Source organism: Armigeres subalbatus, chromosome 2 (genome assembly GCF_024139115.2).
Source record: "Armigeres subalbatus isolate Guangzhou_Male chromosome 2, GZ_Asu_2, whole genome shotgun sequence".
NCBI classification, from domain to species: domain Eukaryota; kingdom Metazoa; phylum Arthropoda; class Insecta; order Diptera; family Culicidae; genus Armigeres; species Armigeres subalbatus.
Genome location: NC_085140.1, coordinates 186,185,734 through 186,329,912, shown reverse-complemented (window position 1 = coordinate 186,329,912; position 144,179 = coordinate 186,185,734). Strand labels below are relative to the sequence as shown.

The window sequence follows — 144,179 nt, the reverse complement described above, 5'->3', positions numbered from 1 at the left end:
TGAGCCCAGCTGGCGGGCTGAGCCCGGAGCACTGAGCCCAGCCTGACAGCTCAGAGGCTGGGCTACCAGCCCCCACTGTTCCTGTTCCCAGGCGGAGCCCCCACCAGCCCCTGAGCGGAGCCCCACCACCCCTGTTCCAGCGGGCTGTTCAGCTGAGCACCCCAGGCTCCAGCCACCCTGTTCCCCAGCTCCACCTGAGCCGGGCTGACCAGCCCCACCTCCACCTGTTCCCACCCCTGGCAGGCGTCTGCACCCCTGGGACTGTTCAGGCCCACCAGCCCAGCCCCAGTTCCAGCTGGAGCCAGGCACCAGGCCGGGTTCCCAGCTGTTCCAGCACTGAGCTCCCAGCTCCAGGCTGTTCCCAGGCTGAGCAGGCTGAGCAGGCTGAGACCTGTTTCCAGGCTGAGGCGGGCTGAGGCTGAGCCCAGGCTGTTCCCACTGAGCAGGCTGAGCCCACCCAGCTCCCAGCTCCCAGCCCCTGTTCCTGAGCCTGGTCTCAGCCCCCAGCCTCAGCTCCCACCAGGCTGAGCCCCAGGCTGAGCGGGCGCGGGCAGCCACTCCCAGCCTCACTCAGCTCAGCCCAGCCTCAGCCTGAGCTGAGCCTCACCTGAGCCCAGGCCTCCCCAGGCGGGCACTGAGCCTCACCTGCTGAGGCTCAGGCTGTTCCCCACTCCACCCAGGCTGTTCCCATCCCAGGCTGACCCACTGGCAGGCCAGCCTGGGCACCAGGGTTCACCCCACTGTTCCAGCCCCAGGCTGACAGCTGTTCCTGAGTTCTGGTTCCAGCCCCAGGCACTGTTCCCACCCCTGTCTGTTCAGACCAGCTGCACCTGTTCCTGGGCGGGGCCAGCCCTGTTCCTGGGGCACTGCACCCCACCCCACCCTGTTCCTTACCCCACACCTGTTCAGCTGTTCTCCCACCTGTCTGCTTCCTGCTTAACTGTTCCCAGCTGCTGTTCACTGTTAGCTTAGCTGTTCCTCAGCAGCTCCTGTTCTGTCTCCTGTTCCAGCTTTAAACTCCACAGCTTAACAGCTGCTTTCAGCTCACCCAGCTGTTAGCTTAGCTCAGCAGGCTTTAGCTTTAGCTTAGCTTTAGCTTAGCTTTAGCTTAGCTTTAGCTTAGCTTTAGCTTAGCTTTAGCTTAGCTTTAGCTTAGCTTTAGCTTAGCTTTAGCTTAGCTTTAGCTCAGCTTTAGCTTACGTCGAGATCTGGTATTATCTAAAAAAATTAACTTTTTGGGACTCAAATTTTTTTGGAACTTTGACCCCCGTAACGCTGGGTAGACACCTTTGCGTGGTATGTTACGATGTAAGATCTACCACGGTCACATTGTCAGCTACAGGCAAATCCTGACCCAACGAATACCTTCCCCAATATCCAACTCCGTGGTACTTATGAGGGTGTCGCTGAGTCAGGGGCCTCTCGTTAAGTAAGTACTACACCAACACTTCCTTCCTCTCCCAAGTTACGGTGAAGATGGTCGTGGCCAGGAGTAGTAATCCTCATGCTTTTGTGATGTTTATTCTAGAATTGACATAAAATAATCGATTTCGAATTTCGAAAGTAAATTATTTCCAATTTTTTTTCGTGACGACACCAGATCTCGACGTTTCAAGGATTTCTAAGATATTTTGCTAGAAAAAAATTATTTCGATTCCTGTACCCCCTTGAGAAATTTTCGTGTTTCAAACACTTAACGAAGTCTGATTGAGCTGAAATTTTGCATAGGGACTTTTACGAGGAGATGAAACTTTTGAGCACTACCCGTTTTTGAAATTCGAAAAGTCGTTTTTCAATGGCCACCCTAATGTTTATCCATATTAAATACGTAAAAAAGAAGCAAAATGCTCGGTCGGTTTTCTATGCATAAGTGAACTATAGGCGAAAACGCGAGTGTATCATCAATGCTGATTTATATTGTAATATAAGCAGCATGCATTAAATTCATTATGGTGAGTGAATGTTGTACAGTAAAATGCTGCAGAATCGAATAGACGGATGACAGAGAATCCATCTTAATCTATTATTTCATAACTCGATTACCGTAGACAAGGGATTCTAACTGTATTATTATGTTCTAAATACATCATTACTGAAGATATGCTTGAAGAATAGTGTTTTATTTCCCTCTTTTTTCCATATTTACGAGACATGCAATGCCTTTTTGGCATCTTTTTCGCCCCTGAATGTGTTTGAAAAAAATATAGCAACATGAAACCTTGACTATGAACATTGATGCTAAACTTTTTATTAAAATCAATGGTAACAGATTATTTGTCATTTTACTGACTATTTTCCCAAGACCTTTTAATGGTTCTTGTGTTTTTTTATAAATAACCATTAATCTATAACTGGTTAACATCTATGGCCATAACTGGTACATTTTTACCTAATTTCAAAACTTGTTTTAAAATTTCTGTAGACAGTTTACATGAAAACTCAAATGTTTATCTGTTTTTAGAATCTTTAAACTAATATGTAACATCTAAATATCAGCCATTTGTTGAGATAATATCGTGAAATCGACTTTATCGTGATATGGACCACTAACTATAGCCAAAACTGGTACACCTGCCCTATCTGAACAATATTTTCGATAAAGCCATTTCAATCGTATTGTTTTCATATCTTATAATTATTTTGCCATCTTGTAAATAGTTTCGCTATCTTATAGATATGATTAATTTTAATACTTCGACAACGGAACTGTTAGAGCTACAACAGCTGGTTGTAATTATATATTCGAGAAGAAACGTAAAATTACCTAAAAGTCTGACATCTAAAAAATGTTGACAAGATTTTAGAAGAAAATCAATTATCGGGCCTCAACATACTTGATCGATAAGAGGTAAATGTTTTTTTTTAAATCTTTATTTAGGGTTAATGTTTATGTAAAACTTTAGAACACGATTGAACAATGCATTACCAATTAGCTTCGCTTCCCACTCGAATACAAACTGGAAAAAAGAACCGCCTGTTGAGCCTACTAAAGCATATTGTTTTGTGATACGGCAATTCTCCTCGAATGCTATAAGTTTTACATTGGACAGTGACAATTTTGAACTCTCTTCGGATACATTAGAAAATTGTGTAAAGCATGAAATTATCATTTATGATTTCCATCAACCCCAGGATAGAACTGTTACGAAGCATAATTCACGATTGATTTCTTTCCTCTTAATTAAGATATACAAATTTTACGAACTTCCTTCGGGGAATAAATTTTCAAGCAGCGTTCAGCAGCAAACAATTTGTGTTCAACCTGTTCAACGAACGAGTTGCAAAATAAACAGTAGAAATTGATCGCTTAGGGTCTTATGGAGCCTTCTTTGAATTTTGAAATTGCTATCCTGAACGCATTATTTTGGGGCAAAACACTGTACCTTTAACACGATAATATGAAGCAAATTTGACCGCCCATGTGTTTGTGGATTTTGAACACGCCGTATCCGACACATGCCCATCAATTAGTCTAATATAGAATAGATGGCCTCTCAAAATACAAATAGGTATATATGTATGTATATTTCGGGTTGGGTCAACATCAAACAGCTCCATATATCCCGCCGGCCAACCATCCGACAAGCACGGAATGCTCCCCTAACAAGGTATCCGAAGATCGATTAATCATCGACGATGGTGCTTCTCTGCCTATGTCATATAAAGTGCGGGTGGCGACGGTGTGGGGCGGTCGTCGTCGGTTGATGGCACAAGAAGGGAAGACTGTGACAAGATATTTTGCACAGCTGATGCGTGTGCCTTAGTAGTCTTCGGTATCTTAATATGACCCCGGGGGAATATTCTGCCTATAATGTGAAATCGTTGACAGTGATGAATAATTGCATGCCATACGATGAGGACCTCCATGCCCTGCCCAATTCCTACAGGGCTTGTTTCGATTGATTGAGTTTTTTTAGTGTAGGTAGCGAGGATTTTATTACGCAGCAGACCTTTGACACGGGAAGAAGAAAAACCAACAGTACACTCGAAGTTTGTGAAATATCTTCACTTCTTTCATTCGTGATTGTGTAGACCAAGATTCAGCATATTTGCTTGTCATTAAGAAACAAAGGTTTATCTAGCCAAGCAAAATCGAATATAATAAAAAGAGCAAACATAAAACATATTTTGAAGATAACATCAAGTTAATGATATTCTTCTGAGTAATCAAATAACTTTAATACAAGCATTGTTATTTGCACCGGTACGGGGAAAAGATCTACTTTAGGATCTACATAGGACATTTTATTTTGATCCGATAGATAAAAAAAGTTTAGAAGGCTGGAATTCATTCGTTTAGGGTTGGCGTAATTTCTAACGGCGAGTACGCTCCAGGAGCGCCAAAGTCTTCTGGTATCAGTCGCAAAACTCAAAAAGTAATTCTCATATTCCTAATGGAATGCATCTCCTGCAGCAGCCTCAACTTCAAGCAAGAATGATACTTCCACCTGATCTCCACCGTTTTCAACAGTCAAAACTAAACGAAGGATGCATTCAGAAAGAATAATCAAGACAAGGAAATTCAATTCATTTAACAACTCGAGCTTGGTTACATATTTTTATTTTGTGCTTTATTGCATTCCACGAGGGGCCTCCCTTAGCCGTACGGTAAGATGTGCGGCAAAAAAGTAAGACCATGCTGAAGGTGGCTGGGTTCAATTACGGTCCGGTCTAGGAAATTTTCTCGACTTCCCTGAAAAGTATCACCGTGTTAGCCTCATAATATACGAATGCAAAAATGGTATCTTGGTTTAGGAACCACGTAGTTAATAACTGTGAAAGAGCTGAATGAACACTACGGTGCGAGGTGACAATGTCGCAGTGTAATGCCAATGAGAAGAAGAACATTCTACGAACAATAAAATAGAAAGTTGAACGTTGTCCGTTGCTCCCTTGCTTGTTGAGATTATTGTCTCCTTATACGGCACGATAATACCTAGAACATGCCAACATTGACCACCATTAATTATTCGAACTTCGACATCATCAGCACTATCGCATTGACCTTTGTGATGTGCCAAACACCCAGCATCATGAGAATACTATCTCTAATAAGTATGTTTATATATGGTGCTCAATCAAAGCCAGTCGATTGACGGCTGGTTCAACGAGGCGAGGCTATCAACCGCAACATCGAACAACATTTGTTGTATGATAGATGTGCAAATGGTTGGTTCCATTTGTTATTGAATGAAACATTTTTCTTGAATATCGTTACGGTTTGTGACATTGTTGTGAAAAGGGTCAATTGACAGATGAACATCCATTCCGAAAAATTGATGATAACCTTGTTCTTCGGGTACCGATTTGTTCGACACATTGTAGACTAATTTGTAAATCTTCATCAGAAAAAATTGACATAAAAAGAGTCCAATTATGTATTGTCCTACAAAGTGTTTTTTTCGTGTTCTGGCAGATCTGGAAGGTAACTAATCACTTGAACATGACGGAAAATCAGTTATTTGTTTCAGCTATTCTTTAAACAAGAGTGGCTCTTATTATCAATTTATAATAAGTGAATTACTTCAATGTGTTTCTCAGCTCTGTCAATCTCTTCCAGCGAATCCATGATGAAAGCGAAGAATCACATATCATTATCGTTCAGCATCGTTGAACTCGGCGATGGCTTTCTTCGTTGAAACCGAAACATAATGCGGCGACGGCATCTCATTGGGCATGCTGTGTGCGTGCGTGCGTGCTAACGAAGCCGATATTCGTATGAGTAAGTCGCCTCTGCTTGGCTTTTTGCTTTCGAGTCTCAACCACTTCAAGGCTTCCCGTCAATTTTCGATGTCGCGAATTGGGCAATCGACCGTTGACCCCACTTCCTCTATCTCTTACTCGCCACACGCGTCAAGTCGATGGTGAGCTTTTCGTGTGTGAGCTCTGGTGCAGTATTTTCTTAACGAGCTTCTGTCGAGGTCAAGTACTATTCGAAGGAAGGAAAGATGATTCTTCTTAACAAGTTTTTGTTTTGTGAGTCTGTTTGAAAAGAAAATACATAAATACATAAGATGATCCGATTTCCGATATTAATACGAAATTGCGTTAGCAATCGATTTCTTTTTTCGGATCCGTGCGTGAGAAATTTCGGGTTCTTGCTCAAGATAATCCTCCAGTCTGATTCAGTCAAGCAAGATTGGACGATGTATAAAAATAGCAACCCCAGCAAAGTCACACTTAGAGGTGGATCACGTTTCAAAGAGAAAATAATGACGAAGCACCGTTCCGGTGCGATTTTATCATTTCACTTGACATCCTTGAAATGCTTCTGTTATCGAGTTTTCACTCCTCGAGCAATGGTTTCGTTTACATGATACACCTGTTAAGGGGAAAACATGAGTTGCCCTGTTCCACCGATAGACTTTTAGAGAGCTTTAGCGTGGTATTTTCCGCTTATTCTGCTATGGTGATCCTAATTCGGCGGTGAGCCGACCGATATCAATGTCGAGTATAGCACGATACCACCTAATGAAGAGCGGAAAACGTGGTGACAAGGTAAAAACTGAATAGAACAAGGCCCTCAAGGAAAAAAAGGTTTCTATGAAAGCCGACCCAGCGGATTAACCAGCTTAGTGCTTTTGTTTGTTTTTCGATAGCGAAGAAAAGTAGCCAGTTTTGAAATTAGACTAATTGAATAAATGATATGGCTTATGCGGCTTTCTTGTTGATATACGATAATTAGGCTTAGGTTGAAATGCGTCAAAACCTTTTCTCAAAATTACCTTAGGATTTTAGAACCACAAAACAAACAAAAAATATTTTCACTAATAACCCGACAAGCGGATTGATATTTCTAGACTGACATTTAAAAAGGGCGTAACAGCCAAAATTGGTTGTGTCTTTTAAGGATCGAGCAAGCCACGGGACAAAGGCGAGTCTAATATTGTCACAGCTGACGGGAAAAGCTACGCGGAGGCCATGCTAGGAGAGCAAAATCTATGGTCAGGGAGAAGACGGCAACTGCATTCGTAAGATGCAGAAGGGCGAGGTGAGTCCTGGTCCTGAAGCGGGATGATACGCAGAAAAGCTTTCCCTTCAAACAATTGTCTGAAGAGGTACTAGGTGATGGGGTTCCCTATGCCCTATGCCCAGTTGAAGTCATCCAATATGTAAGGGATTGAATTAAGTAACTGAAGCCAGTGACTTGATTAACGTATTGAGAGGTCAGGGTGGAGTCGATATCCACAACACCGCTGTTTGGTTATGAAAGAGCTATGCGGGCACGTAAGTAGCCTCATTCCACGTACCTCTGGTGGAAGTCAAGAAGGTGCTGGATACTGCCAAGTTGAAGGTAGAATGGTCGGTATGTTCTGGAAGCACACACTAACAACTTCAGAACTGCCACAATCTTCTTCTTCTGTATACATAAAAATGAATTTCTGTCTGTCTGAACCTTATAGACTCGGAAGCGACTAACCGAATGACGTGAAAATTTGTATGCAGAGGTTTTTGGGGCCGGGGAAGGTTCTTAAGATGGTTCGATACCCCTCCCCCTTTGGAAAGAGGGGCTCCCATACAAAAGGAACAGAAATTTCTGCATAACTCGAGAACTTATCAGAGAATAAATCAATTTTAGGCGAAACGAAGTTTGTCGGGTCTGCTAGTAAACAATAAATACCCACCAGCGGGCTTGGTAGTCATATGGCTACTGCTTCTGCCTCATACGCAGGAGGTCATGGGTTCAATCCCAGGTCCGTTCCATTCTCCTACTTTGTATCTTTCTCTATATTTCTCATGTTCTAGCAATCGCTAGAACTGGAAATGGACTTCCATACCGTTTCCATTACTATTCCTATACCTTCAACTTGAGTATTCTAACAGCAATCTGCTAGAATTGGAAATGAACTATAGAGCTCGTTTCCTACATCCAATTAGAAATTCCATCAGTTGCCTTCTCCTATCTATCACATTGGCAGCTCGTTAACCAAGACGGACCTCTGCCTCTCGAACCTAACCCAAAAATTCCAACAAATTCCGCATGAACTCGTGGCAAGTGCAGAGGTATATTCGGCTTGCAGTGGGCGAGTGATTGCATCATCATTTCCTCCCCTTCCCTACATTGACTTGCATTCTGACGTGGCAGGCGCCAGTATGACCTAACAAATGAGATCACCAGTACTTGTACATTGAAGATGTGTGCTAGTCCCAAGCAAACATCTGTTGGTTCCCTGTGCAAGAACAGCTGATCTGGTCATAATGGAGTAGCAACTACGAGCAGTCAATCAAGCTCAAGCTCAAGCTCAAGCTTTGCTAGTAAACAATAAATACCCACCGGTGGACAGGTCTGTCTAGTCTTGAGACGAGCCCAAGCATGCAAGTAACGAACTCAAATCATTGTTTGATTCGAAATTGAGTGGAATGCCATGCCACTTGTTAGCGATATAGATACGACTCAACCTCCAACACGAACATTTGAAATGCGGTGAAAACAGCAACACAACAGATCATGCCAAAGTTGTAGCGTACTGAGCAATAACAATAGCTGCATTAGAGACTACTGTAACGTTGTAAACACTAAGCACTATGACAGCAACATGCCGTGGAATGGATGAGCTGAGGGGGTCTCTGTATAATCATATAGATAAGTGTCCTTACAGTCCATGCGGGGCGGGTGTTGCTTTGGTGCTCATCTTCTTCTGCGCGAGTAAGCAACAGGAGCCGTCGCTTGCGGTCGACGAATGATGGAGGCTGACTGGCACCTAGAAAGGCGTGATTTAATTACCTTGAGTATTCGCATCACTGGAAGCCTTCGCGATAGACCCCCTCTAAAGTATTGCTTGATTGCAGATCAAGGGGATCTGGACTAGAGTAAAGGGTTTTCGTTTTAGCAGGTCAGGTAGGACCACATAAGACTTTTCATCCCAACACTCACTGAGCATTCTCAGGTGTCTTTTTGCAGTTTTCCGTTTACCCGTCCTAAACATGCATTGCATACATAAATACAACCTCTGACTTTTTGTGCTGTGTAACACAAAGCACTGAGCACGATGCTACGCCACTCCGTTCATGACGTCAAATACCCGGATGAGCACTGTCCGTCGCTATTACCAAAAAATACGCAATTTTCTAACCTTGAGCAGCCACGGTGTATGTTAAATGTTAATGATAAGATGATAACAACTGTTAGTGCGCCCGTCGATCAGCGAGCCCATTGTGCACCGTACACTACCAATGTTCCCATCGTTGTGCTACCAGTAAATGACAACGTCCGTCATCTACGTCAAAGACGTGTAAATAATAACGTCCGTGTCATGCATGATGATAAGGAGAAAACGATTATCTAACCCGAAGCTGATAGCGTGCAAGTGAACTATATCTAGAATTATTACCTAAACTAAACCTAATAGTAATTATTATTGATAGTAGTTATATTCCTACAAGTGATCATATCATTCCAGTACTATTCTAAGGTAAAAATGAAGTATGTGCCTAGAATGAGTTCTATAATAGTTTGCCTTCTCTTCAAGTGCTAGCCAATCCACATTTCGACGTAGGAACTAGTAATAACTGCTATGTAAAATAGTAAACTGGTTAAAATCCTTGAAACCCGGTATGAAGCACCCATATAGTTATAAAATGACCAATTAATAACATGCCTTTAACATCTAGAAACGTGAACATTGGAGTGCTCAAAATAGTTGGATCCTGTATGTAGAAGATTAGCGAATTACTAAATGTAAGCTCTTATTTTTCTTTTCACTTTGAGATCACACTGAACAACTAAATCTCTGTTTCTACAGGAATTTATAATTCTCGCAATAAAGTATTATTGAATTCGACAATTCGGGCGAACGTCGCGACTATTCTTCCAACATTTTATAAATTCATTTAACCGAATCGAAAAATGTCGAAGCATTCCAAGGTCGGATCCGGGAACGGAGCGAGGACAGCATTAACGAGTAACCACCCAGATGGCGCGGTCACGATGGGCAATACAGCAGGTCCTAATATAAACACCCAGGTAAATGTAGATAAGCAAGGTCTGTCGGGAACAGGTGCAATCCCAAAAGAGCCATCGGAGAATCTCGGAAATAAAGCCGGTAGTACTGTTGGTCCATTGAGACGCAATCCACCACGAGACGCGCGTCCGGTTCGTCAGTCAAATTGTCAGTTGTGTGATGAGCCCGATAATATGAATATGATTCAGTGTGATGGGTGCAAACATTGGTTTCACGGTGATTGTGTAGAGGTGACGGAGGAGGTCGAAAATGAGAGTTGGAGTTGTGTCAAATGTGTAGCCATTGTTCGTCGTTCGTTGGCACCCCAAGGAACCGGACAAGTACCGGAGTGTCCAGAAGAACTTCCAAAGGATCATGGTCTCAACCGGTCGCACCGAGGGGGGAGCAGTAAGAAAAGTGGACAAAGTGAAGCGAGAAGGAGGCTGAAGTTGCAGTTGCTGAAGATTGAAGAGGAGAAGAAACTTGAGAAGCAGTTCCTGGAGAAGAAGTACGAGGCACTTCTGAACTTCGGAAGTGAGTCGTCAACAATAGTGAGTGATAGTGAATCGATTCTCGACCATCAATCGAAGATCGAACAGTGGATCGCTGATACGGATCGTCTCGGAATCGACGAGGATTCCGGTCTGGCGGTTGATGAGATGAATGGACCTGTCGAGAGCATCTCGCGAAGGCCCGCAGAGCATTCCGCTCGAAATCTCGGACAAGACGTCTATCAACCAAGCGAGCTACCACCACCGGCGGGACAAAGCTTTCAGTTCGTGAACCCTCCAGTGCTGAATAGTTATCCAGCGCCCCGGTCGCTACTCCCACACCCAAGAAGGGAAACACTGGTACAAACAAACCAGTTCATCCCAGGGCAACGATCAACCCCAATGCACCAACATCATAACGTACCGATCGCTCAGCCTGAGCATTCTGTCGGTAATGAGATGATTTGTATCCTAAACCGAAGCCAGCTAGCAGCACGACAAGCAGTACCAAAGGAGCTCCCCGAATTCAGCGGAAACCCGGAAGATTGGCCTCTCTTCTATTCGGTGTTCAACAGTTCGACACAAATGTGTGGATTTTCAAACGAAGAGAACATGTTGCGTCTTCGTAAATGCCTGAAAGGAAGAGCGCTAGAAGCTGTTAGATGCCGTCTGCTTCATCCGTCAAATGTCGCAGGGGTACTGTCCACGTTGAAGATGCTATACGGGAGGCCGGAAGCAATTGTCCAAGCAGTCGTGAAAAAAGTGCGGGCATTACCATCACCGAATATCGATCGTCTAGAGACGGTGGTAAACTTCGCCCTTACTGTGGAGAACTTGGTTGCAACAATCCAAGCTTGCGAAGTAAATGATTTTGTCTACAACGCTTCGCTACGTTACGAACTGGTCGAGAGACTGCCGTCATCATTGAAGCTTGACTGGGCAAAATACTCTAGGAACACACCGAATCCAAACCTGTTAGATTTCAGCGCATGGATGTATTCAACAGCGGAGGATGCAAGTGCAGTAATGGCATCAGCCACTGGAGACTGGAAGCCACGTTCCAATAAGAAGGATGGTTTTCTAAACGTACATGCAGATGGCGATTCCGGCAATAGCAAGATCCCTGTGGAATTATCGAAGGCGAAGCAAACAAGTACCAACGTTTCGGAGAAACAATGCCCGGTATGTAAAGGTGGTTGTCAGAACGTCGTGAAGTGCAAACGATTTTTGGAATTCAGCTACGAATCGAAATGGGCAGCTGTTCGTGAATGCAAATTATGTAGGAAATGTCTGCGAAAACACAACGGGTCATGTAGACAGCAGAAGACGTGCGGCATAAACGGTTGCACATACCTACACCACCCTCTTCTTCATGGTACTGAGAGACAACAAGCCATCGCACCAAAAACATCGACAACAAACTCTGGTACTACAGAAGCAACCCAACAGTGCTGCAATATCCACCAAAGTCAATCCAAACTTCTCTTTCGAATCCTACCAGTGATTCTGTACGGACCAGTTAAGACAGTGAGGACCTACGCATTCATCGATGATGGGTCCGAACTTTCCATAATGGAACAGAATCTGGCAGACGAACTAGGTGTGAAAGGACCAAAAACAACGCTTTGCTTGAAGTGGACCGGAGGTTCACAGCGCTTGGAGAACTCTTCGCAGAGGGTGAGTCTACAGATTTCCTGCAACAGAAATCCGTCAAGGAAGTACCAGTTATCTGCTGTACAGACAGTGCAGAGCTTGCAGATACGCCCACAGACATTAAAGTACGCCGACATCGCAGAAGCATACCGGCATCTCGCCGGTTTACCGATAGAATCATACGAGAATGCATATCCACGGATTCTATTAGGTCTTGACAATCTCAACCTTGGCCATCCGTTGAAAAGTCAAGAAGGCCGGCTACACGAACCGATTGCCGTGAAAACACGGCTCGGTTGGACAGTCTACGGCAGTTGTGCATCCGTCGAAGCAAATACACATTCCGTAAATTTCCATTCTCTCCAAGTATGTCAGTGCAATCAGTACGCAGGGGAAGACCTACATCAAGCAGTGAAGAACTTCTTTTCTCTAGACAGCATCGGAATTGTCATCCCGGATAAACTTCCTCAATCGCAAGAGGACCAAAGGGCACAGACGCTTCTGGAATCCTCAACTAAGTATCGAAATGGACGGTATGAATCCGCACTCCTTTGGAAGTACGAAAACGTTAGGCTTCCAGATAGCAGAGTAATGGCGCTTAGAAGATGGGAATGCCTGGACCGGAGAATGAAGAACGATCAGCAACTAGCTAACGCGGTGAGAACGAAAATTGAAGACCATATTGAAAAAGGATATATCCGGAAGCTGACCGACGAGGAGATACGAGCAGAACATCTACGAGTATGGTATCTACCAATGTTTCCGGTAGTTAACCCAAACAAACCAGGTAAAACTAGGCTCGTTTGGGACGCTGCAGCCACTGCCCATGGCGTTTCTCTGAATACCGTTTTGCTTAAGGGTCCTGATCTTCTTACCTCATTACTGACAGTGCTGATACAGTTCCGAGAATACAGGATCGCAGTTTGCGGTAACATACGGGAAATGTATCACCAGATCCAAATTCAAGATGCTGACCAACACTTCCAACGCTTTTTTTGGAAAGAGACCGTAACGGACGTTGAGCCTACCACGTACATTGTGCATTGACCTTCGGAGCCTGCTGCTCACCAAGCACGGCACAGTACGTAAAGAATTTGCACGCAAGTAAGTTCCAACAGGCCCACCCGGCCGCTGTTGAAGCAATCGTCAAGCGACACTATGTCGACGATATGCTTTTAAGTGTGGAATATGAGGAAGAAGCTATCGCACTGACAAAAGACGTGAAAAAATACATGCGTCGGCTGGATTTGAAATTAGGAACTGGACATCTAATTCTTCCGGAGTACTTGAGCAGCTGAACGAACCTTCAACAGCAGAGAAAAACTTCTGCAACGACAACTCGGCAGAAAAGATCCTTGGAATGTGGTGGAACACGTCTTCAGACCACTTCACATTCAAAATATCTACTCGATTGGACGAGGTTCTTCTATCGGGAAACCGTCGACCCACAAAGCGAGAAGTATTGCGAACGTTGATGATGGTTTTCGATCCCCTTGGCCTTATTGGCCATTTTTTGATGGTATTAAAGACACTTCTTCAGGAAATATGGCGCTCTTCGATCGGATGGGACGATACTATAAACGATAAACACTTTGAGAAGTGGTCAATCTGGTGTGCAGCCCTCCCTGGTATAACAGAACTCCAAATTCCTCGATGTTATCGCTCTTTAACATCCGTATCTGAAGACAATGACATTCAGCTACACACCTTTGTCGACGCAAGCGAAGCGGGATTCGCCGCAGTATCGTACCTCAGATATCAAGAAGGGTTGAACATTGAGTGTACATTGTTGGGGTCCAAGACAATAGTTTAGCCACTTAAGTTCTTATCCATACCATGATCCGAGCTTCAGACTGCCATCATTGGTGTTCGCTTAGCAGCTACTATTTGCAGATAGCTGACGATCAAAGTTAGACAAAGATTTTTTTGGACTGATTCCAAGGATGTTTTGTGTTGGCTAAACTCCGACCACCGCCGTTACAGCCAGTTCGTTGCATTCCGGGTCAGCGAGATCCTAGAATCATCAGATATCCGGGAATGGCACTGGATTCCAAGCAAGCAGAACGTGGCGGATGAGGGAACAAAGTGGAGCCCAAATACTGATCTATCAGTTTCAGCTCGCTGGTTCAATGGTCCAGAGTTTTTATGGAAGTCTGCTGAATATTGGCCTGCAGCGAAACATCGCATCGGAAGCACTACCGAAGAACTTCGTCCACATCTGTTGCTGCATGTGAAGCTAAATACAAGCATAATCGATGCTCATCGCTTCTCGAATTGGCGGAAATTACTTCGCTCTACCGCATACGTTTTTCGCTACGTGCGCAACCTGAATTTCTCCATAGGAAAGAAGAATCGCATCACTGGTCCACTGCAGCGTCGGGAGCTGAGTAATGCCGAGCACTTCTTGCACCACGATGCCCAGAGGGCTGCCTTTGCCGATGAAATTGCCATTCTTTCCAGGGACCAGAACTTTGAGAACTCATACAAAGTGTATTCCGAGAAGCTTTTTCGCCAATGCGTCTTTATGGATGAAGCAAACGTCATCAGAGTTCAAGGTTGAATGCAAGCCTGCAGATACATCACCAGCGATGCAGCTCGACCAATCGCCCTCCCTCGAACGCACCCAAATACTAAAGCTTATTCTCCTCGACTTGAACAAACGGATCAACCAGAACCATCATATGTACAACGATTAACGAAGTGCGTCAACGCTACCAAATATCAAAACTCAAGGCAGCCTTCAAAGGAGTCTGAAAAGATTGCCAAAAATGTAAAAACGACCAAGTATCTCCTCAACCTCCGATGATGAGTGACTTCCCTCCGCAACGCCTAGCCGCACACGCACGCCCCTTTACCTTTATGGGTATTGACTACTTTGGTCCTATGACGGTCACTGTAGGAAGACGCTCCGAAAAACAATGAGGAGTTTTGGCAACTTGCCTCACAATACGCGCCATTCACCTAGAGCTAGCCCACACACTGACAACTGATTCATGCATCCTAGCAATACGAAACATCATGGCTCGCAGAGGAATTCCTGCAGTTATCTTCAGCGACCGTGGCACCAACTTTCAGGGTGCAAGTAAAGAGCTACGAGAAGCTATGCAGAATATCGACCAGGAACAGCTCATGAATGAATTCACCACATCCAATACCGAGTGGAGCTTCATACCACCTGCCTCCCCGCACATGGGCGGAGCTTGGGAACGTCTGATTCGCAGCGTGAAGGTCAACTTGTCTAAGCTTAAGTGGGCTAGGCTTCCCACTGACGAGGTGCTCAATAGCACTCTTTTGGAAATCGAAAACATAATCAATTCGAGACCACTGACTGAAATTCCCACCGACGGCGATGAATCACTGGTGTTGACACCCAACCATTTTCTACTTGGGTCATCAAATGGCCTGAAATCATGGGTGCCATACAACGACACTCCTTCTGTACTCCGAAACAGCTACAGGCAATCTCAAGTGATGGCTAACGAATTCTGGCAAAGCTGGCTGAGGGATTACTTGCCGGTCATCACCCGACGCACAAAGTGGCTCACCAAGGAGAAACCATTGCAAGTGGGCGACGTAGTCATCATCGTAGATCCTAAGGCTCCTCGCAACAGCTGGCCATTAGGACGTGTTATAGCCATCAAACCAGGCTCGAACGGTCAGGTGCGTAGTGCCACTGTGCAAACGAGTCACGGTATCTACGAGCGCCCAGCCGTCAAGCTCGCTGTTCTCGACGTTGGCGTAAGGGAACAATACGCCTCAGGGGAACCTTCTACGCATTCGGGGGGGACTGTTAGTGCGCCCGTCGATCAGCGAGCCCATTGTGCACCGTACACTACCAATGTTCCCATCGTTGTGCTACCAGTAAATGACAACGTCCGTCATCTACGTCAAAGACGTGTAAATAATAACGTCCGTGTCATGCATGATGATAAGGAGAAAACGATTATCTAACCCGAAGCTGATAGCGTGCAAGTGAACTATATCTAGAATTATTACCTAAACTAAACCTAATAGTAATTTTTATTGATAGTAGTTATATTCCTACAAGTGATCATATCATTCCAGTACTATTCTAAGGTAAAAATGAAGTATGTGCCTAGAATGAGTTCTATAATAGTTTGCCTTCTCTTCAAGTGCTAGCCAATCCACATTTCGACGTAGGAACTAGTAATAACTGCTATGTAAAATAGTAAACTGGTTAAAATCCTTGAAACCCGGTATGAAGCACCCATATAGTTATAAAATGACCAATTAATAACATGCCTTTAACATCTAGAAACGTGAACATTGGAGTGCTCAAAATAGTTGGATCCTGTATGTAGAAGATTAGCGAATTACTAAATGTAAGCTCTTATTTTTCTTTTCACTTTGAGATCACACTGAACAACTAAATCTCTGTTTCTACAGGAATTTATAATTCTCGCAATAAAGTATTATTGAATTCGACAATTCGAGCGAACGTCGCGACTATTCTTCCAACAACAACTGTAAAATATCATACTAAATAAATACGGCTCCACAAAGTGCCATACACGACTGAGCCTGGCAAATAATCGAACTAGAAAAATACCATAACCATACCACAGAAAACAGATGTTTGACATATACAAACCATGTTGAAGCATTGCACGTAACATCGCAAGCAACTTCTCACCAAGCATTTCACTAATCTTTTTTTTTAATACCCTCTACTGACCCCCATACCAAAGAGCTCACATTCTGAGCTCCCTGGTGATGGACACTTACTAACAAACAAAAAACGCGGGGTAGAACTACTGTCATGAATTAAGGGGAATTCAAGTGGAACTTAGTTCCTTTTAAGGGATTCCCGAAAAGAATAAAAAATTATATTACAACAAAATGATAACGGTGTGGCTACAATACATTATTTAATTATACTATTAAACAGCAATTAACATAGAAATGCAGAGAAAAACTAGCAAGTGCTAGAAAAATTCGTTTACATTCCTAATTACATACGGCTTCAACTTGTTTTTGAAAATGATGTTACATATTTGTTATTGATTTCAAATCTCTGGGAAGTGCATTATATTTGGATGGACCGTGGTATGTGATGCGAACAAGACCTATGTTTGTGGAAGCACTGCTTCTCAATAGCACATTAGCATTTCTAGTGCTCTGCAAGCTATCTCTTGTTGAAAATACGATATTGTGATGAAACTTCGAGTTGTATAAAGCATTATGCACAAATATGATTGGTTGAGAATATCGTAACCGATGATGGGAATAATTCTGTGCCGCAGACAAGTATAAATCGTAACGGTAGAAAATAATGGAGGCCAGCTAAAAATTACTGTCACACATCTGTTTGTAATGTTTGAATCTTTTTAAGTTTTGACTTAGCAGCATGACCCCAAACAATAATAAGATATTGCAGTATAGAATGAATGCAAGAATAATAAAATCGCAACAGGGCTTCAGGAGGCACAAAAGAGCGAACTCTTCTCATAAGTCGACATAACGAAGATACTTCACATGCTACATGGTGTATGTTTTTATCTCATGACAGGCAAAGGTCTAAGTAAAGCCCAAGTATTGAAAGGATGAAACTTTTTCTATACGCAAATTTCCGATGCATGGATCAGAATGCTGCAATATTTTTTTCCGTGGTGAGTGTACTTTATCGTCAGAATCAAAGAAAGCAATTAGCATATTACCATCAAAATACTCTATGAGATTTCCCAGGTCTGATTTAATGTCTTCTACTATCGATTCCACATTGTGATGAGGGTAAAACAATGCCGTGTCATCAGCAAAAAGTCGAGGAATTTCACGAATTATTTTTCTATATTACTGCCCTCCTTTTTCAAACTGCTTCTTATATGCTAAATAACTCTTGATCAAATCGTTAGCAACACCTCTTATTCCATAACGATCAAGTTTATCTAATAACATGTTGTGGTCTATAGTGTCAAACGCTTTCTTTAAATCATTGAATAATCCGCCCACAATCTTTTTCCGGGCAATTTTACCAATCAACGCATCAAAGTGCTTGATAGCAGTTTCTGTTCCACAGCCTTCTCGAAAACCGTATTGATATTTGCACAGAACGTCTTTATCACACAAGAATTTCATAATTCGGCAAGTCAAAAGCTTTTCAAAAACTTTGTTGAGAATCGACAGAGTTGAGATTGGACGGTAGTTTGAAGGATCAGACAAGTCACCAGATTTAAATACCGGAGTGAATTTGAATTTAGCTATTTTTAGAATATATATTCGGATAGGAGCCGGTCATGATCATCCTTTTAAAGAAATCAGCGATAATTTGCCTTTATCAGATCTACCGGTATATTATCGTACCCTTTTTTTATTTACGTCGAGCTGACTTATAATAACGCAAACTTCATTCACACTAGCAGGTCTCAGAAAAATAGAACTTTCAACACGTTTGACAGGTTTCAAAAAGTCTAAGTTATTGCTTGGAATTTTATTGGCTAATTTTATTCCGATGGTAGAAAAAAAAGCTATTAAATATATCAGCGGTCTCTAAATCAGAACCTTCAATGTTATGACTATTCCGAAGTCACGAGGAAGGACGGTAAACACCAACAAGGCAGTATAGATGGCCGTGAAGCTAAACCTCTAAGGGCCGATTTCATCACCTCCGCTTAGTGCTTAAACCAGGTTTAAGCGTATGGGTAAGCGCCGCTTAGGAGTTAAGCGGAGGTGAAGAAATTGGCCCTAAGTGAATATAATGTAGACCGTTTATTGTTTGGTTATCTATAATTTTACATTCTAATGAACTTCGAACAAATACAGCTAAACCACCTGAACAATAATAGCCGGGAATATTATAAATACCTTTTTCTTACTTAATCATGTTTATTAGACCTCTTCATGTTTTCAAAAAGTATTAAAAATTCAACCGGTCAGCCCAGAATCACAATTCTTATGCTAAAATAAGTCTCCTGTCAAATTTTCAGCTAATTCCGATAAAATTTTGAGGTGGCTCAGGTCAATTTAGTGTTTTTGGGCTATTTTCAATTTTGGAAAAAATCTTACAAGAGATATAAACGCCGAAAACCATCACAACAACCTCTATACGGAAGCTTTGGGTGTGCTCTTGTGAACATTGCGATTCGTTCCGTTCACGTTTTGTCCATGTTAAAGTGATTTTCAAGCTTTTAAGAGCATAAAAATGCTGTTTTCCCCAAAAGTCGTTGTTCTACAAAATTCTTGAGTTTATGACAATATGACCAATTTATTTTATTATTATTCCTCTTTTTTCCCTGGAAATTTGAGTAATATAATTGTTAATGTGCGATTTATCGTTAAATTCTTAAAAATCAGAAGCTGAACATTTGTAATAAATTTGCACGCTGAGATTTCTTTAAACAAGTTATTCAAACAAAGAAGCTTCGATTTTACTTGTTACTACGATGCACTCAATGTTAAAAGCATGCAGACATATGGCGAAATTAACAAAATTTGGAAATTGTTTGATGTAGGCATCAAATATCATATGATTTGATTTATGTTTTGTTCGAACAACTTGTTTGAAGAAATCCTAACGTGCAAATTTATAACAAATGTTAAGCTTCTGATTTTTAAGAGTTTAACGATAAATCGCACAGTGACAATTATATTACTCAAATTTTCAGGGAAAAAGAGGAATAATAATATAATAAATTAGCAATCATTTGTAATAAACTCAAGAATTTTGTAGAAAAACGACTTTTTGGGGAAACAGTTTTTTTATGCACTTAAAAGTTCTAACATCATTTTAACATGGTCAAAACGCGAACGGAACGAATCGCTATGTTTACAACACTTGTAGATCATACCCAAAGCTTCCGTATAGAGGTTGTTGCGATAGTTTTCGACGTTTATATCTCTTGTTAGATTTTTTTCAAAATTGAAAATAGCCCAAAAACACTAAATCGACTTGAGCCACCTCGAAATTTTATCCGAATTAGCTGAAAATTTGACAGGAGACTTATTTTAGCATGTGAATTGTGATTCTGGGCTGATCGATTGAATTTTTGATACTTTTTGAAAACATGGAGAGGTCTAATGTTTATGTTTCGCCGACAACAATAACATCAACATCTAGTTTACATTCATTCACAAAATAAATCAGTTCGTCCAATTTCCAAAGTCGTCTATTCCTCTAAGATTCCACTGAAGTATATTTAAACAATTACTACCATCAATTACACACTTATTATTTAAATCACACAAAATTGTCATAAAATTGGTCAGTTTAATATCAAGGTAAAAAAAAATAACGTGAAACTAACTATTGATTACTCTTTTTACGCTTAGGCGATGGAATGTTTCCAGAAACAAATGTAGATATTTGATTCTGTGCAGACTGTTATTCTGTCAAGCAACACAACTTGTTTAAGCATCTCACAAACACCGTGCGTTGTGTTTATTTTCAGCCATGAACTTTTCTCACGGCTATACTTTCTTCAACTAAGTCCTTGACGCAGGGCAGAATTCTAATCCGTTGAAAAGATGGCAGTACGGTAGGCACGCTAAAACAATTCCAAATAGTTTTTACATTTACACAGAATATTGAATAAAATTTATTTGTATATGAACATGTATATACCTGATATATTCAGCGATGAGAAGTTTAGCATTTTTATGATAACCTTGAGTTTGTACCATTAAAAGGATTTTTTATCAGTACATTCAAAGTTAATTGCCTATATGCCGGGTATTAGGCCGAGAGTTCGGTTGGTGGCCCGGTGCTGGGAATTTGGTTTCATCAGTACCCGCTAAGCTGCGGAGGACGATGGAGGTCCTTCGTAGCTTAGTAGGGAAAGCACCTGTCTAGCGTACTGGGGTCGTGGGATCCAAGCCCAACGAAGGGGCGGTTACCCTCCAATATCCAATATCCATAATTGCTTCCAATGCAGGAAAAAACAAACAGCACTGAACGATATTCAGAAGCAATATGCAGAGCTTGTCTCGAAAGTGGATAGCTTACGTGAGCTCGTAAACAGGCAACAGTCGATATTGACGTCCGCTGACTTGGATAAAATAGAATCCACTCTTCTGCCGCGCATTCTTACTGCAATTAATCATGGAAATACCGGACGAGTGAATGTGGTTAATGCATCATATGCTGATGTTATGCGTAGCTCAACAAATACTGCATCGAAAAAGAGAAAGAATTCTGCTCGATCAGCTGCTTCAGATTCTCTTCAAACGGCGTCAACAAACATAGAACATGGTGGTTTGATGGGTTCTGGGAAACGCCGCCGTATAGTTTTGCCACTCAAGAATGACAATGCCCCAAATACTCCTTCGAACACACTTTCGCCAGCTTTCGTACTCCCATTAGACAAGCTGAAAAAATCTAACGCGGTCGCAAAAATGGAACAAACTGTCCTGTTCAAACCAAAACAGGATCAGTCTTCTGAGAAAACTAAAAGTGAAATCTGCGGTTAACATTGACCCTGTTTCTTTTGCTGTCATCGATGTGCGGATTAGAGAGTATGGAGAAGTCGCAGTGCGGTGCGATTCGAAAGATCTTGCACTGAAACTTATTAATGCTGCCTCTGTTGTGTTCTCGGGTAAATACAACACAGAACTGCAAAAACCGTTGAAGCCCAGAATTAAAATAATTGGATTTACTGATTAAATGAGCGAGGAAGAATTGCTGAGCAAGCTAAGGAAGCAAAATAGTTCACGAGAAAATTTTGACTTGAAAGTGATAAGAGTGATGAAAAACGACAAGCGTAAATCCAACCAAATGTCTGCAATACTCGAGACTGACGTACGCGGCTTCGAAACGATGACTAAGCTTCAACGCGTTTATCCGGGATGGGAAAGATTCCGATTAGTAGATGCTACTGACGCCCTACGCTGCTTTAATTGTTCAGAGTTCCAACACAAGGCTGCGGTTTGCACGAAACCTGTCTGCTGCCCAAAATGTGCTGGTGGCTATAAGGCTAGTGAATGTGAAGCGGCTTACGAGAAGTGCATTAACTGTCATTTGGAAAACGCAAAACGAACTTGTGATTACGACGAGCTACTCGACGTTGTTCACCCTGCATGGAGCTATGACTGCCCTGTCTATCGAAAACGTTTAGCTAAAGCGAGACAAAGAGTTGACTTTTCTTATTAGCAATCAATTGCTCGTTTTGAGGATGACATGCCGCCTTCGATGGATTTGTACAACCTGCTTGAAGTCTCAGCTGGTCCAGGTAAACACAAGGCCAGTAGGGGAAGAGGTGGTAAAATGAACAGGGGTGGTAAAATGAACAGTTGGCTATATTTATATTAAAACACCATTTAGGCGTATGTTAACCATGCACACGTTTTCTTTGAAATAAAATAAGGTACCTAAGCTAATATTTTGGTTTTGAGACCGAACGAATACCTATTACTATCCAAAATATCAAACGATGCCGTAAAAATTGGGTCTGATGTAATTTTCAACTATTTTTCCGCAAGCTTTAATTCTTAATAAGTTCATCAGAACATTGGTCCAAACCTGTGCAAACTACAGCGGCAAATAGGACAACCTTTACAAAGATGTTGCAGGGGTAAATAGTCAAATTATTGGTTTGCATCGTTATACGAAGAGTTTTTCATCACATGCATTGTTTGGGGGTAAAATGAACACTTGTATCAAACTTTCACAAATTTATGATAAAAGTTGTGCATTTGTGAAGCGGAAGTTGAAGAAACAAACCATATCAAATAACCAAGATAAAACTTTGAATATGGTGATTTAATTTTAAAATAACTGATATTTTAAAACTTTTTTTCCTTCTTTTTATTATATTGATAATTAAGAGCTTTTCAAAAGATATACCAGATTTTTCAAAAGGTTCTCGTAATCTCAATTAGTTGTATATACAGTGTTGAAGTTAAAAAAGATAATTAAATGTTTCAAAAGGGTTTTTGAAGCGATGTTCATTTTACCACCAGGTAGTGTTCATTTTACCCGCACTATTTTTGAACATGCGAAATTTCGGTGTTTTTCATTTCGAAGAAAAACTATATAAAACAATGTTTATTAGCGAAAACATTGTTCAGTGCAATAAGAATATGAGTTAAATTGTTGGGCCAAGTGGTAAAACTGGCGAGTTATCCTTGTTTTATAATTGAATTCAACGCGTTTCCTTAACGTGTTCATTTTACCACCTGTTCCCCTATATGTCCAACCGAAGCAAAACCAGTTGCTGCCCTCGCTCTTAGTGGAACTCAACAATTTCAGACCCTTGAACCTAGTGATAACGCTTACAATGTACGTTCGTTCAACGCCAGTCACAACGGTCCACCGTTGGAAGTAAAGCGCCAACTTGACTACTCAGTTGGTCCAGGTAAATGCAAGACCAGTATATGTCTAACCGAAGCAAAGGAAGATGCTGCTCGTGTTCTCAGTGGAATTCAACTTTTACAGTCTCCTGCTGCTATTGATGACTACGCATGCTATGTTACAATTCCCGATGTATTCTTCCAGTATTGCTTTCTACGATGGAATGTCGGTACTGAACCTGAAACAACTGAATGTAACAAAGAACTGCCTGCTACGAACTTTGGATCTAGTCTTCGTCAGCGAAGATGCCTTAACAATGTGTAATCTCGTTGAACCACCAGAAGCTCTCATACCAATCGATCCGTTACATCCTCCATTTATCACCGTGGTACGATGCCCGACGCGAACAGTCTTTTCTGAGGCCGTAGATGATGGAATGTTGGATTTCTCTAGAACTAACTTCGAACAACTCTTCTCTCTGTTGACTGGTCTCCCCTGTACTTAACGCATGACGTAAATGAAGCAGTCCGGTTCTTCACTACTACGTTAACGCTACTATTTCCAGAGTTTGTGCCTGCCCCACGCGGTCGCCGCAAACCACCTTGGTCCAATCATCGCCTTCAATTTTTAAAACGGCAACGTGCAAGTACCTTGAGGATTTTCTCCAGCAATCGGAACCCATTCACTAAAAAAATGTTCAACATTGCGAGTTCGAAATATAAAAACTATAATCGGGTGCTTTATGGTCGATATGTGGTACGAAAACAGGGTGACCTTAGAAAAGATCCTAAGTGCTTCTGGTCTTTTGTCAACGAGAAACGGAAGGAAACTGGCTTACCGTCAAGCATGTTTTTAGAGAACGAAACATCCACCAATAAAGAAGGCATTTGCAATTTGTTTGCCAAACAGTTTGCTAGTACTTTCGATGATAGTGAGAGTAGTCAAGATGAAATTGATGGCGCTATAACGGATGTTCCGTTAAATGCACTGCATACAGTCATTCGTGAGTTTGATGATGAAGATGTCTTGAGAGCTATTAGGAAACTGAAAACTTCGTTTGCCCCAGGGCCTGATGGGATTCCCCCCATTGTGTTGACTAAGTGTCATGCCGCTCTCTGTGGGCCTTTGGGAGCAATTTACAATAAATCCTTGGCTCAGGCAATATTTCCAGTATGTTGGAAAAATCCATCATATTTCCAGCATTTAAACAAGGAAACAAGAGTGATATATCGAACTACCGTGGAGTGACATCACTGAGCGCAGGATCCAAAGTCCTCGAAATTTTGGTGAGCAGTGAGTTATTTCGATCAGCAAAGATGTATATCTCGCCAGACCAACATGGACTCTTCCCTGGCAGATCAATAGCAACAAATCTAGTGCAATTCACTTCACTGTGCTTGAAATCTATGGAGCTCGGAATTCAGGTAGATTCGGTCTACACGGATCTTAAATCAGCTTTCGATAGAGTAAATCATCGTATTTTTCTGGCTAAATTAGAAAGCTTAGGAGTAGCGACAAACTTAGTAAGGTGGATGGAGTCATACCTTATCGGCCGACAGCTGAGCGTGGAATTGGGAACTACTGAGTCTGAACCTGAAAGTAGATTTCATTGATTGTTTGACAATTATTGATGGATCATTTACAAATATGTTTCTCTATTTTTGATATTCTTCTCCCTCAGCTCAGCATATTTCCTTACACTATGCATGGCCAGTCTCACAACCTTAGATTCTTCTCTCCCCTCTACGTCTACCATCTGTACTGGTTTAAACTAATAGTTATTTAAAAATCTATAGGATTGCTAAAAAATATATTTTTATAGTCAATAAATTAAGTTTAAAATTAAAACTGCCAAAATATATGGGCAAATAAAAATGGCGTTATATCGAGATAAAGGTTAAGTTATATCGAGTTACGCTATATCGAGGTTACGTTGTTTCGAGGTATGACTGTATGCATCATTTGGATGCCTGAAGGATGTTTAAAAGAATTTCTCAAAGAATTCTATTAAGAATTTCCTAAGAAATTCCTTTATGAATTTTCGACGTATTTTCTGGAGAAATTTTCAAAGGAATTTCTGGAACAATTTTCAAAATAATTCCTGGAAAAAAAATCAAAAGGAATTTATTGAGTAATTTTCAAGGCTGCTCCTTAAGAAACTTCCAAAAGAATACTTGGAGGAATTACCTATTGAGCTCCCGGAGTAATGGAGGAGGACTTTAAGGGGGCCCCTATGCCTAGATGCGTGGCTATAAAGCAAGGCCATGCTGAGGGTGGTTGGGTTAGTGCCGGTCTAGGCTATTTTCGGTTTGGAAATTGTCTCGACTGGACATAAAAGTATCATCGTGTTAGCCTCATGATATACAAACACAAAAATGGTAACTTGGCTTAGAAACCTCGCGGTAAATAACTGTGAAAGTGCTGAATGAACACTAAGCAGCGAGGCGGCAATGTACCAGTGGGGGATGTAATGCCAAGAAGAAGAAGAAGATCTGGAGGAACTATCTAAGGAAATTTAGGGAGAATTTCGAATGGAATCACTGGAAGAATTTTCTAATTCTCGTGGCAGTTCCTGATATCTAGACGAATTTTCGGAAAAAAATCTTGAAAAATAATATCTTATGGAGAAACAAATAACAGTTTTGACTACTGACGACATATCACCAATGTATCGATTACGCCAAAATAACTAGAGCTCGACTATTTCGTACCAGAACTCAAGCGCCAGCAATGCTCAAATTCAAAAAATAATTCCACTCAGACCAGATTCGTACAAGTGTCGTCGTGAATGACGGGACCAACCTTGGATCTACGCTAAAAGTTCGCGTAACATGTTGCTATTTTTTAATCACACCTCCATTGAAAATTGATTTGATTTCTCTAAAAAAAATCAGCACAAAACATTTCCATGTAAAAAAGTAACCCGTTTTATTTCGAAAAACCGTGCAAAAAATCGGTGTTTTTTTGAGAATCCTTGTAAAATAAGCCGTGTAAAAAAATCATTGTGAAAATAATTCGTGTAAAAAAAGAATCGGGTATACTGTAAAAGTATGAAATAATCTAAGTCCATAAGCATCCTAAGATACCAGAAAAAAAAAATTTCAAAAGGGATCCCTATCAAACTAACTGCAATGAAAAATGGCTTCAGTCAGAATGAGACAAGTAGGTTTGTTTCTGATCAAGAGTTGTGTTCATGGCGATCTATCCGTAGGCGTAAAACCTACTATAATTAGATCGTTCATTTCTTTCAGAAGGTGCCTCAAACTTGATGGAGGTCCTGCACCCGAATCATCACCGCCACGCAGTCGACATAAACAGGAATACGGAACATTCCGATATGCATACAGTTGCCAGTATTGTGCTCTGAATACTTAATCTGAATACTGACCCGCTGATGTATTGCTTTATTGCGGGCCAGAGGTAAGGACTGGCGAAAGGGTTTTGGTTTTAGTGGGTCGGGTGAGAGTTACATGACATACCCATCCCCACACTACCTGAGTTAACCACCTCAGGTGTCTGGTTGCAAATTTCCATTTACCCTTGCTCAAGGAAAAAAAAATCTCTGAATATTTAAGATTTATATAGGTCTCCAGAAATTGTTTTACTTTCCAGCATCGGGACGAACTAAAATCTATAACCAATGTGTTTTTGCGCACACCACCCATTTTTCACAGATTATTAACGAAGGCGAGAGAAAGTGAAAAAAAACGCTTCTGACTTGCTTTATGCCTTGCTGCCAACTGCATTTCTGCCTTATAATAAGGAGGTCATGGGTTCAATTCCTGGCTCGTCCTTTTCCTACTTTATATTTCAACCTTAGTTCGTTCTGTGTTTCACGTTCTATCAAAACGAACTCCTTCTGTTAATACCTTTCACTTTAACGATTCCAAAACTTCCGTGGCACCTATGAAAGATTTTTCATACATTCCTGAACAAAAATTTTTCCGTTTTTTTTTGCCAGAATACGTATTTTTGGACGAGGGTTCAGAATATATAAAAATCTCATTTTGGCCAAAACTGTTACATATGCAGTTTCTCAAACAAAATTGTAAAAAAGTTTAACATGCTTTGGTGTGGTGTGTGAAATAATTACCGTGTTGAGATTTGATGAAATTCGCAGAAATCTGTGAAATTATAAGGTCGAATAGCTAAATTAAATATCGAGATTTCCGAAAAATAAGTTTGTTATCTGGATTCTGAAAATTATTTGCTGAGTTTCAGCAACAAAAACGCACTTTTACTAAAATCTGGTTGGAAATACATAAAGAAATGATGTGTATGAAAAGTTATATTACACATGAAGTTATAATGCACATTTGTACACTATAGCGCTACAATGAATTACAGTTCATAGTCTAAGCAGCTGACAATACAAATTGGAAACCTCTATTGAATAGGTGGCTGGAAACAACGTGAGTCTTCGTGACACATCTCTGCATCTAATACGATCGAACAACAGACGATGACGATAGTTCTGATAAACGAGCGATAAAAAAAAACTCGCAGCATCAACAAAAATTCCCTCAAAAAGAAGCAAAGCGAGGAACCTCGCTGGGTACAAACAAAACTCCAACCCGAAAGGCAACTATTTTCGGACAGAAAACTTGTTTTCGACATTCTCTTTCCCATTTCCCCCCTTCGCTACATCTACAATGCTGTGCTTTTGCTTTACAACTCGTTTGCGGTTTGTTTGTCCGTTGCGTCTCGTTTATCGTCGAACCCGTAGTTGTACTGACATATTACTACAGGTATATGGAACGGTATAATATAGTAAAGAGGTAATAATCATGGCACTTACACATGCTTATGCGGCTCCAGCGAAGAAACGGGCGACTGCAGTGTTGTGTCTTTCTCGGCTGCTACAACTCCTTCGACCGTCCGTGTGTGCGTATGCGATTTATCGCGAACCTCACAACACCACTGCTGAACTCCACATACACCTTCTTTGCCGTCAACTCCAATAATAAATTCAGCTGCTGTCGATCAGTAGTGCTGCTTACTGCTTCCACCATCATCGTTCGGGTGATGAATGAAACACCATCTCTTCACAATCATTTTACTCAGGAATTCTTCTGTAATAATACTTGCTTCTGGTTGTGATCCGGCACTCACACAAAATTGAATCTTTTATTCAAAAAACCCCAATTGCATTTATCGAGATTCAATCATTTCGCACACTTGAACTTCATCACATCTTGATAATTTTCGCATAATTCCTCTACACTATGTTGACAGCAAATTTTCCGTATTTACGTTAAAATGATTCTTCGTCTTGCTTTGCAATCACCTCGTAATAATTCCGCTCTTCGGTTTACTTCTTCATAATACGGATTAATTATACTTCACTTACGATTTCATCTTAATTTCTTCAAACAAATCTCCAGACTTCATCAGAAATTCAGCTTCCAAAATCTTCACTCCTGCCACCACTCCTTTTTCGGTATCTCTCTTTCTCTTTATCCCAGAACCATCATCTCCATACACATTTTTTCGTCGTCTGTTTCTTCTGCTGACGACGACGATGTATACAAACATATATTCACTGTTTTACTACTATCATAGCTCTTCATCACCCTCGGACACTTGATAGCGTTCTCATGCTGAGCACTATTTTCTGCAATTCACAAATCCCACCAGAAATCCACCGAACTCTAGTGATAATTAAACAAAATATGGAAATTGCAGTCGGGAATAAAGAAAGACTCTGCGGAGCATTTTTTCTGCGTTGGCCACATACACTCTCCGCACCATTCTCTTTCTCTTGATCGGTTGTCGGGAGCAACCCACCGCCCCCTCTTCATACGCACACTGCACCGTGACCTCAGCACTGCAGACTCCACACTGCCTGGTCTGCTTGTTCATGCCCCCAATGCCACCACCATCGGCTCTTCCTTCACCGACGCAGTAGCAGCAGCAGCTTCCATTGTTGGTGGCTGAACCCAACCGAAACGGAGCCAGACGCACGGCACCGTACACAGAATGGGGACCACTCCAGTATCCTCTGGACCCTTCCCTAGCTCCCTTGTGCCACCTGTGCGCTGCACACACTGCTTTGCAGCGCGGGGGAGGGGACAACACCACGGGCACTCTACACACGGCGATTGCGGTCTACCCGACCACACAACAAAGTTCCTCAGCTAGACCCGTTTGAGTAGTACGACGTACGAGCGACGGATAACGACTGACGGACACCACTATACTTACTACAGCGAGCGCTGACGAAGTCGATTCGTTTCTACTTCGTTTCGCAAGCTGACGGGCCGACATGAGCCCGAACCCCGGTGCAAGTTGAACACGAACAGTTCGCTACGAGCTGTCAGTCTTTGATATATTCGGTTTATTCATTCATTCATATTATCATAAAATTATGAATCAATCAAATATTTTTCTGAATGAGAATAAAGAAAGGTTGACTTATTGAGCAGTAATACATCGATATTCACATCAAAAGAAATGGTATGAAATGATTTCCACTCTTTGTAAGAAAGTTAATAAACTTGCACTGGGGTGTCGTGTGAGTTTCCAATTTATCCACGGGCGCTACGATCGCTAAACAAATGCCATTCAACCTGACCGCTATCTTTGCATTTGAAATCTTCTCATTATAGGTACTAGTAAACTACTGATAATATTTTACAACTTTGCAATTGTATTCATAATCCTACGCATTTTTTTTATGAAAATAACTAAATCACTCTAGGTATCTTTGATGTAAAATTGATTTTCAGCAAATCTTCAAAGAGAGGCAACAGATTGTCACCAGAATTTATAGTAAAAATTTAAAAGAATGTTCAACTATTTCAGGACAGGTGCACTACCTATTAAATAAAAATTACTACAAAATGCTTTCCAATAAATGAAATTTATCATGAATTGGCAAAAGTTAGTGAAACATTCTCAAAAATAACAGCATTAATTATGCACATTCGTGATCTGACGACACTGACGTTTTAGACAAGCGTAATCAGTGCTGTTTCGATTAGAGCTTTATTACCTTCACTCCAAGATAGACTGATTTAGATGTTCATATCTATGATTCTAGCAATAAATTAATTTTCTTTCACCGTACTGACGGAACGCCTTTATCAATCTGTTTAGTCTATCTTGTTATCTATCACTTGGCTTAATCCACCCTGCCTACCAACCGTCATAAACAAATGAACCAACCGAATCGCTGAACGATTGCGCAAAATTCTGACGAACCCCCGCCATTTACTCACCACCTCCGTCCGCATCACGGGTAGACACCGGGGAACCATCCACGGCCGTATCGCCCGGATTGATTATACCTTCGTAGATAGACCGACCTTGGTGCTGCATCGGCTGATAGCAGTCATCCGCAGGGGTTTGAGTGGCCTGAGACATTCCTAGCACCAGCACCGTTGCGCTACTCGTGTCTGGCGATGGAGCACGGCGAGGCAGAGTCGAACTGTCGGCGCACTCTGTGGAAGGGATTCGGGTATTTTTGGGCTTAGAGCATGGCTGGTTTGTTTCTATTGTGAGTTTTTTGCATGATAAAAGCACAAGTTTCATAAACAATGCACATTGAAATTTAACAAGGTAGAAATTATAGCAACTACATCAAACTTTTTGGCAGATAAACTTGCAATCTATCAGACAACCATCACCAATCAGCAATATACATAAAAGTAGATAATTCAACATTTCTACAGCAATGCGTCAAGCAACCGTGAAGCGTTAATCATTTGTTTATAGATAAAAGCAAATAGACAAATCAAAGTTTTTATAGGTGGCTTTCTGTCGTGGAAATAACGTTCTTTATTATAATAGTTATAATAGTAATTTGAGCAATTAGTTACCACAAGATGATTGTTTCAGCACAAGTTGTACGTTTATCCACAGAGGCATGCCGAGATGGAGAAAAGCTACGAGTTGTTGTTTTTTGCAATGACAAAAAATGTACTATAGTATAATGAATCGAGACCCAAATGGTCTTTCACATGAACGTTCTTGTCAAAACATCAAATTAGTGCAGAAAACAATCAGTTTCCATGTTATCGAGCCATATTGTACAACTGGTCAAACTATGAAACGATAGTTTCATATAGTAATGTCCATACCCAACAAACATTCACTAGTTGAACTAACATCAGTTTGATGATTTAATTCAGCGCTGTGTTGAATTATGTCTGTACTATTTCTTATCACAACTTCTGTTCAAGCTTTGTTCACACAATTTTTGGGAAGTTATACAACTACAATATCTCATTTTGAAAAACAACTTTATTAACTGATTCGTTAAACCTTTAATAAGCATTTTACTAAGCCTCAATTCAGCTACATGTGAATTCTTCGAAAATAATAACACATAGAAGGTAACATCATTAAGTTCTCCAATGAATGTATTTTAAAGCAATTGCTATTTTCATATGATCATTTTAAAACTTTCCTAAATCGGGCCTCGAACTGCTGTCATTTGATCATCTACCGGTAACGTTGTCATCTGCGCCATCCTTGATTTGTTAGATATGGCTCACTCAATGGATAACATAAATAAACTTATTGCTGAATATGAATCATAACTGGACTCTTATTCAATAAGTCGATCTGTCAAACTACAGTTTGTTAATAACTGTACAAGATTTTTATTTCGACCATTGTTCAGCCAGTCATAACCATCGCACACTAGGAAAAATACGTAAAAATAATGTCGATAAACGATAAAATAAAATCCGTCCCCAATGCTATTTATGAATTTATGAAAATAAAATCAATGTATATTCGGCCTTCCCCAGAATCTCTTGAAAAACGGTTGCGATATGATTGTCAAATGCTAAGATTATTCCAATTTCATCAACATCCATGCGATAATATTGGGATTCCACACATCAAAGATTCAATAATTTTCCGACGTTATTCAACGGCGTTATGTCCGGCTTTTAGTAAATTTAGTTGCGCATGAATGCATGATTTTTTCATTGCTCCAGCAGTTTTGTTTGTTCCGACAGCTTAATAAATCACGAATATAAAAAGCATGTCTTGAAAATAATTAATTATTTTCCTATAAATCAAATTTTCCAAATCTAGAATCCAGATTTTCTTTCAAACTGAAAAGCATAATGTTTTTTTCCACTGTGCGATAGATCAGATAAATGTGAAATCCAATGGTTAAGAAGGATGTCTAATGCTTGCTTATTAACTTACTATTCAAACTCAATTCGACCACCCTTTCAGAGCATCACATCATAGTCGAACAGAGAACTTTAAAAATCATTAGTTCAGCATATTGTTAAACTTCCCCAATATGCTGAAATGGGATAAAACGAAAACGTTAGCTCGACTTCAAATAAAGGTAGTAAACAAATAAATAGGCCATGTCGAATATTAGTTAGATTAGATGCTGAAATGAAATCTGTCTAGCGAATTATTTAGCATTCATTTTATTCAGCTACGAAGATCACAAATAAACAATAATTCAACCTAGATGCTTATTAGTAGCTTGTCGTTGTTTGTTGGGTAAAACTATTTCACTATATTACGCAACGCAGGTAATATTCTTCTTATTGACATTACATCCCCCACTAGGACATTGCACCCTCGCTGCTTAGTATTCATTCGTCACTTCCACAATTATTAACCGCGAGGTTTCTAAACCAAGTTACCGTTTTTGCATTCGAGGCTTGCAAAACCAGATAGACCATGTTCTGGTGGATGGGCGCCATTTCTCGGATGTTATCGATGTGCGGACATTCAGAGGTCCGAACATTGACTGTGATCACTACCTCGTTGTCAGTAAAATTCGATCCCTGTTGTAAACTATATCGAACAAAAGATCACAGCGAACGATGCGTTACAATATCAAGCGATTGTTGGCGGAAGGAGTATCGGCTGAGTACCGCCAGAAGCTCGACGAACGGATAAGTGCAATCAACGTTAGCGACAACATCAACGATCTATGGGAGTCGTTCCATGGAGCGGTGAGCACAACAGCACGAGAAGTGGTAGGCACTGCACAGAGGCGATCCAGGACGTGTTGGTTTGATGTGGAGTGTCAGAGAGTGACAGATGAGGAGAACGTTGCCAGAAGCTGGATGTTGTTTTCGGGTACCTGATCGAATAGAGATCAGTACAAGGAAGAAATAGCAGCCGAAAAACGAACCCACCGCAGGAAGAATGGAGTAAAGCTATCCATTTAGAATCCGGAATCATGTATTGTATTGCAGCGGCACGGAAAGTAACCGCTGCAAGAATTCTTTTACAGTGGTTTCTCTACCTAGGCGCCCACTTGCTGTGGTATAAATTCCACGAAGTTTCGTGCAGCGTGTCAAAAATTATTCCAGATGCAAACCGAAAGGAGAGAAAAAAGTCTGCACACACACGTTGATAATCCTGTCATCGACGATGGAACCTACGTCAAAACGGATTTCGGACAGCTTCCTAGCCAAAAATTCTACATGGTGACGGCACGAGGAGTAGTTCCTGCGAAGCTTAAGTTTGCTTTTTGGACAAACTTGCAAAAAAACGGATGATTTTGGCAAGGGATATGCAACTGTGGGGCATAGACCTAAGTGTTTGTGACGAATAAGACGATGGACTCGAAGCTGTACAAGGAGGAATATCTCAAAAACCACGGTCGACCTTCCATAAAGCCCATAAAGGTCCCGCGAAGTTTTGGCCAAATTTGGCGAGTTGCCACTACAGCCGGGAAGTCATCCAGTGGTACCGCGATAATAACGAAGATTTCATCGATAAAAACATAAATCCACGAACTGCCCACAGCTCCGGCCCATCGAGACATTTTGGGCAGTAATGAAGCGGAAGCTTAAGAAAAGTGGAAAAACAGCTCGGGACGCGAATCAGATGACCAAAATGCAACTTTTGATGAGAGGAATAAAGAAGAAGGTGCGAATTTTCACTAGAAACCAGAAGAAATTATTTGTATCAATAATTTTTCCTTAAAGTACAGTGAATTACCCTTGTTTTGATGTATTAACCTTATTTGTACGTCAATCCGTAATGGGTTTCCACTGCATCATTCGCTTCATCTACTTGCTTGCCCATCACTACGAAACCAACTCCATGCTCTGCTTTTCCGCCGCCGCTGTGATAGGTGTTATATTTGAATGCAGTGTTGGTCGTGGGGTCCACGGCTCGGAATTCACGTTCTCCGGATCTAGGCCATCGGACTTCTTGAATAGCGGCCACGTTCACTCCAACCTTCTGCAGTTCACGAGCCAGAAGCCGCACCCGCACTGCCAAAAATAACGTTCTCTTTTTTTTATCTCAATTTTTCGTGGTATTTGAGAGGCTTCAGTAAGCTACATTACTGGGGTCGTGTTACCTACATCGCGCTGATGAGGGTTTCCACCTTAGGTATAGCTGACGCGATACAGCATTTCGTTAATCAGCCGCTGGGTACCAGGCAGACTCTGTTTGAGCCGCACCTCCTGGTGAACAGACGCTCGAGGCGTACCTTCTCACTCTAGCTGATGTCAGAAGGACAACAGTGCCCAGGCTGCACTACCAGCTAAGTACACAACACTTAGCTGGCGGTCTTTTGTCATCCAACGACCCGTGGTCGTGGAAGCGTGAGATAGGAACTTGTGGGGACCAGAGCTCTGTAACCTGCGAGTTACAATTAACCCGTTTTGTTTAGTCTTGTCGCTGAGTGTATTTTGGGTAGTTTGGTGTCGTTTTAACTGGCTACCCATTATGCTTTTGTTTTATTTTGATATGGCAACATACACCACCACTGTGGATTGTGAATATTTTAATTTGTTTGTTTTTGAATTAAATTTTGTTCACATTGTTTTGTATAGGGTTTTGTTTTGTTGAATTTAAATTATAGTGCTTATTTAAATAGGTTTTTAAATAAAGTTAGCGCCAGAGCTTCTCCCGTAGGCCTAAAAGCGGCGCTCATACATAAGCAGCATAACAGCCGAGCACGGTGGCAGGAGCGATGGCGATTTTTGTTTTGGTCTGGTCGATGACGTGAAAAAGGAGGAGAGTTACGAACCGCGAAGAGGATCGCACGCGTTTTTACAACCCGCTAGTTTCGACTCGGAGTTTTGGTACCGGATATCTATCCGTGGTGCGCGTTTAGCTGGCCAACTAAGTCCCAGCATCGTCGGGAGTGGAAAAGTGGTTCCCCCGAGAAGTGCCGGTTCGGGAACGAAGAAATGTGCTGTGTTAGTGCAGTGCATTAGGACGAAACCAGAGTAAACGCGACGTGCGATGCGATTCTTTTACGTGAGTCGCGTCGCGTCGCATCGCACGTCGCGTCTACTCTGGCGGGCACCTTAGGGTGTAGGATCGCCGCCATACTGGGAAGCTCATCGTGAAGGAGTGTTTCGCTTCCCAGCGGTAAAGTCAAAGATCCCCAAAACACCCGCCGTTCTCACTGTGAGGGCTCAGTCAATAGAGTTCCTCGCCCTCACAGTTAACAGCCAAAGAGAGCGAAGACAGGTGCGTACAAAGGGGCGTACCACCTGTAGTAGTGAACTGCGGTCACTACTTGGACCGTCTACGGCGAGTAGGCAGGTTCGGTGATTTTACACCCAGCGTCGCTAGGGGGGATCCGACAAAGGAGCTTGCTCTTCCCCCTAGCTAAAAGTAAAGGACGGCTGCCGTGGCAGTCTGTAAAGCCCGAGAGTGAGAGAGTGAAAGGAGAAGAAGAAGAAGAAGTAGAAAGCGGAAAGGAAGGAGAGAGAAAAAGAGCAAAGCGGAGACCAGTTTGCCTGCTGCTGCTGTATTGCTGTCGACGAAGGGGCCCCCAACGAGAGCAGTGAGTCGACCAGTGCCGTAGCGAGGGGGAGCAAGAGGTCAGAATAGAATATAAGGTTTTTTAATTTTGAAATATTTCTTCTTTTTGCTCATTTTGTCCATCCGAAATCCGAAGGGAAGTGGGAGTACCCTGCTCTAGGCCGCCCTGCCGGGGTGAATTGTATGAGGGGAAGCTCAGGGCTTTCAGCTCTGTGACTGGAGTGCGCCAATTACCGAGGAATAACCCTCCTTAATTCGGCGTACAAAATTATGTGCCGTATTCTGTTTAACAGATTGAGACCGCTTGAAGAGTCCTTAGTCGGCGAATACCAAGCAGGTTTTCGTGAGGGTCGATCGACGACGGATCAAATGTTTACCCTGAGACAAATCCTTTATAAATTCCGGGAGTACAACGTGTAGACACATCATCTGTTTATTGATTTCAAGGCGACGTACGATTCAGTAAAACGGAATGAATAATGGCAAATTAAGCTTGAACATGGTTTTCCGGCGGAACTGATACGGCTGATTCGTATAACGTTGGACGCATCGAAATCAAGTGTAAGGGTTTCGGATGAAATATCGACGTCATTTGTTACCTTGGATGGATTCAAGCAGGCTCCAATCTACTGTTCAATATAGCGCTCGAGAAGGCGATTAGGAGAGCTGGTGTGCAAATACACGGTACCATTATCACAAGATCGCATATGCTCCTGGGATTTGCGGATGAAATCGATATTATCGGGATTGATCGTCGTGCCGTGGAAGAGGCGTTTGTGCCTTCTAAGAGGGAGACAGCGAGGATTAGACTCACGAACAATACCAGCAAAACGAAGTACATGGTCACTGGCAATGAACGTGGGTTCAATAGTGGTGGTGGTAGTGAAACGGTACTGGATGGTGAAAAATTTGAAGTGGTAGAAGAATTTGTGTATCTTGGAACGTGACGTGCGATAATGATGTTACCCGCGAGGTGAAAAAGCATGGACGTTAAAGGAGGCTGATCGGAGAGTTTTCGGAGTATTTGAGCGCAAGGTGCTGCGGACAATACTCGGCGGTGAACAGGAGAACGGTATCTGGCGGCGTCACATGAATCACGAGTTGTACCAGGTGTATACAGGGCTGGATATTATTAAGCTTATACAATACGGCAGACTACGGTGGGATGGAGTCGTTGTTAGTATGGTAAAGAACGTCAACGAAAACGGTAAAGAAATGGTAAAATGGTAAAGAACGTCAACGAAACAAATCGACAAATCAAGCATACTCTACAAACTTTCTCCGTGCACTGACGAGAAAAACATCTTACGCGTGGACCACAGAAGAGTAACTAGAACAAATTCGTGGACAAAACCCAAAAAAAAATTTCAACATTTATACATTCTTATATTTTTTTTAGATACTTAGAAACATTCTGCATACTATGGCTATTTCAGAAGTGACCCAAAATTTTGTAAAAAAATATAATTAGGGCTCAAAAATGAGGTATTGAATTGGATTTTATTCACTTTATTTGTAGAGTATTTGGAAAATCTGATTTATACACAACATAAATGTTATCAACAAGCTATTATTAGTACACAATGAGTAGATTATAGTTGTATGTCTCCATTTTGTTCATGTTCATGGTCAAATTATAAATTTTATGCTTCAGGTGATGACCACTTGAAAATCACTATTTTTTCTATTTTTTATGTTTTTCTTCAGAGGAAAAGTTAATCTATACGGCAAGATCCGGCAAAGATAAATCACTTGGGTGTAACTTCAAGATATGGACTAAGCATTCCACTTGAAAACTTGTCCGCAAACGTCCGCAAATTAGATTCTGAGCTATTTGAATAAAATGCGATTTTTCATTATTTTAAAATAAAATTTTACCATTTTCTCATAAATTACCACTTATAACGAATCCAGAAGAAAAAATATGATATTCATTACATCACCTTGCAGATCAACAAACAATGTGATGTAATTTTGGGATATTCTGGGTCATCTAAACTGTTCTTGAGTTCAGAACATGTGGAACTTTTTTTGTTACATATATTTTATTAATATTCACAGCATCTCCTGGACCAACCAACCAACCTGGACGAACCAAGACCAACTATTGTGTGGGGCGAGACAGCCCTGTTGTATACCACTCTATATTATATGCTGTTTATGCCGTCTTGGTGTTGGTGACGAGCAAGCAGCCAAGCATCGTTCTCCCTCAGTTAGAGTCCAACAGTGATCCGAGTAAGGCGATACCTTCGCCGAGTGCAATAATGCGCAATGGGTGATTTCCTGGCGCAGCAGCAAGCTACACATTTGGCGACAGTGGCAGGTTTTACTACTCATTTTTTGTTAGTATCAAGTGGAATAATGTTAAAACTAATGTGCCTGATAAAAATACTGCGTCATGGAAATCACCCACTGCGCAATCTCAGAAGAAAAGGTAAATTCCTGAACCAAGAAGGATGTTTGCTTTTTGCAGTGTTTACGTGGGGACCGGTGCTCCAAATTGGGAGAGACGCGGTTGCGTAAGTAAGTAAAACGGAGAAGATTCGAAATTGTTTGCGTGTCTTGAGTACCGCAATGGCGTTTGGCCAAAAAAAAGATGAAATGATTGGCGAGTTTGGAGGACCGCCAAGAAAAGATTAATTGTTTTGCGAGTTTTGAGGACCGCAATGGCGAGTTTGGAGGACCGCCAAGAAAAGATGAGTTGTTTTGCGAGTTTTGAGGACCGCAATGGCGTGTTTGGAGGACCGCCAAGAAAGGATGAAATGATTGGCGAGTTTTGAGGACCGCAATGGCGAGTTTGGAGGACCGCCAAGAAAAGATTAATTGTTTTGCGAGTTTTGAGGACCGCAATGGCGAGTTTGGAGGACCGCCAAGAAAAGATGAGTTGTTTTGCGAGTTTTGAGGACCGCAATGGCGAGTTTGGAGGACCGCCAAGAAAAGATGAAATGATTGACGAGTTTTGAGGACCGCAATGGCGAGTTTGGAGGACCGCCAAGAAAAGATTAATTGTTTTGCGAGTTTTGAGGACCGCAATGGCGAGTTTGGAGGACCGCCAAGAAAAGATGAATTGTTTTGCGAGTTTTGAGGACCGCAATGGCGTGTTTGGAGGACCGCCAAGAAAAGATAAATTGATTGGCAAATTTGAGGACCGCAATGGCGAGTTTGTAGGACCGCCAAGAAAAGATTAATTGTTTTGCGAGTTTTGAGGACCGCAATGGATGGCGTGTTTGGAGGACCGCCAAGAAAAGATGAAATGATAGACGAGTTTTGAGGACCGCAATGGCGAGTTTGGAGGACCGCCAAGAAAAGATGAATTGTTTCGCGTGTTTTGAGGACCGCAATGGCAAATTTGGAGGACCGCCAAGTAAAGATGAAATGCTTTGCGAGTTTTGAGGACCGCAATGGCGTGTTTGGAGGACCGCCAAGAAAGTTGAAATGACTGGCGAGTTTTGAGGAGCGCAATAACGTGTTTAGAGGACCGCCAAATAAAGATGGAATGATTTGCGAGTTTTGAGGACCGCAATGGCGTGTTTGGAGCACCACCGTGTTTGGAGCACCCACCTATTGTGTTCGCGTACTTTGTTTGACTGCAGATCTACGGAATCAATACCAGCGACGACAGATCTAGTCAATTTATTTGTTTCGCGGGTGACATGGACATTGTCGGCCGAACATTTGCAAAGGTGCCAGAACTGTACGTGAAACGTGAAGCAACAAAAGTTGGACTGGTGGTGAATGCATCGTAGACAAAGTACATGCTTGTGGGCGGAACCGAGTGCGACAGGGCCCGCCTGGGAAGCAGTGTTACGATAGACGGGGATACCTTCGAGGTGGTCTAGGTATTCGTCTACCTTGGATCCTTGCTAACGGCTGATAACAATGTTAGTCGTGAAATACGAAGGCGTATCATCTGGGGAAGTCGGGCCTAATACGGACTCCAGAAGAAACTGCGGTCAAAAAATATTCACCACCGCACCACCATGTGACATGTACAAGACGCTGATTAGACCGGTAGTCCTCTACGGACATGAAACATGGACAATGCTCGAAGAGGACTTGCAAGCACTCTGATTATTCGAGAGACGGGTGCTTAGGACCATCTTTGACGATGTGCAAGAAGACGTTTTGTGGCGGCGAAGAATGAACTACGGCGAACCCAGTATCCAGAAGGTAGCTAAATCCGCAAGGGTACGATGGCAGGACATGCTGCAAGAATGCCGGACAACAACCCTGCAAAGATGGTGTTCGCTTCCGATCCGGCAGAAATGAGACGGCGTGGAGCACAGCGGCGAGGTGGGCAGACCAGGTGCAGGCCTCAAACCGTGTATTGTCTGTTTAGAAGTAAACTGAATAAATGAAATAAATGAACCAGCGACGACGCATCTGTAGGGATTAAGACGGGTATGGTAAATGACATAAACCGAATAAAGTTCATATATATTAGCCATTAGCAGAAGCCCTAGATGGGAAAGTGACAAATGAGAGAGTGGAATATTTGGTAGGAGGTCGTGGTGTTGAGTTGATGTGCTTCGCTCAGCAGCTGGAGATTGACGCGCCAAAATTGTAGTAGAAAATCGTACTTACAACCACCTACAAAGTGCGATGGCCCTCTATGGGTTGAAGACCAGGAAGACCAACGTACAAATTGATTTTTGGAGCATATGAATGAGGTGAATGAACAACCGTTGGAGGAAACTTCATCTATTCAAACCGGAAATATCTGTTCGTTGCCTGAATATAAGACAATATTCCATAGAAAATGGTTTTCGATTTCCTTGGCCTTGGAATGGTGCCTTCGGCAAATAAATCTTTATAGTGGTATTTTTACCGAGTGTTTAATTAAATATAAGCTCAATAATGCATGTACAAAAAAAGAGAAACCATGGACAAGTTATAATTGCAAGAGCCTAATAAAAAAAGCCGGAGAGAAAGGGGGATGTGTGGGGCGAGACAGCCCTGTTGTATACCACTCTATATTATATGCTGTTTATGCCGTCTTGGTGTTGGTGACGAGCAAGCAGCCAAGCATCGTTCTCCCTCAGTTAGAGTCCAACAGTGATCCGTGTAAGGCGATACCTTCGCCGAGTGCAATAATGCGCAATGGGTGATTTCCTGGCGCAGCAGCAAGCTACACAACTATCATTGTAAAATAGTTATGGGATATTTTGAATCAACCAAACTGTCCTTGATATCAGGACTTGAGTTCTACAGCTGCTAAAGTAACCTTTTCTGTCACACGGAAGACCAACAAACACCGCAAGACATTTTTTTATAATTTGAGTCATCCTAACTGCCTTTGAGTTCAAAGCTTGCGATCTACAGTCATGACAGTAGCTTTTTTGTCACTCAAAGCTCCGATATATATATATATATATATATATATATATATATATATATATATATATATCCGATCTAGGCGTTTTTTATTTGTAATGAATTTCCCAAAGCTCTTTTCCGATGTGTATTGACCTTCAAGGCGAATAAAGGAAGTTTGAACGAAAAAAAACTTTTTAGTAGCTGTACATCTAAAGTCCTGAACTCAAGTATAGTTTGGATACCCTAGGGCGTCCAAGGGATATTAAAAAGTAGATTGTTTACCGCAGTACCTCTATAGGTACGTTTGAATGATAATCTTATTTTGGAACAATACAGATGCTGCTAATGTACTGAATATTTTCTGTTTCTGAACTCTGCTATGTTCAGGACGTTCTAGGTTGTTGTAAAGCTTCAAACGCCCATACCTGATATTATTCCCTGATAGGGGAGTTAAGGAGAAAATAGTGTTCAAGCAGAAAACAGTGTTTACTTTTGTGCATGCGAATTTATACAATAAGTTAGATGTTTTTTTCCTATGTAAATGTTAGAAAATCCATTTAAGGATAGAGCTTTAACTACGGGTTTCTTGCTACTTTGTGAAATATAGCCATTTTAGAATCGTTCACGTAGCGGCAGCAAGAGATTTTGATTTTACATAAAGCGCGAGATTTTATTTGAAAACATATGTATTTTGAGATTTTCATCTGGTTTTACACTGTTAGGTGGATAGATCTAGCCAAAAAATTGCATTTTCCTGCATGATTGGCAATTATTACTTCATCTTAGGAATATCAGGCCCAAATAACCGCAAAAAATAGTTTTGGCCAAGAATTGGCTTATTTACTCCTATGTGCGGCGGTAGTATTGAATCGGAGCCACCCCGTTTCCCATTATTCTTCCACGACATCTCCGGCTATCAAAGTTCCCAGTTGACTGATATCATCGCAAATTTCTGCACGGTAATAAAGAAACAGTCGTCAACGAAATTCGGCAACACTTCCACATATATCGAATCTTCGCACGGTAGTACGCTAGGTCTCAAGTAAACTACCAGAGGTGCTAGATCCGTGAAGCTTCACCAGTAACCTCTTAAATGGCTCTTTTGTGGGAGGCTCATTTGTAACACTGTGGACGACCATTCACCTAAGTCGGGCTCGACTATTTTGGGCCGATACCAGTTAAACGTGGACGCATCGTGGTGAAAAAGTGGGTCACCTTGTTCACCTGTCTCTCCGTGAGGTCTATTAATCTCGAGGTCACACATTCGCGGAGGAAGCCCATATGGCATAATGCCGTTTGGCATAGGGGAGACCAAGATGAATACACCACTAGGTGTTCCAATCTGCCAAATTCACGATTCAGCCATCTTGGATTTTAGTATGGAAGAGCCAGCCGGTTTGTTTATGGTTTGCACCGAAAATGAATTTTTCACCCCGCCTTCTTCTCGTCCATAAACTGGGCAAATTGAAACACCTAGCTGTGTATTCATCTTGGGGGAGACTGTGTAGACTTGATCCCCTTTTCTGATTTCCGATGTATATGTATGCCAAAAATAAATAAACATACGCAATTTCCACACAGACTCTCTAAGAAATATAGTATTTAACTTTGCTGATGTATGACAGTCCTTAAATTATTGTTGTTATTGATACACAATCGATTTTTTGGAGTGCTGTCAAAAATCGACTTTTAAAATATTCGGGGGAAATTGATCCCTCTCCAAGAACTTGCTTTGATAAAATTAGAAAGGTGCCTTCAGGTTTTTTAAATATTTTTCCTTCAAAATACGCGGAATTTTCGAATTGCTGTGCGTATACGTGAACGATTTTTGTTATTGAATTTGACAGCACATGCAATTTTAAAATTTGGGGAGACTTGATCCCCTTTTTATGATATCCACGCAATAAATATTTTTTCCTGACAACCCTTCATCAAATCTGTCAAATCTACAAAAAAATAGAAGCCTGAGAATAGATTTATATTTTTTTGAATTTTCTCGCCAAATTTTTGTATGGGTGACTAATGGGGGAACAAGTGTCCCCATATTGAGGCAATAACTTCAAATCCAAATATCATAAAACTTTGATGGTATGTTAACATTTTCATCAGTACAGATCATTAAGCATATTTATGGCTTTGTGCTGTGAAAAAATTAAAACATTTGGTCATTTTTATGAAAAGTTGTTCAAATTTTGCTTGGCCAATAAAAAAATCTTTAGGAAGGTCAAAACATACAAACCGCCCTGCAGAATAAATAAGGTTGTTAATCCAAAAAATAACTCACCACATAAAGGTCATTTGTCTATAGGATCAATACTAAAAAATACGCTAGAACAAAACTACTTTAGTCTTCGATAAAACAGGGGGTGATCAAGTCTCCCCGGGGATCAAGTCTACCCACCTTCCCCTAATGACATTTGGCATAACGACTTAAATGTCTAAAGGCCATTTGTCATAAATATCATTTGGTATAATTTGTTGGGTACCTCGAGGCCATTTGGCATAATCATTGAAAAGATGTATCAAATACAATGGGCCGTTTGGCATAACGACCATTTGGCACAAAAAAGGTTAATCGTAAGAATATATGATTTTTATTTTAGAAGTATGTATTTACCTGGAATAAGGCAGAAGGGTAGATGACTCCTTATTTACAAGCACGCTCTTGCCCGGGATACTGTAAAAGAGTAAATGACTCCTTATTTAAAATTATGCATTTGCCCGGAATAAGGTAAATGAGTAGATGACTCCTTCTTTAAAAGTACGCATTTTCCCGGGATGAAGCAAAAAAGTAGATGACTCCTTTAAAAGTATACATTTGCCCGGAGAAAGGCAGGAGTAGATAACTACTTCTTTTAAAGTATGCATTTGCCCGGAAAATTCAAAAGATAAATGACTCATTTTTTAAAAGTACGCATTTTCCCGGGATTGTGCAAAAGAGTAGAAGACTCCTTCTTTAGAGGTATGCATTTTCCCCGAAAAAGGCAAAAGAGTAAATGAGCCATTCTTCAAAAGTACGCTTTTTTCCAGAAGAAGGCAGAAGACTAGATGACCCATTTTTTTTCTTCTAAAGAACGCAAAAGTCGAAGCGTATGTGATTCATTTTCTATGCTTACGATTAGAATGAGACAAATTTTGAGCTGATGATTCCATCTTTTGAAGCACACGATTTCTCCTTTAACGAGAAAGCATGCATGCATTAGGTTGGAAGGGTTCTAATGAGTAGATCATTCCTCCATTCGCATTTGCATTTGAAAACAAAAACTTGAAAAAATCACATTTTTCAGGTATAAGGCAAATTAGCACATTATTTCTTCATTGAAGTCCATTTGAATTAAAATTTACACGAAATTAGGCGAAAAAGTAAATCACTCCTTAAAACAGGCATATTCCCAGAATAAGGCAATAATACAGATGTAAATCGAGCTTCTGCCTAGAGTTTTTAAAATTCTTTTAATTTTTATGCCAAATGGTCGTTATGCCAAATGGCCCTAAAACCATTATGACTATTTTTCTTTATTATGCCAAACGGTCGTTATGCCAAATGGCCCCTGGCTATTCAATTCCTTATGCCAAATGGCATTATGCCATTTGGGGTAGCCCCCACATTAGCTATCTACCGAGTTTTGTGTTCGCAATCCGCCGTTTTGTGTCTACACGTGGGGCTCCCAGCGTGATATATACGGACAGCAGGACGAACTTCTTGGGCGCTAGTCGTGAGCTACAGCAAGATCCATCAACAACTATCTAGCGGATACATGCACCGACGCGAATACGAAATGTGTGTTCAACACTCTCCGCTCCACACTTTGGAGGCGTTAGGGGGCAACTAGTAGCGACAAGATAGCGCTTGGGTCGTTAACTAGCTCAAATAATCCCGACAACGAAACCCTGCTCACAATCATCGCTGAAGCTGGTGCTATGATCAACTCGCGACCGCTGACCTTCATTCTTCTCGATTCGGAAGAACAGGCGACCCTGACGCCAAATAACTTTGTCCACTTTAGTTCCAATGGTGTGGTTCGGCCAAAGGAAACCATTGTTAGAGACCGAGAAGGTATGTCACACCAACTGGAATATGCCAAGGCTGATGGTCGATCGATTCTGGACGAGTTTGACGCCAGAGTACTTACCCAGTCTCTTGATGCTGACATGTGGTGTGGTTCGAGGATTCGGATAATCCCAAAATGGGAGATTTTGTTGTTTTGGTGGAGAAAGATGTGCCCAATGGGCTGACTAGAGGGCGCATTATATCCGTGATTGAAGGACATGATGGCCGTGTGCGACAAGCCGTCGTACAGACGATCAACGGGATCCGTCGCCGCACTATTAGCAAGATTGCAGTCCTGAATGTGCAACCAAAGGGTAAAGCTGGGACAGACCAGAATGTATTTTAAAGAGTTGCGTAGAGTGAAGCGGTGAAGCCAAATCTACCTATTGAACTGTCAAACAGTCTCTCTATCGGGCAAAATAAGCAAATTAAATTATTAATTATTGAGTAATGATTATTATGACGAATTAAAACGCAAGAATTAAATTGTATTAGATTTGATTTCGAAACAACTTAAAAACACTTCAATACAACCCCCAATAAACCTTCTTATTGGCACCATGTGGATATCTTAGTTAACAACAGAGGCGTCGCGTGGTCAATTATTCAACCTGTGCACCGAGCGGTGCATTTCGGTTTTCAGTTGTTTGATGTAGCTGTCAATGTATCAGCATTAAAACTACGAGTAAGCAAGCGCCGGTGATACTTTTATTTAAATTATATTTGTTGTAGAAAAAAGTTAAGCAATCAATGATGTAAATTATGATGAGTTGATAATCGTTCGTGCTTCCCGTATCAGTGTTAAATATTTTGAGAAAAACCTGACCTGAAAAAGGGACCTGAAATGTCACATCCAATATGAACGATCTATCTTCAACCGTGTTTCCCATATGTTTCGTCTATCTGCTTCTAAGCTACATCTAATTTATCGAATTAAAATCAAACTAAACTTAAAGTGAAAGTGGGTTTAATTGAAAAACAAACGAATCATAATGCTTTTCAATATGACATATAAGACAGCTATTCAATGAAACTGTATCTTTTAATTTTAATTCAAGTTATTTCGTAGAATGAGACAAGTCTTAATAATTATGTGTTCATAAAATTGAAATATATTAAGAATGAATAGACAGGTAATACACATTCGTAATTAGCATGTCATACATATCAGAAAAACGGGCTCCCTACAATGAAGCTTATACAGATATGTTCCGTTTTTATCAACACGGTCCGTGAGTTAGTTGATAAAATCGGAACAGTGACAAAATCGGAATAAGCCTTTCGCCATACTGATTTGAGAAAGTTAACTCCTAGTGTGCCGCTGTAAACACGCTCAAAGCAGGCGATTTATTTATGTCTTATGATCACATAAATATTTTTAGGCATATATCTCAGCTTAGGACAATTTTTTTGTAGACATATTTCTTGATGCATTCGAGGATATGTACTCCAGAATAGTTTGGACGGCCTAGAACATCCGAAAAAGTATTTCAACGATTTTTCACAACGCTACATAACAATGTAATCCTTCGTCCTGAAGTAATAAAGGGCAAACAAACCCGCATCTTATCACTTTTATTTCGATGAGGGGAAGTCGGTGAAAAGATATTTTCTCTCTTGTTAGCTACGGACTTATCACCGTTAGTGCTTGAAATATTATAAATACAACATTTAACCAAAAACTAACCCAAGTTAGTTTATTTTAAAGGCTAAATCTCTAAAAAAAAAAGATTGAATTTACTTGTTGATAAAAACGGAATAATTTTGTTGACGAAATCGGAGCGTGATAAAATCGGAACATATCTGTAATCTAAACGTTACTCAATTATTAATTATTCTATTTTAGTTTATTTAGGCTGACCATTCGTACCGTATTTAACGGGACAGTCCCGTTTTTTAGACCTTATTGTGCTGTCCCGTTGTAATCTAGAAAAACCTCAATTTGTCCCGTTTTTTCATTGATTCCTCCAAAAAGCTCCAAAATATTATTCAAACAAATTCAATATTTTAGGCAGGAATCAAAAACCAAATTCAAAGAAAGTGGAAGAAACTTATAAAAAAATGAATGTGAGATTTAATGTTATTTGGCGTTGCTTTCAAAAGAATGCAATATACGCCGTTATGTATTTTGCATAGATCGACATTCCAAAAGGTTTTGAACAGTTGATGACAACAGACAACGGGAGATTTTTTCATACAGTTTAATTTCATTGACTTTTTTCTGCTTATTCCGAAGGCATTAAAATTTGGCCAATTTCATCAGTAGATTGAACGGAATTGATAACTGGTAGGCTAGTTTATCCTGAAAATCAGGCCACGCACAGCACCAATAAATCGATTTTTTTCCTTGCGAATTAAGTAATTCTATTTTATTCAAATCTGTTATACCATATATTTTTCAATCGTTTGATTTATCATTCAAAGTCTTTTTGAATATTTCGAAACCATCATCTGTAAAAAAACGACGACGAAAACAATTTATTAATCAGCAGAACAAAATCGTCGGATTTCGGTCCACACATATTCTTTAAGGCTAGTTTACGGATCAGGAGCTTGTCTGCCAATTTCGCTTCCACATGTGTGGACGGGACCTCCATAGCCGTGCGGTAAGACGCGCGGCTACAAAGCAAGACCATGCTGATGGTGGCTGGGTTCGATTCCCGGTGCCGGTCTAGACAATTTTCGGGTTGGAAATTGTCTCGACTTCCCTGGGCATAAAAATATCATCGTGTTAGCCTAATGATATACAAATGCAAAAATGGTAACTTGGCTTAGAAAAACCTCGCAGTTAATAACTGCAGGGCTGTTACAACAGTCGCGGATTTCGCGAATTTCGCGTTTTTCGCGAATTTCGCGGATTTGTCGCGGATTTACCTTTCCAGTCGCGAAAATCGCGGTTCCGTCAAACATTGTCGCGAAAATCGCGGATTTATATCTACACTTTCGCGAAAATCACGATTTTCCTCAATTTAATTTTAGAATCAAATTAAAATAAGCGATCCGTCAATATCAAACACATGGTATTTGAATAATCTTCCAATAGTCGTATGGATGTTGGTTTAAGTGGACACATAGAAAGTCTGTCGAATTGTGAGATCGATCGTATTGTATTTCTGGATTACCGAAATGCCGAGAACTATTTATTTTATTGCTCAGAACTTTTGTGCCGCTAATTGCGGAATTACAATTATCATTACTTGCGCTGCATAGAGGTCGATAAAGTCGGATCAAACGCAGTAATATTCACACCTGCAATTGCCGGGACGAAACTGATAGCTAATCGAAGCTGTATTTATTTAGGTGTTTTAAATTTATAATATTAGGTTCAACACCAACAGGAAAGAAATAAGAAGGATTTAGCAATTTAAATTAAAAGCTTGCGAGTCAACCAAGGGCTTCGCCAGTTATTTTGGATTAAAATTATCACATTAAAATGATTGTTAGGTTAAAATTTGGTAGAGAAAAAAACACTATAAAATAGACAAAAAATAGCGATGATAGGGTCCCGACGGTTCTGGCTTCTCCCTGAGGACTGGAATCCTGGGGTTCCTGCCGCTTGTATGGCTTCTATTCTAAGTGTGGTGCAAATATGGTCCATCTGCATCCTCGAGTGTCTCACAATAATCTTTTCTTTGCGCGCTGTTCTCCGGTGGTATGTTAATTAACTTGCTGCTGAAGGATTGAGGTTAAGGTTGGGAATGCCACATTTTGACCATCCTCGCCAATATTATCTGCCAAACAGAAAATCCTTGTGGATTGTTTGACCTTTCTTTTTGTGAGAAAGGATCAGATCGCCTTTCAATGGTTGGGTCGATATTCAGAAATCCGAATATCGTCGGTTGAACGATAGAGAGGTTTTTTTAGTTGCGTCCAGTTTTGTACCATGTTCAATGACTCCTACTATATATTGCAGGCATCTCATACATACCATTAAGTGTTTGTCCTTTGTTCTATTATGCATTCAAATAACTTTTTGGTAGGCTAGTTTTTGTTCCGTTACCTTCGCTTCAAAATTCATCGCTATTCTTTTCTAGAGTTCGTTTGTGATTACTTAGTTGAAACAAACTGTTTGACTGAACGTGAGCCTTTAGACTTCAAACTAATCCTACGATGGATAGCACATACGGCGTTGTAATGCTCACCAAGATGGCAGAACGCCATCGTGTACGTGGTAGCGTACTGAAAAGTATAATTCAAATATAGCCCTTGATATAACTGGTATTTACCTAAGACAAAAGACTGCCATCTGTATAAACAACTTTTAAAGAAGGGCAATGATACAATATCGATTCAAATGGGGAGTTTCCCGGCAAATCAAAAAATGAATTTCTTTTGGACATAGTTCAACGCTGCACATATATTTTCTCTGGCTCATGGTATGGTGAAAGCGTTACATAAATTAGCGAATTTTCTTTCATTTTGTTTTCTATTGACAAATAGATTTGAAGCAAAAATATTGTTTTTTTTTTAAATTATGGAACGTGTTTTGAAGTAAGAAATCATATTTTTGTTTGTCGCGGATTTTGTTTTTAGTCGCGGATTTCAATTTGCTAGTCGCGGATTTCGCGGATTGGAATTCGACTAGTTTGTAACAGCCCTGTAACTGTGGAAGTGCTTAAGTGAACACTAAGCTGCGAGGCGGCTCTGTCCCAATGTGGGGATGTAATGCCAATAAGAAGATGTGTGGACGGGATTCCGTTGTAGAAAACTAGAATTTCGGCCTGATTCGAAATACAATTCAATCTCCGAGAGTCCGAGCTGTAAACCTGCCTATAAAATTGTTTTACTTTTCGCGACGAAATTGCATGAGCTCCACCTTTTTGGAAGCACATGGGAATAAAATAACGGACAATATTCCCGAGGTGTGAAGATACTTTTAGCGCCATTTAAATCAATTTCAATCAAAAATAATTGTGAATTGATTAGATTTGACTTTTATTCACATGCGTCAACCATATTCATTGAATTGATTAAAATTACATTTTATTAATGTTCTTCCCTTGTTGAGATTCTTGTTATTCTTAATCCGGAGATTTTCCCTCACTTATATTCATAAAAAAGGTTTTGGCACGGGAAATCACTAATCCCTCCCTATTGCTCTTCCCGCATTTGTCTTTTGGCATTTTTTTCTTATCTCTCTAATGCCCAGACCGGGGCTTTATGCAGGGTACTTTGACTATTTTTTTTTGTTATTTTCAATTGTTCAGAATTGGAAAAGTTTTTGATATTGGTCAGTAATAGAATCCTTAATGCATTTTTAAGAGTGGATTAAATGAAATATCAAAATTCCACTTTTTTAATATTAAACAAATACGTTTTTTGTTCCTACTTGTTTTTGTTCGCGCTCATTTAAAGAGAGAAAAATTGTAGTTTAGTATTTTCCCACAACTTCTTACTTTCCCACAACTACTACTCGAGAATTAAGTCCATAAATTTTGAAATTTCTACAGCTTTAGAATTTAACCACAAGGTTTTTTGACATGTCCCATTTTGCAAGTGCGTTTGTCCCGTTTTTTCACTGAAACGATCTGGTCAGCCTAAGTTTATTTCTTAGATGAATCTTTTTTTCCGAGGGGCTGTTTTCATACCACGTGGAAATATGTCGAACAATTTTATATGTGTACTTCCCTACATTAGCGTACACATCTGATCATGCAATTTTTCATTAATTTGTGTTAACCATGGACATTTTTCCTACCCCTCTACCCGCTAAGTTGTCCACATGGTATACGAATAGCTTTTGGATATTGGATTTGACGAAAAATATTATCATAAGCCACAATCACAATCAATATGAAATATTAAAACGCTTGTGATCCAATGTACTTATTAACCGGACTTTTGCCATGGAACGCTTTGAGAGAGCAGAAAATTCATTTAATCACCGCCTCTTTTCTTTTTCTATTTTGTTCCGATTGCGCGCTCTTCAACCAAACGCGCATGCGCTGTTTGAAGCGGTATGGGTTACCTACTCGGTAGGCACCAAACCGATGTGCTTTTCTGCATCGGCACCAAACCGTGCACTGCAAACGATGAACGCTTTGGCTACCTATACATCGCCGATTGCGGTTAAAGCGGATGACCTACACATACAAAATAATGCGTGTATGATGCATGGCAAACCGTTCTCTGCTGAAAGTGCACGAGTTGGACAACATGTGGCGGTGCGTCGTCGTTTCGGTATCGTGGAGTAAAATATAACGCGCCCCCATCGTAGCATTTCGGTTGCCTCATATCACATGTCGCCTGTGAAAATTCCGTGCATATTTTACGATTATGTATTTATACTCAATCGTTAAATTTGTACTAAACATATGACAAATGCACATAATCCAAGTATTTGTATAAGAATGACAAGAAATCTATTGAGAGTTTAAATGTTAGGGACAAAATTGCTACCTGTGCAGTGCACAGGTTGCACATGCGGACGCGACGCCTCTGGTTAACAAATTAAAAAACTGTACACTCCCGTGAAGTCACTTGAATGGTTGAACAAAAATGAAAGTTGCCAACATAATAACATGAACATATTTCAGAATAAGTGCAACCAGATCTTCTTTGTAGAATTTCACTATCATAAACATTCACTATCATAAACCGCGCAATCACATTGCTGAACGCCGCCTACAAGGTACTCTCCCAAATTTTATGCCGCCGACTAACACCAATTGCAAGAGAGTTCGTGGGGCAGTACCAGGCGGGATTTATGGGTGAACGCTCTACCACAGACCAGGTTCGCCATACGTCAGGTATTGCAGAAAAGCCGCGAATACAACCTGCCCACACATAATCTATTTATCGACTTCAAAGCCGCATATGATACAATCGATCGGGACCAGCTATGGCAGCTAATGCACGAAAACAGATTTCCGGATAAACTGATACGGTTGATCAAGGTGACGATGGATCGGGTGATGTGCGTAGTTCGAGTTTCAGGGGCATTCTCGAGTCCCTTCGAAACCCGCAGAGGGTTACGGCAAGCTGATGGTCTTTCGTGTCTGCTATTCAACATCGCTTTGGAGGGAGTAATACGAAGGGCAGGGATTGACACGAGTGGTACGATTTTCACGAAGTCCGTCCAGTTATTTGGTTTCGCCGACGACATTGATATCATGGCACGTAACTTTGAGAGGATGGAGGAAGCCTACATCAGACTGAAAAGCGAAGCTAGACGGATTGGACTAGTCATCAACACGTCGAAGACGAAGTACATGATAGGAAGAGGCTTAAGAGAGGTCAATGTAAGCCACCCACCACGAGTTTCTATCGGTGGTGACGAAATCGAGGTGGTTGAAGAATTCGTGTAGTTGGGCTCACTGGTGACCGCCGATAACGATACCAGCAGAGAAATTCGGAGGCGCATAGTGGCTGGAAATCGTACGTACTTTGGACTCCGTAAGACGCTCCGATCGAATAGAGTTCGCCGCCGTACCAAACTGACTATCTACAAAACGCTTATAAGACCGGTAGTTCTCTACGGACACGAGACTTGGACGATGCTCATGGAGGACCAATGCGCACTGGAAGTTTTTGAAAGGAAAGTGTTACGTACCATCCCAATAACCAAAAGTTTCTTTAACAGTACGTTTGTTAATCGACACGATTAGCGCACCTCACTTTGGTCATTTTGACCCACTATCCCCAACAGCCAACGGTGAGTGTGATAGGAGTGCACTCAACTGATAAGATACTTCTGCACTCATATGAGAGTTGGCGCGAAAGGTAATAAAAACAAAAAGCGAAATAGGATAGACAAAACTTGTTCAACGTTGTTCAACATCTTCCCATACACTATTTCATAGCATATTAGTGTAATTAATAAGATACCAAGTGAATTAAACCATACAAATAGCGGTAGGCTAATTCCTTATGAATACAGATTTCTCTCTAAAAATTTGGCTATGATTAGTGATCAGTGTATCAGCATATGTGCTAAGGCAGTACTCGATTTTGCTATCAGAACCGGTGAGAAAATTACAAAATTTCCCACATTATCGAATTGAACTTGAATTATACCGATATCATACAGCTGGATTTGCGCATACCCGTAAGCTATGTAGAAGTCCGTCCGGCTCAATTAGTACCCGTAGCGAAGGCCAGTGAGGACACTAAACGTAAGTGCAAAATATGATTTATATAATGTTAAGCTCTAAGGATACTACTATGTTGTACCCGTCTTCAGGGGTTCACAAGGCCACTTTCACGGTACATTTTACCCAAGCCTAAAATTGTATGAAGATAAATTCATGCTGATGAAGAATTTCATAAATCTCGTGTAGTAAATAAGTTCTATGTGTCTTCTAATAGGAAAATTATATTCTCCAATTCATCAACGGATTACGTGCGTATCAAACTCATTTCCGTGACGGAGAATTATAATTCCGGAACCTCTCGTTGAAACGACTTTCAACAACGTTTTTCGCTTAAGCAGCTCAACGAAGCTGATTAAGCGAATAACGTACTCTTAAAGGAACTTTTGGTTACTTGGGATCTAAGGTGGGGTGCAGATGGCGGACGGTACGTAGAGGAGGCGAATGAACCACGAGTTGCATCAGCTGTTGGGAGAACCATCCATCGTTCACACCGCGAAAATCGGAAGACTGCGGTGGGCCGGGCACGTAGCCAGAATGTCGGACAGTAATCCGGTGAAAATGGTTCTCGACAACGTTCCGACGGGAACAAGAAGGCGAGGTGCACAGCGGGCAAGGTGGATCGATCAGGTGGAAGACGATTTGCGGACCCTCCGCAGACTGCGTGGTTGGCGAAGTGCAGCCATGGACCGAGCATAGGCGTAACTAGAGTCTCGGTCTAGGGGGGGCCATAGCACCAGCTGGTGGGATGTAATTTTCAAAGGCGATTTAAAGTACTGTGCGCATGGATTGCAATAGAAATTGTTTGACTAAGTTTATCGCTCATTCGTTCTAGAACTAACATAAAAAAATCGCGAATAATACGATTGATTTCCAATGATGCTGTGATTGCTTCAAAACGGTGTGTCTGTGTCAACTTGTCTTCTCCATGTTACTAAATGTGGATAAATGTGTAATCTAAGATTCAAGAATCTTCTTCGAATTATCTATGAATGAAATTCGATATGAGTATATTTCTGAAAGTTTTCAAGCATTTCCATGATTACTTAATGCATAAAGATCTCGATTTTTTTGTAACTTGAAATTTTTGAAACTCTTTAGATGTGGAATAAATTCCACGAAATTTTGTCATAATCAATCTAAGTATTCATGCAATTCCAAAATGTATGCTATGTGCTGAAATAGTTAAGTACCGATGAATACAAATTTGGAATCCTAAAGTGTTTTTTATGAGTCATAAATTCCATGAGCCATAAAATTATGAGTCATAAATCAAATTCCAGAATAACATAGGGTTTTTGTAGTTACTGACGTTAGGAAGAGGCTTTATCATGGTTTTCTGAATAGGTGAGAGATTTCTCTGCAAAAATCAAAGAGACTTGAGAAGCAACCAAATCGATCTGAATTGTTCTGCAAAAGAAATGTTTTCTGATCTAATTTTTTTTTATCCTAAAAAACAAATTCTAACTAAAGCAGGCACAAAAGAGTTTTCCGATGATCCTAATGAAATCGCCAAAAAATTAAATGGAACAAGATCTTTTGAGGATTATAAAAATATTTCTTTAATGCAATCTCTGTTGTGAGTGCGAAGGTTGCCTAAGTTTTGTCCTAATACTTTCAATGGAATGCGTTGTTGATTTTTCTGTCATTGTAACAAAGATTCTTAAGTTTTATAATTTTATATCTTTCTGTGCTAGAATTATGTAGCGAGAGCAAAAAGCTCCATAGGAATTTGATCAACTGTTTTGCGGCATACCTTGCGATTAACTCGAAGATTTTCGAAAGAATGGTCGTTCGAAATTTCATTGACCGGATTTGTGTACATGTGCTCATTTTGAGTAGTTGCTTCAGTCTTTTTTGAAGCGGATGGTAGTTTAATAGAACAGAAATATTTATATCTTAGTACAATTATGTTTTTATGTTTCTGCGACCAGGATACTAGTCAAACAAATGCAGAAAAAAATTGTTATTTTAAGCTAGCAACTGAATTAGAAGCGGCATTGATTTTAGCTTAAAACTCGAGAAAATGTTCCCGGGGGTCCAACTTGAATATTTCGATGCTTTACTGAACAAATGGTCATAGATGTGATAACGCAACAAAAAATATGTTTATAGAATTCATAATCAAAATTAAGAAATATGTAGGAAATATGTAAATGAAATAAAAACTGACTAAGTTGGAATTACTTTTCAAAATTTTCTGGGGGGGGGCCACAAGTAGGTCTGGAGGGGGCCAGGCCCCCCCTTATTTACGCCAATGGGACCGAGCTGAATGGAGAAGACTTTTATGTGCAGCACAGGCCACTCCGGCCTTAGTCTGATAATAAATAAAAAAAAACTATCATAAGCTTTGGGACACCCCGTCCCGGGCCCCCACAAAACCTTATGTACTAAAATCAACCTTACATTAAGGAGCATTCGAAAAATGTCGGTCCGGTGCCCCTTCCAGTAAAGTCCCTGGTATATGGGTTCTTTCTAAAATAACGTAACACTAAATTTGGTGATTTTGGGCCCCCACCCTCCCCCTCGTAACACTTTTTGTATGGAAGGTTTATTTGTTTTTTGTATGGATCGTAACGTTCGGCTTGACCCCCTCCCTCCCCCTTCAGCGTTACGTAATTTGTGAAAGAACCCCATGTAGTCACTCATTTTTTAAACACTAATCCAAACCGATTTGCTTGCAACAATATATAGCCAAACTTGTTTTTGTATGCACGAAAAAAGCACCATCACCGTTAGGTAGATTAAGCAGGATTTTGTTTTATACTATGTTCTGAAACCCAAACTGATTAAGAAATTCTTTCCGTTCCATTTCATGCAAAACACTTTTTACAGACACAACTTTATTCTACTCCAAACCGCTACCATCCCAAGCCGTCCCAACAGCGTTAAGCAAACCACTGAGCGCAATAAGTTTTTATTAGCATTCTAAGCCTAGAACAGCTGGCCGACAGCCGCAAAGCAGTCTTCTTGTCGAGATACTTCACCAGTAGCATTGCCACAACTTCGTCCGGTAGCCCATCGAGCGAGGGATAAATCGTTATGTCTTCGCCCAGACAGATAGCATTTCGAATCGGGATGAAAACGCCGTTCTTGAGTTTGAACGAGAGCTCCTTCAAATTTTGACAGCACAGTGCAAGTTTGTGCAGATTTACCAACGGGATGTACCGGGCCACGGGAAGTGTAATGCTCTGACCCGGAATTTCGACCCGATGGGGTGTGGTGAAGTTCAGAATGAGTAAATCGCCACTTTTAATTCCCACCAGGGAACATCGCACATCCGATCCAAGCAGATTGAGATCCAATCGGTAGCTGCGGGTTTCGCGACTGTAGAAGTTTTCCGGCACGATTCCGGAGAACAGCCAAACTACGTTGCTATCATAAGAAGCAAAACGGGGCTGAAAGCGACTGGACATGTACATAACTCGATGCCCTACAGGGATAAATCCTGCCTCGAGTGCGACACTGTAGACTGTCATGAAGAGTAAATCAAACGCGCTTATCTCGATGCTGTGCTGATAACGTTGAACGAATTGCTGCAGCAATCTAATCAGGTGCTTCGATAGCTGAGATTTTGTGCTGTCTTCGACTAGAAGTTCCACATTGAGATCAGTAATAGGCTTTTTCGTAGCTGGAATAGAAAAGTGCGAGAAAAGAAGAATATTAGGCACTTCTCTTTTTGTCGGATCAGCAGCAAAATCTCAGCTATACAAGGAAGTATATCGGAAGAAGTTGAGAAGCACGAAAAGCTGAACTTAAAGACCCGCAAGTCACCTGATTGATTCCGAATAAAATCGACGAATAATTTGCATTAACCAAAAGTTAGTCAATTACAAATATGTAGTTTGTAATTGAATTCATTTAATTCGAGTGAGCCCATCGGAGCAACCATTGTACAGGTCAAGGAAGTATCAAATTTGTAATCCAGAGAATAGAAAATGTCTTCAACAAGTCCAGCTACAAATACAAAATACTTTGATCCAAGAACTTCAACAAATTTATTTAGACGAAAATAAAATTCGTCGTCCCCCCGATTGGAAATTTCGAAATACATTCTTAATTCGTCGACTTTATTTGGAATCACCAACTGTGGAACCCTTAAAAGAAAAGTAAAACAAATCAAACCTTCATTCTCTTCTGCCACGGTTTCCAGATTGTGAATTTGGTACGGAACAGAAGACGTCGAGGATGAACTCGAAGTTTCTGGTGCCCCTCCCTGACCGGATGAGTAAGACGGTTCCATGTTGCATGCGTCACTGATAACAAACTGTCAAGCTAATTCTCAGCCTATTTTTCGTAACTGCTTGCTTCACCAATCTGCACTTCTAGAAATCTGTCCAATCATCACTTTGGACATTGTTGATGCAACATTCTAATCACGGAACGAGAACTCTGACAGCAAGCAACAAGTAGCCACCGCAAGCCGCCGGCTCAAGTTGCAGAAAATAACACCGAAATCGAACACCCTTGGAATGAGTTTGTTGCGCGATTCTCCAAGCACCTTTCTTGTCGTCAATTATTATTCTTGTTCACTAAAACGTTTATCACGTAAAAACAAAAACCGCACTCAATTAATAATATTTTAAGGAATCACCAGTATATTTCTGAAACATTTTCTATACGAAAAAAAAACAATAAAAATCGCGATTTTGGGACAGATTTGCACCTGCGGAGATCGACCGAAAAAAAACTGAAAATGCACGAAGCGAACCACAACACAAAAGGAAAACAAAACTGACAGATGTGTCCCAATGAAAAATATATAGGAATCTCGAATTTATGTGGGGATGTCAATTTATCTGTTAATCGATTATTTTGTATTTCATTTCACCGTTATAAACTCGGTTATAAATAAATAAATCTGAATACCGTGGACCCCCGGTAATATGACCGTTTTTAATCTGAACACTTTTTAATTTAAACCCCGTTCGTTTGAACATCGTTCAAATTAAAAATGGTTCAAACATCATTTAGCGCGTGGAATCGAGAGAAGAAAATGGAACATCGTGAAATGGAACGCAGAATCAAAACAAACCAGCAAAGAGAGCAGCCAGAAACCAGCTTTTCTGATGCTTATAGAGTAACCAGAAGTTCAAATTAAAATGAACCCATTTAATTTGAATGAGGTACCGTTCAAATTATCGGGGTCTACGGTACTATACTATTTTATTTTAGAATAAAGTAACCCGATTTTTCATGAATGTTTATTAGCAAATATATTTTAAAAGCATATCATTAACCAATCAGAGGAGTGTAAATCGTAAAGACAATAACCAATACGTATACATAGTTGTATCGAAGCTTCGACCTAAGACAACCGACGGCATTTGATAACGAGATGTACATCGTTGAAATAGATCAGGAAGATCAGTGGTCCTATAAGATAATGATCAATAGATGACTCCCTTAGACGATGCCCACCAGTGCGTAAATAAAGCCAAACTAGCAACCTCTATCATGACGCGAACGCGCACCGGTCGTTGGTAAACGGGTTTGGGAAATGTAAACGCAACCTTCGGTGAATATCGAGTTGGCAAATTTGGCGACCCGCTCCAACCGTTGCCAAACCATCACACTGAAATATAAAGTAACCCATAAATAAAAAGTCTGCCGTCTGCTGAAAAATTGTTCGGGTATTAAAAAAGATATTTTAGTTACTAGATAAAGATTGTCGCTGTCGTCGCTGTCCGTAACATCTTTTGCTGGCGAGGATAGGGGAGCTAAATGTCAAAGAAGGAAAATCCATACGATTTGACAGGTATGTACCACACATGTTTCGGACAGCAGAACAAAGGGAACCGAAGCGACAATCTTTATCTAGTAACTAAAATATCTTTTGGTATTAATCATCAAAACCATTGTGATGGAGGTCAGTTTAGTTTGGATTTCAACTGATTGGCGGCGCTAGCGCATATGAAATAACCTGATAGGTTAGATATCTCGAAATCTGGAATTTTTAGAATATTGGCGTCTTCTACAAAGTTGTTCGGGTGGTCAAAACCATCATGACGAAAACAAGTTTAATTTGAAATACAATTGCTTGGCGGCGCTAGTGAATTGGAAATAACCTAAAAGGTTAGATATTTCGATAGTTGAAATCTTAAGAATATTGCCGTCTTCTACAAAATTGTTCGGATGATTAAAACCATCATGACGAAAGCAAGTTTAGTTAATAATACAACCGCTTGGCGGCGCTAGTGTATTGGAAATAACCTGATAGGTCAGGTATCTCAAAATCTGGAATTTTTAGAATAATGCCGCCTTCTACAAAGTTGTTCGGGTGGTCAAAACCATTATGACCAACACAGGTTTAGATTAAGATATAACCGCTATGCGCAAGCTATCGCTGCTGCTAGACAGTACGGTGGCGCCCAGAAGAAGAAGAAGAATGATCAACACGGATTTACTGTCGGTCGCTCGACTTTCACCAATTTACTGTGCCTCACGTCCTACGTCACAAACAGTCTAACAGAACAGGCTCAAACGGATGTTATTTATACTGACCTCTCTCCATTACCCATTGCAAAACTGGACCGATTCAGAGTCAGCGGCAGTCTGCTAAACTGATTTCATTCGTATCTTTCTGACGTTTTCATGCACCATCCGGTATACCACAAGGGAGTCATCTATAGATCATTATCTTATAGGACCACTGATCTTCCTGATCTATTTCAACGATGTACATCTCGTTATCAAATGCCGTCGGTTGTCTTAGGTCATCTGCGAGCGACCTTAAAATCATTTTGGAAATACATCGCATCGCCTATTGTCAGTTCTTACAACTTCAAATAGATTGCTTCGCTGATTGGTGCTCTCTGATCCGAATGGTGGTAAACCCGGCCAAGTTTTCTGTCATTACGATTTCACAAAAAAACAGCCCATCGTTTGCAACTACAGTCGCGATTCGCTGGTTGGGCCACGACCTCGGCCCAACTAACGAATTCGGTTTTTAGTTGGGCCAACTGACAGCCATTTGAACACGTGTATTTCGACTTGAACATCACAAATGATGTCCAGTGACGCCCAATCCCGTTTTCCGTGTTTACATTGAATTTTGACGTACGGTTGCTTTTTAGTTGGGCCATGGCCCAACCAGCGGAGGCCCAACTAAAAAGTGACCCAAGTATTAAGATCCCAACCAGCGAATCCCGACTGTACAGCCTTCTTGGCACAGAAATAGAGCGAGTGAGCCATGTGAAGGACCTCGGCGTGATACTATAGACTCGCAACTATAGTATTCAAGCAACACATCTCATTCATCGTCGACAAAGCATCCAGAACTATGGGATTCATCTTCAGAGTTGCAAAGAATTTCACCGACATATACTGTTTATCTAGATTGCTTTGAGAATAGGTCGTATGTGCAAAAGAGAGTCTCTCTTTGGTCCTATTTTCAAAGCACTCTAGAAATGCTCTCTGTTGCTGTCTGGTGCGCTCGACTCTAGAGAGAGTCAGAGAATCGAATCTGTTCAACGCCGTTTCCTTCGATTCGCGCTTCGTAGGCCATATACACACAAAAATAGTGTGTATTTGACAGGATCCGTTTCGCCTACCGAGTTACGAAAGCCGATCTCAGCTGATCAACTTGGAGCAACTTCGCTCAAAGAGAGATGTAGACAAAGCCATTTTTATCGCCGATATCCTGCAGGGACAGATCGACTGTAGAGTTATGTTGGAACAAATAGACCTGAACGATCAGCCACACACGCTCCGCCTAACAGCCGTAGCATGCATGGAGCTATTTGTGGCCTACAGTGTGTCAGACATAAACAGACGAAGACAATGACAATGCTTGGTAGGGTTTGGGTCACCGTGAACTTTTATATCGTTAATTTGTTGATATTTTTCGGTGAAAAATATCAACAAATTAACGATATAATGACAATGCTTGTTTCAAAGTTTTATACCTACTTTGTATAGCTTTGTATTATCTCTTGACGACATCTTTTCATATACACTTTTTTTAAAATACTCTACATGATTGAGTCTAAAGCCTGTTGATGCAAAAACAATAAATAATAAAGACGTAGGATTGCCATTTCGGAGATGGCGAGTTCGATTCTCGGGCCGGTTTAGGATGTTGCCACACAAGATACATACTCATGCGATGGCGGGCAAAGAAAAGCTTTCAATTAATAACGAGGAAGTGCTAATAGGATACTAAGCTGAAAAGCAGGTCAAGTTCCTGTTGGAGTGTTGAGTCATTGAAGAAGAAAAATAATGCTAGTTACTCGATCTCATATAAACTAATACGTGCAATTAACGGAACCGTTCGGCTGAGGAGGATTTGATTCTGGCTTTATTCGTGGAAACTCTTCGAAAACTGAAACATTCTTTACTTTTCTACCTGTTATTGACCGTTGTCTTTTATTTTCAAGTGTAACCATTTATTAGATCATTTATCCGTCCTCTTATGTAAGTGTTTAGTCTGAACAATCATTAGTTGAAGGCGGTGAAATGTGGGATCTCCAGTAGTCTTGCGAGCAAAGGCATATGATTGTCAATCGGGAGAGGGCGAGTTCGATTCTCGGTCCGGCCTAGGATGTTTTCGGGTTGAAATCTTTCTCGACGCCCTGGGCATAGTTTATCCATTGTACTTGCCACACAAGATACTTACTCATGCAATAACAGGCATAGAAAAGCAGTCAATTAATAACTGAGGAAAGTACATTCAAAATTAATTGCCTATATGGCGGGTATTAAGCCACCCGGAGTGGACCGCTCCCTTCTGTGGGGTTTGATCCCACGAAACCAGTACGCTAAACAGGTGCTTTTCCTACTAAGCTACGAAGGACCTCTGTCGTCATCCGCAGCTTAGCGGGTACTGATGCAAACAAATTCCCAGCACTGGGCACGCAGCCAAACTCTCGTAATACATTTTCAGAACTATAACTCTCTCATATGTATTTTTGTACAAATGCCAACCAAGTAGGATGAGTATTCATTATTGTCCGGCTCCTACACAATTGCTTCATCAGCAACGGCGCTCAATGAAGTAGGGTTGTGTGAGGTTGTGCCAGTTGGTCGTCAGATCCCAACCCGACCACATAAGCGAAGAGAGATCGCCACTCGAGCTCAGTACATTCAAAGTTAATTAATTAGGGTATTGTACTTCCAGTTGAAACCCGAAGTGAGCTCTCGCGACAATCGAGTTTTCTCCCGTTTCCTTTTGTCGCAACTACGTCGCGATTAGTGCGCATCATGGCGCACGGCGGTGGCATAGATGCGCACTAGTCGCGATGCAGTTGCGACATCAGGAAATAAGGAAAAACTCAATCGTCGCGAGAGCTCACTTCGGTTTTCAACTGGAAGCACAATATTAAGCCACCAGGAGTGGAAATTAATTAATATGTCTGAAACTCGATCATGCACATTAGACCTGTTCACCATTTTCAAAAGTACTCCAGATTCAAAGTGCCACCCCTCTATTTCAATGAGTATCTTAAATGGAGTCTCCTGACCAATTTTCAGCCAAATCCATGAAGATTTGGAGGTGCATCAAACGAGATTTGTGATTTTTTAGACTTTTTCGTAGAAATGTCGTCTCAATGCATCAATTTAACTCCACATAATAAAAGGATTAGTCGTTGATAGCTTCTTTAGACTATTATCTACCACTTTGTCATTGATACTAGGATGTTTAGATGGCTTATTCTATGACTTTTTATTAGATTTAGCTGAAAAAAATTCCTGAAAACCAGAAAAATAATTTTAGGTGCTTCTGGGGGTAGTATAAATTTTCAATATGTGCCCAATTCAATTTTTCCTTTCATTTCCTTCGAGTGTTGCGGAAGTTTCGTCCATACATCACTTTATTCTGAAAAATAAGCTTCGCCATGTAATAATGCAGTTTTCATGAAATACTCAACATTTGAATAGGGTAGTCAAGCAAGACCATTCCCCCCATGCTAAAACAAAGTTGACCATGATTTATGAGCAATGTCATCCAGTATTTTCGACCCACTGGTATGGATCTAGAGTGGGCTATGTGGTAGTGTCAGGGCCTGCAGATCAAGAGGTCCACGGTTCGAGGCGCCGAGTAGATAAAGATTTTTTCTTGTCAAGTCTTATGGAAAATGCCATGTTTTCAATGACCTTTTGGGGTCGTTAACTACATTTGAATGTGATTGATTCTATACCCTCCTCCTAGTTATTGCATCACTCATGCCACTGACTAATTTCAAACAACTTTCACTGATTGAGATTATAATAAGTTCATGTCCATCATTGCAGTCATCAATTGTGGAGTAATGGTTTGTTAATGGGAGGGATCGATCAGGTTTTGTTTGTGCCATGAGTGTGGTACAATAACTAAGGAGAGGATAACTAGTAAATCAAGATGTTTTTTAAACTTTATAAGATTTTTTTATCATGTTCAATTTAAAGTATGTTTCCGACCGCGACAGATTATCGACAAAATGGAACTAGATACATGGCTTGATAAATAAAATATTTTTAACTGTTAGGCGCCTCGAACCGTGGACCTCTTGATCTGCAGGCCCTGACACTACCACATAGACCACCCTAGATCCATACCAGTGGGTCGAAAATACTGGATGACATTGCTCATAAATCATGGTCAACTTTGTTTTAGCATGGGGGGAATGGTCTTGCTTGACTACACTCTGAAAAAAATCTATACTATATAGATTAAAAGTCATTCTAATTGGCTATTTGCCTGGTTGACCCCGCCTTCGTTTAGGTGCACACTATACAGCGTTAGTATAACTTTGATTTATTGTGAGTATAGTATAAGTTGACTTTAATCAAATTAGTTTTACCTCATTCGATTGACATTTTAGATGGATTCTGCATTGATCAGTTGTTTTGTTTCGCTTTATAGAAATGAAAGAAAATGGAAAAGTGATCTTCGATTAACTTTATTTCGTGTTAACATATTTTCTGAAAACAATTTCAACATATATATCACAATAAAATAAACGAAAGATTAAAAAAAATATATCACAATAGAAAAAATCGGGCACATCATCAAATTTTTCTTAAGGGTATACTTAAAGCACAAACATAGCTCCTCATAAACTGCCACTTCCATTGAAGGCACCGTAATCCACCGCGTTTCGGGATCTGAAGCATTTTTGCGTACTATGTATGTACCGACCTCATGCCACGGTATTAGTAGTCCTATTTTATGAAAAAGCGTTCTGCTTAACTTAATGCATGTTTTCTGAAGCAGCATCCTTTATCTTCCGGCCTCGCGCCCAACATTACCTACAAGGAAAATTTTTCAAAGTTATGTTCTGCGAAATGCCAATAAATGATGGAATAGTATGATAACATTTGTTCAGAATAACTTACCTTTTCATGCTATTTATTTGCGTTATTCCTTTTCATGCTATTTATTTGCGTTATTCCTGATATAATGATTATTTACAGGGAAAAGGATAAGTTTTATTTAAAGGCAAAATATAAATTTTCGGATCGTCCACAATTTTTTTCACAACCTGGAGCTGGAGGCAAACTGTCAACACCTTATACAGTGGAGCAAATACTTTCACGTGAATCGGTGTCAGTTTATTTTTTATTCTACGATAGTATACAGTTTATACTAAGCAATGAATAAACCGCATAAATAAAAAAATAGTATAAATTTTATTCTATCGATGGTTTCTTAAATTTCTGAGTGTACCCTATTCAAATGTTGAGTATTGTGCTTCCAGTTGAAAACCGAAGTGAGCTCTCGCGACGATTGAGTTTTTCCTTATTTCCTGATGTCGCAACTGCATCGCGACTAGTGCGCATCTATGCCACCGCCGTGCGCCATGATGCGCACTAATCGCGACGTAGTTGCGACAAAAGGAAACGGGAGAAAACTCGATTGTCGCGAGAGCTCACTTCGGGTTTCAACTGGAAGTACAATATTTCATGAAAACTGCATTATTACATGGCGAAGCTTATTTTTCAGAATAAAGTGATGTATGGACGAAACTTCCGCAACACTCGAAGGAAATGAAAGGAAAAATTGAATTGGGCACATATTGAAAATTTATACTACCCCCAGAAGCACCTAAAATTATTTTTTTGGTTTTCAGGCATTTTTTTCAGCTAAATCTAATAAAAAGTCATAGAATAAGCCATCTAAACATCCTAGTATCAATGACAAAGTGGTAGATAATAGTCTAAAGAAGCTATCAACGACTAATCCTTTTATTATGTGGAGTTAAATTGATGCATTGAGACGACATTTCTACGAAAAAGTCTAAAAAATCACAAATCTCGTTTGATGCACCTCCAAATCTTCATGGATTTGGCTGAAAATTGGTCAGGAGACTCCATTTAAGATACTCATTGAAATAGAGGGGTGGCACTTTGAATCTGGAATACTTTTGAAAATGGTGAACAGGTCTAATGCATATGCACAACATTTAATAGATTTAGTTCGGAATACTAAATACTCATCCTAATTGATTGGCATTTGTACAAAAATACATACGAGAGACAATTAATTGCATATTGGGCAGGGTTGAAATATGTCAAAATCAATGCAGTGAAATACATGGATCTCAGCATATTCAACGGTCAATCTCATCGCCGCCGTCGTGAGTGCGACTATGGGGCAGTCGAAAAATCATCCCAGCACCAACCAATCAATTTACCAATCAACCCAACAGAAGTCGCTCTGACAGGCTGCTCAGTTCGTGCGTTACTGCATGAATGTGAGTGGCCCATATAAAAGCGTGTTGATTTTTGTCATTTGCTGGGTGAATGTGTACATTTGACTGTGGTGAATTTCATATTCGTGGCGCACTGGGTGATGTGAGTTCTGTTGTTTACCTCTCTCCCTTTTCGGAAATGTGAGATCGATTTCATGGAAGGAAGAAAATAAAAAAATGAAATAAAAAAACATCACCATCATCGAGTGCTGCCGAATATTTGCAAGCCTCCTATGGGTGAAGCCAGAGTAAACGCGACGAGCGATGCGACGCGACGCGACTCGCGTAAAAGAATAACAATCATTATCAACAGGCTGTCAAATTGCACTGTCGCGTCGCGTCGCATCGCACGTCGCGTTTACTCTGGCGGGCACCTAAGACGGTAAGACGCGCGGCTACAAAGCAAGGTGCCCGGTGCCGGTCTAGGTAATTCTCGGATTGGAAATTGTCTCGACTTTCCTGGGCATAAAAGTATCATCGTGTTTGCCTCATGATATACGAATGCAAAAATGGTAATCTGGAGGGACTCGAAACCCCAACCTCCTACTCTCTAGATAGGCGTGATAACCCCTACACAACAAGACCACTTGAAGGTCACGTTTGTGGAAAAGCCATCAGAATCCGAGTACCAACCTCCACCGGCTTAGCTATTTTTTGCAAATTGAATATCTTTCGGATGCTTGATTAGTCCAATCTTCACACGTGCTTTGCTGTTGTATATCCATAGTCAAGCGAGTGCACCTTTTTTATTATTCGAGAGCATCACACTCTATGCCCCCAACAACGGGCTGAGCGGATTTGTATTGAATACGAATCAATCACACTCTGCTGTGCCAAAGGCTTGCTTGGCTAAAGCATTTAATGAGTGTGCTTGCTCTACGCATACTGTCGCGTGTACTCAGACGACTAATGACGGTGGAAGACCGACACTTGATTACAATTTGTATTTGTTTTTTATTCATCGGACTGTGTTGTCTACATGAAATTCTTAAATCTAATGGTGGTCAAACAATAAAAATATTAAAGCCGGCCCAGCAAGCGGCAGCAAAATCTGGATGTAGAGATGTTGAAATCAAATTAATCGGACACTTCGTTAAAGCGATGGATGATGGCAACAATAGAACTGTTTGCAGCATAGTTAGTAGCTTGAGGCTCCTCGTGTAGCAGCGCTCGCGCTCGAAGCGTCCGGACAGGTGCGTATAAACTGATCCTCGACAGCAACTCAAGAGCATCGTATTCAGATGATAAAAGCTTGGCAATGAAAACACACTGAGCCACATTCCTCCGCTTGGCTAGAGTATCCAACCCGAGTAGAGGAGACAGCGATCAGCGTAAGCAGGCAAGTTCAACGGGTCATTCCATGGAAGGTGGCGCAAAGCATATCTGACGAATCTTCTTTGGACAGCTTCGAACCTACAGCCTGGTAGGGATTCCAAACAACAGATGCAAACTCTAGTATTGAGCGTACCAGAGAGCAGTACAGTGCTTTGAAACACAACGGATCTTGGAACTCATTGGAGATTTTAAACATGAACCCAAGCTGGCGATTGGCTCTATCGATGGTATTTGAGAAGTGGCGGCTATAGGTAAGCTTTTCATCCAAAACAACTCCTAGGTCTTTAACATGATCAACCCGTTGAAGTTGAGAACCAGCAATACTGTAGTCAAACTGGATAAAATTAGTCGTTCGCACACAGCACTTCGGAATGCTCAGGACCATCATATTCCGAGTACACCAGTCATGGAAGATTTCGAGAAGGTTCTGTAGCTCATAGCAGTCAGTGAGGTCTCGGACAACTACATACATTTTAAGGTCATCGGCAAATAACAGCAGCATACCTCCACGTTGCAGTATAAGGGTTACATCGTTTATAAAAAGCGAGAATAGCAATGGTCCAAGGGTGCTACCTTGTGGAACTCCAGAAAGGTTCGAGAAACAGTCGGACGATTTTTTTTTTATGTCTTTATTAGAGAGACTAATAAAGACAAAAAAACGGACGAATTGTTTCCAATACTGACCGACATTTTGCATCCAACCAGATATGATCTGAGCCAAGTGCATAAAGCAAAAGAACAGCCCATTTTTTCTAGTTTTGCAAGCAGCAAATCATGACTAACTTTGTCGAAGGCAGATTTTAAATCGGTGTAAACGACATCTATTTGGAATTTTTTACACATGTTCTCCATGCAAAACGAAGTAAAACTGGTAAGATTTGTTTCCACAGAGCGGCCGGGAAAGAAACCATGCTGATAGGGACTGATGTTATTGCAGGAAGCGAACATTCTATCGTTCATCAGCGACTCGAACACTTTCGACTCCACTCCGAGTGATGTAATGCCACGGTAGTTTCTCACATCACGTTTGTCGCCTTTCTTGAAAACTGGGAACATAGTAGAGCATTTCCACTGCACAGGAAATTTACTCTGCTGGAGTGATAGGTTGAATAGTAGACAAAGTGGAACAGCTAGAATATCAGAGCATTTCTTCAGCACGGCCGATGGAAGAACGCTAGGTCCAGGAGAAAAGGATGATTTGGTCTGACGTATCGCTGACAGAACCATTTGAACGTCTATATCAAAGACATCCACATCCACTACATTGCTAGGTACTCCACTCACAGCTCTATCAGTGTCATCCTGAGAAGGCGAATAGAGAATACACTTGAAAAGTGTTTAGCAAAAAGGCTGCATTTCTCCTCAGTATTCAGCGCAATGTCGTTATCGAGGAAAACACTTGATGGCAGTCCAGTTTCCTTCCTTTCAGAATTCACGAAAGACCAAAACTTCTTAGGGTGTCGTCGGAGATTATGTTGCGTGAGATGAACATAATGTTTGTAACGAAGTTTATTATACTGCCGATAATCATTGCTGGCAATGTTGAAGTTCCGTTTAGTGAAGGCACACCGTCGATAGGTATCGTATAAGCGCGAAGAGCTCTAGCGCGCTCTTTTCAGGTTGCGTAATAGAGCATTAGTCCACGGTGGTTTCCTCGGAGGCTTTCGCTTCGGTACAGTGGCTGAAACGCAGTCACGTAGCAGACAGTTGAAGCGGTCTACAGCTGATTCGATGTCCAGGCGGTCTAAAACATTCCAGTCAATACGGGACAAGCATTGTCGGAGCTGTTGAAAATCGGTTTTGCGAAAATTGAGTCGGTCGTCACTCACAGGTCCATCGAAACGTAGATTAAATCCGTTGTCAATTGATATATCCAACGCAGGATGATAGTTGTCAAGTGGCACAACGGCGTCCGGAACCTCAAGGACAGTGCATTCATGCAGTGAATAATCATTGATAAACACCAAGTCGAGCATATTAGCTCGTTTACATATTTGCTAGTTCTAGCGGACAATGCACTATCCGACAATACTAATACGGAATTGGTATAATGTAAACAGAAATTGTTATCGCTAATCATTGCCAGATAGTGGTCAGTGTCGATCTTAGCGCCACGATATGTACTGCCTGACGTCAATAATGTCGGAGAAGTATCGTCCATTAATCAGAACGAGATCGATTTGTGAACTGCAAATCCTATCAATCCTATATAGAGATGAAATAGTTCTCTTGAGAGAACATTGACCTTCCGATACCAATACGAGAAGACAAAAACGGTGTTTTATGCATAAGAAAGCGGAAGTCTTCAACGAAATAATCAGGCAAGCCAATATTGTACCAACTGATTCGAATGTATTTGTTCTGTTAGTCTATTCTTCATAAACGTACACTTAATGAACTTAACATACAAGTTTCTAACCAAATTTAGGGAAACAACTACACAGAGTTCTTAAAAGTGTGTTAACAAAGGGCCATAACAATGCATGTGCCCTTCCACCCTAGGAGCGAAAAGCGTATCATACGGAAAAGAAAACTTGAGAGTCTATAAGTAGAATGATGGGCGGCTAAATTCTCTGAATCTCACCGCCCATCTCAGGGGTCAGCTTGAAATAAACCAGAGGTCAAAAGAGAATTTTAAAAGGGCTTGGCAGCGCTTCACCAAACATGCATTCGCCGAGGTACTCGCCGCACCGTAACGAATCATCCACCAACTGCCGATTTCGGCAAATTCGATCAATTTATTGTTTTACTTCTTGGACTTTTTGCTCTTGTGGTGGTTTGAGCTGTCCCTGCTTTCGTCGCGCGACCGCTTATGACTACTGCTGCTGCTACTGCTCTTGTGTTTGTCACTGCTGTTGTGCTTACTGCTGCTGCTGCTGCGGTGCTTATCCTTATGCTTGTCGCTGTGTCTGTCCTTGTGGTTTTTATCCCGACTGCTACTCTTAGATGAGCTGCGTTCAAGGGAAAGGGAAAATTGTTAGATTTTTTTGCGATTCATTTGAGAACTTAAGATGCAAGTGCAAATGGGACGGAAGAGATAGAAGCAAATCACCTGTGACCATCTGACCGCTTCTTCTTGACCGAGGATGCTTCCTGCATTCCTCGATCTCGTCTGAAGACGGCATGCGTTATGTGGCATGAAGCAATGTTAAGCAATGTTAGCCGGTGAACAAAAATCTACACAGTTCTGGTAGTTTAACTTACCTATGGTGGGACCGCTTCTTGGATGACTGCCGATCATCTACGAAATCATCCTTGTCGCGGTTACGATCCTCTTCGGCTGCCTCCCGTTCCAGATCGGACCAATCCTTACCAGATTCTTCATCCGAACCCAAATCTAAATAGAATATTTGTACATTTTAATTATGAGAAATAGAAACGTAATTGTGTTACAAATCGGGCTCACCTTCATCGCTAGCACTGTCGTCATCCTCGGATGCCTCCGAATAATCTTCCGAGTCGGATTCATCCTCATCGTCGTCGTCGGTGGGTTCGTATGCGTCATCCTCCTCGTCTTCGGTGTCATCGTTCGCTTCTCCTTCTCCGTCCGATTCTGGATCCAGGAAAGTCCAGCCACCGTTTTCGAAGAAGCCTTCCGGATCGTCCGTGATGGTTTTCATAATCTTGGCCCAGTTCAGCGATTGGATACCCTCGGAGTAACGGATGTCACACGAACTGCGAAAGAGCGTTATGCACCTTAGTCAATATCCTTATAATAGAAATGTTTTACCAAAAGCTATACTCACTTCAGCCACTCTTTGACGTGATCGAGCATGTTCATTGGTACGGCGTTCACCATCGCAATTTTTTGACCGTAGTTCTTAAACACAAACACCATATCGAAGTTTCGCAGATGGAACTGGACACGCTCGAAGTGCACCAGTTCGACGTCCTCCAGCGGAATAACGAATGGCGGCCACTCGGTGAGATTTACCAACGAGCCGGACGTCGGCTGAAGTAATACTGTGCTACGGAACGGAGCGCCCGGGAAACCGAGATCCCGGAAGGGGGTGTCGAATTCGATCTGCTGTTTGGTCATGGCTTCCACCTTTTCGCAGAAGCTCTTGAACGCCGTCTTCAGCTTGTGGCGCAGTTCACGCTCGGCCTGTTCCGCCGCCAAATCGTCACGATCGTGCATGTGCTGGTGCTTGCCAAGATCGGTCGTGATCTCACCGACTTCGGTGTAGAACTGAACGTCCAGGTGCTTCTTCTTGCCGAACAGAATGGCATGCCTTAAATGGAAGTGCAGCAGGATGATCATTTCGCCGTCGCACGGTTGGAAGAACGAGCTCTTGATGTTGTTGTACAGAATGTCAACCTTGTCACCGCGGACGGACGTGTAGCGGAACCCGTTGGAATGTGCCTCCAACGAACCGGTCATACGCTTGCTGACAATATTCGGTCGAATGTACAAATCCTTGAGCTTCGGGTTACCCTTGTTCTGCGAGAGGACTAGCGTGTCCTGCTTTACCAAATCTTCCTTCTCGCGTTCTTCGGCTTCGCGTGTTTTGAACCGCTTTTGCACTTCCTTAATCAAGCGGAATGCGGTGTTGAGATTAGATGACGGAGCAGCAATCTCACCGGGTTCCTTTGTATTGGTCGAGCGATACGTGCTGCAAAATTAAAGCTGTGAGATTTTTCAGTATGATAAAACTCGCATTGATTACTTACACTTCTTTTACAAAAGTAGCATCCGGATTAGGATACATTCCACCCTCGTTACGGCCCATCGTGGCTCCCGGGTGGAAGAAATTGATACGCAAGTACGTGTAGTCACCTTCTACCGACTGTGAAATATTTTTGATGGTAGAAATGTGGAACGGAACAGGAACTCCAAAGATTGGCATTATAACGGTTTCGTATTTGCGATCTGTAACATAAAGCAGATTATCAGTCTATTTGTTCGTACGAGAATTCATAAATAATACTTACCAACAAATAATTTCAGCTCCTTAATTTCTGGCTCTCGTGGCATCTGGTTCACACCCTTGTAGGAAACGGTTGACTTCCTGATTTTCTCCGTTTCCTTGCCTCCACCCTGTTTTGCCAAACGTTCCTTTGCCTTCTCATTGAGAGCAATTGCCAATTCTTTTTGATGTTGCTTGCGCTTTTCTTCGGAGTTTTGTTCGTTACGTAGCTTGCTTTCCAGCACAGTTGACCGTTTGCCACTGCGACCCAATATCTCCGAGCGTTTATCGGTCTTCTCTTCTTCTTCTTCTTCGTCTTCCTCTTCATCATCCTTCAAAAATATGCCAACATTTTTGATCTTCTTCTTGGACTGAGTCAACACGCTCGCCGGAGGTTCATCGTTGACCAGCACCGTATCTCCGACGAACAGAGCATAAACCTTAGACTCCTTGTCGGAGGCTTCCTTGTTTTCCAAACCGGACAAACCCACATTCACGCTGAACACCATTCCTTTTTTCAGCACGGCCGCACACTTTGGTCCGATGATCATGGAATTCTCCCGGAACTCCAACCCGATGGCGAACCCGAACGTCTTGGTCAACTTATCCACCAATTTGGGTTCCTCTTTCTTGGCGTAGTCCATACCAACGTCGAAAACATCCGATAGCTTTTTCCCCGGCACCATCACCTTTAGTAGCTCTTCCTCCAGGTTTAGCAGGAAGGTGTAATGCTTCTGAATCGTTTCCGTCGGATTGACCAGCAATGTCCGAACGATGTTCGAGCAGTAGGATTTGTACCGCGCTCCCAGGGCACAGATGATCGAACCAAAGTGCAGATAATTCTTGTCGCTGAAGGCGCTAAATTTCAAACTGTAGTTGCCTCCCGACTGGATAATGGCCGGATAGCACATGTCCAGTTGGTTTGTATCGACGCCGGTGACGTACTTTTTGTCCGTGAGGGCCTGTTCGACGCCCTCCGAGAGTTTGGCGTGTTTCACTTTCTGGAAAGGGAATCCGATGATGAAACGCTTGAAAAACTTATGAAAGCTTAACATGACGCACCTTATCAGCATCGATGATCTCCATGATGTGATCCTTGAGGTACTTGTTGAACACATCCACCGTCACCAGACAGGCCTTCTTAATTGTGATGACTTCCGAATCCTCCTTGGAGCACATAATGTACCCAATCGATACGCTAAGGTCCACCGATTCGAATCCTTTGTCCTTGAGAAACGCTCGCCAGGATTCGCAAAATTCACCCGGAAAGTTGTCCTTGCTGAAGACCCCCAGAGTTTTTCCATTCTTGGAACCCTTGATTGCCTCCAGGAGCTTCTCGAAGTTAGCCTTATCCTTGTCGGTCTGGAAGATTTCAAGGAAATGTTCAAATATTTTGCTATCATACGAAGAAAATTTGAGATTTAATTATCGAATGGTCCAAACAGAAATGCAAACAAGCATATGATCACTTACATTATAAATAGCAAATTTTACATATTGTATTTTTTAACCAATTTTTTCACAAGCTGCATTTAATTAAGTACAAAGCCTTGTTGATCATTAATGAATTTAAAATTTAATTTACATTCATGGCAACACTTCCCTATCATCACTTTCCCACCCGAACCCCGCTTTCCTCTACTGTCATGGCAAAACCTGAAAAAAAACTGCAACTGCGTTTTCACTAACCTTATCTCGCACCAGCAACTTTACGGTCGGAACACCCTCTTCCGCGTCTTTCTCAATCTGCTTCAGGAAGTCAATCTTCTTCTTGCTGGTCAAGAAAAAAATTGAATTTTCGCACAGGACCGTAATCGTGTCAGTCAGCTCGTACCCCAAAAGCCAAGTCTGCAGCGAGGTCGATTTGCTGTAGATCGTCTCCTCGTCGACTCCCACCGCCGTAAGGATGCAATCCACTTTCTGGAGGGCATCATCGTGCGAAAATTCCGGATCCTAAAAGCAACAATGCCGCACGATAGGTTAGAGTCCAAAGACGAATGCGAAAAAAAACTCACCTTCCAGTTTCCGTAGAGGCGTTTTATTCGCCGATAGAACGAATCCTTATCCAACACAATATTTGACATTTTGATTGCGATTCAACCGGCGCATCCAACGATATTCGACGCGAAAAGACTTCCGGCCGTCTTTTAGCAAGGAATTCCAGCACTAGATTTCACAAATCGTCCGGAAAACGGGACAGAGAAAATTACGCTGCACGAGCCGAAGCGGCTTTCCGCAAACAAAATAACAATATGGCGGATCCTTTGTGCATGCAAGAGAAGCCATCAGTCATTGAAGCAAAAGCATTCAGGTCAGAATGAGATAGCATGCCGAAAAGAGGTCGGTTGTGCAGCGAAAAACATGCGGTGGAGTGAGCGAAAAGGATGAATGACAGATTTTTGACGCGCGCGAAAACTTCAGAAAGCCGGCGGCTGTGATCAGAGATGCCAGATTTGAAGACATGTCTTCAATTTGAAGACATTTGAATCTCTGTGAAGACATTTATTTCGTGAAGACATTTTGAAGACTTTTCATAATATTTGAAGACTTATCTACTTATTTGAAGATATTTGAAGACAATTAATAAGCCAGCGAATATAAAATACAATTTTATGGCTTACTTGTAAATTCTGCGACTCTGATATGCAAATAGTAGAAATCAAACATAAAAATACACTAGTCATAAGACGAGTTTGTACAACTCGACTTAGAGTCAAGTACGAGACACTGAAGACGGCCTTACTGTTGAGATCGAAATACGTATCTGTCAAGGTACAATTAAGTGGTGGAATTAAATGCCCAGCAAACAAAATGTGAGTCGTGAGGCATTCGTTAGGCACTGGTGAGTGACTGAAAAAAAAAACAAACGTTTGATTGAAGCGTTTGAACCGTGATGATCTTGTTATTATTTTTCCACCGATGCGCCAGACGTTAGTCTTTGCAAGAAAAAACAAACATGTCGTCGGGAAATCGGTGTCTGGTTCAAATTTCGTCGCAAAATATTAAATAAAACGTCGCGAATTGTGTCGTAAAAGTAATACGCGAGTGGTTCATAGGCTTGTACATTAAATTTGGTGCTTGCCAATGCGTGGAGTTAACGAAAATATGATCGGAATATTTTGGTTCGCGGTCGCGAATCGTAACAAAGGACGGGCGATCGTCGTAATATAATTAATGGAAAAAATCAGTTACATGGTGCTGATGATGATAATGGTGCTGTCTATTTGGGCAAGACGGTACCCATAATCCAACGCCGTTGTAATAGTTAATGCTTGCTGTCTCGATAAGAAGATCGCGAGAAAGTGTTACTGTTTAGATACCCAGTTGAGGAGTGTTATTGTTTGTAAAATTGTGATAGTGCGTACTCCTGGGAAAGAATGGGGTCAGATTGCAAATATCCCGTGATTCTGTGGAATGAATGCTTGCGCCCAACGAAATGTGTATTTAGTGTGTCCGGAAAAAATGAAAAACCAGACCATGAAAGATCTGGCCAAGCCGGTTAGAAGAAAGTCTGATCGACTGCCAAATAAGTGAAAATGGAAGATCGAAGTAAAATGTGTTTAATTAGAGGAAATGTTTGAGAGTTGACCACTCAATCAAGAGCAATTTTGTTCTAAAGTGGTAATGTACCGACCCAAGCTGATTAACCTGTGAGCATCCTTAAACTATTTACCAAAGGACAAATTCGGATGACACTCCAATTTGTGCTAGGTGCCCAGCATTTCGGAGTACTTCGTTGGCATTGCACCCGGAATGCATGTTTCCCGCAAGGACAAGGTAAGATCCCGTTAAACAGCAAGAGCGACCATTACATGGAATGTCCTTTTTTTTAACTTTGAATTTAAGCACATTATCACATATTTGTAACATGTGCATGTAACATACTAAGTAGGTAAATTGAATTAAACAGTGTGTCGCTTACAAAAGCCGACTTATGCAATAAATGTGGTGCTGATTCAATTTTAAAGTTCGGCTCCGGCTAGTTGAACAGTTTTTACGCATAAAACCCTCAGGTAGTACGAATATACTTCCTTATGCGCTTGGCAGAAAGTTGTTTTAAGGTACTTGTTGCAAGACCTACCAGGGTTCACGAAGTTTGTATATGCATCCGTACTCCCAAAGCAGAAAGTTGATTGAGGTGCTTGTTGTAACTATCAGTGCATGTTGTTTTGAAATGCTTGTTGTAAGATCTTCCAGGGTGCAGGTAGTTTGAATATGCTTCCGTATGCGCATAGCAAAATGTTGTTTTGAAGTGCTTGTTGTAACTATCAGTCCATTGCTGGGACCTACCAGAGCGCAGGTAGTTTGAGTATGCTTCCGTACTCCCACAGCAGAAAGGTGATTTGAGGTGCTTGCATTAGAGATCAGTGCATTGCCGCGACCTACCAGGGTGCAGAATGTTGTTTTCATATAACATACAAGGCTGCAGGTAGTTTGAATATACTTTCGTATGCGCATAACAAAATGTTGTTTTGAAGTGCTTGTTGTTACTATCAGTCCATTGCTGGAACCTACCAGAGTGCAGCTAGTTTGAGTATGCATTCGTACTCTCAAAGCAGAAAGGTGATTTGAGGTGCTTGCATTACAGATCAGTCTGCCGCGACCTACCAGGGTGCAGAATGTTGTTTTCAGGTGCTTGTTGTAAGACATACAAGACTGCAGGTAGTTTGAATATGCTTTCGTATGCGCATAACAAAATGTTGTTTGAAGTGCTTGTTGTAACTATCAGTCCATTGCTGGGACCTACCAGAGCGCAAAGCAGAAAGTTGATTTGAGGTGCTTGCATTAGAGATCAGTGCATTGCCGCGACCTACCAGGGTGTAGAATGTTGTTTTGAGGTGCTTGTTGTAAGACCTACAAGGCTGCAGGTAGTTTGAATATGCTTCCGTATGCGCATAGCAAAATGTTGTTTTGAAGTGCTTGTTGTAACTATCAGTGCATTGCTGCGACCAACCAGAGTGCAGATAGTTTGAGTAGACATCCGTACTCCCATAGCAGAAAGTGAACTTGAGCTGCTTGTTGTAACTATCAGTGCATTGCTGCGACCTACCAGGGTGCAGGTACTTTGAGTATGCATCCGTACTCCGGGCGCAGGTAGTTTGAATATGCATCCGTACTTCCAAAGCAGAAAATTGATTAGAGGTGCTTGTTGTAAATATCAATGCATTGCTGAGACATATCAGACTGAGATTTCGTAGACTTTGCTGTATCCGTAAATTCTACCTCTTCAGCTTCATCGTTCAATGTGTCATCCTCAGCGTTTTCCTGTCTTCCGTTTGTAATTTCCAGGCCTTCATTTTAGGCAGTACCAATCTTCCTATTGGAGTTGTTTCAATTAGATCTTTAGGCAATACAGAACACTCATCACATAACAGCATTTGTTCTGGGTCATCCATCCGGCGACACATACAAGTATTACACTGATGCGCTCCACTGAATGGTATCGTACAGCAATGTAGGGGAGATAATTTGTATCGCTCATATTGTTCTGGCTAATCATCAAGCCAGATTTTGTAATTGTAGATTTATCTTTTATGATCTTCTTCTTCGCTTCGAATGGGAAGCACATCCACATTTTCGCACATTCAGGATCAATACATTGTTGGATCTGGAGCAGAATTATTGCAAACGAACTTTGTTTTTGACTATATTGATTTCTTGGCACAATAACCCTGTCTGGACAATCAAAGCCGCAATCAAAGTTGTCTTTCAGCTTTCAGCTCAGCAACTCCATGGCAGACAGTTCATTTGAAGTAAAACTGCATTGCCCCATTTTCCCGATCAGTCACCTCTCTTGGGCTAATACTTTGAGCATTAAGTATTATTTTTTCTTCTCTATGATAAAATCTCCAGACTTGACCTGAAGAAATATCCCATGCACTGGACAAGATTTTGGATTGGCCGTACACATCAAGTTGGAAGCTATTTTCAGAATGTCATCTTGATTCTCTTACTAACTTTCATGACTAATTTTTCTTTTTATTCTTTTTAATGAAAAGTAAATCATTTTCACTTAGTTTGTTGTTTATAATTGTTTTAGTGATGAACTTTATATGATACTGTAGATCTTTAATAGCTCGTTCAGCATCCAGTTTTACAACGTCTAAAGTCAACTTGAGAGGTTCAGGCGTTCCTCCAACTCCTTACGAAGAGATAGTTTCTTCTCGGCCGAACTTTCATGAGCAATGACCTATAAAAAAGCAAGAAAATATAAAATGTTATCAAATATCAAGTCAGAAAATATAAACATAAAATTGAATTTCTGTCTGCTTAATTTTATCATACTTTCACGTAACATAATAAAAATTATACTTTGTTCGGGAGAAATATGCAAAAATCCAAACCAATTAACCTGTGCGGCGATGAAAAAATTATCCAAGGCGGCGTGACAGATCATTTTCATTCAGCGGCGGCGGCGTGGCAGCGTCACGCCGTTGGTAATCGGCGGTGGCGGCGTGGGTTGGCATGAGCCTATTTTCAAGCATAAGAAATTTTCCGAAATTCTTCCACAAATTCCTTCGTAGTGCTCTGAAAATTCCTCCGGAAGTTAATCCAGAAATTCTTCCGGAAGTTCCTCCAGGAATACCTCCGGACGTTCCTCCAGGAATACCTCCGGACGTTCCTCTAGGAATACCTCCGGACGTTCCTCCAGGAATACCTCGGGACGTTCCTCCAGGAATTCCTCCGGACGTTCCTCCAGGAATTCCTCCGGACGTTCCTCCAGGAATTCCTCCGGAAGTTCCTCCAGGAATTCCTCCGGAAGTTCCTCCAGGAATTCCTCCGGAAGTTCCTCCAGGAATTCCTCCGGAAGTTCCTCCAGGAATTCCTCCGGAAGTTCCTCCAGGAATTCCTCCGGAAGTTCCTCCAGGAATTCCTCCGGAAGTTCCTCCAGGAATTCCTCCGAAGTTCCTCCAGGAATTCCTCCGGAAGTTCCTCCAGGAATTCCTCCGGAAGTTCCTCCAGGAATTCCTCCGGAAGTTCCTCCAGGAATTCCTCCGGAAGTTCCTCCAGGAATTCCTCCGGAAGTTCCTCCAGGAATTCCTCCGGAAGTTCCTCCAGGAATTCCTCCGGATGTTCCTCCAGGAATTCCTCCGGACGTTCCTCCAGGAATTCCTCCGGAAGTTCCTCCAGGAATTCCTCCGGAAGTTCCTCCTGGAATTCCTCCGGAAATCCCTCCATGAATTCCTTTGGAAATTCTCCCAACAGTTCCTCGGGAAATACCTCCAGGCATTCCTCGGAAAATTTCTCCAGGAATTCCTCGGGAAATTACTCCACCGGAAATTCATCCAAGAATTCCTTCGTAAACTCCTCCGGAAATTACTCCTCCGGAAATTCATCCAAGAATTCCTTCGTAAACTCCTCCAGGAAGTCCTCCAAAAATTCCTTCAGGAATTCCCCGGGGATTCCTCTAGGAAATCTAGGAAAATTCCACCAGAAAATTTCTCCAGCAATACCTCCGGAAATTCCTCCGAAAATTCCTCCTGAAATTCCTCCGAAAATTCCTCCTGAAATTCCTCCAGGAATTCCCCCGGGAACTCCTCTAGGAACTCCTCCGAAAATTCCACCAGAAATTGCTCCGAAAATCCCTCCAGGAATTCCTCCAGAAATTTCTCCATGAATTCCTCCGGAAATACTTCCAGGAATTTATCCGGAAATTTCTCTTTTCTCCAAGAATTTCTCCGGGAGTTCCTCAGGAATTCTTTTGCAAGTTTCTGGAGGAATTCCTGGAATTTCTTGAAGAATTTCCGGAGGAATTTCCGGAGGAATTTCTGGAGGAATTTACGAAAGAATTCCTGAAGGAATTTACGAAAGAATTCCTGGAGGAATTCCAACAGATATTTCCGGATGAATTCATGAAGAAAAGAGAAATTTCCGGAGGAATTCCTGGAGGAACTCCCGGAAGAATTGCAGGAGGAACCTCCAGGAATTCCCCGGAAATTCCGCTAGGAACACCTCTAGGAATTCCTCCGTAAATTCCTTCAGGAATTTCCCTGGGAATTCCTCTAGGAAATCCTTTCTAAATTTCTCTAGAGATTCCTTCGGAAATTCCTCCAGTAATTCCTTCGGAAATTCCTCCAGAAACTTGCAAAAGAATTCCTGAGGAACTCCCGGAGAAATTTCTGGAGGAACTTACGGATGAATTGCTGGGTGAACTTCCTAGATGAACTTGCAGAGGAACTCCTGGAGAGTCTTTTGGATGAATTACTGGCGGAACTTTCTGAAGACTTCTTGGCGAAACTTGCGGAAGAATTCCTGGAAGAACTCCATAGCAATTCCTAGAGGAACATTGGGAGGAATTTCTGGATGATCTTGTGGAGGAATTTCTTGAGGAACTTGGAGTGGAAATCATGGAAGGAATTTTGGAGAATTTGTGTATGAATTCCTGGCGAAACTTGCAGAGGAATTCCTGGAAGAACCTGCGGAGGAAATCCTGGAGGAACGTTTGGAGGAATTCGTGGAGAACTTGCGGAGGAGTTACTGGATGAGCTTGCAGAGGAATTACTGGAGAACTTCTGGATTATTTTCTGGAGAACTTGTCGATTAGTTCCTGGAGGAACTTACGAAGGAAAACCTGGATCAACTTTTGCAGGAAGTACTTGTGGAGGAATTACTGAAGGAACTGGCAGAGAACTTTCTAGGGAACTAGTGGATGAATTTCTTATGAACTTGCGGAGGAATTTCTGAAAAACTTCGGGAGACATTTTTTGTGAACTTGCGGAGGAATTTCTGGAGAAGTTGCGGATGATTTTCTGGAGAACTTAAGGATGAATTCCTGGAGGAGCTTGCGGAGGAATTCATGGAGGAACTTGCGGAGGAAATCCTGGAGGAACTTGCGGGAATAAGTCATGGAACAACTGGAACAATTCATTCGGAAGTTCCAAGCTTCTCCTGGAATTCCTCTAGTATCTTCCGGAGGAACTTTCGGAGAAATTCCGGAGGAATTCCCGGAGGAACTTCCGGAGGAATTCCCGGAGGAACTTCCGGAGGAATTCTTGGAGGAACTTCCGGAGGAATTCCCGCACACTTAAAAGACAATTTGTATCTCGGTAAACTAAATTGACGAACATGATCGTAAAAGCTTATTTTAACTGATATCTCGTTAATAAATATGACGTTTACATAAGTTACTGAAACTCGGCAGTATAGTTTGCCATAGTAATCGGTAATTCGGAGTTTGACTGAGTTTCGGTAAACCCAACTGTCAAACGTATAACTGTTGGTATAACTTCTAGCGTACTCTGTTAAAACCACGTGAAGGAACAGAAGCAGTGGAAAAATAAAAATTACATCTCTAATTATTTTGGTAAGTATACAATCTGAATTCAATTTCCACTACATACTAACAGGACACTATAATCTGTTCGAAATTCTCACAAATAATGTCCGGATTAATTTCAGATCCAGCTGTATTTCAAACAGGAAAAAATACCAGATAAGATGAATGGAAATCTCTTACCCTCCATGAAGGAGCCGGAATAAACACGCTAAACGTCGTTGGAATCAGGAACCGATATAGGGACAGGGATGATTCGGGCAGCACCCCATGTTCTCATTCTCACTCATTACAACAGAAATTGTTCTTTATAGTAGGGTAAACTGGGGTAAAACGCACCCCAGGGCAAAACGACCTTTGGCATTTTTGGCGGTGTTTCAGACATATTTTCGGAATGTTTACTGCTGAACTGGTAGTTCGAGATCCGAACTACATGCGCTGTAGCAAATATGCTCGAAAAATTGCTGAAAATGTCCTCAAAAACGTCAAAAGGTCGTTTTGCCCCGGGGGTGCATATTACCCCAGTTTCCCCTATACACGATCAGCGTCTTTAGGTTTCTAATCATGCATAAAAAGTTTAATTATCTAGTTTGAATATAACAAACATTGAAAACGGGGACAGATCTTGCTACCCAATAGAAATAATCCTGTTTACTTCGATAGGCAGTTCCGTATTCGCATTACTTGTTAACAAATCTATTCTAACGTTTTATTTAACAAGTTCATATTGTACAAACTCGTATTATGACAAGTGAAGATGTTCATATTGTTTTTCACAAAAAAAATACTTTCTGAATATAATCTCTTTTCACACTGATAACGGTTTTCTTTCTTGTTTATATTCATGTGAAAATAAATAAAAATAATTATTCACTGAATTTCGGCAAACCGCTTTACCGAATTGATCGGCAACGCACTACCGAGCGGCCGGTAAATTTTGACAGCTGGGTGGTGTCGAACATTTTACGACCAATCGGTAATTTGAACTTTCACCGAGATTTTTACCGAGATATCAGCTGTTGGATTCTCGGCAATTTATTTTGCCGGCCTCGGCGAAAAAAATTAAGTGTGCGCAGGGAACTTCCGGAGGAACTTCCGAGGAATTCCGGCGGAACTTCCGGAGGAATTCCCGGAGGAACTTCCGGAGGAACTTCAAGAAGGAACTTCCGGAGGAATTCCCGGAGGAACTTCCGGAGGAATTCCTGGAGGAACTTCCGGAGGAATTCCCGGAGGAACTTCCGGAGGAATTCCCGGAGGAACTTCCGGAGGAATTCCCGGAGGAACTTCCGGAGGAATTCCCGGAGGAACTTCCGGAGGAATTCCCGGAGGAACTTCCAGAGGAATTCCCGGAGTAATTTGCAGAGGAACTCCTGCAAAAACTTCGGCGGAATTGCTGAAGGAACTTGCGAAGGATATTCCTGTAGAAACTCGTGGAGGAATTCATGGCGAAACTTACGAAAAAAAATCCTGGAGAAAATGGCGAAGGAATCACTAAAAAAATGCGGAGGAACTTAAGAAGGCATTCCTTGGAAGATCTTTTGAAAGAAGTCCTGGAGGAACTTTTGGAAGGAGTCCTGGAGGGACTACCGAAGGAATTCCTAGACAAATTTACGGAGGAATTCCTGGAGTTACTTGCGGAGAAATTCGCTCAGGAACTCCTGGAAAAACTTCGGAGGAAATTACGGAGAAATTCCTGGCGAAAGTTTCGAAAAAACATACGAAGAAATTCCTGGAGAAAATTTGCGAAATAATTCCTGGAGAAACTTGCCGAGGAATTCCTGGAGGAACTTGCGGAAAAACTTTCGAAGGCACTCCCGGAAAACTTCTGGAAGGAATCTTGGAGCAGCTTCCGGAGGAATTCTCGGAAGAACATGTGGAGGAAATCCTGGAGAAATTTGTGGAGGAACTCCTCGAAAAACTTCTGAAGAACTTGCGGAGAACATTACAGAAGAAAATTTCGAACAAACTTGCGGAGGAACTTGCGTAAGAATTCTCGAACAGAAATGGGGAAGGAAGTCCTGGAGAAACTTGCTGAGGAATTCCTGGAGGAACTTGCGGAAGAACTTCCGAAGGCATTCCCGGAAAACTTCTGAAAGGAGTCCTGGAAGAGCTTCCGGAAGAAATTGTGGAGGAATTCCTGGATACATTTGCGGAGGAACTTCTGGAAAAACTTCGAAGCAACTTGCGAAGGCATTCCTGGCGAAACTTTCGAAAAAACTTGCGGAGGAACTTGCGTAGAAATTCCTGGAGAAAATTGAGGAATAATTCCTGCAGAATCTTGCCGAGGAATTCCTGGAGGAGCTTGCGGAGGAATTTCTGGAAAAAACTTCGAAGGCATTCCTGGAGGAACTTGCGGAGAAATTCCTGGGGGAACTACGGAGGAATTTCTGGAGGAAGTTGCGGAAGCAACTTGTGAAGAAATTCCAGGAGGAAATTGCGGACGCATTCCTGGCGGAACTTTCGGAGGAACTTCTGAAGGAATTCTTGGAGGATTTTTGGAAGGAGTCCTGGAGGAACTTTTGGAAAGAGTTTTGGAGGAACTTCCGGAGCAATTCCTAGACGAACTTTCCTAGACGATATTTTGGAGGAATTCCTGGAGGGACTTGTGGAGGAATTCCTGAAGAAATTTGCGAAGGAACTCATGGAAAAACATCAGAGGAATTCAGAACTTCGGAGGCATTCTTGGAGGAACTTCCGGAGCAATTCCTAGACGAACTTTCGTAGGAATTCCCTGAGGAACTTTTTGAAGGAGTGCTGGAAGAACTTTCAGAGGAATTTCTGAAGGAACTTCAGAGTGCTGGTGGAATTTTTGGAAGGCGTCCTGGAGGAACTTCCGGAGGAATTCCTAGACGAACTTTCAGAGGAATTCCTGGAGGAACTTACGGAGAAATTTGCCGAGGAACTTGTGGAGGAATTCCTGGAGAAATTTGTGAAGGAACTCTTGGAAAAAACCTCGGAGGATCTTGCGGAGTCATTCCTGGCGGAACTTGCGGAGTAATTCCTGGCGAAACTTTCGAACAAACTTGCGGAGGAGGAGGAACTTTCGGAGGCATTCCTGGTGGAGCTTGCGGAGCAACTTCCGAAATAATTACTGGAGGATTTTTGGAAGGAGTCCTGGAGGAACTTTGGCAAAGAGTTTTGGAGGAACTTCTGGAGCAATTCCTAGACGAATTTGGACGAATTCCTGGAGGATTTGTAGAAGAATTTCTGGAGAAATTTGCGAAGGAACTCATCGAAAAATTTCAGAGGAAGTCCTGGAGGAACTTGGGAAGGTATACCTGGCGGAACTTGCGGAGGAATTCCTGGCGAAACTTTCGAATAAACTTGCGGAAGAGCTTGCGTAAGAATTTGTGAACAAAAAGGGAAGGAGTCCTGGGGGAACTTTTGGAAGGAGACCTGGATGAACTTCCGGGGGAATTCTTAGACGAACTTTAGGAGGAATTCCTGAAGGAACTTGTGGAAAAATTCCTAGAAAAATTTGCAAAGGAACTCCTGGAAAAACTTCAGAGCAATTCCTGGAGGAACTTGTGGAGGAATTCCTGGCGAAAGTTTCGAACAAACTTGCGGAGGAACTTGCGTTAGAATTCCTGGACAAAAAGGGAGAAGGAATTTCTAGAGAAACTTGCGGAGCAACTTTCGAAGGCATTCCTTGGAAGATCTTTTGAAAGGAGTCCTGGAGGAACTTTTGGAAGGAGTCCTGGAGGGACTTCCGGAGGAATTCCAAGACGAACTTACGGACGAATTCCTGGAGTTACTTGCGGAGAAATTTGCTCAGGAACTCCTGAAAAAACTTTGGAGGAAATTCCTGTAGGAACTTACGGAGAAATTCCTGGTGAAATTCCTGGAGAAAATTTGCGAAATAATTCCTGGAGAAACTTGCCGAGGAATTCGTGAAGGAACTTGCGGAAAAACTTTCGAAGGCACTCCCGGAAAACTTCTGGAAGGAATCTTGGAGCAGCTTCCGGAGGAATTCTTGGAAGAATTTGTGGACTCCCGGAACACTTATGAAAGGAATGTTGGAGGAGCTTCCGGAGGAATTCTTGTAAGAACTTGTTGAGGAAATCCTGGAGAAATTTGTGGAGGAACTTCTCGAAAAATTTCGGAAGACGAACTTTAGGAGGAATTCATTAAGGAACTTGTGGAAAAATTCCTGGATAAATTTGCTGAGGAACTCCTGGAAAAACTTTGGAGGAACTTACGAAGGAACTTGCGTATGAATTCCTAGACAAAAATTCGGAAGAAATCCCTGGAGAAACTTGCGGAGGAATTCCTGGCGGAACTTGCGAAAAATATAGCGAAAGAACTTGCGGAGAAATTCCTGGAGAAAATTGCGAAATAATTCATGGAGAACCTTGCCGAGGAATTTCTGGAGGAACTTGCGAAAGAATTTCTGGAGAAACTTGTGTAAAATTCCTGCGGAGGAATTCTTGGAGAAGCTTGCGGGGGATTTCGTGAAGTAGCTTGCGGAGGAATTCCTGGAAAAAACTTCGGAGGTATTCCTGGAGGAACTTGCGAAGAAATTCCTGGAGGATCTTATGAAGAGATTCCTGGAGATACTTGCGGAGGCATTTCTGAAGGAACTTGCGGAAGAATTTCTGGAGAAACTTGCGGAGGAACTCCTGGAGAATTTTAGGAGGAGTTTCTGGAGAACTCGCGGAGGAACTCCTGGAGGGATTCCTGGACAGACTTGCAGATGAATTCCTGGATGAATTTCTGATAGAATTCATAGAGGAACTTGCGCAGGAAATCCTAGAGAAACTTACGGAGGAATTCCTGAGGGAACTTGCGGAGGAATTCCTGGAGGGATTTGCGGAAGAATTCCTGAGGAACTTCCGGAGGAATTCCTGGAGGAACTTACGGATGAATTTCTGGAGGAATTTACGGATGAATTGCTGAGGACTTCTTAGAGAAACTTGCGGAGGAATTTATGGAAGAACTTCGGAGCAATTACTAGGGGAACTTGGCGAGGTATTCCTGGAAGAGCTCGGGGAGGAACTTGCTGAGGATCTTCTGGAGGAACCTGCGAAGGAAATCCTGGAGGAATTTGCGGAGGAAGCCTGGAACAACTTTTGGAGGAATTCGTGAAGAACTTGCGGAGGAATCACTGGAGGAACTTGCAGAGAACTTCCTGGAGGAGCTTGCAGATGAATTCCTGGAGAACTTGTGGATGATTGTCTGGAGAACTTGTGGATGAATTCCTGGAGGAACTTGCGGAGCATTTCCTGGAGGAACTTGCTGAGGACTTCCTAGAGAAACTTGCGAAGGAATTTATGGGAGAATTCCGGAGCAATTCCTAGGGGAACTTGGGAAAGAATTCCTGGAAGAACTTGCGGAGGAAATCCTGGAACAACTTTTCTAGGAATTCGTGGAAAACTTGCGGAGGAATTACTGGAGGAACTTGCAGAGAACTTCCTGGAGGAACTTGCAAAGGAATTCGTGGAGAGCTTGCGGAGGAATTACTGGAGGAACTTGCAGAGAGCTTGCTGGAGAACTTGTGGATGAATTTCTTGTGAACTTTCGTAGGAATTTCTGGAGAACTTGCGGATGATTTTCTGTAAAACTTGTGGAGGAATTCCTGGAGGAACTTGGGGAGAAAATCGTGGAGGAAATTTTGGAAGAATTTCTGGAGGAACTTGCGATGGAATTCCTGGGGGGATTTGCGAAGGAATTCCTGGAGGAACTTGTGGAGGAATTCCTGGAGGAACTTGCCAATGAATTCCTGGTGGAAACTGCTGAGGAATTCCTGGAGAACTTGCGGAGGAATTTCTTGTGAACTTGCGGAAGAATTTTTGGAGAACTTGCGGAGGAATTCGTTGAGGAACTTGTTGCGGAATTCCCGGAAGAAGTTGCGGAGGCATTCCTGGATTTCCGGTGGAATTCCGGGAGGAACTTTCGGTTGATTTTCAGGAGGAACTATGGAGGAATTTTTGGAGTAACTTGCAAAGGAATTCCTGGAAAGATTTGCTGAGGAATTCCAGGAGGAACTGGCGGACTGATGAATCGGGAAATCGGGTTGGCGCCAACGAAAGTTGGTTATGTTATGAAGGAATTTTGGGAGGGATTCCTGGTGAAACTTGAGGAGGAATTCCTGGTGAAACTTCGGAAGGATTTTCGGGGGAATACTTGGAAGAACTTCCGGAGGAAGCCTGAATGAACCTTTGGATAAATTCCTGGAGAATGCTTCCAGAAGAATTCATAAGGAACTTAAGTAGGGATTCCTGAGGGATTTTCGGAGGCTGGAGGAACTCCTGGGGATATTTTTGGAAGAACTTCCGAAAGCATTCCTGGAGGAACATCCAGAGAAATATCTGAAGGAACTTCCGAAAGAATTCCTAGATGAACTTTACTAGAGGCCGACCCAACTAACAATTTTGGTGCTAAAAGCTTCAACTTCTAGCCTTTGACTGTATAATATTTGAATAAAAGCAGCAAATGCTGAATAAAAGAAAAGCCTCCGCAAATAATCCCTTAAACTTCAACTCGACTATTACACAAATATCTATCAGCTAGTCAGTTTGTGCCGAATATATTTCATCTTTTATCGTTTATGCAGCTTTCATATAGTCATAAAATAGCTCTGTCTGAATTAGCAACAAAGCTTATCGGTTAAGAGTCCATATATGTAACTGAGTTGCTTGTTAGCAACTTCCCTTATTACGGTGAGTAGCATTCACAATGAAAACGTGTTCGCTGTTGTTATAGCACTAACAATATAGCGTAATGGCGCTATAAATGAACTAACGAAGCATTTAGGCAACTTCTGTATCTTTGAAGATTACACAACGTTTAAGTAAACCTTATACTGCTTCTTTTAATAGCTTATCAGTATGGAACGTCAAAACCGCAATGGTTACATTTGAGTTTTGTTGCCGGAGCTGTGTATGAGCTATTGATTTCTGTAATGCAGCTACAAAGGTATTCACCTGCTCTTATAGCAACTGACAAAGCGCTGTCATTAATGCTAGCGATAGTGTAAGAAAACAAGCCATTTAGAAGCGATATTTCTTTTGATGGCTACTGTTAAACGATTAGCAGCAGAGTAGCATCTATACAGATCGAGAAAATGTTGCCTAAAAACAATTTCAGCGATTGATGATGCATAAAAGTTAGCCAACAGAACATGCTGATATCGATAGCAACGGACATTCGGAAACGGAAGTGCGGCTGGGTCAGCCACAAATTACTTAGGGGCGAAAATGCAATCTGCAAACAAGCATTGGAATGGAACCCTGTTGGACTACGTAGCAGAGCAGACCCAGTGGCTCATGGCGACGTAGCCTCCATAAAGAAATTAAAGAAGTCGGCTGAAATCTAACTTGGCAACATGTTAAGGCGATAGCTGAACATCGCCCAAGACCCTTTGCTTTACTCCTGGTGTACAGGACTCATAAGTAAGTAAATAAATTAATGATAAGAATAGAATAACTTCATAAAACCCACATAATTTATATATGCAGAAAAACTGGACTGGGTCTCTCGTGAGCTTCCATAAACGCACCGCTGACATCACCTCTGACCGTCACCTTCCAATTGGTGAGATCCGACTGTGCATTGCTATAGAATTAAACGGCAGGAGAGGCTTGAATGGCGATTCAACATACGTCGACTGGAAAATCATTCTGTAAAGAGAACGCTCTTTAAAGTGCAACTCGGGCCAGAGCAAACAAATACGAATCCCATTAACGACACAGATCACATTTATGATATGGTAGCCTCACAACTGGATTCAAGATCATAAATGGAGGTAAGTCGGCCACACATTACGAAACAGTGGAGATGAAATATGTAAAAAATCGATATTAAGTTATTCATAAAAGTGCCTTGTGATGGAGTGCTTTTATTGACGACTGTCAGTATCGTTGATTTTGTAGTAGTTTATTCTTTCTTTCGTTCCAGATAGCATTATTCGTGATACTAGCAAGACAAATCTGGAAAGAATACCAGCTTCAGGAATAATTTTACAGCAATGGTCATGTTGATTGCCAGTGCAGATCAAGTAGGGAAATTTTCTTTATGCGCTCTACGCAATTTAATTTTAAATATCTCTTTTTCTTTCTGCAGAGTACTACTGAAATGATTCGTTGTTGCCAAGTAGGATGAACACGGAGAAGAAACGCCTATCCTCCAGGATTACATAATCCAAACAGCCGAAAACGATTAAATGCCCAAGTCAAATCAGGTACGAGACACTGAAGACAACCTTAAAGTTGGGGTAGAAACACATATCTGTAAAGATTACAACGTGGTGAAATTAAAGACGACCTTAAAGTTGAGGTCGAAATACATATCTGTAAAGATCACAACGTGGTGAAATGAAATGGAATAGAACTAAACTCATCTCCTGATATTTTTTTAATTTTTGCTATATAATTTGATTAGAAGCCTACGAAATTGAATCGTTAAGAAAAACACATTTCATTTTAAGAAAATTATTTAAAGCTTTTTTTCACTTGTCGAGTCCAGTACAAGACACTGAACAGGGGCCTTACTATTGAAGTAGGAATACAAATCTGTGAATTTATAATCTAGTGGTGGAATGGAATGAGAGAGTAAATTCATCTTAGGACAAGCACATTTCATTAAATAAAGTATTCGAGTATTAACAAATAATTTTGGCAAAGAGCATAACAAAAAAAATGATTTGAAAAAATGAAAAACAAAGTAGAACTGAAAATAACTATTTACAATGGAATTAAATATAATATGTTTAATTGAAAACCATAAATTCAACATGATATAAAAATTAAACTGTTGTAATGTGTTTAACAGAATGCAAATAAATTGTAAAATTGATACAAACAAATGAGCGTTAGAATAAGTTATTACAACTACATTATGGTCCCTTATTTTTGCAATCGGTACAGAAAAATTATCATAGACCAATTCAAATGCTGCAGTTCAAACTATGAAGAGTGTCAAATCTATTCGGTCCGCTGTTGAAAAAAAAGTTTTTTTTTTCGAAGCCCCCATACCGGCTTTTCAACCCTGAGTAAACGCAGCGTACAAAGGACGCAAGTGTGCATCGGGAAACAGTAGTAAACGCAGTGTCGCCGTGATGATGCACACCTGCGTTATTTTAATGTTGCTTGCACACGACTTTGAAAAGACGACACGACAAAACAACAGAACTAGTATGAAATACCTTCAACTGCCGTAAGAATGTCATATTCATACATATTATTACATTTCATTTGATAACAGGGGTGATGGTTCATACTCTCCGTACAGTTTTGAGATTCTCATTGTAACTCATTCTGAGACCCGCAAGGCGCAGGTAATGTGAATATGCATCCGTACGCGCATATCAAATGTTACGTTAAGATGCTGATTGTAACTATTAGTGCACTACTGAGTACTGAGGTGACCCATGGCGCAGATAGCGTGACTATGCGCCTGTACGCGCAAAGCAAAATATTGTTTTGAGATGCTCACTGTAATAATCAGTGCATTACTGGGATTCCCCAGGGCGTAGGTAGTGTGAAGTACGCACATAGCAAAATATTGTTTTAAGGAAACATTAATTTATAATTTTAATTAATAATTTTGCTGGTCTAATTTTTAGCCCATTGCCTTAATCAACCTCATTGTTAAGGCTACCTTACACCTCGGGACTATCTTTATGAGATTCAAAAATTGTAATGTAGAAATAAATTTCCTCATTTGGAAATAAATTACTTACCCAAGATGACGAATGCAGATGGATCTCCAGATGCTTCATTCCGTTGTGCATTGGACGTTATTCGGCAGTATATGTGGGATACTTTTCGTATGACGGTATCCGCTTTTTATCGTCAGGCCAGCAATGGTTACATATTCGTGATCGAATACTTCTGATTCAACGAAAAGTTGACCTGTCGAAGTGGTGCTTGAATTTCATTCTACATCTTTCACATCTTTCCTTCTGCGACTCGCTCGAGCTAAAACCAAACGGAATGCGATAAAATCGCCATCGGTTTCCCGGGCAGCAGCATAGCTGGGAATAAAACGTACGTCGTATCGGGTGGAGCCGTACCGCATTCATCTGGTCATTTTGTGTTTTCAGACGGACCAAGTGCTTGAAAAATTTGCTCAGGTAAGGGAAGTCCGTCGTCGGTACTCTGGCAAGTGTGATCCATTTGCTAGATGTCCTTGTGCTAGTAGAATTTGTATATTTGCGCATCGGAACAAGTGAAGGATGTTTGTGAGTTCCGGATCAGGCTTCAGAAACCATAATACTGTCCTTTGACTCGGTGAGATGGTGCAACTCCGATTTGAGGAACATACGGACAATTGTCGGGCACGGCTATTCCTTCTATTTGTTAGCGTAAGCAAATCCATAGCTTTTTTGTTCTTTGGCCGTCGAAGTTTTTCATTCTGGAAGACGTAAAGTTTATTAAAATGTTAAACTATACAACCGATAGAATTATCTTACCTTGCCTTATTGTAGTTTTTCTGTTCCTTTTAAATATCTTTGATGCTATTCACTTTTTTTGCGATTGGAGGACATTAGCTGATCGAGCTAAGCTGATGTGCATTCATTTTCAGGATTGTTTACCTCGAACTGTCATTGAGGAGAGCTGCTGTGGTATTAGTGAACACAAATCATGTGCTCACTACTACATACACTATTTTGGTCGACTCACTGAAATGACTCACGTTAGGGTAAGGTTACACTAATGTTACGCTAACGCAGACGTCTGGAATCAGCAAACGCCTAACACGATGTTGCAATATAGCGTAATTTTAGTCGAGGTTTACCCTAACGTGAATCATTTTCTTAGGCTCATGAGGTAACATGTTACCCTAAAGTTCGGGTCAAGTTAGGCTCATTCTCCTTGCTGGGTGGGATTGTACAAACTCGTCTTATGACAAGTGCAGACATTCCACTAAAAAGCTCAAAATAATTTTCTTAATAAAAATACATTTACACAGATTTACACCAGTCGGTTGATAACTTCAACGCATTTTAAACGTCAAACGCACTTAACTTTGAGTTGTGTGCATTGAGAAAACTTTTGAAGGCAGCATTCGTTCAGCGGTGGCGGCGTTTTTAACGTGTCTTTAAAAAAGTATTTCGATCATTACTTCGGAACGCAATGACCGATCTAAATTATTTCAAGCGGCAAAGATAGACTGAATTCTTCTATCATTTGATTTAATCTATTCAACGGTTGAGCTAGATCCAATTTTTTTAGATTTCTTCTGAATTCATGTGATCTATTCGACATTCCATATGACATTCCTCTGAATACCCTTAGAGAATGGAGGTCTCCAGTAGCCTTGCGAGCAAAGGCGTAGGATTGCCAATCCGGAGATGGCGAGCTCGCTTTTCGGTCTGGTCTAGGATATTTTCGGGTTGGAAACATTCTCGACTGGCCAAGTTCAGTTGGAATGTAGAGCCATTGAAGAAGACCCATAGCGAATGAGAACAGATTTCGTGAAACTCTTTGAATTTCCAGTGGACTTTTAAAAGAATTTTCAGTGAGAGCTTAGAAGAATTCTCGCCTAACTTTTCAAAAGGACCTAAGTAACATTTTTTTATGAATTAATTTGAGTACTGCAATCAAAAGCTTTCATGTTTTTCTGTTGATTGCGTTATTCAAATTAATTCATGAAAAAAATGTTACTTAGGTCCTTTTGAAAAGTTAAGCGAGAATTTTCCGTATAAAATAAGGATGATTTATGACGAAAATAAGAATATGCACATTCGCAGCACCTACTTCCAACACAGCCTCCACATTATTAGCTTATTGCAAGTGAAAGTCTGAAATGGGTCACTGGAGCTGCAGTAGAGCTAACACCTTCTAACTCCCGGGCTAAAGCTGACTTTATTAAAGACAGCTTTCTTCCATAATACCACTGCCGGACAGTGGGGGTTAGATTGAAGATACACACACACACACCTCCTGAAGTTCCTCCAGGAATTTGTCCGGAAGTTTCAAGGATTTCTCCGAAAAATCATCCAGGAATTCCTTAAGAATTTCCTCCAGGCTCTTTTCCGTAAGTTCGTCCAGAGATTCCTGCGAAACTTCATCCAAGAATTCCTTCGGAAGTTCAACCAAAAGTCCCTCCAGAAATTCCTCTGGTACGCACCTAAAAATATTCATGTAATTTTATGTGCTGTGACACTGACATATACGAGCGTCATTTTTGACGCAAAATTAGGTAATACTTTTATTTTACATCACAACTTTATTCACAAAAAAGTTAAAGGATTAGAATGATAATCGAACATATGCCCGCTGAGTGAGAGTCCAACACCCTACCACTCAGCTATCACCGTTTCTTGAAGGAGAGATGATCGAAGTAAAACAGGTTCCATGATTTGCACTTAACAAGTATTTTCCTGCATCAAGTCATCGACTGCTTGTGCGTTAGGTGCGTCGCGTCGGGTGCTGCGTTTAGGTTCCGTGACATGTAATTTTAAATCACGTGACAATGAAAAATATACGATTCAGTTTATGTCATGTGGTTTTGTGTCATTTTATTGAAATACATGACCTGTAATATTCATAATTTTTTGGTGTGTAGTTCCTTCACGAATTTCTTTGAAAGATACTCCAAGAATATTGCCGAAAGTTTCTCCAAGATTGACTCTTGAAGCACAGAGAAACAGACGTCTCACTTAGAACAAAATGCAATCAAAATCATCGTCACGAAAACATTATCGCCCAATGCTAAATACACTGTAGGTGGATAAGCGGCAACTAGGTGGCGGTAGTGAGCAAACGTCAAACACAAGCCAAATCGATGGAAGCGCCATCGGTGGCCGATCGGCCACATACAAAAAATTGAATCCACCGTTAAAAAGATGAACGATGGAACATGTTAAGAGTGAGACGTCTGTTTCTATGTGCTTGAAGTATACTCTGGAATTTCTCTGTTATTTCCTCCTGCATTTCTTCCGAAAGATTCTGCAGCAATACCTGAGGAAGTTCCATGTTCATAAGTATTCATCCAGTTCTTAAGAATGCATTTTGAACTTCCTCCAGGATTTTCTCCGGAAGTTTCTTCAGATTTTTTTTCAGGAATTCCACAGAAAATTCATTCAGTAATTACTCAGGAATATCATACAGGAATTTACCAGGAAAATCTTTTAGGAAATTCTCCAGGATTTCCTGAAGTTCCTCTGTAAGTTCCGTCAGAAATTTATTCGGATGTTACTTCAGAAAATCCTTTGGAATTCCTCCGAAAAAAAATACTCCAGGAGTCTTCCAGAAGGTCCTTCAGGAATTCCTCCAAAAGTTCCATTAGGAATTTATCCAAAAGTTCCTTCAGAAAATCCTTTAGAAGTTTGTTCAAGTATTTCAAGGTAAATAAAATAAGTACGGAAGTATTTCACGTGGAAATTCAGTTAAAAAATTCGGTGGAAGCATGTAGCATAGCATAGCACATGCGATTGTACAAATCGTGGGTGGCTATACAATGCTTAATTGAGCAATCTACTGTATATTGTCGCAAATTGGTACTTGGGATTAGTACCTTTTCCTATACAGTAGCAGTTGTATACCTGGCCACGTCCTTACAATCACAGAAGGAAGGGAAGGAATGTTAGTTCAACATCTACTAGTGAAGATGCAGGGAACCCATACTACCTTCATAGATGTCTCGGGAAGCAAAATTTGTGTTAGTGGGAGGATTTAAAAAAAAATCGGTGGAAGCATGTTCTCTTAAATTCTAACAATTTGAATGTTAAAAAAAAATTTTTCCTTCTATGAAACAAGATAATTAAATTTACAAATCTATTGGATTTTAAAATTTCGCGCTGATAATCATAATTTTAATATTGAAGACATTTGAAGACATTTTTATTCGACTGTGAAGACATTTAAAAAAATCACCTGGCATCCCTGGCTGTGATGGTCTTCGGGATTACAAATCTAATGTCGCTCTTCACTCTTATGGCGATAAGTCGTTGCTGTTGTCAGAAATTTTATGTTCGATATAGTCCCCTTTCAGTTCCTCCTCAGCAAAATGTTGCATGAGAAACTGTCAAATGGCTCGAGTGACAGTTTCTTGTAAAGCTACGTTCAGACTACGAAAATAATTAAATTATTATTTAAATTATCAACATAAGGAATGTCATCAAGATAGCACAAAGTCTATACACAGTATATTTCTATAGGATGTGAACACTGCCGCAACAAAATATACAAGCATCAGAAAGCAATGCAACAAAACAAACGGTTGGGAGCTACAAAAATCATTTCAAAAGCGTGTTTTAATTTTTGCGTTTTTTGTGCGAGAACGGACTTCCAATTTTCATTTAATTTTCCCATAATTGAGATTGCTGACAGCTCACGCGGCTGGCCCAGCTGATGCCGAACTCGATGAAAATAATAACAAACAGCCTTCAAAACGGTTAACCCAAAGGGTGAAATTGTTCGCTAACTTGCATTTTCAGTCACAGGGTTTCAGTTTTCATGAATTTCACCAGGTGGGATGACTGATTTGAAGTTTGTTTGTTGTTGTTTTCATCGAGTTCTGCAGAAGAAACCCAAAGAAAATAAAACGGTTATCTGTTTTTGCGTCGTTTTCCCACCGGGCCTAGCAACCTCTATGGATCCCAAAGTGAACGATCTGATGGTGCCGGAAGAGGACGACGACTTTGACCGGCAACAGGAAATCGCTCGAAGCGCTTTTGCCGACATGTGCCACGATTGGGAACGCAACCAAAAGTACGACCGCGCTCTTCGGGTAACGATTGAACGGTTGCATGGTGCCGGGCAGAAGGTTCATGTGCTGGACATTGGCACCGGCAGTGGTTTGCTATCGATGATGGCGGTCCGCGCCGGAGCGGATAGTGTGACAGCGTGCGAAGCATTCCGACCGATGGCGGACTGTGCCGAGCAGGTGATCGCGGCTAACGGAATGAGCGGTAGGATTCGGTTGTTGAAGAAGAAATCAACGGACATTGTGGTGGGGAGTGGGAAAGATATGGAGCACAAAGCGAATGTCCTCGTTACGGAGTTATTCGATACGGAATTGATCGGCGAAGGTGCGATTGCAACCTATAGGCATGCTCTGGAACATCTACTGGAGGAAGGTTGTCGGGTTATTCCCGATAGAGCGACGATTTACGCACAAATAGTGGAATGCCCGTTGGCCATGAATTGGCAGATTCCAAAAATGTTGAGCAACTCAGATGGCGAAGTGCTTTTGAGAACCCCTAATGAAATAATTAATTGTCGGGGATCCTCTGCGGTATTTGATGTGCAGCTTAGTCAATTACCGACACACAGCTTCAATGCGCTGTCGGAACCGGTTCCAGTATTCGAGTTCGATTGGTCTTGCAGAGATGCTCTGGATTTTATTCGTCATACAAGAAAGTCATTGAAAATCAGGAGCTCCGGTGTGCCGCAGGCTGTTTTCATGTGGTGGGATTTGAGAATGGATCTCGAAGGAACGGTTTTGCTGTCCTGTGCTCCATTTTGGGCCCACTCGGATTTTGAAGCGCTGAAAAGTCAGAAACAAAACGATACCATTCCCGAGCAGAATTTGATCCCTTGGCGAGATCACTGGATGCAAGCAATATATTTTCTACCGTACTCAAAAAAGCATTTAGCTCAAGGAGATGAAATAGTCTTGGATGCGTTTCATGATGAATTTTCTTTGTGGTTCGGACTGGACGACCCCAACTTGAAACCTGGTCATTGCACTTGTGGAATGCACTTTGCCTACTCACGCTCTCGGATAGGTCAGCTTAATGATGGGCCTAGGAATAAGCGAATATTGAATTATTTGGAACAAGTGTTGGACACAAATTCCGTCGTATTAGTGCTCGGAGATGGTTCCCTTTTAGGACTGGGGATTAAAGCCATGGGTGCCAAAAAAGTTATTCTTCTGGAGGCGAATCGAACTTCGCGACAATGCATGGAAAGGTACGTTGAATTCAACAAACTAGAGCAGGTCGAAGTTTTGTCCTGCGCTGAAGATTTAACCCCAGACAAAGTTTCCGAAATTACTCACGTATTTGGAGAACCGTTTTTCGGTTCTGCTATTCTATCGTGGGAAAATAGTATCCAATTCGGACGGGAATTTGAACGGTTAAAGGAATTGTTGAATCGTGAAGTGATCGTTATTCCTCATAGCTTTAGTATTTACGGAGTTCCAGTTGAATTTCTTGATCTGCAAAAAATAGCAATTCCGTTAGGAACCTGCGAAGGATTTAACCTAAGCTTGATGGATAAAATGATTGAGGTAAACTGTTTTTAATTAATTCTATATCAACAACTAATTTCCTATGTATTTCAGGATCATTCCAACATAACGGACTCCACTGTGGAAGCTCAACCGCTGTGGGAATATCCTTGTTTTCCCCTAGGACCGCAATGTAAGATGATCTCCATCGCATTGGCCGAAGGAAGCACCCAATCCCAACTAGAGCGAGGACAAATGACTCTGACACTTGATCGTGTATTCAACGGCTGCAACGGAATTGCTCTATGGGCGGAGTGGCACATGGACAAGGTCGCCAGTCGCAAAAATACCATTAGTACGGGTCCGATCTCGCCAATTGACGAAGTTTCTCAAAATCATGCCATTCCCCTGAAGTGGAATGTCAACTGGAGACAGGGAGTTCATCTGTTTAGGAAACCGCTCGATGCTACAAAAAAGTCAATAAGTTGGACTGTGAAATACAACCAACAGCTTAAGAGGTACTATTTTCAATTTGATTGAGATTTTTTTTTAGAATGTGATGAATGACAACGAACAAAACTGTTCGGTGTCGCATAATAATTGTTTCTAGTTGAAAGTATTTCAGCAGAACATATAGATAACTGTACTGCCGGTGGACGCATATCTGTCCCATGTTTGCAGGGCTGGGACTTTATATACATGGAACATTCATGCGTCCACCGGCAGTGTAGCGATAGTCTATTTAGACTACGAGCTTTATCCCTTGATGAACAGTATCTTGATATAGATACTATAATATACATTATTTTCGGTAAAAAAAATCGCTGTATGATCTATTAGACTATGTTTGCTACGCAATTATGAAAACTTGAACCTATGTAAATATATAACTATGTATAATATCAGAATTATTTTGCTAGTAATCTTTCTTCACATCCATGATCCATGTTCAGATCGAGCCACATTGCTTTTAGAAAAAAAAAACTGGAAAATAACACAAAATTTAAAATAAAATAATAAATGTTTAATAAAGACACTAGGGTATATGGCTCAAACCTTGGCCTAATATGCTGCGGTTGAGCAAATGTATCGTTAAAAATCTTCATAGGTATGTTGAGGTCCTAACCTCCTAACCATGATTTTGCCACCAGCCAGGCGGCTTGGGTGCAACGCCAAGTTGTCAAAAACAACGATGATTATTCACGATTTCTTATTTAAGTCATCAAAAGTCTCGAGAGAAATTAAAATCACTTAAAAAGAATAAAAAAAATCTTGATGGAAATGAATAAAATATTGGCAAATTTACCCAAAATTGTCCCTCACTTTGATGTTTTTTTCGCCTATTTCAGACAAGACAAAAGGTCAACGGGATAAAAGTTCAAAATAGACAAGAAACTGAAACGGAGAGAATCAATCTCGCATATAATACAAATTTTATCCATTTCTTAAACCAACAATCTTTTTTATCTCCAACAGTACTATCTAGATATTGATAATATTGTTTCATATTAATTACTCCTTCTTTGAAAATTGCTAATTCTTCAACTGTGATGAGACGAGTGGGACTTCTCCTTGAAGTTGAATGCATTTCACAAATTCCTTTTGAATACACTCAACTTGTTCTTGATCGATCTTTTGTCCTTTTCGACTTTTCATCTCATTCGACCTTTTGTCCCTTCCAACCTTTTGTCCTTTCGACGTTTTGTATTTTGCCATTTTGACCTTTTGTCTTTCGACGTTTTGTCCTTTAGACCATTTGTCATCAGATTCAGGCACAATAAGTTTAAAAGACACAACGGGAAAAAAAACGTCGAAAGGGAAAAAACGTCGATCGGGACTTATGTGTGTCGCGATGATGAATTTTTGCAATAGCACCACCCTAACATGATCGATATGGATTTATACATGATCAGGTATTGAATCCTAAACAGAATGAACAAGTCTCTCCCTTATCATCTCTGTATACATAAATGATATGTATAGCATACCGCGAGACTTTTTTTTCGCAAGCTGTCATGATAGAGAACTGATTCGGGAGGCTATACCTCATAATAAATTTCTTTCAGAAAGCTCCAAATGCGGGGAGCACTGGTCTGATGATGCATTTCAACTTGTTCTACACAGCTGTGCAGTAACCAACACGAAAGGAGCGAAAACAAAGCGAGAATCACCATTTTTCTGTGGGTGCTGCCTATCCTATTTTGTTTTTTCGCACTGTATCCAGCTTTTGGCGCACGGTAATGGTGGCTCTGTGGGTTTAAAAGTGTATCCGTCCCTGTACTTCTTTGACATCTGGCTTGGGTTTGACATTCCGTTTTCCTCCTGTTCCAGGATGAGGGGAGACGGTAATCGAAATGTCAAACCCAAGTTAGATGTCAAAGTAGTCCGGGGACGGATATACTTCTAATTCAGCAGAGCCGCCATTACCGTGCGCTAAAAGCTGGATATTTTATTAGTAGTTCGCGTGGAGAATGGTTATGTGTGCGAAAAAATGGAGCAGAACGATATGCGGAGGTTTTATGAGTCTGTCAATGGCGTGCGGAGAAAGACAGCGCCATCTCCCGTCATGTGCAACGACCAACAAGGGAATTTGCTGACAGATAAAACTGAAGTGGCTGCCAGGTGGAAGCAATACTTCGAGACTTTGTTGAATGGAGGAAGTGACGGTGTATCGGTGAACAGAGTAAATATTAGCGACGATGGACAAGCTGTGGAGTCACCTACACTAGATGAGGTTAAAAAGCTGTCAAAGAGCTGAAAACAATAAGGCTGCGGGAAGGACCAGCTCCCGGCTGAACTTCCCAAACATGGCAGTGAGCAGCTTTATGAAGTTCTGCACCTGCTTGGGCAAAGATATTATCCCTCATCAAAGAGCACTCTGGAAAGATATTATCATTTGAGCATTCAATGATGATCCTGATAGACAGCGCGTTTCGGGATTTGTTCACGTTGCGAGAGCGTTGCTACAACAAAAACAGTGAAAAAATGTTTCTCCATGGCGAACATTGCACATTGTTTACTGAGCTGATATATCTATAGATAACTAAGATCGATATCCCATTATATCATCAGTATCTTGGCTCAGAAGATCGAATGATGGGATAAATTGCAATACCTGCTCGAAAGCCTCCTTTAAAAAAGTTCGAAAGCCTCCTTTCAAGACGCTCAGAAGCCTCCTTTCTAGTGGCTCCGAACCTCCTTTTGAGAGTCTCGTAAACCCTTTTTCAAGAGTCTTGGGAGCGTCCTTGCAGAATGCTCAGAAGGCTCCTTCTAAGAGCCTCGGAAACATCTTTCGAGATTCGAAAGCCTTCCCTCAAGAGCCACCGAAGCCTACTTTCAAAAGGCTCGGAGGCCTCTTTTTAAGAGCATCGCAAGCTTCCAAAAGTCCTCAAAGTATGCATAAACCTAATTTGTATTGGCAAACAGCGAAAATTTCAGATAACTTTTGAAGTACAATATATAATATTTTTCCGGACCGTTTTTCAGGACTTATTTTCATTTACAGCGAGAAAATAGGGGGTACCTCAATAAATGTAAAAGCTCAAAGGGGTACCTCTCCAGGAAAAGGTTGAGAACCGCTGCCTTAGATGGATTAAAGCAGGGTGATGCACTCTCGAACCTACTGTTCAATACAGCGCTCGAGGGAGCGATTAAGAGAGCTGGTGTGCAAAGAAGCGGTACCATTATCACAAAATCGCATATGCTCCTGGGATTTTCGGACGATATCGATATTATCGGAATTGATCGCCGTGCCGTGGAAGAGGCTTTTGCGCCTTTTAAGAGGGAGACAGCGAGGATTGGACTCACGATCAATACCAGCAAAACGAAGTACATGGTCGCTGGGAATCAACGTGGGTTCATTAGTGGTGGTGGTAGCGAAATAGTGCTGGATGGTGAAAAATTTGAAGTGGTAGAAAAAGTTGTGTATCTTGGAACATTAGTGACGTGCGATAATGATGTTACCCGCGAGGTGAAAAGGCATATTGCAGCTGCAAATAGGGCTTATTACGGACTTCGTAACCAGCTTAAGTCCCGTAGTCTGCAAACGAAAACAAAACTCGCGCTGTATACTACTCTGATTCTTCCGGTGGCTTTATACGGACATGAGACATGGACGTTAAAGTAGGCTGATCGGAGAGCTCTCGGAGTGTTTGAGCGTAAGGTGCTGCAGACAATACTCGGCGGTAAACAGGAGAACGGTATCTGGCGGCGTAGCATAAATCACGAATTGTACCAGGTGTATAAAGGGCTGGATATTATTAAGCTTATACAACACGGCAGACTACGGAGGGCTGGTCACGTTGTTCGTATACCGGAAGAACGTCAAGCGAAGATAATATTTAGTAGAGAACCCGGAAGAGGCCGCAGGCTTCGTGGAAGGCCGCGTACACGATGGCTTTTTGCAGTTGAAGAGGACCTGAGGGCGCTCAATGTTCAGGGCGACTGGAAGCGATTGGCCCAGGATCGAGTCCAGTGGAGAAGGATACTCCATTCGGCGTAGGTTCATCGAAGAGCTGTAGCCCATCAAGTAATGGCGGCTCTGTGGGTTTAAAAGTGTATGTTTGTATGTATGTGTATGTCTTGTGTTTGACATTCCGTTTTCCTCCTGTTCCAGGATGAGGGGAGACGGTAATCGAAATGTCAAACCCAAGGTAGATGTCAAAGAAGTACGGGGACGGATACACTTCTAATTCAGCAGAGTCGCCATTACCGTGCGCGAAAAGCTGGATATATCCAAATAAACTTTATGTGTGGTCTTGAATTAGCAATTATTTAATTTATGTGTGGTTCTATATCGATTAGGGTGGAGCTATTGCAAAAATTTATAACGGCGACACATATATCTTATATGGATGTTTTTGGCAGTGAAAGAGATGTTTCCATGCAGTGCCATATACGCATATTTCTATTCGTGTTGTTTTGACAGAACATGTCTACGGTGGCTCGATCTGTTCGTTTCATAGCGACAGTCTTTGCTTATTGAATGATCCATTGAGAGCGATTTCTGCAAACCCTGCATATAAATGCTATGGATCAATCAAAGTAACTCATTTTGCACTCACCGCAACAAAACAACGGCGGCACTGTACAGTGAACGTTCGCTAATTGGGGTTTTTCTAGTTGGGGCGCTTTTTAGTTGGGGGTTCGCTAATTGGGGCGAAACCCAATTAAAAAGCAGCTAAACGTCAGAATGTGATGTCAAAAACGCGTTGACGTTTTGTTTCCGTGTTTGGCGGGATCGATATTTTCTGCACTCTGAGAAAAATCTATACTAAATAGATTTAAAGTTACGCTAATGAGCTATTCACCTGGTTGACCCCAAACTCGATTAGGTGCCCACTATACTGCGATAGTAAATATAACTTTGATATATTGGGAGATAGTATAAAATGACTTTAATCGACATTAGTTTAACCTTGTTCGGTGGGAAAAATTAGATGGATTCTGCACTGAACAATCAATGTTTTGCTTAATTTGAAAAGTGGAAATACAAATTTGTTCTATGAAAAGCTTTATTTCGCGTTTACATGCATATTTCTATGAGTATATTCATCACAGCTTAGAAAAAAAAAACACTTTTATAAATCGAGCAAACACCTTTCTGGTACTCTGCAGATATCATTGAATTCGGCATGATCCGCTGCGGTGCGACATCAAAGAAAAACACATTTTTTAGGAAAATCGTGCCATATAGTATTGTCGCTTATGTTTCCGTAGTCCTTTTGCGTTTAAAACGGATGATTTTCTTATGGTTTACGGAGTCCCCATTTTTCCATCTTCCGGCGTTCCTGCGTTTAAAATGGATGATTTTTTTTATGGTTACGGAGGCACCGTTTTTTCATCTTCCGGCGTTCCTATACAGTTCAATTTGAAGTAAAGAATAGCGAATAAAAGTATCGAATGATTTGACCATATGAAAACAGTACTTACCATTTTATAGTATATAGTATCTCCTGCCATTGCTTTTTCTAAATATAATATTTATTTAATATGCCCAAAATAAATGAAACTTTTATAGTTGCTGAACTGTTAGCCATTTTAACAAAAAAATAGGCAAACTGTCAACACCGTATATGCTGAATAAAATACTTTTGCCAAAATCGGCGGTAGCATAATTCTATTTCTACGGTAGTATAAAATTTAAACTAAGCTATGAATAAATCATGAATGATTTTTTATATTTCTGAGTGTGGCGCGTAAAATTTTATTTTGTTCAATGCAAAAAGTAAACAACATTGACGTTTGTCAAACCGCCCCAATTAGCGAACGGCATTCGCTAGTTGGGGTGAGGTCGTGCCCCAATTAGCGAACGATCACTGTATACGCATATTTCAATTCATGTGTGTTTGACCTGTTTGACAGAACATGCCTACGGTGGCGCAATCTGTTCATTTCATTGCGGCAGTTTTTGCGTATTGATTGGTCCATTGCAATAAAATCATCATCGCGACACTCATATTATATATTGTACTTCCAGTTGAAAACCGAAGTGAGCTCTCGCGACAATCGAGTTTTCTCACGTTTCCTTTTGTCGCAACTACGTCGCGACTAGTGCGCATCATGGCGCACGACGGTGGCATAGATGCGCACTAGTCGCGATGCAGTTGCGACATCAGGAAATAAGGAAAAACTCAATTGTCGCGAGAGCTCACTTCGGTTTTCAACTGAAGCACAATATTATATGCAATATGCATATATCAAGCTCTATCTGGTAAAAGGGCGAAAAGAGAAAAGAGAAAACTTCTAATTTGGCGGAGCAAAGAAGAAGAAGAAGACTGAGTGTCGGAAACTTCAAATGACATGCACTGTGCGAAAAGTGTTGATATTCTTTAATATCAAGAATATTCGAGAGGTCTAAAATCTCGAGCAACATATGATTAGGGCCGAAAACCAATAAAGCTGAACCGAGAAAAATGAGGTTCAAATTTTCTATGACTAATTTAATTCATTTATTGAAGTAGAAACTCATTTCATTGCCAAAACCATGTCAATACCATACGTAAATGGTTATATTATAACAGCAGATCAAGATTTATTGAAAAACCATTCGAAATCTACAAATTTTCAGCTCAAACAAAAATCGCGCCGTTTACTCGCATCACCGGCAACACGTCTGGTTTTTAAGCCGTTTGCTCAAAGCTACTAACACCATCGGATTTGTTTAGATTTGTTAGCCAGAGCAGTTCTGCTATGCGATATATCGAAAACCTAGTAAGAATATACATTTTAAAATAACTTGAAGCTAGTTTTTCTAAATAAACAATATAAAGTGAACGGCCTAAAAACCAAAGCAAACATTCCGCATGGTAGTTAAGGGCGCCAACAAAGGACTTAAAAACCCCTACGGTGCAAATGGTTCATGAGACGTTCACTCAAAATAGCAATTAATGTGTTTCTTAAGAGATATCAAGTACGGAGTTTTAACTAGCATGAAGAATAATTTACAAAGCAATCTTTCATGCCAGAAAATCAAAAATCATGGTTTTGGTTTATAAGCCGTAATCATATGTTACGCGGGAAATGTTTAAAAATCGCATAAATACGTTCCGAAATGCCTTGAAAGTACCATAAAACTCATTTAAAATATATCCAGCTTTTGGCGCACGGTAATGGCGGCTCTGCGGGTTTAAAAGTGTATCCGTCCCTGTACTTCTTTGACATCTGGCTTGGGTTTGACATTCCGTTTTCCTCCTGTTCCAGGATGAGGGGAGACGGTAATCGAAATGTCAAACCCGGATATACTTCTAATTCAGCAGAGCCGCCATTACCGTGCGCGAAAAGCTGGATAGCGGCAAGTAACTAGCCACCCTATAACCAGAGACCGGCGGAGTGAAAAACTGTCGAAATGGCAACGTATGAAAATGCATGAAATCGTGACAATGATACTGGCAGCACTTGAACTTTTTGCTTGCTTCTTATGGAAGCAAAAAGTAAACAAGTCGAAATGGAACCGCTTTTGACGGTTCGATTGGAAACAAGATGGCGTCTTCGCCGATCTCTTATTCTAGTATTTCTACAAGTAACACTCGTAAGTGATTTGACGTTTGCGGAACCACTTTCCGACGGTCGACCGTCGAACAAATTTCTCGCAAATTTCAAATTTTTCTATCTTCTCGCAATAGCAGATTCGTAAAATTTTTGTCTTCCGTGCAGTCAAACCTTGTTTTTGGCTTGAAAACCCATTAGTATCGATAATTTTCATGCATTCGAATGTTGACGTTTCACATTCATCGATTTCCAACCAGAGCCGCATCAGAGTGAATTCGCTTTTCATGCTCGACGTTGTCCCGCCGTCGTTCATCGTCGCGCACCAATGAGAATAGATAGAAGGTGAGGAAGAAGATCAAATGCAAGTGTATCAGTGGATGATGAAAAATGTAAACAGCAAATGGTGACGTACATATTTGCACGGCTTCTTATGGGAGCTCATTCGAATGTAGTAGTGAAAGCTTTTTCGCCATACACGGTAGGCACGCACACAATATATGGATTTCCATACCTTAGTATTTATTTTCATTGGTCGCGCACTCTGCCGCAGCCGAACGACAGGAGCAGAGCAGTGCGAAGAAGAAGAGCCACAAAAACGCAAGACTGATGAAAAAAGTTTAGTCACGGAAAGGGAGGAGAGTGTCAGGCCATCCGCGCGACTAGAAAACACGAAGAAATTGTAAGTTTTTTGGACCCGGCGGATACGGGAATCGCTTCCGGTGATGCGGTGCTAGTTTTTCGTTCGGTATTGAATCGATTGGTGGCGTGAAATTTGTCCGGAAAAGCGGATTAATTTAGTGGCTGCGGTGCGTGCGTGTGTGGAGTGTGAAAAAGGCACAGTGGAGTGAGAAGCTTCATCGCCACGCAAAAAGGGTACAATCCGGTGTGTATGGCGATCGGTCGGTGGTGACGTAAAAAAGGAGAAAAAGTAGCATCAAATGTGGGGAAAGAATTGATTTTGTCGGGAAATTAGTATTAATTTAGTAATTAAACGTGTGCCAAATATTACGAACGGCGATCGATATCGATGCGCGAGTTTTTTTTTTCAACCTTGCATCTTTTTGACGTTTCTATCATAATTTATTGGACGTTTTTACCTTTTCGGTTTGCCACACAGACGTACACCGCGGCGGCGGACCAGAAAAGTTGCAAAAGGAGTAAATTCGGTTCGTCTGCAGATAGAAGCGTACCCTTCGATTGAAACATCCGGAGGAGACTTATTAGCAGCAGCCCACAATGGCCTCCACAACTAGTGTTGGTAAGTGTGATCGAAATATTTTTTTAATTTTGCCAGATTGGAACAGGTAAAAAAAAATCCTACCTCATCAGGCAAGTAAGAAACGAAGCAGAAAAAAACGTCAGAAATTCAGAATAATATCGTTTGATGTCTATCGCTTATACTGCTTTTTTCTGACTCGGCCCGGTGAAGCGACGCGGCAATGTCACGTAGGATAACCACGCCGCACGAAGCGCAGGGACTTCGATTTTTTACTATTAATTAGAGACTGATTGGCAAACCGATAGAACGCGAAGTTGCTGTTTTTTGAAACATTTAATGAGTGAATGGGTTCAAGAGCTGTAAATCTACTTATCCGAATGAAATATTCTTACGATAAAAATGACCAATTAGGGGCAACATAACTGTTGAAAAACATCTGTTCATAAGAAATTACATTGAAGTCAAGCTATGTTTTGCGTATTAATGTTTCTGTTCAACTTCAAGATGACTTGAAGAATTGACCAAGGAATAAAGGGAAATACACTCACAAAACTAGTCGCCCTAAGTAAAAGTCATGTAACTGGTAGGCTGTCGTAGCACAAAAATATACTTTTAATCCGGATGAGAAGATCGCAAACCTAGAGCTACCCAATCGAATAACACCGTTTTGATAAAAAAAACTCCGGGTATTCGGTTGCAGAATGATCGGCATCGATATCCAGTTGCAGATGATAAGATGATTTTCTAAACTTTGAAATTCAGATTTTTTCAGGACATCAGTTTTTATCGATAATTGACACGGAATACGGTTGCGAGGTTGCGAGATGGTCAATCAAAGGAATTCGTAAATTCTAGGCAAAGTAGAAAAAGTTGCTAAACGTATAGCCTGAATGACATAACGCGACATTCTTTGTGATCGATTAAAGTAGAAGATATTTTAGTTACAAGATAAAGATTGTCGCTGTCGTCGCTGTCCGGAACATCTTTTGCTGGCGAGGATAGGGTCAGGCTTGTAAAATGTCATCTGCATGTCATTTGACTAATTTGTTCATAACTTTTTTCAGAAGCAAAATTTACTTCATATTTTTGGATGTACCCATAACGCTTGAGTAGGGCTATATTTTTGTCCAAGGGTACATTACTCTAAATATAACATCTGAGGCTGGAGAGTGAAAACTTTCCAAAATGTCACGTGTCATTTGACATAATGTCATTTAAATGACATTTTGCCTCCCACGCCCCAGATTACATATTTACAGCAATGTCTTATTAGACAATGTTGTAGGCACATTAAAGGGCTATAAGTTAGACATACCACAAGAGCCGATAGCTAACTCCTGAACAAGTTCTGGAAATATTATACAAACGAATGCAAATGACATTTTACAACACTGGATAGGGTGCTAAATATCATTGAAGGGAAAACCCATACGATTTGACAGTTTTGTACTCAATGTTTCGGACAGCAGAACAAAGGGAACCGAAGCGACAATATTTATCTTGCAACTAAAATATCTTTTGTTAAAGTCAAAGTCGTCAAACGGAAACTACTCAAAACCGAGCTGGGCCATCCAACAAAAAATTTGCTTCCCCCACTAACGGTTTATTTATCATCAGACTAAGGCCGGAGTGGCCTGTGCTGCACATAAAAGACTTCTCCATTCAGCTCGGTCCATGGCTGCACTTCGCCAACCACGCAGTCTGCGGAGGGTCCGCAAGTCGTCCTCCACCTGATCGATCCACCTTGCCCGCTGTGCACCTCGCCTTCTTGTTCCCGTCGGATTGTTGTCGAGAACCATTTTCACCGGATTACTGTCCGACATTCCATGCCTCCGCAGACTACGTGGTTGACGAAGTGCAGCCTTGGACCGATCTGAATGGAGAAGACTTTTATGTGCAACACAGGCCACTCCGGCCTTAGTCTGATAATAAATAAATAACATACCAAAAATAATTGCCTACCTTACGGTTTCCACAAACCCGATTCAAACCCGTACAAACATATTCTCATATAATAACCAAAAGATACAATGGATCGTATCATTAGTTAAACTATCAACATCATTTCATGTGAATAATTCTTAGTCAAATTACTTGACAAATAACTTCATCATAATTTATTTAGATCTAGTATTTTGATCTGTAATATGATACCGAAAAAGTTTTTTTTTCAACTCGGGAAGATGAAACACGTGAGAGTTTTGAGAGGACGCAAGCAAAATGGCTTGTAATATAAACAGCAACCCATCTTTATCTTTCGTATGTTTGAAATCAACAATCACTCGTCCCAAGTGGGCTGAAAAATCATCTACCTGATAGGGACAATGATGTCGACATTTTGTTCATTTCGCTCGAGACTTTCGCTGGTTTAAATGAGATATTGCGGACATCCATCGTCGTTTTTTGCTGTTTGGCGTCAAACCCAAATGTAAGCAAGCGCCGGTTGGTGGAATAATTCTGGTTGGAAATGCAATATATGAAGATTTTATAACGATAAATATGCTCAACCGTAGCATAAAAGGCCAAGGCTTAAGCCGTTCACATTATAAAACCTTAAATTAAGCGATTACGAAATTATAAGAAAAATTGAATTTCAACTTAACCAACTTCTAACGAATAATGCAAGAGTTGTTTAGGTTGAAAATCAAGTTCTCCTGTTTCTATACCATAATGTGAAAGTGATGCTTACTTGTGCTACAATCATTGTTGGTGATCTTTCCCCATATGGCGGTCTTGCTATACTTTTCCCTAGCAAGATGAAAGTTCTTCTCGCACTGATAATGGAACAGAATGTGTCAATGCAAGAAGCATGCGGCGCGATGGCGTTATGCATCCATCAAACTAGTTATCCACACACCCCCAGAGCAAAATGGTGTTGGCAAGCGGAAGAACCACTCGTTAGTTGAAAAGGTGTATGTTTCAAGATGCTCAATTGCCAAATTGTCCAAATTTTGGACAGAAGCTATATCCACAGTGCCATTACCTGGTGAATCGTAGTCCGTCAAGGTCACTCCTTACGGAACGGACGCAGCAAAGCTAAATCAACAAAAATGACAGTTGTGCGACGCCTCCATATCGAGTGGTGTGCCCCCGAAAACGCGAGCTCTTTGAATCTTGGATTCCGTGAGGAGTGTTTTTAATATGGCTACATTCGAGGAAGCATGGTCCAAACGGACACTGGATCTACAACATCTAAAGGTGTTGGATCTTGTGCTATGTTTCATGTTTCACATACCGAAACAAAAATGAAGAAAATTTGACGCCAAGTCATGTTCGGGTATTTTCGTCGGCTACGCCCAGAATTCAAAAGGATTTCGTATTCATAAGCCTGATTCTGGCAAACTAATAATGAGCAGAGATGTAGCAATCAGGCTTGTAAAATGTCATCTGCATGTCATTTGACTAATTTGTTCATAACTTTTTTCAGAAGCCAAATTTATTCCATAATTTTAGATGTACTCATAACGCTTGAGTAGGGCTATATTTTTGTCCAAGGGTACATTGCTCTAAATATTACATATGAGGCTGGATAGTGAAAACTCTCCGAAATGTCACGTGTCATTTGACATAATGTCATTTGAATGACATTTTGCCTCCCATGCCTCAGATTACATATTTACAGCAATGTCTTGTTAGACAAAGTTGTAGGCACATTTAAGAGCTATAAGTTCGTCATACCTCAAGAATGATGGCTACCTTCAGAAAAAAAGTTCTGGGAAAATTATAGAACCAAATGCAAATGACATTTTACAACACTGGTAGCAATTGTGAATGAAGGTCAACCGCCAAAATTCTTGAAAATAAGACCTCAAAAGCCTGTAGAGTTCATCGAGCTTTTTACCTAATATCACATAATATCAGAGGCCGCTTTTCTTTGAAACGCATCAAGCGTCCAATGAAGCATTCGGCTACACGGACGTGGAAAACTTAGTGCGAATGCAAGAATGTCTTAAAGGTCCAGCATTTGAGACCGTTTGTGGACAACTGCTCCTTCCGAAGTCGGTCCCTAAAGTCATCGTGAAGTTGCGATCGGCCGGGACAACTACTGCAGAGCCATCTAGAAAAGGTTCGACAATTAAAATCACCCAAATCAGGTAAGCTTGCTAGCTTCATCCCATTTGGAACGGCTGTGGAGCAACTGTGCCAACACTTGGAGGCGACTAATCTTAAGCAACATTTGGTAAACCCACTGCTTGTTCAAGACTTGGTGGTAAAATTGCCTGACAACGACAAACGCGAATGGGTACGCTACAAAAGAGGTAAGAAGAAAGTGACTCTCCGGACCTTTATTGATTTTCTGGCCGAAATCGTGTTGGACGCACGTGAAGCGAATGTGAGCCTGGACTATAAACCATTGAATAGATCAATTGGCGAAGGGCGGTCTGCAACAGGAGGTAGCAAATCTAAGGGAGCTCTATTCAATCGCAATGAGGGAGTATATAACCAATAGAGGTAATAAACTATAGAGGACGATTGTCGCTGCGGTTCCCTTTGTTATCGTCCCCAAACATGCTGGGTACCTATCTGTCAAAACGTTCCGATTTTTCCTTTGTTGACATTTAGTGCCCTATCCTCGCCAGCAAAAGATGTTTCGCCAGTGACGACAGCGACAAGCGTCCTCTATAGTTTATTACCTCTATTATATAACCCAATCAGCTCAACAACCGGCAATGACGATCGAAGAGGTTTGAAGGTTTTTAAGCCGTGTAGAGTGTGTAATAGGACAGAAAAAATGCTGGGGTTGTATACAAGAAACGACCGCTCGAAGTAAACTACGTAAAACCAAATATAGTACACTGAATCAATTATTCTGCTCTATATAGAAGATAAGGAACTATCACACCGACACTACTACCCAGCATTAGCAGCATCTCCCACTCTGTGAGGGAGTAGGGACTCCACTGTTTAGCAGCTGGGCCACCCCATTCATACACCCCAGTTCAACAATTGATAATACCCTAAAAGTAGGCAATTACCAAGGATACGAACGCGCTGCATAGGGGATGCATGATGCATGAAAGAACTAAAATTTTCAATAGTTTAGCATAAGGCATTTTATGAGACGTTTCGCGGTGGCCCGATTATTTACTTCTATTTTTTTGTTTTGGTATGATTCTACGTGAACATTTCGTTAGGTCCGAACACAAAATAATGTTTGTAACGTTTTGCTTTTCTTTCGTGTTTTCTTCAGCATTTCATGCTTAGAATGCAATGATATGAATAATCTAACGACACGTTTTAAGAATCACATGAAAAACTTTGTTCTAAAACCCGGGTAGACGAAAAGTAAAACAGACAGAATTGATGATGGGACCCATCGGAATGTTCAGCGCGAATTTACCAAACAAACGGGCTCCCACTAATTGTCAAAGTAGATAAACACGAGAAAAACAGCTGTTTCGAACTGTCTCATGAAATGCCTTATTGATACTCAAAAGTTGCAATAGTATTGGTAAATTGGTGGAGAGTTTATGAATCGATTGATATATAAATCTTTATAATCCATTGAAAGATAAAGGACCTATTAATGTTACAAATCTTACATGATTTCGTGACGGTCCTCAGTTTTGAAATTTTCATTTTACACCCTGTATCCGAGTCTTCCCCTTAGACGTAGTTTACGTCAAAAACGTTACGAACGAAGAACTATATAATCTTTTGAAGAACCACTGGATGAAGGATCCTGGATTTTGACAAATTTACAATGAGGAAGGAAGGCGATCCGCAATAAATGGGTCCTCAAAAGCTCGGCTGGTCATCAACGGCTGTTCTCATAGAGCTGAAATTGATTACAATGAAGTATATTTAGCAGTGGTACGATATTCTACTGCATATACGCTTCCTGATGGCATTGGTAGTTCAGCATGATCTCGAAATCGAACAACTTGATGTAGTGACTGCTTTTCTTCAAGAAAAACTTAAGGAAGAACATATCTATATGGAACAACCTGAGGGCTAAGTAACTGATCCTACGAAGGTATGCAAACTACGAAAAGCATTATATGAACTGAAACAATTAAGCAACTAGATGAAGCGTTGAAGGAGTTTGGGCTCGTTTGTTCCGATTAGGATTCATGCTTGTATTTCATTGTCAGAGAAGATGGGATAATGCTGTTCGTTACGATTTACGTAGTACGTAGATGATTTCTTGCTTATACAAAGAATACTGAACTTAAAGAAAAGTTGAAATCCTACCTGAATTCTAGATTCCAAATGAAGAACCTTGGAGAGGCACAATTCTGTTTAGGACTACGAATAACTTTTTGACCGAGTGAATGGGAAGCTTTGTCTTGGCCAACAAGCTTACATTGGAAAAGTTGCAACGACTATGGATTCAAGTTTAAACCTTGACAATTCAATGAGCCTCAGGGTCTGTCTCGTTTGGAGGATTTGGAAACTTAAAAGTGACAGTTCAAAAATTTAAAAATCACCCGATTAAAAGAATGGTTGTTGCTACCCAGCAATTCCAATAATACATCGATGAAAAATGATTCGATATCTGCTCTGCGAGTAGGGTTATTCGATAATTATTGAAATGTCAATTTTAGGTTTAAATTCAGTTTAATTATCCAAATGAGACAGACCCTCAAGACACCAGAAAAACGAAGGATGTCCCTTTCAAAGAAGCCGTTGATTCACTATTGTATCGTATGCATCTCAAGCAACAAGATCGGACATCAAATTTGCAGCTAATAATAGTAATCCAATATACCCAAATCCAGCCATTAAGTTCACAATGCTTCAACGATCCTTTTCCTGGGTGTTGAAGTCCCTTTATGTTCACTGATCCGCAACACGTACGCAGTGCGACGAAGAAACGGAATCCATTTAGACAAATTTTGGTAATCGATTATTAATTCCAAGAATTTGATGTGGACGAAATTCTTTTGTGGTTGAGCTATCGGATTTTAATTTCACCGGTCATTCTTATTCAGAGTTTTGTAAAAAATCCGGCCCGTTGATCCACCGACTTGTTCTTCTCATGTCTTCTCGTTTCCACTTTGTACCCTCATCTGCGGCATTGTTCTTCGTTTCAAACCACTGCCATTTATTAACGTCTGAATCTTCAAGGATCTTACTCACTCTGAAAGCGACAAACGGGCTAATACACAGGCTGTTAAAGTTATTTAATGAATATCATTGTTGTTTACGGTGTTTTTTACAAAAATTAAAAGAACAACTAAAATGTTCAATTTTTGGCTCGAAAGCGTGATAAAATCGGGGGTAGACAAATTCGGGAAGTAACAAAATCGGGTCAATACTGTAGAATCAAATACATTTGCACGAAATAACGCGAAAGGATATCTAAGTCCTGTTGCATATTGACAAGTATTGACCAAATGTTATCAAATAAAATAATAAATTGAAAAAAATAATATATATTTTTTCCTTTACATTTTCCTACAGTGGTACCGCGTAACTTTCGACTCCTGGAAGAGCTGGAAGCAGGTCAAAAAGGCGTTGGCGATGGTACCATTTCCTGGGGCCTGGAGAACGATGACGATATGACACTCACTCACTGGACTGGCATGATCATTGGTCCTCCTAGAGTAAGTTTTTCTTTCTCTGCCGTGCTCCGGCAGAGCTATTGGACCGCATAACAAAAAGAATCATGTTTCATTTGATCCTTACAGACACCCTACGAAAATAGAATGTACTCATTGAAAGTGGAATGCGGGGATCGTTACCCAGACGAACCACCAACGCTTAAATTTTTGTCAAAGATCAACATTAACTGCATTAATAGTCAAAACGGAGTGGTAAGTTTTGATATCTATTTGGAATTAAGCTAAGGAATTACAATAAGCATTCAAATTGCAGGTCGATCACCGGATGGTTCCAGTGTTGAACAGATGGAACCGTGACCATACCATTAAGACCATTCTTCAGGAGATCCGTAGGATTATGACGTTAAAGGAAAATTTAAAGTTAACACAGCCACCGGAAGGAAGCTGCTTCTAGTGGCTTTAAGCGTCGGGTGGGATTTAAAAAGAAGGCATAATAACCCGGAACCCAGAAGAAACGTTATACATCGTAGTACTCTACTCTTACTGCTGGTTTTTGATCGTTTTGCGTTGTCTCCGTCACCATTGTTAATGTGGATGCTGGACAGTAAATCTGTAAAACATCCGTCTGAAATAAACGAGAAATTACCGCAATATCTATTAACTACCACAGTCTACCTTCACAGGGCGGAAAGAATTATCAGTCGAGAGAAAAATAGAAACATTCTGTTTTGAATTCTATACACCTTCATTTATTTTGAACCTAGCTCTCATCTTTGCTACAATTCATCAACTTTTCCTATTTTTCTTAATTCGTTACTTTGATTGGAAGCATATAAAAATGGGTAAAACAAAACCCACTAGCGACAAGATTCTTGCTACAGACGTCACCAAACGAATAATTTAGCAAAAACATAGTGAAACACCCACTCAGATGAACACTTTTCCTACTAATCCTATTATAGAAAGAGATGAAGACGCAAGCAAAATCTGTTGATGAGGGGCTGGAAACGGGCAATGCTTAAAAATATTGTAATAAACTGCTAAATAATGATGGTAAACCTACAACATGATTCCATACTGTTCGCATTGTTGCCGGCGGCGCTGATAATTTTTATTGATCGATATCAAATGCTTACTCTGACGGAGGGGAAAGATAATAACAGTTCAGACTAACTACTACTGTTGAAGGACGAAGAAAGGTCAATAAAAGTGAATGCTATTCTAAAAAAAACCAGACATTATTTTACCAGGTATGTTGCATCAATTAGGAATAATATAGAATAGAAGATGAGAAATTCTGAAACTGAAGGAGGAAATGGCTTGCAAAAAAAAGCAATCCATTCTCATCTTGTTTGACCCATGCGGTGTTGTCCTACTCTGCGCAAAAAAAAATTAGTTCAGTAAGTGCAGTTAATGGAGGGATAATTAAATTTTCAAAATGCCATGTCAAACTAAAATAAAAATGCACACCAGAGCCACAGGAGTGCGTACGCTGAAAATACACTTGTGTATATTTGCAGTTCGCGCGATTGTGTGGCTCTGGCGTGCATTTTTTTAAAGTTAGATTGACATTTTGAAAATACATTTATCCCTCTATTAGATCCTCTTACTGAATTAAGATTCTTTTTCTATGTATAGTTCTTTTTTTCACGGTTAAATTTTAGTCGATTAAGACCATTAGCGTCAATAAAAAATGAGCTACTTACTTGATACTTGATGATCTACAGTTCTTCCTATATGAACATATGCCGAATGGAATATCCTTCTCCACTGGTCTCGATCCTGGGCCAACTGCAACTGCAAAAAGCCATCGTGTACGCGGCCTTCCACGAAGCCTACTACCTCTTCCGGGTTCTCTACTGAATATTATCTTCGTTTGGCGCTCTTCTGGTATACAAAAATCGTATCCAGCCCACCGTAGTCTGCCGTGTTGTATAAGCTTATCAATATCCACCCCTTTATACACCTGGTATAACTCATTCATGCAACGCCGCCAGATGCCGTTCTCCTGTTTTCCGCCGAGTATTGTCCGCAGCACCTTACGCTCACTTCGAAACCTCCTTTAACGTTCATGTTTCATGGCCGTATAAAACCACTGGAAGAATTGGAGTGCGAATCTTGTCTTCGTTTGCAGACTGCGGAATTTGAGCTGGTTACGAAGTCCGTAATAAGCCCTATTCGAAGCTGCAATACGCCTTTTCACCACGCGAGTAACATTATTATTGCACGTCACTACCACCACCACTAAAAAACCCACGTTGATTGCGAACAAGTCTGTTAGTCTTGCTGTCTTCCTCTTTATGGAGGATTATTACTGAAACAAATTAGAGCAAAAATATATAAATAAATAAAAACCAAAACCTCCATCTCAGTAAACATTTGAAATTAAAATACCAACAAAAATGAGATAAAAACAAAATAAAGTTTTGTTTCTTTAAAAAATGGCATTATAAAATACAAGGAAAATAACTGCAGTTCTTTCGGGAACATTCTGCTTTAAATATCCGAAACCGACCCTTAAAATTCGATTGGGTTTGAATCAAACCACAGATACTACGACCTTTATTTCAATGATTGAGTTTTATGAATGATTTTACCAACACTGAACGCAATATAAAGGACTGAATAGATTGCATCCTCTTCAGCCTACTCGTCAAGGGCAATCAACTTAGAAAGCTTAGAAACGACTCAAAACGCAGCTATATCCCGGTAGTTATATTATAAATTCAGTAGAAAATCGAATTATAGCCGCTATTGAAATTGGATTTTTCTCACAATTCATACGTTAAACCTAATTTCGGAAGTAGTGCGCTGTATAGCACATCACCAAATGAAAACAGCGCACCACTTCCGAAGTTAGGTTTAACGTACGAATTGTGAGAAAAATCCAACTTTGTTAGCGGCTATAATTCGGATTTGCACTGAATTGATAATATATGCGGTCCTCTTGCAGTTCTTTTAGAAAATAGAAATACATATGACTACTGATAGTTGAATGCAATGTAAAGCACATGTAACGATTGTGCAAATCAAGCATCTGAAAGATGTTCAATTTGCAAATTTTTTTTTTCCAAAATTCTGAAAATGTTTTGCGAGAGTTAGGCTACGTGTCCGGTGCTGGGAATTCGGTTTCAGCTTAGTGGGGAAAGCACATGTCTAGAGTACTGGTTTCGTGGGATCAAACCCCATCGAAGGGAGCGATTACCCTCCAATACCTTTTCCGAACTAAAATCCATCACATGTTGTGCATATGCATAATCGAGTTTCAGGCATAGTAATCATTTTACATGTTTTTGCACTAATTACTATGCATTGCCACCATTCCTGAAAAAAAAATTTCTGTCTTAGGAAAAAAACAATGATTTTTCAATACATAATTCCTAAATGCAATGTCCGATCGGGCCAATTTTCAAAAGCAATGGATAGAGGTAATAAACTATACAGGACGATTGTCGCTGCGGTTCCCTTTGTTATCGTCCCCAAACATGTTGGGTACCTATCTGTCAAAACGGTTAAACAAAACGTACTGATTTTTCCTTCGTTGACATTTAGTACGAACAATACACTTACATCCCACATAGCATATAACTTGCAGAACTACTGAACAACCACCGAAGTTGTGGGAGACCCTTGTGTGGCCGGTCCGGAGCCTCGACATCACCTGTTGTTTTGTTTAAGTAGCTGGATCATTCCAGGAGCCGATGGATCCTTTTACCACAGACAAACTTTTACTTTCCTTACATAGAGGACTCTTCTATTGCTCCAAGTACGAGCCCAGCCCTGGCCGACGACACTCTTCGTCCATTTCGTCGACCAGCGGGACGGAGCGGGTGTAAAGTAGACCTTCGTTTCCGACACTGGGCAGGGCATCGGCTTCGGTACTTCCCCTAATGCCGCAGTAGCCGGGGATCCAGGCGAAGGTGGTACCGAGGATCATACGTGAAAGGATTCCCTGGATCCCACGTTGTTTCGGAGTCTCACTTTGAAGGGCGGAAATTACACTTACGGAGTCCGCGAAAACCACGATTGGCTTGTTCGCCGGGAGGCTGGCCGCGACAAAAATGACGGCAGCTTCGGCGGAAAAATATTGCACTGTCGAGGTACGCTTTCTAATTTGGCCAGATTAGGTCCTCAGACTCCGAAGCCAACTCCTCGGCTGGAGACGGATCCGTCGATATACCGAATCTCACTATTTCGGAAGCGTGTTGCAATGAGTTCCAGTACAGACCTTCGGAGTTTATTCGTGTTATCACCTCTTTAGAACCGGAGGCGATGGTGCGGTCGATGTTAACAGGAGGCATTAGCCTGCCGTTTGCTCCATGCCTTTGAATCCGCGCCACTGGAGGGAGACTAGTACCGGCTACACTTCTCAGGATTCGGTCAACCTCGATAAGGAGAGGGATCCTGTCATCTTCTGAGGTGCTGGCGGGTTTGCGACAGATGACCATCAAAATCCGATGTCGGAAAGGAAGAATGGACGGAAGTAGACCGGAGGCCAACCTGGCGTAGCTGTTAAAAACAGGCGAGAGTGTGTCGATAAGGTTCCAGTAAACAGGACAAGTTAGCTCAAGACCGTAAAACAAGCGGCTGTCGACGATAGCTTGCCCGACTTTCAGTCTGGTATTCGGTACGGTGTTTTTTCGAGAGGGTTTTAAAGAGACTTATGCGTGATTTACATGCTACCTTCACTGCCCGGAAGTGCAATAAAAATATTAGATTCCGGTCGATGTCGACATCATGCACCTGGACGATCTTCTGGTTGGGGATGGCGTCCGTGCCATGCTTTATGGAGGGTCCTGCTATCTGATGCCGGCCGCTGCGGACGTGTCCCCGGACATGCTTACTGGCGTTCATGACAAAGCCGACGGATGAAGCCCAGTGATGAATGGAACTTACCGCCGTCTGAGTCTTAATCCTGATCCTTCCAGGCGTTCTGCTGACCACGACCAATACAATGTCGTCGGTGTATACAAATAGATGTACGTTCGCGGGTAGAACGCTGATAATCATGTCCATAGTGATGAGGAAGAGCGTCAACGCTAGGACCGACCCTCCTTCAGGGTACTCGTCCGATGCTGTGCCGCCAATGAGCACTTGGAAGGTTCGTCGGGTGAGGAAGTTTTTTACGAAAGCAAGCATGTTACCTGTTTTGTAGTTTCCTAAAGACCAAAGGGGTCCAGGTTCGGGTAAAAGCCTTGGCGTTATCGAATGACATAGGGTCAACTTACTTGCCTTCCTATGCTTCTTAGAGCACTGCCCAAGTTGGCAAAGTATGTGCCATAGCCTGGGCGAAAAGCGTATTGATGGTAGCCAAACCTTCCGGCGGCCTCCAGTTTCTCCCTGAGTAGCTGATTGGCCTGAGCTGGGATGCATCACGGTTAGTCACGCTGCTCTTCGGAAAAGGCACAACAAAACTTTTCCTCCACTCCACTCCGGGAAGGTTCGGTTTTCCCAAATGTCATTGACAAGATTAAGAAAAAGAGCTTTCGCAGCCTGAGGGAGCCGTTTAATCATGAGATACCCCAACCCCAACGAGTAGCGATAGTCCTCTGGAATTCGGATGGGTATTGGAAAACTGCTACCAGGGAGGCAAAGTAGTCACCGAGGGCATTGGCAACTTGTGCTAGGTCAGAAATTGTGCGGTTGCCCTGATCGAGGTGGATGTGTGCCGCCCTCGATTTTCTACTATGTACTTGCATTTACCCGCTTCCAAAGTTCGTCGGAGGTCTTCGACGGGTTGATGCCTTCGATGAAATCCTCCCATTGCTTGGAATTCGCATCCCTGATGATTATCTTACATTGCCGATGCTTCTTCTTATAAGACTCCAGGGCGTCAGGTCTAAGGGGGTGGTCGCTGCTGAGCCTTCTTAGAGCACGTAAGGCCTTGCGTCGACTATGTACTCGACGGCCGTGCGCTCGTACTCCCAATTTCGCTTCACCGTATTTCCATCGGGAACTCTTGATGCCCACGGGAGGGGGGGAACGTTGGTGGAAATCTGCACCGGGTAGTGATTAATACCGTACATATCGGTGTCGGCTTTCCAGGAGAAGCGCGACAGAATGGAACTACTTTAGAGCAGACACATCGATAGCCGTGGCGGAGTGTCCGTTGAAGATGGTAGGGGACCTGTCGTTGAGAGTGACGAGGCTAGAACGCAGCCTCGAGAGTCGTACCTTGACCCTCCCCATATGGGATGGTGAACGTTCATATCCACAAGGATAAGGAGGGGGAGAAGCGTTTTCAATGAAGTTGCTTACCTTAGCTTTTACGGCGGGGAATGCGCCGCAGGGGATATAGACGTTGATAATAGTGGCTGGCATACTACCGTGCAGCTGGACACCAACAGCCGGCAGGTCTTCCTCAATGTCGAGGACATCGAATCGATCCCCTTCGATCTTGTAGTACACCGATGGCTGCGGAGTGCCTAAAGTTGTTTCCAACCTTGCTGGTCAAACGCCTTTTTGCCTCCGAGGGTCCATGGGTCCATGAGGGTGTTGGATACACAGTTAACCTATTGAAGAGCAATGGTCCATGGCAAGCTGTGGTGCACCAGCAGCTCGAGGTTTGGCAGGTTGTTCCCAAACCCGTTCCAAGCAACAAACGCTGGCCGGTTTAAGGATTTCAAATATTTCCGGAATACAAGCATAAAATATGGAATCTAATCATGTCCAATTTTATATTCGTTTGAAAGTACCATAGGAACCGAAAAACAATTTGCACAATTCACAAATATTGCACAGCATTGAAAGTGTGAATAACTGCGGTAATTTCTTTCCAAAAAGAAGAAAATCCGTTGCCAGGTGAAATGGATTTATACTAACAACACGTTGCTTTATTTGCGTTCTCCTTCTCTCCTCATCGAAGTGGCCACATTGAATCCCGATCGTTGTCTCCCCTTTCCTTGGATGTTAGCGGTGCCCTTCTGAAACATTACAATCTCAGCAGTATGTACTTGTATTGATGGTAGTGATTTATTCTGTCTCCGTTCTCAGTGTAGTGTTTCGATATAATTGTACAATAATCGTAATTAATTGCGTTTTTTGGTTTGTAAAACATTTAGATGTTGCAGCTTGATTTTCAGTGTTTCAAATTGAAAACGAATGCATATTTCCAACGCGGTATTTGTTCTGGCTTTTGCTAATACGTCACATCGGCACCCCTCGGATCACCCGTTACGTTTACCTACATTTTAGCGTCTACTTTTGTTTAGGATAAAACGCAATCTTCCTAGTCTTAAGGGCGGCCCACTTGTGTCGCTTCAGGTAGTACACGAGCGAACCGAGCACCAGGAAAATACCCAGCGATTTGATGCCCATGCGTTTGCGCTCATCGTGGCACGGATCGGCGGACCACACCAAGAAGGTAGACACATCCTTGGCCAGCTGGGCAGCGGAAGCTGGCGTTCCATCGGTATATTCCGCGGACTGTAAATTATTTGAAAATCGTTTAGTTGCAATTCAGTAGCAGACAATAATGAGTCAATTTTTGCTCACCTCGTTAAACAACGCCTGGGCCATCGAAATAGCACCTCCTGGGAAGTAGGGATTGTAATACTGCCCGTCACGCAAAACGATACCGGCCGGGGCATCGCAGTAGCCAGTCAGTAGAGCGAACAGATAGTCCTCGCCACCGTGACGAGCCAGGGCGATGTAGCTTAGATCCGGTGGATAAGCACCGTTGTTGGCAGCACGAGCTGCCTCCTCGTTGGGGTATGGACTCGGGAAGTAATCCGACAGCTTTCCCGGTCGATCGAAGTAGTTGCCGGTGTCATCGGGGCCATCCCTAACCTGAAGCATGGAGGAAAATTAAATGAGTACCATGTCCGTAGGTATCGTAGCTCAATTAAATCCAACGACTTTAAAAGTTGTCTCTCGACAGATATGATTAACTCAACTTTAACTGTGAAGTCATCTTCAAAGTCTTGTCAAGTACGAAACGTTGAAGACGACCTTACAGGTAAAGTCGAAACACGCCTATTTGTTAAGATATGCATAATATTATTATTTATTATTATATAAATCGCCTTCACCCCAGTTTTCGCCCACCAATTTTAAAATCTTCATTTCTCGAAAACTAGATGTTGAAAAGAGTTAAAGTTCAAGTTTTTTTCATAATTGATTGATGATTGTATGGAAAAACTTTAACTTTAACTGTTTTCAACAACTAGTTTAAATATGAAGTTTTTAAAATAGGTGGGCGAAAACTGGGGTGAGGGCAATTTCTGGGTGTCTTCCTAGCATCAAAATTAGACTTGATTTAGTACATAGGAATTATCTACTTTTATGTCTAAATGTTCACAAACCTAATGCCAATACATATCAATAAATTTTAAAACTCTTAAATATAAATTTCGCTTGTTTTCGTCAAGCATTTAATATAAACTATTATCCTAGTATGAAGAAGGAGAATCCTATTTCAAAGCACAGTATAGCGTTGAAAGTTATATAAAATCCTATGTAACAACTGAGAAATGAGTAAAACTATATCACTTACCGTAATTTCGGCAGCTTCGGCCTTAGCTTCAGCTTCGGTATGCGATACGCCGACCAGGTTACGGTAGGCGATGAACCGCATCGAGTGGCAGGCAGCGCATACTTGCTTGTACACTTCGTAGCCACGTCGAACCGAAGCGTGGTCCAGAGAATTGAACACCCCCTTGTGGCTCCATGGCAGTTCTGGAGCGTGTACTTCAGTTCCCGAAGCGGATACCGATTGTTCCAGGGCATAGAGCAGGGCAGCGGCTCCTCCGACAGTGATGCCGGCGGCGGTGGCTAGCTGTGGAATTAAGAGGAATTTGCATCATCTAATACATAAACTTTTTCTCTTATCCATATGAATGCATTACAAACTATAAATAGGTAGTGCTTTCAGTTCGAAACAAAGATGTTTGTTTATAAAATAAAATTCAATGAATTCGAAAGTGTCTTCCATTGCATTTTTTTGGTTTTATTGATTATTATGGCGCACGAAAGTTTTTGAGTGTTTACGAAATAGTTTTTGAGTGTTTACTCTAAGCATCAAGAGAAGAATCTAAAGCAGCCCCGCATGGAAATCTTGATGCCTAGGACACTATAGATAATATTTACAAGAGAAAATATCCTGCACCAGATCAGAATTCGATTGTAGCCTACTTTTCAGAGCCATGCTCTTGTCTCGAGCTGCATAGTCATAGTCTCGAGCTGTGGTAGTCATCAGACTATGTTCAAATGCAGAAAACTAACGTTATTATCGCATCTGATTACCTTTTGACTTCTCGTCCAGGGCCGGCTTGTCGAGAATTGTTGTACCTGCAACAAAAAATCAGATCAAATTAACCCAATGAAAACGAATGCTTGAAATCGGATAGTGACGTGCACCCTGGGATGTCTATGAGCGATGCCAAATCAACCTTCCCTCCTTGTGTTACATAACCCCAGTACGAAAAAACAGAACTTGGGCCCTTGTTTTGGATCGAATTGTTACGAAGCAAGCTGGCACCGTAACCCGGATTCCATCCAGGCGCCCACTGGAAGAACAAATCCAAACAACTTTCAAACGCAACTGCAATCTCACTACCGATTTCCGTCTGACGAAATTTTTCCTTGCGTATTTTTCCCAACTTTTCTCACTGTCTGATTACACAACTACTAGGAGAACGGTCTCCGCCACTGGCTCACTCATAGGAACAACCCAGCACATGCCCTCGTCACTCTTCCGATCAGCTCCGACGATGCTTCCAACAAGTCCGGATACAGACCTTCTGCAAGGTAACACCGCTTTTCGAGTTTAATAAGCCGGATCCACAAATTCTTCCTACGAAAGCCGCCATGATGGACTGCGATGGGGAAAAGTGAAGGATCTCTCGCTGGATGATCGTCGAGTCGTTTTTGCACTCTTTTTTTCTTTTGACGTCTCGCGAAAATGTTGACGTTTCGATACTGTCGAACTGACGGCTGTTTCATCGATTTATTCCCAGGGTTGCCATGTTGTCGGAAAAATATTGATTATAATTATATATTATATTTTCGGCATAGCACCAACTTATGGGCCAAACACGATTGATACGTTTGCGTGCGTTTTGACAGTTCGCACGCAAACGTATCAATTGTGTTTGACCCATTACCCGGATAAAACAGCACTATATATATATATATATATATATATATATATATATATATATATATATATATATATATATATATATATATATATATATATATATATATATATATATATATATATATATATATATATATATATAAGGACGTATGTAACAAAAGTAAACAAAACGAGGTTTTTAATACAACATGGCAATCACATGCGACTTTATATAATACGCATCGATTTTATTGATTTTGGATCTTAAAATTCTTTAATTTAATCTTTTTACAAATCGACGTATGTAGAATTTTCTATTTTTGAAGTCTTACTGTTACATACGTCGCTTTAACATATGGGAACTAAGAGCGACCTATGTACCAAAAAAGCAAAACAAAACAAAACTGCAGTTGCGTCAATCGTGCACTATGGAAAACCGACCAATGTACAGCATACCGGTGTATGTATAATGTTATCGTTTTTCACAGGGAATTTGAATTAACTGAGCTATGACGTGAAGCACACTTATTAAGTACCATGTAATGATGCATGCCAGCGAAAAAAAATATTGAAAAAAGATTTAGTTTTTAAACAGTTTTAGAAAAAGTTTTGCCAACTTTCTGCGAAGGATTTCTCGAATCCTCATAATTGTTACATACGTCGTTATGAAAAATTATGCTTGAATATATATACACTGTGCCACCAAAGTACTCTTTAATGGGTAAAATAGTACCCATTATGAACTTAAATAGTTCAACTCATTAAAAGAGTAAACAGCGTTTACTCATTAATGGGTAAACCGCTCATACGTCAAATTACCGAGTGATTTTTACCCATTATTCCAAAAACTTTTATCAAGAAAATGTGTAAAAATCACTCTTAATTATTTAAAAAAAGTATTCCCGAAAATATTATAAATTTAATAAATTCAAATTAGATTATAACTAAATTATTGTACAAAGACATTATATTCATATTTCGCATCAAAATTATGGTATTTATTTATTTATTTATTTGTAAGCGTACATGCACTTTATAAATATTAACACATATTTCGTTAACTTCTGATACCTTTGTTTTCGGTACACACAAAAAACAAACATGATTTTATAGAAAGTTTTGCACTTTCCACATGAAAAGTACTTGATTTGCTTAAAAATAAAAATGAAACTAGCCTTCGTAAAAGTTATTTTTTTAAATGAAAGTTCAGTTTTTCTTATTCCGAATGTGAAATTAAAAGTTCTTCCATTCAACCTAAAAATTGTAAAACTGTCAAATCAGTCACCAGTAAACCATTGTGCAAAAAGAGTAAATAAAAAAATCGTTTTTCCAGTGTTCTTCTCCGTTCTATACAGGCACTATGGAATACATGAGATGGTCAAAAACAAAACCAAGTTTGGTTCAATGTTGGAGAAAGTATTCCAATTTAGCGTATACGCGTATACAGAGGGTCGTATATGGGTTTAAGCGAAGGATTAAGCCCCAACGAAAGGAATTGCATTTTTCGAAAAGAATCTTTCACATGCTGTGCAAATGCACATTCTATTAATCTAATATTAATCATCTATCTATACAATTAAAAATAATCCACTTATTTAAAAAAACTTCTAAACTTTTATCCAAAAATGATTTTTTTTGCAAATTGATTAAAACTATTTTTGACTATTTAAAAACAGAAAAGTCACAGTGTGCGCTAAACATTATTGACAGCCAATTTTACTCTCTCGCCTCTATCACTACTATCGCAACGTAAACAAATTTCTTTTTCAACCGGACAAGTGAGGACTGGTGTGACAAAAGTGTTGTTTAGCGGAAAATTAGTGGTGCCGGGAACCAAATAACAGTGTCTAATTGTGTTGTATAGCAATAGCTATGTCCTGTTTTGTTTTTAGGCCAGGCTGGCCAGACAGTCTAGGTCTCGGTCTAGGCTATAATCATCGCAAAAAATGCCAAATCACCAGAAAAGGCACTGTCCACCGAACGGAACCTGGAGGTAAGTCCTTTTGTAAACGAAAACTCAAAATGAACCGATAGAACGTGAAGAATCACCACCGGTGCGGCATTGTGTACTCATTTTAGCCATCGCTAAAAAGCGCCCAATAACTCTGCTTCAATCTCAGCTTCAATGACAAGAACAAAACTGCTTTTGCTTCGAAAGCATTACATATCATAGTCTTTACTTATATAAGATTTCTGCTTTTTTACAGATAATTTTATGTTTCGGGATTTGTAGCTGACGGAAAATTATGCTGCGGTCAAGGGTACAGTGTCTACATGCCTACGATGCGCACCACGATAAGAGGCTACCGAGGAAGCTACAGTTTGCTACAGTACCTTGACGTACCTTTAGTGCTGCTTTAAAATTGCATTGTCTTAACTAAAAATGCTGGAAAAAAAGGATCTCGAAGAATAAAAAAATAAAAACTTTTATTCATTAGGATTTGATTCGATTTGAAAGAAAATGATGAAGGAAGGGAACCCGGATAAAAATTTACAGTACCTTGTATGGTTTAATCCATTAGAATATTATAGATTGAATGGTAAACAATACAATCGACTGTTCGTTTAATGTAGATTATTTACGGTTGAAAAACATCTATATTGTATTTACCTCAAAAGAACAATAAATCCAAATGTCACCAATACATTTTATAATATTAATATGGTTCGCTTATGTTAAATAAACTTTTGACCAAATTTTTAAATTAGTCCATTTTGTTCACCAAAAATCAATTTTTAAAGATAAGAATCTGAAAAATTAAATTATTTTTTAAAGTATTTATTATAATGAAGAAACAATAAAAACCATACAATAACAATAGTTTCCAATGTTGAGTAAAAAAATATTTATTTTGATTTTTTATATATAAATTATATTGCAGATCTTAAAAGACCGTATCTCTACAACAATTAAATTAATAAAAAAAAAAGATTTTTAATTTTTTTTTACTCGGTGGAAAACTAATTCCATTTAAGCGTGTAATGTTTTGTTTGCGGCTAGGGAAAAATAAAAAAAATCGAACAGTCAAAGTGCAGGACTCTTCGTTGCTTCCTGCTCTTTTAAATTCTGCTAGTGGTTGACTAATGGATCATTGGCTGCTGTGCCTTGTAATGGTGGTAAGTACTTGTAAGTGTTGTTAGCACCTGAAGATTACAATTAACTGACCATGCGGAGAAATCTGTAAAACGCTTTCCGGGGGGGTTCTTGATTGTTATCGCCAAAGCAAATCTGACGTTTTAGTTAATATTTTGACTTGTTTCTTCCAGAACTATGAAGCTCACTGGAAACTACTGTTTGCCATTAATCATCAACGTTTTCCATTACAGAACAGCCGTTATACCCACCGCTGATGAGGGTAACTTTTCTTTATATTTTATATGTGCTCTCGAAGCACATTGACATTCTTTTATAATGTTCATCATCCACAGGCGCATCTCCACGGAAGTTCTAAAGCATGGTTAATTGGAAAGGATGCCGAAAGACAGCGGCCACAATCAGCGCCGTCATATACGAACATCACCACTCTTCACCAGCAGCAACACTTATGCTACGTTTTGACAAGGCAAGTGAATTAAGCAAGTCGCTTAAATCGAACGCGAATTGAACGTGTAAACACCTTAATTCAAATCACTTGAACGGAAAAAAGTTGAACATGTTCAACTTTTGGCAAGTCAATTGAATTCAACTGAGTTGTTGCATTATGCTACGTCAGTTGAATTCAATTGACTTGCCAAAAGTTGAACATGTTCAACTTTTTTTTTCGTTCAAGTGAATTGAATTAAGTTTACATATTCAGTTCGCGTTCGATTCAAGCGACTTGCTCAATTTAATTGCCTTGTCTAAACGTAGCATTACGGCATGCCCAATGAGAAGCTATGAAGAGCGCTCACCAATAGAATAAAATATCTAAATCTAAAATTCAAATTAAATTTCAAATCAAAGTAATAACATAAACCGTAAAACAATTAAGTGTATTGAATTTCTATTGTTATATTAGTGTGAAATGTATTCCAAATCGTATTGTATTTTTACTGTAAAACAATAAAAAACGTCATAGAAAACATTTGAAACACATTGTTTTCTATGGTTTTGTCCTTCAAAATCATCCCATTGAAGAACCGTTAAATCAATTGTTTTGCTCTGAATTTTGTATGGAAAATTTTCGATTTTTTTATTGTAAAGATACATAACAACCCCCCTTTTTTATTGTAAAAGTCCCATTTACTATTCATTTTATCGTGGAAAACCATTATTTCTGATGTGATTTAATTGTTGAAATTCCATTACATTCAATGGTAACTACTATGTTTTGATTGGTGATGTAACAGTAAAATTTATTATATTTAAATCATATTTTTTATCCGGGTAGATTTAACCATGGTCGTGTAGTAAAAATAACAATTCAATCAATTGTCAAAATAAATCCATAAAATTTTAACAATAACAACATTGTTTTTAAAATGACTATTCTACCATGGTCTTTTTTACCGTGCACATGGTACAAATAACAATAGCTTCATATTTTCATTCGGTTTGTTCAATTTTCATCGAAACACGTCACTTGTCCGCTTGTCCGTTTTGCTAATCAAAGTTCTGTTTTTATTTGTGGAAATTACTGTCGGCGGATTACTTCTGGATGCAGTGATAGTTGATGGTTTGTATTCCCATGTTTTAAGAAAAATATATATTCATTTATTTCCTTTTTTTCAGCCCGTGATGAAATCCCGGAGATCCGAGACACTGGATTTATTAGATCGACAATTCGTGTTTGTTCCGTGATTAAACGAGATCCTGCGATTTGCAATTCGTTCATTTGCGCCTCTAATCCGTCAGTACAAGTTTCTTCACGAGCAATATCCTCTTCTTTCTACATCAGCTGCTCTGAGCGTTCCTGAGGAAATTTTCAAACGGAAGGAAAATGGAAAGATTCTCAGAGAAATTTCCACCAGAGCAACCAGTAATAACCTCGTTATATGATCTGATCGTCAATACAATCAATCATTTCTTTTCTTCTACAGGAAGTGTACTTCAATTCACGCAACGCAGCGATAAACAAAAATCATCTAACCGGAATGCTCTATAATCGTTCCCTCAACCGGTACAAAAAGCATCAGCTGCTTACCAAACAGGATCATAAAGATACCGCTGATTACTGGAAAATATTTGAGTTTTGACCCTGACAAGGAAAGGTTATAATTGAACTTATAATTGCACTTCATTGAATCAAAAAACAGAGTACGTTCAAAGCATGACTCGAATAATAATATTCATATATAATTTCCAAAAGTTAGTTATATAAGGCTTAAGAAATACTTTGTGTAAACTTTAAGAAAAACAAAAAAAAAATCGGTAAATAAAAAAAATGAATCATTGTGTTTATTGCATAATTGTTGCCGAATTTACGGAATCTAGACGAAATATAACAATAAATTTCAATAAAAAAAAACTACATGCAGCAATTAGATTTACTACACAATTGTCATTTTAAAAGAAATAAACGGTATTTATTTTAACCTTTTATTTTAGTTAAAATAACCATGCTTTATGGTAATTTTGACATTTGTTTGTGTATTATTCAGCCATGGTAAAAATACTACACATTATGTTCAAAATAAACGTAGTACGTAGTCTGCACAAATAAATTGGTGTTGTGCATTTAATTTAAACTATCAATATGGTAATTTTTACCATTAATGTTGTTTTCAGTGTATATATATATATACACTGTAAACCCGACAATACTCATTAAAGAGTAAAAAAGCCCCAGTTTTCGCTGATATATGAATCTGTCAAAATAATGGGTACTTTAGTTTTTTTTGATAATGTGTATTTTTTCCCCATTTTAATGTTCAAAGCTTTTACTCATTAATGGGTGAAAAACAACTTGGCACAGAGGAATCACAATGGAGGCTGACAGTATTTCAGTGAGTATTAATATTAATTTGATTTTATTGATGTTATAATGATTTAATAAAATATAATTGGTTTGATATTTCAGCTGATTGAAACGGGAATCGAGATTATGACACGGGAGTGACCCCAGCCCGTAACGACCTGGGAGTAACGACCACCTTTGAGACAGGATGATCCTTCGGTATATTGCTCCTGTTATCGAATCCCTTCTTCGCGATGGTATCGGAAACCAATGTCAGCACAAAGAAACAATTGCCGATCATCAAATCACAGGGAGCAACTCGCTAGACTGGTGTTTATGGTCTAAAAGCGCACAGTGCCATTCAAAAGCCCCGCCAGACGGTAAATGGTTTCAGATTGCGGATCCCGGAATGCTCTATACGGAACAAGCTCCCGAACGACAATCGACGCGTCTCCGATTCATAATGCCACTGCCTCATTCCTACACAGAAAGAAAAATCAATAATAAAATTAAGAAAACCGTTGGTTAAAATAAAAAGTTGCGTTGGTTCTTTTCGTAGAGAGTTGGGTATGTTTAAAACAAAAGTACGCTAACTTTTACGCACACCATGGCTTAAAAGCTGCGTACTACTCTGAAATTAAAAGTTTAAGTTTTCAAGTTTTTAAGGAAAAAAGAAGGTATTTTTGGCCAAAATTATGAATCCTGCAATAAATGGTGGTTTTAATCATAAAAACATAGATAGAAACAAAAAATATTTTTTCGAGCCTTTAATGGGGTATGGGACCAATTTTTGGCATAGTATCGATTTTAGTCATATTCTACAAAACCAACGGAATTTTGTCACTTTTTTGGCTTGCAATAAGCCCGCTTGATGCTGGATAAAATACTATTGGTCATATAAAGGGTTTTACTGTATATTCGTGTCACAGAGAAATGGGCGCAACACAGTTTTCCGAAAATGATCAAAAAAGCACTATTAGCTTCTGGTGTTGAAAATTCACTGAATAAAACTTATTAAACCAACAAAGGAGAGTAGAACAGATTCAATTAGCGTCATATTGTGACATCAACGAAATGGAATTTCATTTATTTGATATTTCCATAAGATTTAATCATAAATATAAAAACGTATTGTGACAAGGAGTTATTTAACTACTACTACTCATCCACCACTTTATGACACGTTATGGTTAATTCTATAATTCGCTTCTATGATGTAGTAATGTTAAAATTGTAAATTTTGAACCCCTTCCCTTCTACTGCGTGACGCTTTTTATGTGTTAGTTGATTTTTTCTTGAATTAGGCGCAACGTTAAGACATAACCCTCCCCCTTCAAATGTTAGGTAAATTGTGTTCGTCACCATTTTCAATTGAAGTGGCATTATTGAGTAACTCAGATGAAAATTGAAAAAGAAGAAGTTTACCAAAACACCTGATTAATCCCCCTAGCAGTAATGTTATCTTTCTCGTACATTATAAGAAAATGTATTTTGGCCATAACTTTTGAGCCCATAGTCCGATCCAGCCTATTTCTAATAGGGAGCAATGGAACAACGTTCTCTGATGAATGAAACTCGTTGCGAGTAAATCGGTTGAGTGTAAGTGCCTAAAAAATAGTTAAGATAATTTTTGCTCACACACATACAGACATTAACATACACGTACGCACAGACATCACCTCAATTCGTCGAACTGAGTCGATCGGTATACAACACTATGAGTGTTTGGGCGTTCTTTTTAATGCTTTTGGAGCAATCATATAGCTTCTACGTATACTTAGTACACAAGACAGGCAAAAATAGGCATTTAAAAAAAAATCATGTATCTTACAAAGTTGTGAATTTGGGCAGAATTTTATTCATGGTCCTCAAAGCTTAAGAGTTCAAAAGTATAGTGCATGATGTTTTACTGCGGGGTACTGCGGGGTACCAAACTGTTATCTTCGTTAAATATTGTGTAATATATGCTTTTACAAAACTACTGAAAACTAAATTCCAGACGGAGCTATTATTACATAATCAAGTCTATTGTGTACTGCTGTTCAAAAGCTTTGTAACGATATATAAATATGTTACTTTTGAGACAAAAATATGGCAAAGCAGACCGTTTTCCTAAAAAATGTAATTTCTTGGAGGAGCCAGTTTGAACGCCCCTACCCCTCCCTTAAAAATCTAAAAAAAATCAATACCGTCCTGATTATAAAAATTTAGTTTCTAAGCAGTGTATTCATCACATTCTACATGCCCAAATAGAAAATTTCCTTTTTGGTAGTTTTGACCTCTCCTTTATATGGGGCTGTCCTATTGTGGAGTGGAAGGAAGGGGTTATATGCCCCATCTACAAGAAAGGCGACAAGCTGGAGTGTGAGAACTTTCGAGCCATCAACATCTTTAATGCCGCCTACAAAGTGCTATCCCAGATCATCTTCCGTCGTCTATCACCATTAGTGACTGAGTTCCTGGAAGTTATCAAGCCGGCTTCGTTGACGGCCGCTCGACAACGGACCAGATCTTTACTGTACGGCAAATCCTCCAAAAATGCCGTGAATACCAGGTCCCAACGCACCATCTGTTCGTTGATTTCAAGGCGGCATACGACAGTATAGACCGCGTAGAGCTATGGAAAATTATGGACGAGAACAGCTTCCCTGGAAAGCTTACCAGACTGATCAAAGCAATGGTGTGCAAAACTGTGTGAAGATCTCGGGCGAACACTCCAGTTCGTTCGAATCGCGCCGGGGGCTAAGACAAAATGATGGACTTTCGTGCCTGTTGTTCAACATTGCGCTAGAAGGTGTCATGCGGAGAGCCGGGTGTAACAGCCAAGGTACGATAATCAACAGATCCAGTCAATTTATTTGTTTCGCGAATGACATGGACATTGTCGGGCGAACATTTGCAAAGGTGGCAAAACTGTACACCCGCTTGAAACGTGAAGCAACAAAAGTTAGACTGGTGGTGAATGCGTCGAAGACAAAGTACACGCCCACAAAACCGAGCGCGACAGGGTCCGCCTGACAAACAGTGTTACGATAGACGGGATACCTTTGAGGTGGTCGAGGAATTCGTCTACCTTCGATCCCTGCTAACGACTGATAACAATGTTAGTCGTGAAATACGAAGGCGCATCATCTGTGGAAGTCGGGCCTTCTATGGGCTCCAAAAGAAACTGTGGTCAAAAAAGATTCGCCACCGCACCAAATGTGTCATGTACAAGACGTTAATAAGACCGGTAGTCCTCTACGGACATGAAACATGGACAATGCTCGAGGAGGACTTGCAAGCACTCGGAGTATTCGAGAGACGGGTGCTTAGGACCATCTTTGGCGGTGTACAAGAAGACGGTGTGTGGCGGCGAAGAATGAACCATGAGCTCGCCCAGCTCTACGGCGAACCCAGTATCCAGAAGGTAGCTAAAGCCGGAAGGGTACGATGGGCAGGGCATGTTGCAAGAATGCCGGACAGCAACCCTGCAAAGATGGTGTTCGCTTCCGATCCGGCAGGTACGAGACGACGTGGAGCGCAGCGAGCGAGATGGGCAGACCAGGTGCAGAACGACTTGGCGAGCGTGGGGCGTATTCGAGGATGGAGAGATGCGGCCTCGAACCGTGTATTGTGGCGTCAAATTGTTGATTCAGTGTTATCTGTATAGATGTAGACTAAATAAATGAAATGAATTAAGTAAGCTTTATTTCCAGCCATTTGTTGGGGTTGATTAGCTCAAAATGATCAAAAAATAACAAAATAATAATTGAAACATGTGTATTTATGATAATTAAAATAACCCTTACCAAATGTTACGCGCGATTTTTTGAAATGACAGGTCTCTTGCTCGATTGGAATGACGCTGACAGTGGAATTTCAATTGGAACATTTCCTGTCTTTGTTTATAGTGTCTTTAGTCTTCACCAGTATTGAAAAACTTCACATTCCCTTCGATTGGACTAGCCGTCACTTACTAGAACAAACTTTACTGGCCTACGTAATAGACTTGTCCACAATATATTCCTTTAATATAATACACATATTGGGGAATTTTGAATCGCTCTGGTGGCGCATAATATGTCAACCAGAACTATTTGGCAACCGTTTGTTCAACAAGTTCACTCTTTTTCTACAGGAACTCCATCCGGAGAGCTCATGCGTTTTTTTAAGATACATACAAATTGTAGATAAGAAAATAGAGAAAGTATGCTTGTGCAGCTTTTCCTTCATCAAAAATCCTTTGATATATTTCAGACATTAGATTGTGGGTTTCAAACACATGTACAGCAACGCATCCGTCGAATCAGTAACTTTGTGTGTGTAATTAATTTTCAAAAAAATCTTCGGAACTTTCGAAGGATTTGTGTCTGAGCTTCGAAGGAAAATTCCACTGAATTTCCCTGGAGACAAAAATACAAATTTCTATGTAACGATAATTTCCTTCCCGAAATCCATACCTTGCCTTATTTCGATCTGCCAGCATGAGGATCTCGATGCGGACAGCGATTGGACAGCGCTGTCTATCCGCGAAGGAGAAACCCAAAAACTGCAGAACGCATGAGACGGTTAACCTAAATTCGGATCCGTTCAGAAATACTTCTGTTCTTTCTCTTCTACGAGATCTCTTCGGGAGATAGCCTCCCAGCATTATTTTGAAAATATTGACGTAGGAATGCGGGAGATGACTCCAGCAAGCTCTTCTAGGCTATAACACCTAGTAATCACGCCTCTTATGCTATCCTCGTTTTGATCGTTCTCCACTTGAGCCTTGACCATTGAATTTAACAAATCGTGGACTACATCATTCGTAAAAGCTAGGGGACTAGAGACAGTTGTTAGTGAATATGAAATACATGACAACTAGAATCAGGAATAGGCCTGGCTTATTAGCTGCCGATTACTTGAGTAGAGTTTAAGCGTGCCAGTGCGTGGCTCCGTGGGTTTACTAGGCTGAAGCTGTAATGTATTGCATAACCCTGAAGGTAACTACCACGTGGTTTTAAACAATAGGTCACCATTGTTATAAGTTGATCGTAAGACTGGCCTGTGGCAGTGAATTCCAAGTGTTTCGATTAAAACAAGCCTCGACCTTGGGTAAATCAGTTAAACTTATGTCTATGATACCCAATGAATCTGATGCCTAATTTTTCACGTCAAGCAGAAATAGCGTGGGTATTTTTTGTTGGAAGTGTTACCAACCTACGGTAAACCCACTTTCAGGAGCACGATTGGTTGGGAACATTCGTTGTGTCGTCCTCGCCTTACGAAACCATCCCCGAAAACCGACTCGAAGAGAGTCAGCGGCGAACCAGTGGCTGTCGTGCCTACCATCTTTTGACAGTGCGAGAATCAGGAGAATTGTGCGCCATTGTTTAGCACAAACGTTGATTCTACCGTTATCATCGTTACGTCCGTCGTTCTACATTGTCCGGTGACATGGCGTCTGCGAGGCCATAAACAACGTCCTGATCGAACCAGATGTTCACCAACACGTAGCCTATATTGAGCCAATCCACTGGTGGCAAGGCGTCGTCGTCACGATCGAACAGTAGATTGCCACCATCGCCGCTGACAACGCAAAATCACAGCTTCCATCGAGCCAAACATCGTCTGCCAAGACCTAACACGTCAGCGCCATTGCTCCCTCATCCTACATTGGGTGGGTAGGTTTTAACGCAAACAATAGAGCGTTCTGCATGTTTCCATCGTTTCCCTGTATCCAGCACCTACGTGAATACAGGTCAGAGTAGATTAATCAAATATTGTGAACCACAATTTTACAGATACAGTACCATGTACAATTTGAATACACGTATGCTCAAAACAAAATTCAAGTGTTTGCGATCTAATGAAAGAGGTGTTTCTCACTCAAGTGGCCCGGTTTCGCTTAATGCTTTTGTTATTTTTTTTTTATTTTTAGGGAAAGTTTTGTAATTTGAATAAGTTATGTTTGTTTTCGGATTCTTTCTGGATTTCTCACACATTATTTCAGAGCGTTTGAGCCAAGCCTTAGACCCGCCCTTAGGCAAGACTCCCTGGCCGAAGTTGGAATGTGCGTCTTCAGCCTCCCCTTTCAGAAGTTGCGCTTAAGTTGCTAATGTTGAGAAATCAAACCGCTTGCGACAAAAATATACAAATATACTTTCCTTGATTTCCACGAAAAAAATCACTGGATGCTTGACCAATCACCTCCCGATTCAATTTCTTAACAACAATGTGTAAAGATTGCAAAAAAAACATAGTTTTAGGCGTTGATCTGGAAATGAATAAAAACATTATTGTTGAGAAAAATTAAAATTATCGTAAGAATCCGCAAACCACGGGAAAATAATAAATAAACAGCCAAGATGATAACCTTGACAACAGTAGAAAATTAGAACAATTCAATTTTTTATTGAAGCGTTGCTTTGTTTTACTGGGTACCGAAATCTTAGTACATGGAACCATAAAATGAGTACTAATTTGCTCTGACCCCAACATCTTGATAATTATATCTATGGTTCTACAGTTTTGAATTGAAAACTTAAACTTTTAATTTCAGAGTAGTACGCAGCTTTTAAGCCATGGTGTGCGTAAAAGTTAGCGTACTTTTGTTTTAAACATACCCACCTCTCTACGAAAAAGAACCAACGCAACTTTTAATTTTAGCCAACGGTTTTCTTAATTTTATTATTGATTTTTCTTTCTGGGTAGAAATGAGGCAGTGGCATTATGAATCGGAGACGCGTCGATTGTCGTTCGGGAGCTTGTTCCGTATAGAGCATTCCGGGATCCGCAATCTGAAACCATTTACCGTCTGGCGGGGCTTTTGAATGGCACTGTGCGCTTCTGGGAAATAAACACTAGCCTAGCGAGTTGCTCCCTGTGATGTCGGTGATCGGCAATTGTTTCTTTGTGCTGACATTGGTTTCCGATACCATCGCGAAGAAGGGATTCGATAACAGGAGCAATATACCGAAGGATCATCCTGTCTCAAAGGTGGTCGTTACTCCCAGGTCGTTACGGGCTGGGGTCACTCCCGTGTCATAATCTCGATTCCCGTTTCAATCAGCTGAAATATCAAACCAATTATATTTTATTAAATCATTATAACATCAATAAAATCAAATTAATATTAATACTCACTGAAATACTTTCAGCCTCCATTGTGATTCCTCTGTGCCAAGTTGTTTTTCACCCATTAATGGGTAAAAGCTTTGAACATTAAAATGGGGAAAAAATACACATTATCAAAAAAAACTAAAGTACCCATTATTTTGACAGATTCATATATCAGCGAAAACTGGGGCTTTTTTACTCTTTAATGAGTATTGTCGGGTTTACAGTGTATATATATATATACACTGAAAACAGCATTGTGGTAAAAAATACCATATTGATAGTTTAAATTAAATGCACAACACCAATTTATTTGTGCAGACTACGTACTACGTTTATTTTGAACATAATGTGTAGTATTTTTTACCATGGCTGAATAATACACAAACAAATGTCAAAATTACCATAAAGCATGGTTATTTTAACTAAAATAAAAGGTTAAAATAAATACCGTTTATTTCTTTTAAAATGACAATTGTGTAGTAAATCTAATTGCTGCATGTAGTTTTTTTTATTGAAATTTATTGTTATATTTCGTCTAGATTCCGTAAATTCGGCAACAATTATGCAATAAACACAATGATTCATTTTTTTTATTTACCGATTTTTTTTTTGTTTTTCTTAAAGTTTACACAAAGTATTTCTTAAGCCTTATATAACTAACTTTTTGGAAATTATATATGAATATTATTATTCGGAGTCATGCTTTGAACGTACTCTGTTTTTTGATTCAATGAAGTGCAATTATAAGTTCAATTATAACCTTTCCTTGTCAGGGTCAAAACTCAAATATTTTCCAGTAATCAGCGGTATCCTTATGATCCTGTTTGGTAAGCAGCTGATGCTTTTTGTTCCAGTTGAGGAACCGATTATAGAGAATTCCGGTTAGATGATTTTTGTTTATCGCTGCGTTGCGTGAATTGAAGTACACTTCCTGTAGAAGAAAAGAAATGATTGATTGTATTGACGATCAGATCATATAACGAGGTTATTACTGGTTGCTCTGGTGGAAATTTCTCTGAGAATCTTTCCATTTTCCTTCCGTTTGAAAATTTCCTCAGGAACGCTCAGAGCAGCTGATGTAGAAAGAAGAGGATATTGCTCGTGAAGAAACTTGTACTGACGGATTAGAGGCGCAAATGAACGAATTGCAAATCGCAGGATCTCGTTTAATCACGGAACAAACACGAATTGTCGATCTAATAAATCCAGTGTCTCGGATCTCCGGGATTTCATCACGGACTAAAAAAGGAAATAAATGAATATATAGTGATCTTAAAAGAGGATAATACAAACCATCAACTATCACTGCATACGGAGGCAATCCAGCCACAGTAATTTCCCCACATAAAAACAGAACTTTGATTAGCAAAACGGACAAGCGGACAAGTGACGTGTTTCGATGAAAATTGAACAAACCGAATGAAAATATGAAGCTATTGTTATTTGTACCATGTGCACGGTAAAAAAGACCATGGTAGAATAGTCATTTTAAAAACAATGTTGTTATTGTTAAAATTTTATGGATTTATTTTGACAATTGATTGAATTGTTATTTTTACTACACGACCATGGTTAAATCTACCCGGATAAAAAATATTATTTAAATATCATAAATTTTACTGTTACATCACCAATCAAAACATAGTAGTTACCATTGAATGTAATGGAATTTCAACAATTAAATCACATCAGAAATAATGGTTTTCCACGATAAAATGAATAGTAAATGGGACTTTTACAATAAAAAAGGGGGGTTGTTATGTATCTTTACAATAAAAAAATCGAAAATTTTCCATACAAAATTCAGAGCAAAACAATTGATTTAACGGTTCTTCAATGGGATGATTTTGAAGGACAAAACCATAGAAAACAATGTGTTTCAAATGTTTTCTATGACGTTTTTATTGTTTTACAGTAAAATACAATACGATTTGGAATACATTTCACACTAATATAACAATAGAAATTCAATACACTTAATTGTTTTACGGTTTATGTTATTACTTTGATTTGAGATTTAATTTGAATTTTAGATTTAGATATTTAATTCTATTGGTGAGCGCTCTTCATAGCTTCTCATTGGGCATGCCGTAATGCTACGTTTAGACAAGGCAATTAAATTGAGCAAGTCGCTTGAATCGAACGCGAACTGAATATGTAAACACCTTAATTCAATTCACTTGAACGAAAAAAAAAGTTGAACATGTTCAACTTTTGGCAAGTCAATTGAATTCAACTGACGTAGCATAATGCAACAACTCAGTTGAATTCAATTGACTTGCCAAAAGTTGAACATGTTCAACTTTTTTTTCGTTCAAGTGATTTGAATTAAGGTGTTTACACGTTCAATTCGCGTTCGATTTAAGCGACTTGCTTAATTCACTTGCCTTGTCAAAACGTAGCATAAGTGTTGCTGCTGGTGAAGAGTGGTGATGTTCGTATATGACGGCGCTGATTGTGGCCGCTGTCTTTCGGCATCCTTTCCAATTAACCATGCTTTAGAACTTCCGTGGAGATGCGCCTGTGGATGATGAACATTATAAAAGAATGTCAATGTGCTTCGAGAGCACATATAAAATATAAAGAAAAGTTACCCTCATCAGCGGTGGGTATAACGGCTGTTCTGTAATGGAAAACGTTGATGATTAATGGCAAACAGTAGTTTCCAGTGAGCTTCATAGTTCTGGAAGAAACAAGTCAAAATATTAACTAAAACGTCAGATTTGCTTTGGCGATAACAATCAAGAACCCCTCCGGGAAGCGTTTTACAGATTTCTCCGCATGGTCAATTAATTGAAATCTTCAGGTGCTAACAACACTTACAAGTACTTACCACCATTACAAGGCACAGCAGCCAATGATCCCATAGTCAACCACTAGCAGAATTTAAAAGAGCAGGAAGCAACGAAGAGTCCTGCACTTTGACGGTTCGATTTTTTTTTATTTTTCCCAAGCCGTAAACAAAACATTACACGCTTAAATGGAATTAGTTTTCCACCGAGTAAAAAAAAATTAAAAAGCTTTTTTTTTTATTAATTTTAATTGTTGTAGAGATACGGTCTTTTAAGATCTGCAATATAATTTATATCTAAAAAATCAAAATAAATATTTTTTACTCAACATTGGAAACTATTGTTATTGTATGGTTTTTATTGTTTCTTCATTATAATAAATACTTTAAAAAATAATTTAATTTTTCAGATTCTTATCTTTAAAAATTGATTTTTGGTGAACAAAATGGACTAATTTAAAAATTTGGTCAAAAGTTTATTTAACATAAGCGAACCATATTAATATTATAAAATGTATTGGTGACATTTGGATTTATTGTTCTTTTGAGGTAAATACAATATAGATGTTTTTCAACCGTAAATAATCTACATTAAACGAACAGTCGATTGTATTGTTTACCATTCAATCTATAATATTCTAATGGATTAAACCATACAAGGTACTGTAAATTTTTATCCGTGTACTGCACTCTTTTTTTGAGTGATATATATATATATATATATATATATATATATATATATATATATATATATATATATATATATATATATATATATATATATATATATATATATATATATTAGGGTGGTTCAAAAAATCGATTTTGCTCCACAGTGCTCATCTGATTCTTTACCATGTTCTGAGTGTCCTCTGAAAATTTGAACTCATTTGGATTAAAACTGATTTAGCACAAGCCGTTTCAAGTTTGCATGCAAATTAGTATGGGGAAATTTATTTTTTCATTATACTGTTAATGACGCTTCCCCATTAAGCGCAGGTTAAAAGAAAACCTACATAGCTAAAAGGAATACTCAGCAGCTTTCACCCAACGAAAATCGCATGTTGATTAATCGCCCCAATAATTAGTATTCCGTGTATAGTAGAAAATCGAAAATTTGTTTTCAATAAAATGAAATATCTACAGTTATCAGACGTCGCAACTCATTTCTGATTAGTGCGCATGATAGTACATCCATGCGTGCATGATGCGCACTACTGATGAAATATTTCAAATTGTCGCGACTCGCGTCGCAGCGCGAGTGCTCAATCGCGCGGTCCGGTTTGGTGGCGGCCCGACAATAATCGAATTTAATCTATACCGTGGTTTTCTGGAGCTAATTGCATAACTCATCAACAGGCAACATTGCTGCTCGTGGCGCGAAAGATAGCACACACAAATTCAGGCTACTATGTTGCACTGCACATTTCAGTGATGCCCTCAAAGAAGTTTAACGATCATGACCACTCTGGAAAAAATCTATACTATGGGTCTGTCTCAATTGGATAATTAAACTGAAATTAAACTTAAAAGTGACATTTCAATAATTATCAAATAACCCTGCTCGCAGAGCAAGATTACTTTTGACAGATATCGAATCATTTTCCATCGATGTCCTATTGGAATTGCTGGGTAGCACCAGCCATTCTTATAACGGGGTGATTTTTTAATTTTCGAACTGTCACTTTTAAGTTTAATTCTCCAAATGAGACAGAACCTATATAGATTAAAAGTCATTCTAATTGACTATTCGCCTGGTTGACCCCGCCTTCGTTTAGGTGCACACTATACTCCGTTAGTATAAGTTTGATTTATTGGGAGTATAGTATAAGTTGACTTTAATCTACATTAGTTTTACCTCATTCGGTTGACATTTTAGATGGATTCTGCATTGATCGGTTGTTTTGTTTCGCTTTGTAGAAATGAAAGAAAATGGAAAAGTGATCTCCGATAAGCTTTATTTCGTGTTAACATATTTTTTGGAAACAATTTCAACATAAATCTCACAATAACACAATAAAAAAATTCGGGCTCTTATAAGTATACTTAAAGCACAAACATAACTGAAAGTCGCCATAAACTGCCGCTTCCATTGAAGGCACCGTTATCCGCCGCGTTTCGGGATCTGAAGCATTTTTGCATACCATGCATGTTTCGTGATGAACTTTATAATTTAAAAAATCACGTTAATAAAGATTTAAAAAAAAAAAAAAAAAAATACCATGCATGTCAATCATGCCACGCTATTAGTAGTCCTATTTTATGAAAAAGCGTTCTGTTTACCTCATTTCTTGTTTTTGGAAGCAGCATCTTTAATCTACCAGACGAGCTTCCGGCCTGGCACCCGGCATTACCTGCAAAGAAATGTTTCTAAGTTATGTTCTGCGGAATATCAATAAGTAGTGGAATAGTATGATAACATTTGTTCAGAAATCTTACCTCTCATCCCGCATAATTACAAACTGTACATGGATATTTTCCCGTGCGGTCGACAACAGTATCCTTTACTGTTGACAACTGTAAATGAACAATCTCATATAAAGTTTTAACAGTTTGTGGTACGGTTATTTGACAAATAACAATATGTTGAATGGGTTGTTAAGTTATGTCACCATAAAAAATCGCCTGTTTTCGCGTGCAAAATTTTCTGTCAACAGTATGATAAAATGTTGACATATAATGCAGGAAATAAAGAACATTTTAGAGATAGCATGTTATATGTTGACATTTAGTGATGATGTCGAGCAGTTATGGTAGAATCGATCGAAAAGTATTCGATAACCGCAACGTAAACTGTGAAGCTATATCTTACATCGTAATAATGATTCTGACCATATAACATGTTGTTTTTTATTATGCGGGATGCTATTTGCGTTATTCCTTATATAATTATTTATTTGCAGGCAAAACATAAGTTTTACTTTTATGTTTTCGGATAGTCCAGATTTTTTTCACAAACTGGAGTGGAGGCAAACTGTCAACACCTTATACAATGGAGCAAATACTTTAATGTTAATCGGTGTCAGTTTATTTTTTAATCTATGATAGTATACATTTTATACTAAGCAATGAATAAATTGCATAAATAAGAAAATAGTATAGATTTTATTCCATCGATGGTTTCTTAAATTTCTGAGTGACTAAAGATTCGCAACCTGTCTTAAAATCGATTACTAATTATTGGGGCGATTAATCAACATGCGATTTCCGTTGGGTGAAAGCTGTTGAGTATTCCTTTTAGCTATGTAGGTTTTCTTTTAACCTGCGCTTAATGGGGGAACGTCATTAACAGTATAATGAAAAAATAAATTTCCCCATACTAATTTGCATGCAAACTTGAAACGGCTTGTGCTAAATCAGTTTTAATCCAAATGAGCTCAAATTTTCAGAGGACACTCAGAACATGGTAAAGAATCAGATGAGCACTGTGGAGCAAAATCGATTTTTTGAACCACCCTAATATATATATAATATATTTGTGAACAAATAAAGATGAAGCTGTATTCCATTAACGAAACATGTTTATTTCCAATTTGTTAAAATCTTACAACACGTTATTAAACGAAACATATTTAAAACAATGCTTAATATTAAATAACATAACGTGTGGCATGTGAATGCAAATATATGAGTTTCCTGTCCAGTTGTACACATTTACACTTGGAGTTGTGTTTTAAAAATATGTTGAATTTCGATGTAACAGAATAAATCTTAATGTTCTTACCAAATTAAACATACGCTCGGCTTAAAATGTACAATTATAGCCACAATATATTGATAAAACACGTTTCAACGTAAAGCAACAATAAAGAGAAAATT

The 144,179-nt window shown here is 40.5% G+C and overlaps 6 protein-coding genes and 5 long non-coding RNA genes across 14 annotated transcripts in view; 6 read left to right on the top strand and 5 right to left on the bottom strand.

Moving 5' to 3' along the window:
* Nucleotides 1–58,110, bottom strand: part of LOC134211395 (uncharacterized) — a 215,876-nt gene extending 157,766 nt beyond the window's left edge. Inside the window, exons 1-3 of one of the 3 annotated variants that reach the window (XR_009979012.1) lie at nt 57,633–58,110; nt 30,548–30,769; nt 28,126–28,978 (exon numbers count right to left, since the gene is read on the bottom strand). Coding sequence is in view for 2 of the 3 variants with exons in the window: in XM_062688203.1 (XP_062544187.1) it covers nt 56,396–57,138; nt 57,633–57,750 (861 nt within the window). In the remaining variant the exon portion in view is untranslated. Of the gene's footprint in view, nt 1–28,125; nt 28,979–30,547; nt 30,770–56,333; nt 57,139–57,632 lie in introns of those variants that run through there. The other 2 variants (XM_062688204.1, XM_062688203.1) reach the window with 2 other exon arrangements.
* Nucleotides 1–58,120, bottom strand: part of LOC134211392 (GATA zinc finger domain-containing protein 5-like) — a 679,652-nt gene extending 621,532 nt beyond the window's left edge. Inside the window, exon 1 of the mRNA XM_062688198.1 lies at nt 58,102–58,120. The gene's annotated coding sequence lies outside the window, so the exon portion shown is untranslated. The remainder of the gene's footprint in view (nt 1–58,101) is intronic.
* Nucleotides 58,121–69,843: 11,723 nt separating this feature from the next.
* On the bottom strand, nt 69,844–74,681 carry LOC134211384 (FACT complex subunit spt16). The gene is made up of 9 exons (XM_062688183.1): nt 74,436–74,681; nt 74,110–74,373; nt 73,483–73,782; nt 72,446–73,421; nt 72,185–72,383; nt 71,260–72,126; nt 70,920–71,188; nt 70,718–70,850; nt 69,844–70,464 (listed from the first exon to the last, which is right to left on the bottom strand). The coding sequence occupies exons 1-9, from the start codon at nt 74,502–74,504 to the stop codon at nt 70,260–70,262; spliced, it is 3,282 nt and encodes a 1,093-aa protein (XP_062544167.1). The 5' UTR covers nt 74,505–74,681; the 3' UTR covers nt 69,844–70,259.
* Nucleotides 74,682–78,390: 3,709 nt separating this feature from the next.
* On the bottom strand, nt 78,391–92,273 carry LOC134215628 (uncharacterized). The gene is made up of 3 exons (XR_009980247.1): nt 92,106–92,273; nt 91,374–92,047; nt 78,391–78,610 (listed from the first exon to the last, which is right to left on the bottom strand). It is a non-coding gene; the product is annotated as an uncharacterized LOC134215628 (long non-coding RNA).
* Nucleotides 87,605–90,373, top strand: LOC134215627 (uncharacterized). The gene is made up of 4 exons (XR_009980246.1): nt 87,605–89,085; nt 89,152–89,442; nt 89,595–89,690; nt 89,756–90,373. It is a non-coding gene; the product is annotated as an uncharacterized LOC134215627 (long non-coding RNA).
* A 3,965-nt stretch (nt 92,274–96,238) lies between the features above and the next one.
* Nucleotides 96,239–98,929, top strand: LOC134215626 (protein arginine N-methyltransferase 7). The gene is made up of 2 exons (XM_062694777.1): nt 96,239–97,873; nt 97,928–98,929. Exons 1-2 carry the CDS (start codon nt 96,257–96,259, stop codon nt 98,351–98,353), a joined length of 2,043 nt encoding a protein of 680 aa, XP_062550761.1. The 5' UTR covers nt 96,239–96,256; the 3' UTR covers nt 98,354–98,929.
* Nucleotides 98,930–106,342: 7,413 nt separating this feature from the next.
* Nucleotides 106,343–115,765, top strand: LOC134211382 (ubiquitin-conjugating enzyme E2 variant 1). Of its 2 annotated transcripts, none has more exons than XM_062688181.1 (5): nt 106,343–106,481; nt 106,920–107,060; nt 114,429–114,571; nt 114,656–114,781; nt 114,843–115,765. In XM_062688181.1, the coding sequence occupies exons 2-5, from the start codon at nt 107,039–107,041 to the stop codon at nt 114,981–114,983; spliced, it is 432 nt and encodes a 143-aa protein (XP_062544165.1). In that variant the 5' UTR covers nt 106,343–106,481; nt 106,920–107,038; the 3' UTR covers nt 114,984–115,765. The 2 variants fall into 2 exon arrangements, with proteins under 2 accessions (XP_062544165.1, XP_062544166.1); XM_062688182.1 differs by having other exon boundaries at nt 106,364–106,685.
* Nucleotides 115,766–121,336: 5,571 nt separating this feature from the next.
* On the bottom strand, nt 121,337–142,663 carry LOC134211378 (cytochrome c1, heme protein, mitochondrial). The gene is made up of 6 exons (XM_062688176.1): nt 142,644–142,663; nt 124,267–124,462; nt 123,773–123,817; nt 123,024–123,305; nt 122,024–122,317; nt 121,337–121,954 (listed from the first exon to the last, which is right to left on the bottom strand). The coding sequence occupies exons 1-6, from the start codon at nt 142,646–142,648 to the stop codon at nt 121,727–121,729; spliced, it is 1,050 nt and encodes a 349-aa protein (XP_062544160.1). The 5' UTR covers nt 142,649–142,663; the 3' UTR covers nt 121,337–121,726.
* Nucleotides 126,192–127,037, top strand: LOC134211381 (uncharacterized). The gene is made up of 2 exons (XR_009979009.1): nt 126,192–126,600; nt 126,815–127,037. It is a non-coding gene; the product is annotated as an uncharacterized LOC134211381 (long non-coding RNA).
* Nucleotides 127,533–128,225, top strand: LOC134215625 (uncharacterized). The gene is made up of 3 exons (XR_009980245.1): nt 127,533–127,724; nt 127,875–127,963; nt 128,037–128,225. It is a non-coding gene; the product is annotated as an uncharacterized LOC134215625 (long non-coding RNA).
* On the top strand, nt 129,043–129,857 carry LOC134215624 (uncharacterized). Its single transcript, XR_009980244.1, has 3 exons — nt 129,043–129,262; nt 129,319–129,565; nt 129,627–129,857. It is a non-coding gene; the product is annotated as an uncharacterized LOC134215624 (long non-coding RNA).
* Nucleotides 142,664–144,179: the final 1,516 nt, after the last annotated feature.

Coding starts and splice junctions, on each gene's coding strand:
- LOC134211382 (XM_062688181.1), top strand. CDS start 107,039: ATGGCCTCCACAACTAGTGTTG. Junction 107,061..114,428: donor GGCCTCCACAACTAGTGTTG/GTAAGTGTGATC, acceptor ATTTTCCTACAG/TGGTACCGCGTAACTTTCGA. Junction 114,572..114,655: donor TGATCATTGGTCCTCCTAGA/GTAAGTTTTTCT, acceptor TGATCCTTACAG/ACACCCTACGAAAATAGAAT.
- LOC134211384 (XM_062688183.1), bottom strand. CDS start 74,504: ATGTCAAATATTGTGTTGGATAAGGATTCGTTCTATCGGCGAATAAAA. Junction 73,783..74,109: donor AGTTGCTGGTGCGAGATAAG/GTTAGTGAAAAC, acceptor GAAATCTTCCAG/ACCGACAAGGATAAGGCTAA. Junction 72,127..72,184: donor GCTACTTTTGTAAAAGAAGT/GTAAGTAATCAA, acceptor TTAATTTTGCAG/CACGTATCGCTCGACCAATA.
- LOC134211378 (XM_062688176.1), bottom strand. Junction 123,818..124,266: donor GCGGTGTTACCTTGCAGAAG/GTCTGTATCCGG, acceptor TTTTTGTTGCAG/GTACAACAATTCTCGACAAG. Junction 121,955..122,023: donor CCCAGGCGTTGTTTAACGAG/GTGAGCAAAAAT, acceptor AATAATTTACAG/TCCGCGGAATATACCGATGG.
- LOC134215626 (XM_062694777.1), top strand. CDS start 96,257: ATGGTGCCGGAAGAGGACGACGACTTTGACCGGCAACAGGAAATCGCT. Junction 97,874..97,927: donor TGATGGATAAAATGATTGAG/GTAAACTGTTTT, acceptor TATGTATTTCAG/GATCATTCCAACATAACGGA.